The 112,360-nt window shown below is 39.9% G+C and overlaps 6 protein-coding genes across 13 annotated transcripts; 4 read left to right on the top strand and 2 right to left on the bottom strand.

Annotated features, from left to right (window-relative positions):
• Positions 1 to 13,599: 13,599 nt before the first annotated feature.
• Positions 13,600 to 15,571, top strand: LOC124870704 (tripartite motif-containing protein 65-like). The gene has a single exon (XM_047369533.1). The coding sequence runs from the start codon at positions 13,962 to 13,964 to the stop codon at positions 15,504 to 15,506; it is 1,545 nt and encodes a 514-aa protein (XP_047225489.1). The 5' UTR covers positions 13,600 to 13,961; the 3' UTR covers positions 15,507 to 15,571.
• A 4,720-nt stretch (positions 15,572 to 20,291) lies between these two features.
• dusp12 (dual specificity phosphatase 12) lies at positions 20,292 to 28,355 on the bottom strand. Its single transcript, XM_047367284.1, has 8 exons — positions 28,190 to 28,355; positions 27,153 to 27,417; positions 26,863 to 26,976; positions 23,085 to 23,203; positions 22,873 to 22,972; positions 22,293 to 22,384; positions 21,998 to 22,077; positions 20,292 to 20,672 (listed from the first exon to the last, which is right to left on the bottom strand). The coding sequence occupies exons 2-8, from the start codon at positions 27,413 to 27,415 to the stop codon at positions 20,529 to 20,531; spliced, it is 912 nt and encodes a 303-aa protein (XP_047223240.1). The 5' UTR covers positions 27,416 to 27,417; positions 28,190 to 28,355; the 3' UTR covers positions 20,292 to 20,528.
• Positions 28,356 to 34,306: 5,951 nt separating this feature from the next.
• On the top strand, positions 34,307 to 43,893 carry prg4a (proteoglycan 4a). The gene is made up of 14 exons (XM_047368150.1): positions 34,307 to 34,328; positions 34,406 to 34,502; positions 34,761 to 34,877; positions 35,910 to 36,023; positions 36,679 to 36,732; positions 37,468 to 37,530; positions 37,911 to 38,135; positions 38,445 to 38,543; positions 38,619 to 38,705; positions 38,779 to 38,918; positions 40,782 to 40,941; positions 41,140 to 41,238; positions 41,647 to 41,778; positions 43,646 to 43,893. The coding sequence occupies exons 2-14, from the start codon at positions 34,433 to 34,435 to the stop codon at positions 43,834 to 43,836; spliced, it is 1,551 nt and encodes a 516-aa protein (XP_047224106.1). The 5' UTR covers positions 34,307 to 34,328; positions 34,406 to 34,432; the 3' UTR covers positions 43,837 to 43,893.
• A 149-nt stretch (positions 43,894 to 44,042) lies between these two features.
• On the bottom strand, positions 44,043 to 79,849 carry tpra (translocated promoter region a, nuclear basket protein). 3 transcript variants are annotated; one of them, XM_047368148.1, is made up of 55 exons: positions 79,593 to 79,849; positions 78,681 to 78,785; positions 78,365 to 78,429; positions 77,659 to 77,749; positions 77,383 to 77,486; positions 76,897 to 77,061; positions 76,630 to 76,722; positions 76,257 to 76,337; positions 76,025 to 76,112; positions 75,808 to 75,945; positions 75,592 to 75,686; positions 75,069 to 75,266; positions 74,873 to 74,980; positions 74,581 to 74,804; positions 74,307 to 74,470; positions 73,891 to 74,000; positions 73,640 to 73,788; positions 73,375 to 73,537; positions 71,725 to 71,859; positions 71,406 to 71,546; positions 71,076 to 71,280; positions 70,763 to 70,953; positions 70,541 to 70,681; positions 70,198 to 70,314; positions 69,865 to 70,068; positions 69,565 to 69,737; positions 68,660 to 68,807; positions 68,285 to 68,422; positions 64,965 to 65,096; positions 64,030 to 64,160; positions 63,710 to 63,920; positions 61,418 to 61,510; positions 55,480 to 55,593; positions 54,859 to 54,963; positions 54,497 to 54,709; positions 54,342 to 54,380; positions 53,618 to 53,806; positions 53,377 to 53,488; positions 53,064 to 53,257; positions 52,382 to 52,452; positions 51,994 to 52,187; positions 51,708 to 51,914; positions 51,453 to 51,565; positions 50,802 to 50,876; positions 50,195 to 50,446; positions 49,865 to 50,060; positions 49,587 to 49,783; positions 49,040 to 49,111; positions 48,036 to 48,124; positions 47,709 to 47,821; positions 47,405 to 47,503; positions 47,196 to 47,337; positions 46,487 to 46,584; positions 44,561 to 44,659; positions 44,043 to 44,362 (listed from the first exon to the last, which is right to left on the bottom strand). In XM_047368148.1, exons 1-55 carry the CDS (start codon positions 79,741 to 79,743, stop codon positions 44,307 to 44,309), a joined length of 7,491 nt encoding a protein of 2,496 aa, XP_047224104.1. In that variant the 5' UTR covers positions 79,744 to 79,849; the 3' UTR covers positions 44,043 to 44,306. The 3 variants fall into 3 exon arrangements, with proteins under 3 accessions (XP_047224104.1, XP_047224102.1, XP_047224105.1); XM_047368146.1 differs by having other exon boundaries at positions 49,587 to 49,786; positions 79,593 to 79,848; XM_047368149.1 differs by having other exon boundaries at positions 49,587 to 49,786; positions 54,539 to 54,709; positions 79,593 to 79,848.
• A 308-nt stretch (positions 79,850 to 80,157) lies between these two features.
• odr4 (odr-4 GPCR localization factor homolog) lies at positions 80,158 to 91,728 on the top strand. Of its 4 annotated transcripts, none has more exons than XM_047368096.1 (14): positions 80,158 to 80,274; positions 80,675 to 80,774; positions 81,894 to 82,007; positions 82,203 to 82,295; positions 84,225 to 84,331; positions 84,408 to 84,444; positions 85,502 to 85,645; positions 85,725 to 85,820; positions 86,664 to 86,708; positions 87,805 to 87,924; positions 87,996 to 88,098; positions 89,537 to 89,740; positions 90,873 to 90,926; positions 91,269 to 91,728. In XM_047368096.1, exons 2-14 carry the CDS (start codon positions 80,676 to 80,678, stop codon positions 91,337 to 91,339), a joined length of 1,287 nt encoding a protein of 428 aa, XP_047224052.1. In that variant the 5' UTR covers positions 80,158 to 80,274; position 80,675; the 3' UTR covers positions 91,340 to 91,728. The 4 variants fall into 4 exon arrangements, with proteins under 4 accessions (XP_047224052.1, XP_047224049.1, XP_047224050.1 ...); XM_047368093.1 differs by having other exon boundaries at positions 86,661 to 86,708; XM_047368094.1 differs by having other exon boundaries at positions 85,722 to 85,820.
• A 1,757-nt stretch (positions 91,729 to 93,485) lies between these two features.
• Positions 93,486 to 111,860, top strand: dpydb (dihydropyrimidine dehydrogenase b). Of its 3 annotated transcripts, XM_047368090.1 has the most exons (25): positions 93,490 to 93,853; positions 98,236 to 98,346; positions 98,435 to 98,517; positions 99,422 to 99,509; positions 99,630 to 99,791; positions 100,072 to 100,268; positions 101,326 to 101,407; positions 101,487 to 101,574; positions 101,656 to 101,763; positions 104,891 to 105,060; positions 105,133 to 105,343; positions 105,600 to 105,784; positions 106,054 to 106,269; positions 107,562 to 107,726; positions 108,009 to 108,077; positions 108,190 to 108,273; positions 108,413 to 108,533; positions 108,664 to 108,783; positions 109,476 to 109,618; positions 110,228 to 110,282; positions 110,362 to 110,483; positions 110,684 to 110,833; positions 110,913 to 110,975; positions 111,126 to 111,203; positions 111,351 to 111,860. In XM_047368090.1, exons 1-25 carry the CDS (start codon positions 93,809 to 93,811, stop codon positions 111,513 to 111,515), a joined length of 3,081 nt encoding a protein of 1,026 aa, XP_047224046.1. In that variant the 5' UTR covers positions 93,490 to 93,808; the 3' UTR covers positions 111,516 to 111,860. The 3 variants fall into 3 exon arrangements, 2 of the variants coding, with proteins under 2 accessions (XP_047224047.1, XP_047224046.1); XR_007038676.1 differs by lacking the exons at positions 110,228 to 110,282; positions 110,362 to 110,483; positions 110,684 to 110,833; ... (1 more) ...; positions 111,126 to 111,203; positions 111,351 to 111,860 and adding exons at positions 109,905 to 110,020; positions 110,097 to 110,112 and having other exon boundaries at positions 93,486 to 93,853; XM_047368091.1 differs by lacking the exons at positions 110,228 to 110,282; positions 110,362 to 110,483; positions 110,684 to 110,833; ... (1 more) ...; positions 111,126 to 111,203; positions 111,351 to 111,860 and adding an exon at positions 109,905 to 110,216 and having other exon boundaries at positions 93,486 to 93,853.
• Positions 111,861 to 112,360: the final 500 nt, after the last annotated feature.

Genomic DNA, 112,360 nt, shown 5'->3' with positions numbered 1-112,360 from the left:
TCATGAGAAGTCCAGTTAGAAGTTTGCACAAGCCAAGCAGGCCACATGCCAAGCATGTGGAATAAGGTTCTCTGGTCGGGTGAGACTGAAAACGTAATTTTTCAGACAACATAAGGAAATTCTTTGTAACAAAAACCTAACACTGCACGTCACCCTGAACCTACCACCACCACTGTGAAAAATGGTGATGGCAGCATCATGCCATAGACAAGCTTTTTTTCAGCAGGACAGGAAAGCTGATCAGAGTTAAAGGGATCACTGGGACTTGAGACCAGAGAGCAGTTCAACTTCCAGCAACCGTAAACATACAGTCAGGGACACATTGCAATGGTTTAGATCAAAACATATTAATGTGGTAAAATGGCCTTATTAAAGTCTATGCCTAAACCCAACTGAGTATCTGTTCCTTGAAAAGATATGACAGATGCTGTCACTGAAGAGATGTGAGGGATGGGCTCTCTAGATGTGCAAAGCTGAAAGAGAAATATCCCAAAAGACTTTCAGCTGTAATTTTGGTAAAAGGTGCTTCTACCAAGTATGGACTCAGATGAATTCAAATACATTGAAAACCATGTATCATTTTCCTTCTGCTTGACATTTATCCATTACTTTGTGTTGGTGTATGACATAAAATCCCCCCAAAAAGCATTTTGTTGTTGCAAACAAAATGTGAAAAAGGGGTTGCGAATACTTTTGTAAGGCACTGTATACGTCTGTCTGCAGCACTACTTCAGTAAAAAAAAAATGCTCGAAATGGCTGAATAACATTCATCAACATATTAATTACAAACACATGAATTCCTGTAGAAATGTTCCACTGAAGCCCTTTTAATCCTCTGGACTTGACATCAAGAATTACATAACCATCATGTTTAAGTGGTGGTCTCATAGTGTGTGTGTGTGTGTGTGTGTGTGTGTGTGTGTGTGTGTGTGTGTGTGTGTGTGTGTGTGTGGGTGGGTGGGTGAGTGGGTGGGTGAGTGAGTGGGTGGTAAATGACCACCAAGCAGGATGCAGGAGAAAGACACCCATTCAGACTCTCAGCATGCTCTAAAAGTGGAGCTGAGTGAGGGCGTGTGTGTTCTGTTAAACTGTCTGTCCCTAAACTATTAGCAACGAGCCTTCTGTGAGCAGAAGGACCACACATGTACTGACACGCTGGATAAGAAACTTCTGTCCCAAAACAAAACATCTGCATCACAACACACACACACACATGCACACTACAAAGATAGCAGTGGTTTCATGTGACTTTGAGCCACTGAGTTAAATCTGAACAAAGTAAAAAATAGTTGTAGGCAACAAGATCAAGATCTATGGGTCATAAAAACAGTCACTCCGAGGTCATTTATATTTAACTGTGCAAAATGACAAAGAGTGGCTGAGGTGGTTTAGAGTAAGAAATTATGTAGGGAAAGGAAAAGAAGAAAAACATCAAGCCTAAATAGGAGGAGAAAATAAGGCTGAGTGGGAGGTTAGAAGTCAGAGGTCACAGGAAATGTGTGAGAATGAAGAACCAGACCTGAAAAACTCACAACTCAAACTGAAACTAAACTGGATTTAAGAGATCATATAAACATAAAACATATGTTATTATACTGGATGAAGGGCTAGTTTGGGGTTGTTTGGAGAAGGTTTCAGTGTCCCTGACTGAGTCATCTAGTTCAACATCGGTGTGAATGTGTTGCCCTGTGTAAGCTGATGTGATGATGGCGATACTATACTGAGTCAGGCGAGATATTTAAATATTTTGCTGTTTAAAAGAATCTAAAATAAATAAATAAAGTGGCTCACTACTGTGTTTGTAAAGTATTGTGGTTCTTTGATTTAAATTGAGTTATTTGACAGGCAGGAATCACTAAGATACTATTGAGTTCTATTTAGAGTCAAAAAAACATATTTAGAAACAAATAACAACCAAACTCCACAAAAAAGGCGTAAAGCAGATTCTCCAAATTCTGGTACAGATTTGTTCCACAGATGCAGCTAATCATTAGAAACAGGTGTGCCTCAGTGCCAGCGGGCCTCAGCAAGATAAATCAACTTCCTCCACATGTGTGCTCTGAGTCTCTAACAAAACAACTGCACACAACTGGACTGATTTGCATCTTTTATCTGAACAGAATATTCCTACCCAGAACTGGCCAGTTCCCCTGGTATCTTTTAATAGTTGCTCACTTTACCAGTATTGCATTTTATTTAATTTCTGGGTTGGAGTCTCAATGGTTCTGAATACAAGATAAATAGGATTAATGAAACTTTTTCTGCAAGGTAAGGGAAGTGTTTGAGCTTTGCTGCAGAGCTTTGGTGAATTACCCTGATGTCCAGAGCTCTCATGAGTTATATAACCTGACTTGTACTACAGGTCCTTCTCAAAAAATTAGTATATTGTGATAAAGTTCATTATTTTCCATAATGTCATAATGAAAATGTAACATTCATATATTTTAGATTCATTGCACACTAACTGAAATATTTCAGGTCTTTTATTGTCTTAATACGGATGATTTTGGCATACAGCTCATGAAAACCCAAAATTCCTATCTCACAAAATTAGCATATCATTAAAAGGGTCTCTAAACGAGCTATGAACCTAATCATCTGAATCAACGAGTTAACTCTAAACACCTGCAAAAGATTCCTGAGGCCTTTAAAACTCCCAGCCTGGTTCATCACTCAAAACCCCAATCATGGGTAAGACTGCCGACCTGACTGCTGTCCAGAAGGCCACTATTGACACCCTCAAGCAAGAGGGTAAGACACAGAAAGAAATTTCTGAACGAATAGGCTGTTCCCAGAGTGATGTATCAAGGCACCTCAGTGGGAAGTCTGTGGGAAGGAAAAAGTGTGGCAGAAAACGCTGCACAACGAGAAGAGGTGACCAGACCCTGAGGAAGATTGTGGAGAAGGGCTGATTCCAGACCTTGGGGGACCTGCGGAAGCAGTGGACTGAGTCTGGAGTAGAAACATCCAGAGCCACCGTGCACAGGCGTGTGCAGGAAATGGGCTACAGGTGCCGCATTCCCCAGGTCAAGCCACTTTTGAACCAGAAACAGCGGCAGAAGCGCCTGACCTGGGCTACAGAGAAGCAGCACTGGACTGTTGCTCAGTGGTCCAAAGTACTTTTTTCGGATGAAAGCAAATTCTGCATGTCATTCGGAAATCAAGGTGCCAGAGTCTGGAGGAAGACTGGGGAGAAGGAAATGCCAAAATGCCAGAAGTCCAGTGTCAAGTACCCACAGTCAGTGATGGTCTGGGGTGCCGTGTCAGCTGCTGGTGTTGGTCCACTGTGTTTTATCAAGGGCAGGGTCAATGCAGCTAGCTATCAGGAGATTTTGGAGCACTTCATGCTTCCATCTACTGAAAAGCTTTATGGAGATGAAGATTTCATTTTTCAGCACGACCTGGCACCTGCTCACAGTGCCAAAACCACTGGTAAATGGTTTACTGACCATGGTATCACTGTGCTCAATTGGCCTGCCAACTCTCCTGACCTGAACCCCATAGAGAATCTGTGGGATATTGTGAAGAGAACGTTGAGAGACTCAAGACCCAACACTCTGGATGAGCTAAAGGCCGCTATCGAAGCATCCTGGGCCTCCATAAGACCTCAGCAGTGCCACAGGCTGATTGCCTCCATGCCACGCCGCATTGAAGCAGTCATTTCTGCAAAAGGATTCCCGACCAAGTATTGAGTGCATAACTGTTCATGATTATTTGAAGGTTGACGTTTTTTGTATTAAAAACACTTTTCTTTTATTGGTCGGATGAAATATGCTAATTTTGTGAGATAGGAATTTTGGGTTTTCATGAGCTGTATGCCAAAATCATCCGTATTAAGACAATAAAAGACCTGAAATATTTCAGTTAGTGTGCAATGAATCTAAAATGTATGAATGTTAAATTTTCATCATGATATTATGGAAAATAATGAACTTTATCACAATATGCTAATATTTTGAGAAGGACCTGTATATTTGCAGACTCATCCTGCAGTTGCACCAGTCTTTTACTCTTTACTTATTTTCTTTTTTAGGCATGTTTCTGTTTTTCTTTTTGTGTCATTCTACAGTGCCTTGCAACACTAATCATACCTCAGGTTTTCTTTTACATTCTATCACATTACAGCCACCATTTTTAATGTGATAGAGCAGCAAACAGTAGCACATAATTATGAGGTGGATGAAACTTTTTTATATTTCTTCTAAATAAAAATCTGTGTTCACCAAAAGATAGAAGTGTCTGCACAGTTGCACTGACAGTTGGTTGTATACCTCTACTAGCTTTGCATGTTTAGATACTGAACGTTTTGCCCATTCCTCTTTGCAAAATAATTCCAGCTCAGATTGGATGGAGAATATGTTTTCAAGTTTTGACACAGATTCATAGTTGTATTTAGGTCTGTACTTTGAGTGGGCCATTGTAACACATGAATATTATTGTAGCTCTGTATGTTTGAAAATGTGAAAAAGTTCAACGGGTGTGAATACTTTTGCATTACTCTGTGTGTATGGTGGGGATAACTTGGTAGGAGGAATGATAAAGAGTGATGATGATTACAAAGTTCCTTGTTTAGTGGGTTGTTGTTGAGAGCTAAATGCATAAATAAGGTCATTTTGCTTCACATTTCCATCAACTTGTGTGTATTTGTAGAAATTAAGTAAATAAGAAATGTTTGGGTTACGGTGTGTGAAAACTCATCTAACTTAAGTTTTATAATTTTGCTCAGCATTATTGTAAATTTAAGGAAGAATACTTCAACAAAATCCAAAGTTATCTGTTTTAGTTTCCAAGGAGACACTGAAGTTACTTCTTTGAGAGGAAATACTAGAAAGCAGCAAAGACCTGACGGATGACAGCAGAGCAGGCATAGAGTGCAGGTAGGAAAAAAAATAATTGAGGAGAGGGGAAATAGGACATGTGAAATGAATGGGAGGAGGAGTAGAATGAGGCAGGGGACGTAGCTAATGTGTAAAGCAGACATCAGACTTCAACATCTGTTTTTTCACTTCGAGCACCTCAGACAGAGACAAATACGGCCAAAGCGCTGACAGAAATAATGCTGTTGGCTTCTGCTGCGGGGATGGAGGGGAGACAGAAATATCAAGCAGCTATGTATGTGAGGAATAAGATGAAAGTTTGAAATATTTGGGCAGTAAAGTGTATTAATTCACACTAAAGTCACACTGAGGAAAATATATTTATTATAATGTCTGTCTGTTGCCTGGAAAATTAAAATAAAAAAAACTGATAAAACCAAAAATATGAGGTGGAAAGCTGAAAATGTTCTCGCACTAAACTGCATGAATTCCACCTCCCTTTAAAGAGTTTTTTTAAGACAGCCAAAAAATATATTTCAAATAATGCCAGAGACCACAAATTGTGATAATCACTTTTCCCTTTAGTCCAAAAAGAGCAGCAGATTTCTGCTGAGAGTAGAAATCCTGCCCAAAGTTCCCATGAGCCAAGACATAGAGACCACAGAGTACCAAGGTCAGGGGTTTAAACCTGACTCACAGGCTCCATCATGTGACTCCTTCACTTTTGATGCTCTGGCCCTGAAACTTGTTAATGGATCAGGTTTCAGAGAGGGAATCGTTTTAGTGTAAGATGGTTTACTCTGCCAGTTTTGTGTCATTTAATTACCCAAAAATCATCATCAAGTCAATTTAGTTTATAAACATAATGTACAAATCTTTGATGGACAGACATTTATGTATTTGGTCTTCTAGCAGTTTATAATAATAATACATTTTAAGTTACAAGATGCTATAAACATAGAAAAACCTGAATAAAATTCATTTAACAGCACAATTAAATAAACTTTAGCTTAAAATATCTTTCTCTATAATTGACCTTAACTGATGCTGGCTAAATCATGCACACAGCCAAACAAAGACAGATATTTTGTTGAACTTACAGATAAGCTTACTGAGATAACTCATAAAGTGCAAAGCCTTCATTAACAGAGTTGACAGGCAATTTAAAAGGCAATTTCATAGACCAGAAACATAAACTTAGAGGCTTTAAAGCCTTGTCTAAATAGCTCCCCGTTGCCTTTTAAAAGATTAAACCAAATTAAGGACAAGGTAAGAGCATTCCAGACTCTCAGTGCCAGCAGTGAACTTCAAAACAGATGCTAACCAAATGATGGCATTCAAATGATTTTTTTTTTTTAAATCCAGTGATGCCTATCTCTAGTTGTTAATGAGCCAAAGGCAGGGTACATTCTGGACAGGTCACCAGTCCATCACAGAACATACAATTGTGCACACGCACAAAGGATTTAGAGACATACTGCCCTAACATGCATACTTTTGAATGGCGGAGAGCAGGCCAGAGTACACATTTTCCCCAGCTTGGATTCAAACTTGCAGTTTCTTGCTGTAGGGCAAACAGTACTAACAACTGTGTGAACATTCAGGTTTATAAACTAAATTTTGGAGAATTACATTTTTCTTTACCAAAAGGTTTCCAAAATCACAAACTGTTAAAACATCGTCTGGAATATACATTATATTGCCAAGAGTCTTTGCTCACCTGCCTTGACTCACATATGAACTTAAGTCATAACCCTTTTTTAATCCATAGGGTTCAATATGATGTTGGTCTGCCCTTTGCAGCTATAACAGCTTCAACTGTTCTGGGAAGACTGCCCACAAGGTTTAGGAGCTTGTTCATGGGAATTTTTGACCATTCTTCGAGAAGCACATTTGTGAGGTCATAGAGTGATGTTGAGGTCAGGACTCTGTGCATGCCAGTCAAGCTCATCCATAACAAACTCTCTCATTCATGTCTTTATGGACCTTGCTTTGTGCACTGGTAGACAGTCACGTTGGAAAAGGAAGGGATCATCTGCAACAAGCCCAGCTCCTGAACAATAGCCCCACAGCATAATCCTCCCTCCACCAAACTTTTCACAAGGCACAATACAGTCAGACAAGTACCGTTCTCCTGGCAACCACCAAACCTAGACTCGTCTTTTAGATTGCCAGATGGAGAAGCGTGATTCATCACTCCAGAGAATGTTCTTCCACTGCTATAGAGTCAAGTGGCAGCGTGGTTTACACCACTGTATCCAACTCTTTGCATTTCCCTTGGTGATGTATGACTTGAATGCAGCTGCTCGGGTCATGGCAACCATTCCATGAAGCACTCTACTCACTGCTCTTGAGCTAATCTGAAGGCCCCATGAAGTTTGGAGGTCTGTAGTGATTAACTCTGCAGAAAGTATGCAATCTCTGCATGAGGACTTGTTGCACAGGTGGCATCCTATCACAGTACCATGCTGGAATTCACAGCTCCTGACAGCGACCCACTCTTTCTCAAATGTTTGTAGAACCAGTCTGCATGCCCAGGTGCGGGATTTTATATATCTGTGGCAATGGAAGTGATTGGAACACCTGATTTCAATTATTTGGATGAGTGAGCGAATGCGTTTAGCAATATACTGTACATCTTGTGTATTTTTTGCTTTTCATGCTTGTCCCAAACTGAGGTGGTGGTAAGGCCAAAAACATTATTCAATGTTTTTTACTAACAGAATTAAGGTCTCATTAATCGCAAATTGAGTTTGAAGAATCTCAGTTCAGTCAGTTCAGGCTTAAGCAGTCTAAGTATTTAAGATTTTAACCTAAAAACAATCAAACCAGTTTAGGTTCAGGCACCAAAAGTACTTTTACTCATATTAGGAATTGGTCGAGGAGACAAAAGCCCAAAATATCCCTTAAAAATATATTTTTACGATATCTACAACACATTAGAAGTCTATATTTTATGGTTTACTGTATCACAAAGATATAGAAAAGTGGTTTAGATACCAAATAAACCTCAAGTTGAAAATCCCTGAAACTGGTAAGTACATAATTAGTGAACTGCACAATTAATGTCAAATAGATTTAATTGTATTTTTATGTTTTGTGTTTTAGAACAGGGCTTGGCTGAACACAAAACTCCAAAACATTTATGTGGGTACAGTTATGTACCTGCTGTGGTAAATCAAACATGTCGGAGAAGCTTTAACTCCTATTGTTCCCCTGGTTATCGCACGCATTTTACAGTTCTGTTAACTTCATTAATTCTGTCATTTATAAAAGATGTGGGTAATAATTGATCCACAAAAAGACAAGAGATTCAAGCATTTCAACAGCATTTGTGTCGCAAAAAGAAATCGCTCAACATTTTCTTTTTCCAACTGCATCTGGTTTCTGAATCATTCCCGTTTATTACCGCAATAATTCAACGTCAGCTTTATTAGCTGACACTCTGGTGTAGGCATTCAGGAGCATAAAACTGAGAGCACTGGCATGGATCTTCACCAACACTTCTGCACTTTCAGGATCTGTTAGGGTAAACAGATCTATTTCAGCTAATAAAACACAGGTCCTTTTTGAACTTTCCTTAATTAATTTACAGGCACTTATAATTTATTAACCCTGTCCGTTAGGTCTTTCTCTCATAGCCAAGTAAAAATGGGACTGATTAACAACACCAATAACAGAAGATAGAAGAATGATCCTACTTTACTGCTATGATTAAACTTGTTACAACAAACTTGGGGTTTTTCAACCAGCCATAGTGTTTGGTTCAGAGTTCAGTAAGAATGAGTTTTCTCTCTTTCAATTTCATGGACTATTTTTATGGTATCATGGCAATGGTATGCAAGCCCACTGCTCATGGAAGAGAATATAACTGCACCGTTCTCATGCTATCCATCCTTACTTCCTGCAGAATTCAGTCAGTTCTTCATCCCTGTCTATTTTCAAGAAACGTTTGAAGATCCAAACTCCTCAGAGAGCATCTCTTGCCCTGCTCTGTACTTTCTTACTCCTCTACTTCATCTATTTGTCCACTTCTCCTGAGGCCTGGACTCCACTTCTACAGTGTCACCCCGGTCACCTCTGACAGAGCCTAACAACTGGTTGTCCTAAGTAGCTTATTGTTAGTTTTGATATTAACGGCATTGTTATATTATAATTTAAAACCATCTGTCAAAAGCATAAACTTAACATGATTTTTGGGAGAAATGTTTTTTTTTCAGTTTAAATGTCGTACTGTATGAGTCAGTCTGTACCGATTTTTTTACAGCAGGTCTTCAGATCTGCTGTAAGACAGACCGCTACAGGAGATCTTGCCCACAGCCATCAGCATCTACAACGGCTCTTTGAAAAATACTGCATAATATGAGCTACAAAATTTAATTTCCCTTTGGGATGAATAAAGTATGTTTTTATTTAATTGAATTGAATTTAAAACCTACAGTTGAGACTACAGAAGGTATGAATCCAAAGGCTTTTAAACCAGCCACTATCACATAATGCAAACAAAAGGATGGCAACCCACTTCTTTAAAAAGAACAGTAGAAGTGATAGTAAAGCACCAATGATTAAAATATGTAGTGGTGTAACAGTACACCACAAAATGATACGTACACTGGTTTTAAAGTCACGGTTCGGTACGTTTTTGGTTCACTTTAATCAAGAGAAACAAATAAACAGTTGCCACTATAAAACTGTCTGGAGAGTTGGTTTGACTTGTTTTAAATCAAACTGCTTAGTATAAGCGAACATTGCCACTGGAGGGATAGATGGATGGATGGATTATACAATAGTACCTCTTGAAAATGTTCAATGTTGCTGTTTATGTATTTTTTCAAGACTACGCAGACAATTGAAAAAAAGGTTTATATCACTTTCCAGTTGTTTTGATATTTAGAAAATCCAGTGTACAAGATATACTTCAGTGCACCATAAAAGCACAGCTGTCGGGAAATGTCATGACAGTATTTTGTGTCATTCAGTGTTGTCACATCTCATATGCTGTGCAGAGTTTTGGACTAGTTGGATACTGCAGGCAGCTGGATTTGGACTTTAACAGATTTTTCCAGTATCAGTGATGTTTACAATCAGCTTGATGTTGTTTTAGTGAGGAGTTCAGTTAAGGGCAGAGAGGGGAATGTACCTGCTGTTAGAAAATGCTGACATAAAGTTTTTGTTTGGTCCAGCTTTCTTTGTCCACTGTTACTGCATGAAAAACATTAATGTTCCCAAACTGCAGAGTTTAGTGATAGTTGGGAGTGTGAGAGTGTGTATTTGTATTTATAAGAGTAGGTGTAAAACAAGAACAATAGACCATGAAAAGGTCCTCCAGAAGGCTGTTGACACCATGTGGTCAGTTTGGTCTTCTGATAAGATGGCTGCTGTGGCTGCAACAGAGAAAAGTGTCATAAGATGGGAGATCTGGTGAACCACACATTACTTCTAAGTTTACATACTTTGTGCCCACCGGTGCTTCAACACATGTGGTACAGAGGGCAGTGCATCTTAGGAAGAGATGGAGATCTAGTGCTGGTTCAGGAGGAAAGAAAAGGTAAATTCTGTAACTGATATGAATAACCTTGCTTACTATGACTTTTAGGTGAGCTTTCACACACAGACCAGAATGAGAAAGTATATATGCTAATGTTTTCACTTTTCTTAGAATAGGATAATAATCCTCAGTGACCTACAGTTTAACATGAAGTTAGTGCACTGGGTTGATTGTGGTACATACTGTAATAGGAGCGATTAGATTGCAGCAGCCACACTTAGATTCAGGGTTGGACACCTGCTATTACACACTCTATCAGATAGACACCAGAATGTTGACACATATTCTACTGACAAACACTGAGGGAGTGGACATCTATTGCTTTGGAGTGCCAGATATAAAACTACTTGTGACCTTCTTTTGGGGCTCATCCTTCTACAGATGACGACGGTCCGAGACAGGAGCCTCAGCACTGATCTCTGTAATCATTCCTCTGCCTAATTTAGATTAAATGAGCTGAAAGTTAGAAACTGTTTGAGAGTCGTTCCTTTAAGAGTCAGCGTTATATAGAGTGTGATCGCTTCTGGGGATCAAGGACCGGAGAGACTCCGAGGCTTCTGACCACCAGCTGGGTGCGGTAGGTCGGGCATAACTGATGTACCAGGTTAAACAAAAGAGGGTTTGTAATGGCTTTTTGAAAGCCTGGCATTCTACTCACCAATTGAGCAGCTGGAGCAAGTCTCTGTCCCATGCAGAGAGGTGGGGGAAGGTTTTGTCAGGTCTTCTCCTCCACCAAGTAGAGGAGGTGATGTCTAGAAGAGAGGTCCTCTTCCAGTGAAGAGAGATGAGAATAACTTGGGTGTAAACACAATTTCTTCATCTTTTGATACAAGGAATGATTCCATAATAACGGTTCGATGCTAAGAATAAAATTTCTGTAACCTTGAACAAATGTTTATCACGCTATAAACACCCTCCTCCTTAATGCATCCATTCATTCATCTACTGTAGGGGTTCTTCTTGATAAACAAACATTTATATGAGGCTCAAGCAATAACACAGTAAACAATTTGACTGACAGCATCAAAAAACATAAAGGTCAGTAACTTAGGTCAGGGTTTACACCATCCATTAGCGAGACACAGAATCTTAGAGTTATGACCCCATCTGCCAAGTTTCTGACAACATGCATCACCTTTTGACCAGTCAACCATATGGCACCTTCTTCCAAGTCAATCTGAATTCATAAGAGCATCTCCTCTTGGTGGTGATGGTTTCTCCGTTTCATTTGAGGTAGCCCTCAGAGACAAAAGAAGATAACGATTTTAAGAACATTTGCCTCTCATGTATAGCATTACATGTCAGTCTGTAGACACTTTTGTCCTAAGTAAAAAGTCTTTTAAAGCTAATAAAGCTCTTTGCAGTGATTTAAGATCAAACTGTTTACTCTGCAACATTATCAAAATACTTTCCCTACAAAAGCAAAAGTTGTAAAGTTTGCAGAATATACCATTTGTGTGACTGGCATCATGTTTGACACCGCCAAACATCAAAAAATATGGTAAACAATGGCACATTCCTCATGCAAAACATCCACAAGACAGTCCTGTAAATTCAGGGTGGGTAACTTAGGAGTGAGTCCCCATTAGAATACATTTATCTGGAATAAATACATTACATTTTTACGACATAGAAAACAATGAATTTAGATGATAAAAGGAGATATTGGTTAAGAAGAAATGCCACATTGTTCTGCATGAGTCCAGATGTTGTTAGCAGAGCTTAGCTGCCATCAAGTGGCCACAGAGCAGTACTATGGATGGATGGATGGATGGATGGATGGATGGATGGATGGACCGACTTGGACCTGTGCAAATTACTTATTATTAGAGCTTTAAAGGACTATTATCTGCTGTAAATAATATTGTTATTACTCATGCAAAACATTCTATAAGAACAGCTCTGACTGGTCATTTAAAGCTGCGACTGTAGTTGTACCCACTTTTATTAGTTAAAGCTTGAATTTCATAGATTTTCCAACCAGTCTTTAGCAGATAAACTAGCCCTATGCTTATTGAAAAACGTTGGCTTTTAGATTAGCTATTGATATTGTTTGTCTCGTACTTGTACTCGTCGTCTTCCGCTTTATCCGGGACCGGGTCGCGGGGGCAGCAGAGACACCCAGACGTCCCTCTCCCCAGACACCTCCTCCAGCTCCTATGGGGGGAGCCCAAGGCGTTCCCAAGCCAGCCGAGAGACATAGTCCCTCCAGCGTGTCCTGGGACGTCCCCTGGGGCTCCTCCCGGTGGGACGTGCCTGGAACACCTCCCGAGGAAGGCGTCCAGGAGGCATCCGGTATAGATGCCCGAGCCACCTCAACTGGCTCCTCTCGATGTGGAGGAGCAGCAGCTCTACTCCGAGTCCCTCCCGGATGGCCGAGCTCCTCACCCAATCTCTAATCTCTATATTGTTTGTCTTTTACTACCATACATTTATCTGACACTGATGCCTCATCATTGGCTGATGCTTCATTCGGGCTTCAGTTAGATCATCAGTAACATGTATGTAACACATACATTGTACATTTACTTTTACTACCAGAAGTCACATTATGACAACAGCAGGAGGATTTAAAGGTCATCCCAGTTAAATAATCCGCATGTAATAAAGGACAGTAGAGTGGTGAATAAGTAGTCCACTGTCATGTTTCTATGTGAGGTGCTGGGCTAGTTTTTTCTGTTGCTGCATGTAGATTGGTGTCGCCTGACTCAAGCACCTTCTTACATGGTTATGATGCCCCTAAAGTAATCTAACAAGCTTTAAATATGACTTCTATTGACTTTCTTTTTGCAACTCTTCCCTAAGGGCCAGATTTGTGTAGTGTAAAACTGCTAGTTGTCCTCAACAGGTTTTCCCATCTAAGATGTGGATCACTGCAGCTCCTCCAGAGTTGCCATGGACCTCTTCGCTGCTTCGCTGATTAATCCTCTCTTTGCCTGGCTCTTTCATTTTACATGATGGAAGTGCTCTGAGAGATGTTAAAAGCTTGGGGTATTGTTTCATAAACTAATTCTGTGTTCCTTCGTCTTCGTGATGCTGTTTATTCAATCATGTTCTCTAACAAATCTCTGACGTCTTCACAGAACAGCTGGATTTGTACTGAAAATTCACACAGATGGACTATGTTGACTAATCAGTGGGTCTCTGCAGGAAATCAGTCGCACTAGTTTCTATTTAGGGGTCTTAATGTAAAGGGAACTGAATACAAATGGATGCCACAAAGTTTAGATTTTTATTTGTAAACAAAAAAAATGAAAACCATATATTCTATCTCTTCTACTTCAGTGATGAATTACCTTGTGTTGGTTTATCACAAATAAACCTAGTAAAGTACATAGAGGTTTGTGGTTGTAATGTGACAAAATGAGTTTAAGCTTAAGAAGCATAAATACTTTTCCAATTTGCACCTTTGCATGTCTACCACTGTGCCTCACAAGTATAGAGCTCTCGCCACTCCTCGGTCTGGAATGAAGTTTAGCTTGATCCAACCTCATGTCCCTTCCGGCTTCCTGTTTTTAACAACGTTTATTGTTCTGTCAGCTCACAGAGAGCTTTAAACTGTGATGTGAACAGGTCGTATTTTACTCAGGCAAATATGGCTCATGTGCGAACTCCTAGGGATGAAGATAAATTTTTCTGTCCGATCTGTCTGGACCTGTTGAAGGATCCGGTGACGATTCCTTGTGGGCACAACTACTGCATGCGATGTATTCAACGCTGTTGGGATGAAAAGGATCAGAGTAAAAATTACAGCTGTCCTCAGTGCAGAAAGAATTATAAAGCCAGGCCTGATCTGGCAAAAAACATAATTTTAGCAGAAGCAATGGAGCAACTTGTAAGGAGCCGATCCGATCCTGATCTCGGTTCCTCTTCTGAATGTGACGATATGGATTTAGGTGCAAGAACCAAGCGTAAATCCGCTGAAAAGATCCAGAAGAGCATCTGCTCCTATCACAAGGAAGTGATGAAGTTATTCTGCCGCACTCATCAGAGGTGTATCTGTTGTCTCTGCTCAGTAGAGGACCATAAAGGTGATGACATAGTTTCAGCTGAAACAGAGAGGATTGGGAGGCAGAGAGAGCTTCATTTGAACCTCCAGAAGATACAGCAGAAAATCAAAGACAGAGCAGAGGACATTAGGATGCTTCAGCAGGAGATAGGGACTTTTAATGCCTGTGCTGAGGAGGCAATGAGGAGAAGCAGTGAGACTTTTGCTGAGTTGATCAAGCTGTTGGAGAAAAGAAGCTCAGATGTGAAGCAGCAGATCAGGAAGCAGCAGAAAACTGCTGTGAGTCAGATCAAAGAGTACGAAGGAAGGTTAGAGAAGGAGATCTCTGAGCTCAGAAGGAGAGCTGTGGAGCTCCAGCAGCTGTCTTACACAGATGATCACACTCACTTCCTGCACAGTCTCTCCATGCTGGGAAAACCCAATGACTCCATGGATTCACTCAAACTGAAAAAACATCCTCTGTGTTACTTCAGGGATATGACAGCAGCAGTGACTGAGGCTGGAGAAAAGCTGAAACACATTGTTCATGAGGAAACCACAAAGACATCAGTGATACAGACAGAGCTGAATGTGGTGGTGTCACCAGCTGAGCCCAAGACCAGAGCTGAATTCCTACAACATTCACATTCGGTCAGCCTGGACCCAAACACGGCTCACAGAAAACTGCTTTTATCTCTAGGAAACAAGAGAGTCACACGTGCTAAAAAAGACATAAGCTCTCTTCACCCTGACAGATTCACAAAGTGGTTCCAGGCTCTGAGCACAGAGAGCTTTACTGGCTGCAGTTACTGGGAGGTGAAGTGGACTGGAAGAGTTACAGTAGCTGTAGCATACGGATGTATGAGCAGAACAGGAAGGGGGAGTGAATTTGGCAACAACAGGGAGTCCTGGGCCCTGGACTGCTACAGAGACTGTTTTGTATTCAGACACGATGGAACAGAAACATGTTTATCAGGTCCTCAGTCTTCCACAGTGGGGGTGTACCTGGATCACACAGCAGGGAGCCTGTCCTTTTTCAGCATCTCTGACAGCATGGCTCTCCTCCGCAGAGTCCAGACCACATTCACTCAGCCCTTACATGCTGGGCTTTGGGTCGGTGTTTGTGATGAATCTGCTGCTGAGTTCTGCTAATAGCTTTGACTAGAGATCCGGTCCGGTTGTTGTTTTCATCTGTGTTGGTCAGCAAACTCTCCTCCTCTGTATGGGAAGAAACTTGTGCCATCAGAAACTGAATTTGAATTGCTGTGACAGAATTTGTATTTGTGTAATTTGAAATTAAACGCATTGGTTTGAAAAGGAATTTCACTAAACTGAAACTGAATTTTATGGTTTGAAGCTGAATTCATTTGCTTTTAAAATGTATTTTGTTGTATTAAAAATTCAGTTTGATTACTTTCACTTTCAGGTCTGTAATTTAATTTCAGTTCCAAAATTCAGTTTTTTGTGTCATACATCCGGGTCCTTGAGGATAGCCACAGATTAATCAAACACAGATTCATCGATTTACGTTTCACATCAGATTAAACTTCCTTTACGGCATGTTGAGCTGGAGCAGAGCAGCATACATGAGCTTGGCGGTTGTCCATCACCAAGTCAAATGAGCGTCTATAAGAAGCGTCATATAAACAAATGATGGTCAAACTGTAACACTTATGCTACCTGTAGCTATTAGCTAAACATGCCAGATTAGCATAGTGTGCCGCCGGTGTTACGTCGGTCTGCGTTTCTCTTGCTCTTATCTCAGTGTAATTTCTGTTGCCTAGCAACCATGTTAGCGTGAAGCGCAGAGCTGTGAAGCCGAACAAATGGAGCCTGAAGGTTAATAACGCTTTCTCTACTGTAAATCACTACACGGTTTTTATTTACCCTTTTACGTATTGCTGATGGCTTATGTTACAGGCCTCAAAAGAGATCTGTGTTTTTAGCCATGCTAATACCCTGTGTTTTGCAGGAAAAAGCACAGACGTTAGATGCGGTCTGTCAGCAGGCAGGCTCTGCTCTGATTTATTACCAGAAAAATCACAATAATAAACAATACACCTTAATCTTACTTCAGTTTCACAATACTTAATACGTCTGAACATTTTCCAAAATTCCAAGTTACTTCTTGGTTCATTATTGTGTACAGAAATTACTATGGTTACATTTAGTTTACTTTCACTTAAGTTTGGAGCGTTTCTTTCACTCTAATAACGTACAATTTAAGAATACGAAATATAAATGCATCACATTCAGTGCTATGATTTACCTGCTCCTTTAAACCAATTACTGAACAACTCTTAACCATATCTGTCGGCAGGCAGGCTCTGCTCTAAGCTCCCAGCAACTACCACACCTAGCACACACTTCAGGGAGCAACTCCCTCTGCTGGCGAACTATGGTAATTGCAACTACAGTCCAGCTAAAATCAGTGCATCATTTATGGTGATGGGACCTTCTTCATTAATAAAATAAAATATTAAATTATTCCACAATGTTTCTACCTTGGAGGGTATCACACTTATAATGCTGTTTTGTTTTAAAATGTTATTGTTTTATGATCTTGTTCATTATTTATCCATTTAAAATGTTGAAAATATTTACTGTGTTCATAGATATAAATCTAACACTAGATAAAATACATTGTTTAATACCATTTGTTTAATTTATTTGTTAAACTTTCAACAACGTAAACACTAACATATTAACTTTAGGAACAAAGTTTAAATCAGTTTATTTGCAAAGCATAATAATAATATTTATTATTATTATTATAAATAAACCAAACATTAATATTAGATTTCATCTGACTGAATTATATCTGTCTAACTTCCACCCATTGAGGAAACCCAGCGGGAGTTTGAAGACAATGTGCCGGGAGTCAGCTGTTCTCTCGGGGTTTAGCGCACCTCAACCACCCAGTCAGCTGACAGCTGGTGAGGCGAGCAGCTGCTGCTGTTTCACAGAATGCGCAATATAATTTTATTCACAACTTTTCTCTCTCCTCCGGCCTTTGCTACTTCCGTTTGAACAATCTACTTCGACCCGCAATGAATCATGGGATAGGGTGTGCCACGGAGGATACAATTACGGTGGCCGTGGGGTGCAAAACACTTTTACAAGTACCGAAACAAATTTACATTTCAGAAAACAAATTTACATTTCAGAAAACACTTTTAGATTTCAGAAAACACTTTTACATTTCGGAAAACACTTTTAGATTTCAGAAAACACTTTTAGATTTCAGAAAACACTTTTACATTTCGGAAAACAATTTAACAAGATGCGAAACAAATTTACATTTCAGAAAACAAATTTACATTTCAGAAAACACTTTTACATTTCAGAAAACACTTTTACATTTCAGAAAACACTTTTACATTTCAGAAAACAAATTTACATTTCAGAAAACAATTTAACATTTCAGAAAACAAATTTACATGACATGATTGTCTCTGGATTGTACCTGGAATCAGAAATTATAATGCTAACTGAATTATAAATAAACTTTTAAAACATATAGCACATTTCTTCATTAAAAATTCATATTGAAAAGCTTATTTATTCTCAATCACACTCTCCAGCGATACAGTTGGATTACATAAAACTGACCATTTATTCTGGTTAACCTTAATATCATCTGAAATATTAAATCGATTTTCAGTAACAATTAAAATAATAACATAAACTGTTAGAAATCACTTGTGTTAAACGTTCACTGTGATGACTGCCAGCGGGAGCTTAGTGCCGATAGTCCGGTCAGATCTCTACCGGGCTAGCTCACCTCACCGCCTGTAGGGCTGGCGAGGCGAGCCGGTTACTATCGGAGCGGAAAACTCCGAACACGTCAGAGCACATTTGAAATTAAGCGATGTCTAGATAAATCAAGCAGATATTTCACGTCTACATAGTTATATTCCCGCACTAAAAACATTGTAGAAGTTAATTTGTGTCACAGAAAGTGTAATTTTCCACAATTTACTCACAGCTTTTGCTGCTATGGTCCGCCATGGCTTCCCCTGCTTGACCAATCCGCTTCGACCCGCAATGAATGATGGGAAATGATGGGCCGCGAAGGATATTCACAACGCATCCTTCAAATCGGGCAAAATAAGGACACATTTGTCAGCAGCATTTGCTCGGAATTATTCATGAATTGGGACAGCCTTCGTCGCCGCGCTGTAACGTAATCGGCCAACGAATACGGCCTTCGAAGGATGCAGCCCTGAGGTTGACTTCCGGGTCAGCCTCGGCGTTGGTACATTCCCTTTCCGGTTGATTTTCTGAAATGTAAATTTGTTTTCCGAAATGTAAATTTGTTTCGCATCTTGTTAAATTGTTTTCTGAAATGTAAATTTGTTTTCTGAAATGTAAATTTGTTTTCTGAAATGTAAATTTGTTTTCTGAAATGTAAATTTGTTTCGGTACTTGTAAAAGTGTTTTGCACCCCCCGGCCACCGTATACAATGGATCCATCCATCAAATCTGGGGAAAAGAAGGACGCATTTGTTGGAACCTTGGAGATTGGACAGTATTTGTCGCCTCACCCAGGACGTTATCGGCCTACAAATGCATCCTTTAAAAGATTGTAGACCTTAGTTTGGACACAGCAATAGTGAATGACATCCGTGAATCATTAAATCTGTGTTTGATTAATCTCTGGCTTCAAGAACCCGGATGTGTGACACAAAAAACTGAATTTCAGACCTGAAAGTGAAAGTAATCAAACTGAATTTTCAATACAAAGCAAAGCAAGTTTCATAGCAAACATGTTCAGTTTTAAACCATTATATTCAGTTTCAGTTTATTGAAATTCATCTTCAAACCATTGCATTTAATTTCAAATTACACAAAATACAGATTCAGTCAGAGCAATTCAAATTCAGTTTCTGATGGCACGGGTTTCTTCCCATACTTTTCCTCCTTGTTAGCCCCATTTAAATTAAAAAATATAACTTTATATAACAGTTCCATGTTCCATAGTTATCTATAGATGCCTGAAAATTTGTTTTCTCCTACTCTGCAACTCCACAAGATTTCATAGCACTGATTTCAGGAAATTTCCGTTTTTAATGTGATTAGAAATAGAGAAATAAAATTAAATGTTTGAACCTGGATGGATTTGAAATGAATCTGAAATACTCTGCCTTGTCAAAGTATCCCTACTCTCTTCTTTTCAATTTGTCACATTATAACCACAAACTTTGATGTAGTTTATTGGGATTTCATGTACAACATGAAGTACTGCATCAATTCTAAGTAATTTGTTTTTGCAAATACATTTTTTTGAAATTATAGCATGCATATATGCCCATTTTACTGTGTTGCCCCTAAATAAAATCAGTGCAACCAATTACCTCCCTAGGTCACCTAATTACTAGGTCACTAAATGAATCTGAGCATACTTTCATGTGCTCTGTGAAGGCCTCAGAGGTTTGTTAAAGAACATTAGTGAACAAACAGCTTCATGAAGACTAAGGAACACTGCAGACAGGTCAGCAAGTCTAAGATCAGCTTAAAACTGAGTTTGGTTATAAAATATTGCATCCAGACGCAGATCATATGAAATCATGGAAGCAACTAAGAGGCTCATGGTATCTCAAGAGGAGCTCCTGGATCCACTGCTCAAGTGGGAGAAACCGTTTAGAGGAGCAGTATTAGTCACACACTGCATAAATCTCACCTCAGGAAAGTGACATGAAGAAAGCTGGATTGCTGAACTTTTTGGCCTACTTGCTAAATGCTTTGTGTTTTCTGGTTAGGTTCTCAGGTTTTCTCAGCTTTAGAAAGAAGCAGCTAAGCTAGAAAAATTGTACTTTTTGAACCTTCTACATCGCAATGCTGCTGTAATGAGATAAATGTACCATCAGTAAGTCAAAAGTCCCTCCACACAACTGGAGCAGAAAAAGAGTCGTGCTGAAGAATTAACTGCATCGGTTTACAGAGCACCAGTCCAATTGTTTTATTTAAATACAATATATACAGATATATTTCATTTACAGTCACATGTATGCTTAGCAGCACATTCACACATGTTGCTCAATGAAAATGGCTCTTTTAAATTTGATCTACATTATTGAATTCATTCATACCGTTCCAAATATGTGCAGCATATATGTGAACCTTATTAAGATTAGCTCCTGCGTGAGGTGTGTGTGTGTGTGTGTGTGTGTGTTATTTCTGAATGTGAAGCTGCCGAATTTCGTCCACTCTGTTGCGATGCAGCTGGAAGGCGGGCATGACCCAGCGGCCACACGAACACTGATCTCCACACCAACTGAACGAGCCCAGCTTGGAGCGGCACTTTGGACACAGCAGCTGCAGACACACACACACACACACACACACACACACAAATGATGAGTTTTTCTTTAAAGTCCTAATAAAAGGAGTTTTATCCAGACAACTACTGAGTCCCTGTGGTTCAAAACATCTGCAATATCCTTATTCATATCATGCAAAATGTTTTATTACAACAGTGTTGAGCACTTTAGCAAAATAATAATTAGTTGCAGACCCAAAATAAAGGCGAATCGATTAATAAGAGGACAGCAAAAGTTGCTTAATAGATTTTTTTTTACAGAATTTGAACAAGGTGAAGCTAAATCTATGATACTTGAGGAGTTCTGGATAGAGCATATTCACAGAGAAAGAAGACTTTTCATCTTAAATACAAAATGTATATATTTTTTGTACAATTTTGGCCTTATTACAGCTCTGAGTGGGTTGTTCTTTCAGCAAAAGGCATGTTTTAGAGTCTGTATACAGCCTGTAAGGATTATTCGATAACTAAATTACTTGACAATTATTTTAATAATCGATTAGTCACAATTATTCCGATTAATTGTTTCTGCCCTACTTTATTTCTTTACATCTGGATTATGTTATACAAAAGACTTACAACAAATGGTTATTATGAAGACCCTAGAATGCCACCTCCAGCAGCTTTAGGGATGCTTTTACTGTAGGTCCGTTAACATCCACCTCACTCTGTCCAGCCTTGTTGTCGCCGTTACGGTTGTTTTAAACTTTTCCATTATTCGTCTTAGTATAGTATTTTTCATGTTTAGAAACAGGAACAGAAAGTTCCCAGACACCTTTAACTTAAAAAAAGTAACATTTTAATTAAAAGTACTTGAGTTACATTTAATGACCTGATTATTTCATTATGTAATAAAAAAGTTTCACATTTATGCTTAAATTAGTTTTTTCTCTATTTAGATATACATTTTTATCTTGTTTCTGCTGTCTGTGGTCTCTGTTGTATTGTTCTTTGTGAAAGCTATCAATAAAGATAATGTATTTTTGTTTAGTAAAAACAAACAAAAATAAATTGTTTCCAATGAATAAATGTGCTCAAATTAAAGGCTCTGTGTCAGATTATGCTGCTGCAATAAAACATAATAATATATCTTATTTATTACACATATTTTTTGCATTCAACTTGCAATCAAATAAAATTCTATAAATGTTTTAGTAAGAAAAATGTTTCTTGTTTTAGTTAGTATACATTTTGCAAAAAATTCAAAAGCTTCTATATTTTGACCAGTTTTTCCCTAAACTTTCCTACAGGTGAGAAATAATACATATAATACACATAAAACTCCCTTTGTTCAGCATGTATGGTGCTAAGTGCGCATTACCTGTCCGTCCATTACTCCAAGTAATGCTGGCTCCATCCACTGCACCGGCTCAATGAAGTACGAGGTACACTGGACTTCTCCTGGAAAAACACCACGATTCACATTAAAGATTAGGAGAGAAACTCCAAGTTCAAGGTGTCTGCTTAATAATTTCCTGCAATATGAATAAAGGGCATTTCTTAAGTGTCACAGCAAATATATAGCCTTACTTTGGCCAGGAACAAGTACAGATTAGGGGCAAAGATATGTTCTGTGTATTGTAGAGCAAGAACTGACAGCGAGGTTGTGCTCCTACCAGTGAGGTTACTGGGCTTCTTGTGGCTGAAGGCTGAAGCTCCGTCACCTACAGCATGACTGAGAATGCTGGAGCCACGAAACAGAGTCCGTCTGAAGAGGAGAGAGGGGAGATGAAAGCACAGATGGATGCTTTGGATTGATCTGTCTGGTGCACCAGCATCATGAACTTATCGAGGAGTAAATGAATCTCCAAAAACACATGAACATATTTGGGAACAGGACAGCATGCAACTATAATAGTAGTAGTTTTATTAATGTTTAAAAAATGTTCATGTTAATTGGCCTGTACTTATATAGCACTTTATCAAGTCCGAGGACCCCAACGTGCTTTACACCACAATCAGTCATCCACCCATTCATCCACCCATTCACACACTGACAGTAGTGAGGCTGCCATACAATCGGCACCACCGTGCTCTCTGACCACCATCAGCAGTTAAGGCGGGTGAAGTGTCTTATTGAGTGGGGGTTTGAACCGGCAACCCACCTGCTGAGCCACAATCTGCATCAATGTATTGAATCTAACAAAATGTATGAACTATGTGTATGTTTAAGGTAAGAGAGCAAAGTCAACTTACCGGCACTTTCTGCATCTATAAGACATTTCAGAGGAGCTGGAGTGGGCGGGGTCACATGCAAAAATCTCCCTGGGCAACTCTGGCGCCCCCTGCTGTAACTCTGCTCACACAAACACAGGCAACGGGTTACAAGAACAAACAGAAAACAACTTGGAGGCCACACAAATAATAAGCTGTGTCAAATGCAAGGAGAGCTATTCATCTGTGTCTACCTGGGTATTTCTCTGTGATCTTCTGCAGTCTGTATTGTTTGTAGGAAGGACTAGATGTGTCCACTTCCCAGTGCATTGCTTCATACAGATGGAGCTGCTCCTCAAAGCCACTGTTGACCCTGAAACACATCATCCAATCTGCCCAATGTGTCTGATAATCAGTCATCTGTCACAACTGGAAGCAGAAGCTTGACATTACTGGGTAAAAAAATTACTTCATGGTCACCTCTTACTGTAGTAACAACTAAATACAAGTTGCTCCAAACCACCGTCTTCATTGTCTCGATTACATGACATTTACATTCAGTATGTTGTTTAAGTTTTCCTTCCAACTATGCTTACTGTTGCACAATGAGTCTTCATTGTGCAGAAACCGGGCAGGTTTTTCTTTTCTGAATATGATTTTGGAGATTTCAGGCCATATAGCTCAATATAAACATCAAACATTGTTTGGCAGAAATCAGATGTCGAATAAACAATGCCTTGCAAAAGTATTCACAACCCTTTGAACATTTCCATCCTTGTCACATTACAACCACAAACTTCCATGTGCTTTATTGATATTGTGTGTTAAATATTAACACAATATACCAACATTTTCAAATTTTTGCAAATACAATTATGAAAGGTGTGACATGCGTTTGGATTCAGCCCTCTTTTTCTCTGATGGTCCTAAATAAAATCTAGTGCAACCAATTGCCTTTAGAAATTGCCAAATTTGTGAACAGAGTCCCTCTTTCATACACAACATTAATGAGCAAACAGCATTATGAAGACCAAGGGACACATCAGTAACATCAGGGAGAAAGTTTATTATTATAACACAATATCCTAAGCTTTGAACTTCTCCTAGAGCTTCATTTAATCAATTGTCTGAAAACTGAAAGAGTAGGGGACAACTGCAAACATACAAAAACATCGATGTCGCCTAAACAGACAGACAGGCCAAGGATCAGAAAGCGGCCAGGTAGACCATGGTAACTCTGGAGGATCTGCAGAGACTAACTGCACAGGTGGGAGAACTATTAACAAGACAACTACTAGCTGTTCATTCCAAAAATGTGGAGCTAACCTGTGTGACATTGTTGAAAGAAAGTCATAAGGGGTCACATTTAATGTTTGCCAATAGATATGCAGGAGGCACAGTAAACATGTGGAAGTAAGTGCACCGATCAGATAAGACCAAGACTGAATGTTTTGGGCTATATGGAAAATGCTATGCATTATGGAAAACTGACTGTGCAGTTAATCAACCTGAACGTTCTATCCCTACATGAAATATGGTTGTGGCAGCATCATGGCGTGGAGATTCTGTCCTTCACCAGAGACAAGAAATCTGGTCAGAGTTGATGCGAAAATGGATGGAAAACAGGGAAATCCTGAAGGAAAACCTGTTAGAAGCTGCAAAAGACTTAAGACTGCTGCTAATGTTCACCTTACAAAAACACAACAACTTTAAACATACAACAGGAGCTACAGTGGGAAGAACAAGTATTTGATACATTGCTGATTTTGCAGGTTTTCCCACTTGCAAAACATGCGGAAGTCATTAATTTGTATCACAGATACTCTTCAACTTTGAATGACAAAATCTAAAACAAAAATCCAGAAAATCACATTGTGTGATTTTTAAGTAATTAATTTGCATTTTATTGCATGACATAAGTATTTGATCACCTAACAACCAGTAAGAATCCAGGCCTGTTAGTCCTTCTTTAAGAAGCCCTCGTGTTCTCCACTCATTACCTGTATTAACTGTACTTGTTCAAACTCATTATCTGTATAAAAGACACCTGTCCCCACACTGAATCAAACAAATGCTAACATCTCCACAATGGCCAAGACCAGAGAGCTGTGGAAGGACATCAGGGATAAAATAGTAGACCTGCACAAGGCTGGGATGGGCTACAGGAAAGTAGCCAAGCAGCTTGGTGAGAAGGTAACAACTGTTGGAGCAATTATAAGAAAATGGAAGAAGTTCAAGATGATGGTCAATCTCCCTTGGTCTGGGGCTCCATGTAAGATCTCACCTCGTGGGGCATCAATGACATGGCAGGACCTAATCAATGACCAGAAGAGAGCTGGGACCACAATCTCAAAAAAGACCATTAGTAACACACTAAGCCGCCATGGATTAAAATCCTGCAGCAAGGTCCCCCTGCTCAAGCCAGCGCATGTCCAGGTCCATCTGAAGTGTGCCAATGACCATCTGGATGATCCGGAGGAGGAATGGGAGAAGGTCATGTGGTCTCATGAGACAAAAAGAGAGCTCTCTAGTCTAAACTCCACTTGCCATGCTTGGAAGAAGGAGGATGAGTACAACCCCAAGAACACCATCCCTACTGTGAAGCATGGAGGTGGAAACAACATTCTTTGGGGATGCTTTTCTGCAAAGGGGACAGGACGACTGCACCGTATTGAAGGGAGGATGGATGAGGCCATGTATCGGGAGATCTTTGCCAACAACCTGCTTCCCTCAGTAAGGGTACTGAAGATGGGTCGTGGCTGGTTCTCCCAGCATGACAACAACCCAAAGCACAAAGTTAGGGCAACTAAGAAGTGGCTCTGTAAGGAGCATCTCAAGGTCCTGGAGTGGCCTAGCCAGTCTCCAGACCTAAACACAGTCAAAAATCTCTGGAGGGAGCTGAAAATCCATATTGCCCAGCAACAGCCCCGAAACCTGAAGTATCTGGAGAAGATCTGAATGGAGGAGTGGTCCAAAATCCCTGCTGCATTGTGAGCAAACCTCGTCAAGAACTACAGGAAACATCTGACATCTGTAATTGCAAACAACGGTTTCTGTACCAAATATTAAGTTTTGTTGTTTTGGTTTGTTTGGATCAAATAGTGATATCATGCAATAAAATGCAAATTAATTACTTAAAAATCACACAATGTGATTTTCTGGATTTTTGTTTTAGATTCCGTCTCTCACGATTCAACATTCCCTATGATAAAAATTAAAGACTTCTACGTGCTTTGCAAGTGGGAAAACCTGCAAAATCAGCAAATACTTGTTCTCCCCACTGTATGTGGAATGATCAATGCATTTCATGTGTTAGAACGGCCCAGTCAAAGTTCAGACCTAAAGGCAACTGATAATCTGTCATGATTGAAAATTACAATTTATAGATGGTCTCCCTCTGACTTGACTGAGCCTGAGACAAGTTGCATGAAGGAACTGGCAAAAATGTCTGTCTCTAAATGTGCAAAGCTACTAGAGAAGTGACCTAAAAGACTTTCAGCTGTATTTACAGCAAAATGTGGAACTACATAGTGTTGACTTAGGGGGCATTTAAGTTGATTTACGAACGCATGTCACACTTTTTAGGTTTTTACTTGTAAAAAATCTAGAAAACTATGTATCATTTTTCTTCCAATTCTTCCACACACTATTTTGCATTGGCATATCACATACAGTTTGCGGTTGATTTGTAAAAACAAAATTTTGGAAAGATTCAAAGTGTATGAATACTTTTGCAAGACATTGTACATCAATGCTGACAGACTCTGTCAGCTCCTCTGTGGGGTTTTTTTTTGGTTTAATTTTCCAATGATTTATTTCTCAACGATGAATGTGCAAACACCTTCATTTTTGTGTTTTTGTCATTTCCTATTAACTACTAATGCTTTATTTTATAATCCACTCATTGCAGTGGGGCATTCATGTAAAATTAGACAAAACAGGTTTTCAATCATTTTTTAACTTGGTAACCTCACCAAATAAGACTTTATCTCAAAGATAAGGAGAGCAGAGCAGACAGACACACACACTTACTGAACATCCTGTTTGAGACATTTCAGTCTGTTGTAGGCCTCAATGAAGCTCAGCCGGTATCTCTTCATCAGATAGGCCGTCACAATGGTGGCACTGCGACTCCGACCCGCCTGGCTGGTACGTGTGTATAAAGGCAAGAACAATACAGAAACAGCTAGTCTCTGATGCTAGATTACAGCAGGCAGTGTTGGATTACATTTAAAGAAGCGAAGAATCAGATTTCTTACTTTGAAAATTCAAAGTAAGAAAAGAGCTGTTGTTGTTGTTTACCCTTGACCTCTGATCCTCACCAGTGAACGAGTACTGCCCCACCCCCTTTAACCGCCTCCTCAATGAACACAAAGCAGGCATCCATGTGACTGAGGAGGTCAGACGTGGCTTCATCTAAAACATCAATCCACTTCCTGAAGTGCTTCCCATCAGCAGGGAGCAGCAGCCCCGGGTCCACAGAGTCCACAGACAGGACGTGAGTGACAGACGCACCATCCAACGCCTGCCTGTCGTTTAGGTCGGCTGCAGTGCCGATGTACACGCCGGTGTCCACCAGCAGCATGGCTGCAGAGAAAAAGAGAGAGAAAGGGGCAGAAATGCAGCAAAATCTGTTCGAAACAGCTCAAAAAATTTCTTACAAGGGAGTTCAATTCTTCTTTAAAGACTAATTCGTCTTTTGGCCTCATTTAATCTTGGATCAGCTCTGTTGTCTTGTCTGAAAACCTCCGGGGAACTTTAGAATAATGTGCATTAAATAAGAAAAAAAAAAAATCAGCTACTAAACTATTTCAGTATTTGTTTTAAAAACCTTTCAAAACATCTTCAGTGGAGAGAAAATGTATTTGGATATTAAAGAGGAACTCATTTTCACCTTTAAAACATCTTATGTTGCAAACACAACAAAACTATTACAGTAACTTTGAACCTAAGTGGAGAAACTCCCTCCAAGATGTAAAATGTGACCCTAACTTAATCCTTAAATACTGTTCATATTTAAAGCCCTTTGTATAAGCGTTTATACAGAAGCTTGAACTCGAGATCTATGTAAAATGTAGCCTATTTGAAATTAACCACATCAATAATCAGGGTAATCACAGTAATCAGGGGGAACCCTTAGGTTTCACACCACTTGTATTTTGGCGTGTTTTGGTAAAAGGCATCAAATGTAAGGCTGAAAGAATGAGATTTAAGGTATTTTTGTACCGTTAAGTGTCTCAGCTAGTGAAGTTTGTTGATTAATTTCAAACAAGTTGTTACGAACTATTCTGATAAAGATTGTAATCATGAGTTAATCAGAGTTTTAAAAAACACGCTGGGTTTCAGTCTGTCGACTCACCGGTAAAACTAAACGATGTTTCTGTTCTCCCAGAGAAACTCTGCAGCCATTCGCATAAAATGTTTGGATTAAAGTGCAAGTAAATTTGATAAAGAAAAACTGACGCAAATACAGAAGAAAAAACAAACGAACGACAGCGTGATACTGTGGCGTTTTGGTTCGTCGCTTAAAGTGTACGGTCAGAAACATAAGAAAGCACTCTTGTGTTCCGATTTACTTTCTTTTCTTTTGCAGAATAGTGTGTTTAGATAAAAAATTATAATAATAATAACAATAATAATAACATTTTCTTATTTTATTTTTTATTTTCTTATTATTCATATGGTTAAAATCTTCATCTCTCTGTTTCACATTGAGAGCCCTCAAAAGCACACAGAAGGAAGTGTTTTCGCCATTAGATATTAGATCATCCATCCATCCATCCATTGCAGCTTGTCCTTGGGTCCCAGGGGGTGTTGGTGCCTATCGCGAGAGCCAGGGTACACCCTGGACAGGTCACACATTAGACAGAATAAGGAAGAAAGATTCTTGTTAATTTCTTCACAGAGACAGAGGTTATAACATGCCAGGAAAAGAATATCAACTTCTGGAGTCAGTGCTTTGTTTCACGGTCTCACCTTCACTGAGATATTTACGGCAAACGGGGAACAGGGAAACATACTAGTGACTGAATTTTAAACTTTAGTCATTAGTTTAAAGAACATTACTTTTGACAGGTAGTTTTAAGCATTTAAAGTTAACTAAATGCTTAAAACATTTCCTGATATTATTTGGACAATTTCAAGGGCCTAGTTGGTAGAACTGAAAGATTATTTAGATTTAGTTCAATCTAATGCTACCTGAAGAAGTTTTAATAGTCTTGGTCAGGATAGTGAAGTGTTTCAATCTTTGGGTGCACAAGTATGTTTGAAGGGTTTGTTAACGCTTCATATAATATGATATAATAAAGCACTGTTACCTTGCAGCATGAAGGTCCTAGGTTCAAAAACTATAGCCTGGTGTCTTTCTGGATGGAGTGCTGGAAATAGGTACTGTCGAGGTAGGAAAACTTTACTGGCCGTCCTTTAACTCTTACATTACTCCTCACCTCTCATCGACTCTTTTTATTTGGCACCCCAAAGGACAATCCTCAGTCAGAGATCAGTTGTACGTTTCCACAAGTTTATTAAAACCAATCTGAATTCAAAGGGGGAGACATCACACTTACACTGCTACCCGGAAACGTCTGTGTGTTGTCTCACTGGGGGCTGCGTTACATTACATTTTATACCCCACGCTGCCATGCAGTACACACACAATCATTCTGTCTGAGGATGTCTCCCCGGCAACAGTATCAAAGAAACAGAGATACATTTCATCATTTAATTAAAGAATTGTTTCCCTCACATCTTCAGAAACCTTCAGAGAGAGGAGTACCATGCCTCCCCAATACACTGCCGGCTTCTCACGATACAGACAGAAAACACCTGCAAGCTTTAACCTTGAATAATAAACACTCATTGTGTGAAAACTGGACTCTATAATACTAGAGGCTACTGTTGTGTTTTTTCTATCATAACTAAAAACTCCTAATAATAATCAATCTATAAGCAGCAAAGTCCCAAATATATCTTAGTCTTAGCTACTAATAATAATGTATTTATATTTCCACAGTACCTATACCACCACTGACTTGTCTTTAAGTACAGTGTCTTGCGAAAGTACTCGGCCCCCTTGAACTTTTCAACCTCTTGCCACATTTCAGGCTTCAAACATAAAGATATAAAATTAACATTTTTTGTTAAGAATCAACAACAACTGGGACACAATCGTGAAGTGGAATTAAATTTATTGGATGTGTCAAACTTTTTTAACAAATAAAAAACTGAAAAGTGGGGCGTGCAATATTATTGGGCTCCTTTACGTTCAGTGCAGCAAACTCACTCCAGACGTTCAGTGAGGATCTCTGAATGATCCAATGTTGTCCCAAATGACTGATGATGATAAATAGAATCCACCTGTGTGTAATCAAGTCTCCGTATAAATGCACCTGCTCTGTGATGGTCTCAGGGTTCTGTTCAAAGGGCAGAGAGCATCATGAAGACCAAGGAACACACCAGGCAGGTCCGAGATACTGATGTGGAAAAGTTTAAAGCCGGATTTGGATACAAAAAGATTTCCCAAGCTTTAAACATCCCAAGGAGCCCTGTGCAAGCAATCATATTGAAATGGAAGGAGTATCAGACCACTGCAAATCTACTAAGACCTGGCCGTCCCTCTAAACTTTCATCTCGAACAAGGAGAAGACTGATCAGAGATGCAGCCAAGAGGCCCATGATCACTCTGGATGAACTGCAGAGATCTACAGCTCAGGTGGGAGAGTCTGTCCATATGACAACAATCAGTCGTACACTGCATAAATCTGGCCTTTATGGAAGAGTGGCAAGAAGAAAGCCAATTCTCAAAGATATCCATAAAATGTCTCGTTTAAAGTTTGCCACAAGCCACCTGGGAGACACACCAAACATGTGGAAGAAGGTGCTCTGGTCAGATGAAACCAAAATCTAACTGTTTGGCCACAATGCAAAACGATATGTTTGGCGTAAAAACAACACAGCTCATCACCCTGAACACACCATCCCCACTGTCAAATATGGTGGTGGCAGCATCATGGTTTGGGCCTGCTTTTCGTCAGCAGGGACAAGGAAGGTGGTCAAAATTGATGGGAAGATGGATGGGGCCAAATACAGGACCATTCTGGAAGAAAACCTGTTGGAGTCTTCTAGAGACCTGAGACTGAGATTTATCTTCCAACAAGACAATGATCCAAAACATAAAGCCAAATCTACAATGGAATGGTTCACTAATAAACGTATCCAGGTGTTGGAATGGCCAAGTCAAAGTACAGACCTGAATCCAATCGAGAATCTGTGGAAAGAGCTGAAGACTGCTGTTCACGAACGCTCTCCATCCAACCTCACTGAGCTCCAGCTGTTTTGCAAGGAAGAATGGGCAAGAATTTCAGTCTCTCAATGTGCAAAACTGATATAGAGACAAACCCCAAGTGACTTGCAGCTGTAATTGCAGCAAAGGGTGGCGCAACAAAGTATTAACGCAAGGGGGCCGAATAATATTGCACGCCAAACATTTCAGTTTTCTATTTGTTAAAAAAGTTTGACACATCCAATAAATTTAATTCCACTTCACGATTGTGTCCCACTTGTTGTTGATTCTTCACAAAAAAGTTGAATTTTATATCTTTATGTTTGAAGCCTGAAATGTGGCAAGAGGTTGAAAAGTTCAAGGGGGCCGAGTACTTTCGCAAGGCACTGTCATTCATTGTGCTTAGACTCTCTTATCTCTATTTATAATTCCTTCTGTTATTACAATTAACAACTCTTTCATGCACATCTTAACCCCTGGTAAAGATGTCCCTCTTTACTGCAGTTCCCTTTTTCTTGTTGAATTGGGCAAGACAAAAAACCAAGAGAAATATTAGAAATTAAGTAAAATGGGACATTTTAAATGAAAAACTGTCACATTGTATTCATTTTATGAAGCCATTAGTAAACAAAACAGGACAATTCGTTTTGCACTGGAAAAATAAAACTTAACCATGAAAGTGACCTCAGCTATAAAACTGAAGAGAAGGAACAAGTGAGGACAGAGAGGAAGAAACCAAGGACATTAGGTAATGCAAGTGCTCAGTCCATCACAGAATCATTACAACAGACTATTAAGCTGAATAAAGTAAATTAGGGTTTATGGTTATCCTGTTTACTCTCATGGCAGCTACAGAAAGAACGAGGCACACTATTTCTGCAGCAGACCTTTATAGTTCATATTAAAAAGTAACAATTAAAAGTACTTCTTTCTGTCATGTTTTCAGCTGCCAGACTCACTTTAAACACATGATGTCTGTCTGGTGTCCCGTCTCCCGACACTTACATGTGTGGTGCTCTGAACTGCCCGCCAACGTTCGGCCCACAGTCTGTACATGGTCACAGTGTGGGGTGTTAATAAAGTTTTATGAGCTTCTTTAATCCGACCGTCTGACCAATACAATACAACCCTGCTGGGACTACGCCCTTCCCTGAGTGCTCATTAGGGCATAAATAACTGTTAGAAGGGAAGTATATGAAGAAAAACACACTGAAAACACAGTGGAGTTCAGCAGGTGAATGGGAAATAAGTGGGTGTGTTTATGTGTGTTTGTTATGTTGACTCACAGCGATCGTTTTATTGTTCCACCAGATGGACTGTCGCACATTTTTAAGCCGTTAGGTACAAAACCTTCCAAATTTAAACAATTTAAATTTTCAGTGTACAACAGTTACCAGGTAAAGGCCACAGTATTACATAAACTTTTACACTTTATAGTAATTAAAACATTCCAGGATGAGTTAGAAACTACATTTGGTCTTCTGTTGTTTAGGCAAGAAGCATAAAACTGACTGAACAAAATTTCTTTCTATAAAGTGTTGTTTATTCTTAAAAAGAAGTGGTGAAATGATCTGAAACCATGCCTGTAAAATGCAGTAATATTTAATAAAATTGGAATATGTGTTTCAATTAAGTTTGCCAGATTAAAAGTACCTTTTGAAAATCACAACATTTAAGAAGGTATTAAACATGCTAATATTAAAAAAGTTATTTTCTTGCTCTGATTTGTTATTCTAATCTTAAATGTCATGTTTTCTTTAGCTGTAAACGGAATATTATCGTAATTAACAGAAATAAAGGTTTAAAAACATCAGTCTGTGTGAAATCAATCTATATAATGTGTTTAATTTAGTGAACTGAGTTACTGAAATAAATAAATAAACTTTTCAATAATATTCTAATTTTAAGAAAATGACTGTCCAACAGAATAAAACAATACTCTCGAGATCTACTCAATGCACAGCACCTTCCATAAATGTTGGCAAATCTGATACGGATATTTAAAAAACCCTTAAAATAGATTAATCTCTATCGCTGTACCATAATCTCACAATGAAATGTAGGAAAACTACAGCCATTAATGTAATAAACTTAGTTAGTGCCCCACGATGGCTAGCACTGCTGACGTTGAAGGTCCTGGATTGGAATCCCGGCCTCCACTGTTTTTATATGGAGTTTACATGCGTTTGATCTCTCAGGGTACTCCAGCTTCCTCCCACGGTCTGGTTGTGTGACCCTGTGATGGACTGGGGCCTGTCCAGGGCGTATACTGCCTCTCAACCTCTAACCAGTAAAGATTGTGTGAGCTGATTTCCTTAACCTTAACCATTTACTATTACAACATGAACAAAGGCTTCTAGAATAGTACTGCTTCAAATATAATCTGTGTTCGTAATTTAACATGTTTATAGACACAAACTGAAATATATCATGCTATGATCAAGTTTTTTCATAAATACGATAGATAGATAGATAGATAGATAGATAGATAGATAGATAGATAGATAGATAGATAGATAGATAGATAGATAGATAGATAGATAGATAGATAGATAGATAGATAGATAGATAGATCATCCACATCATAAGACAGTTACGTTGCTTTCTTATTTCTAGCTGCGTCTTCCAGTTCATCTCCTCCTTGTGAGAGTCAACCTCTTCGAGACAACGATTATGACCTGAGAACTGAGCTAAACAAACTCCACCACAAAAATGTTCAAACCCAAATGACTTCAGTTTTGACTCCAGTACCTCATTATTTAAACTGGTTGGTCAATGGAAACTTTGACCAAGGGGCATCAGGTAGGAGTGGAAACATGCATAACTACAGAGCTCAAAAGAAAATGGAGTTACTTCTGAATATTGTGGGATCTGTGTTTTTATCTGTAAAGTAAAATTTTTATTACATCATAGCTATTACATGACATTTAAAACATGTCCCTAGGAGAATCGATGTTATATAAATACAATATCAGAGTAATATGTGATAACATACTTTCTGCTTACAGTCTAGAAGCAACTAATTATGTGTGTAGGAAGCATTACTGGCAGGGTAGGACCTTTCTAAACACCTAGTGAGTTTTTATTAGTCTGAGGGTGTAGTGTTAGTGTCCTGTCTCAGATCTGGTGCGAACATACGTCATGCAGTTTTTCTCATATAAAAGACCAACAGTCTGACTCAGTGACAGAAGCAGAGGAGAGGTGATACATAAAGAAGGTAATTGATGGTTACTGCTTTTCTGCTGTCACTTTCTCATATCTTCATATTGTGTGTGTTGCATTATCATCGTTCAGATCCAAGTTCATGATAATAAGACTTAGATGAGGAACATGATGAAGAAACTGGGGCTCATGCTGCTTTGCCTTGCTGCTGCTGCTGCTGCTGCACCAGGTAAGTACTGAAACTTTTACAGGACACCGTTCTGATGCTTTAAAAAAGATCTCACAATGCCAAATAGTGAACCTATCAGGCTTAATCTGGTCTAAAAATACGTAATGAGATCAAGTTCTAATGTTTCATTTATGTATGATGTTCTCTCATGATTTTGCACCTTAGTATGTCCAAAATCAATCTAATTTACAACGGTATAATATTTCAGGAAGTCTCAAATGGTGAATGATACTTGGTTCTAATGTCTACTGTTTTCAGGCAGCTGTGTCGGTCGTTGTGGAGAGGTTTTCACCAGAGGTCAGCAGTGTACCTGTGACTTCAGCTGCCTGCAGCACAACGAGTGTTGCCCTGACTTCCAGGCTTCCTGCACCACCAGTAAGATACTGGCTGCATACAGAACACATTTATTTGATATTTTTACACACATCAAAGTGGAGTTCAGAATCAAACTCAACAGACTGAATTGAACCATATGTTGCATTTAAATCTGATTATATGAGTGGTTAGATTCATTTCCATTTTGTCTTACTGGGTATGAATGTGTTGTAGACTGGTACAACACTGAATGAAATCTAAGACACACAGGTACTGAAACTTAAAGAAAAACGTTTCTAAATTTCTGTTTATTTCTTAAATCTTTTTTGACCCTCTTTTTGGTTTAAAACTTGTCTATTTTCTATTAATATATTATGTGCAAAGGTTTTCTATTTCTTGTTCAATACTAAAGGTGTTCAACTTCTTTTGAACTAATTGCATTTTATTTTGATCTCTGTGGGACATTCTTACCTCTTATTAATTTGATGTTTTAATAGATGTTTCTGTCCTGCATTGTTCCAGTATGTTTATTTTAACTTTGTCAATTTTCTTTGTTTTAAACTTTTTGCTACTTTCTGCTGACTATCTGATAATCTCTCCAATCTTTTTGAGATTTAAGGTTCCTAAATTAATATTTCTACCTTATGTTGTGTTTTTGTAATTCTATGTTGACTCACTATTTTTTCAGCACTATTTTAAACTGGTGATCCTGTTTCCGACTAACTTTGAAACTTGAGCAACTGTGTTGATTTACTTTTCAGATTATTCATGCCTATATTAAGGTTTACATATTTCACAATAATCTTAATTTCTGTCAAAGGATTGGTGCTGTTTTAATTAACTAGTTCAACACTTGTCACCTTCACTTGATAATTTTAGAGACCTTTTACACTTTAAGTTCATAATATTTGTTCCTGAAGATTTTTATTTAGAATAAAAAAAATTTCTACTGCCTTTGCAAATTTTATTTCATAACATGTTAGTTATGACAGGTTTATCAGGTAAATAGCCGTTCAACCTCCTTAACACAACTGACTGGGATAGACGGAAGCCGATGTGTTGAAAGTGGTGTTTGTTTTTGGGTTTTGTCAGCTCCGTCCTGTCAGGGTCGCTGTGGTGAGACGTTCAGGAGAGGTCTGCAATGCAAATGTGATCCTCTGTGTGTCCAGTACAACACCTGCTGCCAGGACTTCCAGCTGCACTGCGGTCAGAACCACCTCAGCCTTTTAAAACTCTTCATACCCTTTGAACATTTCAAAAGTTCTGTAGCAAACTTCATTAATTGGGAAGTAGGAGGAAAATGATACATGTCTGATCTTTTTTTTGCAAATAAAAATCTGAAATACAGTCCACCAGTGTGTAATTTAAACTCGGTATAAATGCAACTATTCTGTGAAGGCCTCGATTATTAGAGAACATTAGGGATCACAAAGACCAAGGAACACAGCAGACATGTATGGGAGAACGATGCATGGCTTAGCTGCAAAATTAGCAAGAAATGGCCATCCACCTCCACTGTCCTGCCAGGCAATAAAAACTATTTTCAGAGAAGCACCCAAGAGTCAAACAATAACCTGGAGGTGGTGCACAGATCCACAGCTCAGGTGGAAGAATATGCTGACAGTACAACTGTTAGTTGTGAACACCACAAATCTGGCCTTTATGGAAAAGTGGCAAGAAGAAAGCTAAATCCCAATGAAAAACACTGAAGTTTGTGGTTGGAATGCCACAAAATGTGGAGGGGTATGAAAACTTTTGCAGGACATTGTAAACTTGTAAGACAAATATTCATGGGGACAGTAATTCATTGATATATCAGCAAAACACACTTTGTGCTAACACACTGCCTTTCTCTCCACAGATGCCACTGTGTCCATCCCACGCCATGGAAGCTCCCAGAGGATCACTGTCCCCAGTTAGCAGAAAGTTTTGTAGTTTAACGCAGAACCCTTAAATTTTAGTCATTGGTTTGCAGTTTTTCTACACAAAACAAAGTTGGGATTCAATTGTTCAATTATTAAGTAATTATCCCCCAATCTTGTGTACAGTCTCAGGTTAAGCATATAAGAAACATTTTGAAGTCAGTCAGTGTTCAGAGAAACAAAAGCAGCCATCCAGAGAACTGAAAATGTTTTACTAAAAAAACATTTTTGTAGAAGGCTGCACGGTGGCGCAGTTGGAAGCACTGTTGCCTTGCAGCAAGAAGGTCCTGGGTTTGATTCCTGGCCTGGGGTCTTTCTGCATGGAGTTTGCATGTTCTCCCCATGCATGCATGGGTTCTCACCAGGTACTCCGGCTTCCTCCCACAGTCCAAAGACATGCCTGTTAGGTTAATTGGTCACTCTAAATTGCCCTTAGGTGTGTGAATGAGTGTGTGTGTGGTTGTTTGTGTGTTGCCCTGCAATGGACTGGTGACCCGTCCAGGGTGTACCCCACCTCTCGCCCATAGACTGCTGGAGATAGGCACCAGCTCCCCCGCGACCCACTATGGAATAAGCGGTAGAAAATGACTGACTGACATTTTTGTAGAAATATAATGAAGAAATGCAATGGCGCTCTTACTGAATATGTTGTATTTATGGCAAAGTGCATAAATACCACGTAACTAACATCTTCACCCTTCTGTGCTTTATTGTCTTGTCCTTGCCAGGAAAAAGGAATCCAGAGAGGAGTCGACAAAGGTCCAACAGTGAGAGCGAGGAATGGTACACAGGTACAGTAGATCCATGCAACAAAGTCAAGATATGGCTTTAAATTTTTTATGAATGTGATTCTAAACCCGTAAATGAGAAAAATAATGCTGCGTTGATCCTTTTAAATTATATTAAACTGTTTTATAATCGGAATAAAGAGTCTAGATGGGAAAAATATTGTGGGTATTTATCGTAGATAGCTGTAAATTTAACTGGAAACAATCTACATCATTCAAAACATATTTTTATCAAACAAGGATCAATGCTGTATTATTCTAATTTTAGTATTATTCTTTAAAAGCAGAGGTCGCTGTCTGCAATTAAAATCCCATCACTGGTTTTAGTTGTTGAATATTAGATCAGGGATGAAAGACATTTTTATTTGTCCTCTGAATTGCAGGTGGAAGTAACATCCCCGTGGGCCTGCTGCCCAGGCAGGTGTCTACCTCTCCGGGTAGTGCTTATCATTTCCCAGCACTTCACCTCTCCCACCCCAGCAACGGTGCTCCAATTTTGGATGGCAGTGTTCCAGTTAGCTCCTCCACGAATGGAGCTAACAATGGCAAACTAAATGTCCACCAGGTCATGAACTCTGGAAGCCTCCGTCCATCTGGGCCCAGTCAAGGTATATTCACAGCACCTCATCCTCTATAATTGATTGATTTTCTCTCACTTGTATTTCTTCATAGTTTTATTGTAAATATATTGATTCATTTCATCTGCCTGTTTACTTAATTTTATCATTTTATTGTGTGTGTCTGTGGTGGTTCAGTCTCTGTAAAGCACTTTGTGATAAGCCTGACTGTATGGAAAGTGCTTTACGAATAAAGTTTCATTAACTGACTGATGTTTGGGATTTTCCCTTTACTCTGTCAAATTAAAGATCTTATCACTGATGTCAATAAAAACGAGCACTGTGCTCTTTTATTCTCAGAAGGAGGTCCGGCTGAATCCAGACCCAGCACCCTGCTGGATGTGGCCCAGGCTTTGGGCCTCTCTGTTGGGCAGAGGGGTCTTGAGGGATCTGGGACAGGTAGGGTTAAGGATTTCATCAATGTTTCTGTCTTTAATATGGGGGTTGCTAATTTAACCAGATATGTTTGTGTAGGACTCACATCTGATGTTGACCTGTGCAGTGAATCCCCCATCAATGGACTGACGGCTCTCAGCAATGGGACTGTACTGATATTTAAAGGTCAGCTGTTTGATTATCAACAGGTGATTTCACTAATTGTGAATAACGTGTATAATGTGTCTGTGTGTTGCAGGTGAGCTATTTTGGGCAGTTGATTCAGTCAGAGGCTCCATTGGTCCCCCACATAACATCACAGAGACTCTGGGGGTCTCATCTCCCATCGATACAGTCTTCACACGAATCAACTGCAATGGAAACACCTACATCGTCAAGGTATAAAACTCAAACAAGGGAATATCTCACATCTTATCAACCCTATATTTTGGATGCCTGAACTGAATTCAACACCTTGAAGGAGAATCCTATTTTAGCTCATACTGGGGTGTCAAACAGGAAGGGTAAAGGTTACTGTTTACTCAGGGGCCAATGCAGAGAGGAGCCCTCAAAAAATCTGGAATGAAAATGGCTTTTTATGCTAGTAAAAATAATGAAAATATCAGTGGCTGAATAAAATGGTTAAAAAAGACTTAATTTTACATTAATAAAAGTGATGGATGTTCTCCGGGGATCCTACCAGTTCTTTAAAAAGGTGCAAAATGATTCGGTCCACACCTGCACCCAGTTGATTCAGCTGAGTTACAACCTAGATTTAGCCAGAGCATTAGGCAGGAAAAAGTCACGTCTTTCTCAAAGAAAGGAAAACCAGTTGACTGAAAAAAAAGAAAAGAAAGATGTGGGAAATAAATTCAAGTCTTAGGAAGCAGCTGCTTACCTCTTTGAGAAAAGAGGTGAGCGACACTTAAAATGCACAGCTTCAGCCAATATCAGCATCAGTTAAACACTGTTTTGAACCATAGATGAATTATTATCAATCTTAATCATGTTTGATTAAGAGTAAAGCTAATCATCCAAGCCTGAGATGTCACAGACCTTACAGTAAAAACATTTCAACCATGTATCAATGTTTTAGCCTTTTGCATTGACCAATTGTGACATATTTTGTACCAAGTGATTCCTTGTACTGTCATCATTGTGAGGATGCCACTGCCATCACACCATCACCTGAAAACTTAGTGCAACAGACCTGAAAACTAAATAATCTACCTTCATTTTACTGAGGGTTAAGAAGGAGGTGATCATTTCAACTTTAAGGCCACAATGAGTGATGAATAAGGTTGAGTTTAATTATAATATGAGCAACTGTTAGTGCATTTAAATCAGGTTTAAAGAATTATCTGATCATGAAAAAGGCTTTCTTATAAATATTGGTTTGTTTGATGCATTAACTTGACTAAGAATCATGCATTAAAAGTTGTCCAGCAAGCATGAGGTTATATAATACAAATAAGTTCACAGTAGGACAGGAGGTTTAATGCAAAACATGACTTGTGTCCCTTGTAAACATAGCTTAGCAAGTGGTTAATCACAAAAAAAACATTGTAAAATATCAGTATTAGCAAAGCTTAACGTCATGAATAGACACAGCAGCCTAGCACTGTTGAAAGTCAATTAGCAAAATTATTTGGACTTCATCAATGAGCGTGCAAAAACGAAGACCGCTCAGTGGACATTAACTGGAGAACATTTTCCAACGTCAACAAATTTGTTCAAACATGTTTCCAACAATTTAACAAATCTTCTGCAGTTAAGACAAATGAGGAGTGAAATCTGGCGTTTTTTATTACACTGGAAATTACAGATTTTATTTCACATCAGGGGTCAAATTAAGATCATGGTCATTATCTGTCTTATGCCATGGAAAAATGTGTGTGAGAGATATTGTTAACCCATTAAAACATTGGTCTCATTAAATTTGGTGTTCCTAACAACTAATAAACTTTCTGTTCCTTTTTGCAAGACAGAAACATGAATTATCTACCCTCTTCATCGGGTCAAAGAATCAAATTAAAAGAACTATCCAATTACTACTGTTTAATAATGCAAAAGACAACTGGCAATGCCTGTTATCTATTGTTTTAAAGCTGTGATGCTGATTGAAGTAAATGTATTATGACCACCACGATGTTGCAGTTTACCTGTCCTACTTACTGTGCCATGTCCACTGTTCAGCTGAATGAAGCATATTCTTTATAGTAGAATATGTATACCCAACTTGACGGCAAACTGTTTACTCAGGGAGACCAATGCTGGCGTCTGGATGAGAAGCTGATGATGGAGCCTGGCTACCCTAAACCTTTAACCTCTGAGTTTCCGGGTCTGACGGGAGGCATCAGTGCTGCTCTGGTGGTGCCGGCCTCCAGGAACCGACCAGAGACCGTGTACTTCTTCAAGACTGGTGAGCAGTAAGGGCAGACACAGTAATATCGACCAGCTGCCCACAAACAGGATCTCATTCATTTTCAAACCAGTCCAAAGCTCGTCGAAGGCTTACTTAAAGGCGTCATCTGACACTAAGCAGCGTAAACGGACATTTAAAGCGACTGTGTGGGTTTGTTACCATAACTGATAACTGCTGCTTCTGTCTGGCCTCCAGGAGACACAATGCAGAGGTTCACCTTTCTGCCAGGCAGCACTGCTTCCTGCAGGGACAAACCAAGAAGCTCCGCGCAGAAAAACATTGCTCAACAGGCTGGTTAGTAAAACATCAGATATTTTCAGTGCATGTCAGTTACCGCTACATGACTAAAGAAATCAAATCAAACAGGGAAGAAACTTTGTAAAAAATTAAAAACCAAAATAAAACACAATCATTCTTCTTTCCTCTATACATGTGTTTCTCCTAACTTACCATGAAAGCCTGCATCATAGAGCCTGAAACCTTTGTTTCTACTTTTGCTAAACAGGACTTTAAAATTATAACAATACGATTAGACAGAGACATCAAGGATCACATTAGCATGTTTTACAACTTTTCTAGTAGTTTAATACTTTTCTACTGTAAGCCTCAAATAGCAACAAATAAGCAAATGAAATTAAACCTACTACATCGGACATTATTTCTGGTTTGTTAAATTAGTTTTTGCCACTTTTGTTTCACCAGCAGATGTTCTTCTGAGTGGGGAGATCAACATCAAAGTTTCTCTGACAGGCTTCCCCACCCCGATCACCTCTGCCCTGTCCATGCCCAATCCTCAGAGCACCAACAGATATCAACACTTTGTCTTCTCTGGACGTAAGTACTGAGCTCATATGGATATAGATTACAACATAATTCAGAGCCTTGAAAAGCGTTCACACTATTTCACGATTTGTCACGCCAGTGCCTAAACTTCAGGAGCGCACCAATTTGTGTTGGTCAGCTACATGAAACCTTTGAAATACATTGAAGTGGAAAGATAATTACACGCTACTCACGAAAAGTTTGGGATATACGGCTTTTGGGGCAAATTTCCAAATGAACCTAAAATGCACTTTACCATTACAGGTTAACTTAATGTGATCTTCTCTGAACTTTTGAATTTTTACATGTCCAACTCTTCAATGTTTTAGTACGTTTTGCCAATAAATCTCATGGTTCAATCAGAGTAGGTGTTTAAACTGTCGTCCTCATCATGCTGTTCACATTTTGACATCATGAGATCCAGACAACACCTCACAATTGATCAACAGTACCTCGCCACAGACAGGCTTCAAACAGGATGTTCTTAGATGGAATTGTCCACTGAGGCTAGAGTATTATCAGCAGGTTGCAACAGAGATACTGGAAGAGTCACAGAAAACCATAGAAGTGGATGTCCTATGGCCACATCCAACAATGACCACTTTATTGTGAATAGTGTCATACGGCACCGGATGATGAATGCCACTTAACTCCATGCAGGTATAGGAGGGTTAGAGGCACCAAGTGTCACGTCAGACCATTTGAAAACATTTACATCAGTGTGGTCTGCATGCTAGACAACCTGCAAGGGTACCCGACCACACCACTAGGTACAGGCATCATCTTCATGGAGTATTTATGGTAGTCGAGGGACCAGTGGGCTTCAGTACTGTTCTGTGATGAACATCGATTCATGCTGAGCAGAAATGATGGCCGCCAATGATGTTGGAGACATCAGTCACTGTCACCAGATGAGCCTTTGGTGGTGGTGGAGTTACACTGTGGGCAGGTAGGTCTAGTCATTACAGAACTGCCCTGCACTTTGTGGATGCTACAGTGATAAGCCCATACTACCTGAATAACCACATTATTCTGGTCATTGTGGCCCTGCATTAACAACACAGACCTGATTTCATCTTCATGGGCAGCATTGTTCCAGCTGATTAAGGTTGCATCATTAGGAAACAGCTGCTGGAGGCTGGGGTATCTCAAATGGAGTGGCCTGCATCTTCTATAGACCTGAATCCCATAGAAAACCTCTGGGATCAGCTATGGATCACTGGATCTCCCTAAGAGTTACCATGGGAGTCTTGGCTGCTTCTCCTATCAAAGTTCACAGCCAGTTTAGGTGGACAGGCAGTTTTGTCTTACCATGTCCAGATGAATAAACATAACTTTGTGAGATATTAGAAGCATGGGATAGATATTGTTCTATCATCTATAAACTGCAGCTAAAGTTGCTTCTACAAAGTATTGATTTACAAAAATAAAAATCCAGATTTTTGTTTTGTCCTTTTAATGTGACAAAATGTGGAAAATTTTATTTTGTAGGAATACATTTCCAAGGGACTGTCTGTCTAAAGCAGTGATATTTACTCGTGTGCTTTACTGTTCATATCGTTTCAATTCACAGCAAATACAGTTAAAAGCTCCTTTGTATGCCAACCATTCAGAGACGTCGCTGCTTAATCAAACAAATAACGGAGCTAAAATAAAGAGAATATCAAAGGGTTATAAATAAAATAATATATTTATATAAATAAAATACTGGACTGTAATTTGCAAAAATAACCTTTATAAAAAGGAAGATTTAATTGTCTTTCCTATTCTGTTAGCTTAACTGCAGTTTGCAGAACCTGCATCTAATAAAGTTTTCATTAGTGCACAGCCTCATATGATCATTGTATCTATAATCCTAAACTGTTTGTTGTCTCCACAGCTCTCTATTTCAGAGTCCAGATTACAGGAGACCTGCCAGCTCTGGCCAAACCCGACCCCCCTGCAACCTTCACACCTCTACCCATCCTGAGTCCTCTGGTCATGGGGACCAACTCTCTCAACGTGGCAGGTCAGAACCAGAGCCCGCCCCACCAGGCCAACTCTATCAGATTCTGGCTCCGCTGTCCATAGACGCCTCCTGCAGGGAACACAGTTCCCCTTCAGATGACAGTGTTTTCTGTATCAATATATACCAACAAGACATGCTTTTTGCTGAGCAGAAAATCAGTAATTCACTGTTTTTCATTAGATGATGTAAAAAAAGACCAAAAAACCAAACCGTCCTTTTAAATCCATAAATGGACCAATGACAGTAAAGCACCACATGACATTGCTGCTACTTATTATTCAACTTTATTCTTAAAAACACTTGTAGAATCAGCTCAAACAGAACAAAACAAAAAGAAAATATAAAAAAGAAGGACTTTTGAAAATCTGAAACAAAACTTACAAATTAAGCTAAGACTAGATTTTACAGACAAACTCTCAAAAAAGGGTTTTATCTCCTATTTGATTTGACCTAAAACGTTGTGAAAGACATTTTGTGATCAAAGTGTTGCTTTTCATGTCCTTAATTGAGAACTTTTCTGGTAACATCAGTGTTAGGCCACACCCCCTTTTCCTGCTGCTCCTCCTCGTCCTCCTCGAGGAATGGTTCCTACAACATTAACAAAAAAGACAGTTTTGTTTAGACTAAATGAAGCTATTCTGTGATCAAACATGTTCATATCACAGGCTGCTTGCTGAACATCAATAAACTGCTTTATTATTATACCCTGAGTCAATAGAATTTGTTCAATGCTGCACGTATGTATCCGGTGTTAAGGTCATTTAGAAGAAGTCTGCTTCTCCTTACCTCTGCGACTGAGGAACCTTCCAGCTCTGCCTCTGCCTAAGAGGATGCTCATCAGAGGCTGGCTTGTTACTGAACGAGGCTGACTAACACTGCTGGTGTCTGTTTAAAGAACCAAAAACCATCACAGAAACGTCAGAAATAATAGAAAAACTTTCAGTGAGGGGACATCTAAACAAAAAAGGTTTAGTAGGTAAGCAAGTTAAACATTTGCTTCCCAAGACCTAAGAACTACAGTGAACGGCTACATTTAAAAACTAAATTACACAGCAAACTAAAAACACTCATATCATCATCAGAGTATGAGAACTGGAAGTAAAATCAAGTTCTAACTAAAAGCCTGCGAAAAAAAAAAAAAGTCTAGGAGCTTTTAAAATTTTTAAAGCAAATAAGGTGAAGCAAAGATGGAGGTAAAGCATTTCACAACTTGGGGGCCATGGCTTTAATAGATACGTCTCATCTGGTCCTAAAATGAGTCCGCGGCACCACTATCTCCAGCTGTATGATAGACTAAGAGCTGAGATATCAAACCCGTTTACATTGCGAGTAGGAGTGTACCGATTGCAGTTGTCTGGCCGAACACCAATCTATAAAAAGCCTCATTTGCCGATTCTTATTTTGGCCAATTCATTTATAACTGACACTATCAGGTGTTCTAAAGGTCACAATAAACCTTCAATGTTCCAATCTTATGTTGGTGACAGTCTGGTGACTATTGTTAAGTGCGCACGTGCAAAAGTGACCTGGTGGGTAGGTCTGTCAGTCAGTCCCCTCTCACAGCAGAGCAAGAGGGGACAGAGGCTGATTTTCAGACCTATGCCGTAAGATTGGTGGATGAGTTTCACATGCAAGTATCGGCCAACAGCCGATCACCCAACATTAAGGATATCGGGGCTGATCGATCAGTGCACCCCTGATGCAAGTGCATCAAAACTGTCAAAGATGTCCTTTTTAAGCTAGAGATATTCCTTGCGATGGTTTACACAAAGAAAACTGCAGCTGTGTCAAACAGCAAGCTAAAGGAGCGCTGTTTATGTAAATAATGCCCATATTACACCATGTTTTGTAACCACACATTGTCAGTTGGTCCCTTCATACATCCATTTCATATCCTTTCGCCACCGCTTATTGATTTGTTCTTCTTTGCAGCATTTTTTAATGTTGGGGATACTTAAATCTCACATTAGTTTCACAACCATTCAATTTGGTTCTGATTCCCATTTAGGTGATAAGGTGATTCTTATGCATACTGATCCCTGATCCGACCGATATAACTAAGAGTGACCTCCTACTGAAATATGCTGTTTATTGGATTCATATAACCACATTGTCTTCCTGCAATTAGCACATTTCTATAAATTGTCAGAGAATGGAGAAAATATTGTTGCTTTCTCTAGTGAATAAAGATAGGTTATTTAAAAAAAAAAAAAAAAAAGATTTCTAATGAAGTATTTTTTTCATAGTGTCATCACTACAATTTACTGTTAAGATCTTGCATACCGTAGCACACTTAGATGTAAAATTCTTATCATGCAAAAGTGTAACTGTAATGAGTTTGACGGACATCAGCATCTTGCACATCTGTAGCAGAGGAGAGCTGAAAGATAGCTCCCATTAGAATTGCAACCTGGGTTTTCTACAGAGAGGACCATTTATCTTTGATTTTCTTTTATAGCAATTGCACTCAAAAGTACAATTAAAGTCCCTCGAAACTCAGAATCAACCTTTAATATTACCAGCGGTTTTATTATATCAAGCTGGACATGTTGCAAAGAGCAGCAGCAGCAGCTGGCTTGAATGCCTGTAAAGGCCTAATGAACTGAATAATGCAGATCACTTAAGTCATCGTTGCACATCTGAGATGATAATCCAGCATTTACATTCTAAACCATTATGTAAGATGAGAAGTTTATTAAAAGTGTAAATTACCTGGGTCTTGGCTTGTAGATGGCAGTGAGGCGTCATCACTTTGCTGGCCTGCTGACTCCAGGTCCGTCTGGCTGTCCAGAGACGTTTCAATACCTGGGCTGAAAACAAATATACAAGAGTTGAAGGCTTCATGTGAAAAGACATGTTCATACTGATCTAATAACATTACATTGAAGCCATCTACACACAGAAGTTATCTGTAGAGCTCAGAATAATTAGATATGAATTACTTGCTCTGAGTTGCTCTTTGTCATGAGCACGGTGGAGTTTAGTGGCGTAGTTGGCTGGTACGTTGTACTTGCTATGTTTTATAAAAATAACAGTATGTAGGTCTGATGAAAACAAATTAATATAGAGTGATTAATTTGTTCAGATTGGATCTGCAAAAAGCTTCAGTGATGCAACTCCAGCCTGAGCAAAGATGGTTGAAGGGGGGTTGGATTAGATTCATGTCATTTGGATTAAAGATCCTTTACAGAGACTCTGTTCATGTATTAAATCATCATCTTCTGCAACAGTAAAATATGCATCCTGTTTTCTAGCGATGGAGTAGATCTGGGTGTAAATGCAAACATTTCTTCATGTTCTGTATTCTAGCATCACTGACTGTTTTTGTATTTGTTAAATTCAATCATTAAGGTCGACATTTAAATTAAAGTTATGACTAAAAATCAACTTTAACAAAAAGTCCCCAAATTGAGATAATAACCCTTCTCCTTCCTGCTCCATGAAAACCTCATCTCCATCATCAGCAGCAGCAGCCATCCCAGTTGAGGCAGTCACCATGGGAACGGACTGAGAAGCCATGTTGTCGCCACTGTCAGAGGGCATGCTCTCTGTAAAGACTGTCACTGGAGGAAACAAGAAAGTTAGCAATCAACCAAAAGTAATCCAAATATACAGCATGTGTTGGCTTACCTGGTGCAGCCACCTGTAAAGGTGTGGTGGGGACACTCCTCCCACCGCCATCTTCATCGTGAGCAGCCAGGAAAAGAGGAGATTCATACATACCCAAACCTACATATACAATATATATATGATATATATATATATATAGAAAACAAGATTTCAGTTGTAGAATCAGAACATATTACCGTTATGAATTGAGCTTTGGTTAGTTTTAGGGTCAGGGTTAGGCTATAGAAATGAAGGGAAGTCAATGGAAGATAAAAATAAGGATATGAAAACACTACGTCTCTGTATGTGTGTGTGTGGTTTGCACCTCCTTGAGAAGCCAGCTGTCCCAGGTCAGAATGTGAAGCTGGTGTCTGCTGCAGCAAATCTTCTGGAGGTCCAAACCTGAATCTTGTGGACAGGCCTGCTACCTGGGGTGAACTGTGGGGTTAAAGGTAGAGAAGTCAGTCACTATTAGTCATTTCCACACTGTTCGCAAGGAAGGAGATAACGAGCTTAGCTGGGAGTCTGTAATTCTTTGAGTCTTTGTCTTTGCAGCAAAGGAAAATCTACATTCACTCATATTTTCAGTATCCAAACTTGTCAGTAATTCAAAGATTCCTTGATGAGAAGTGTGTGTGTGTGTGATTCTTACTGTATAGCCTCAGCAAAACCATCAGTGCGGTGTGGGACTACCAGAGTAGGAGTACTAGGAACCATTCTGTCATCGTCATCAAAGAATGGCTGCAGAAATACATGTGCACAATCTCAGCTGATACTGATCAGCCATAACATGTTGACCTCTGATGGAACATGTGACTATTAAATTATCATGCAGTTACAACACAGTGAGAAGCAATATTATATTCACATAAATGTTATTCTGACACCCCACTGAATTATTCGTCACTTCAACCAAACTAGCTGGCAGAAACTCTCAGCAGAGATGAGCTCAGCAAAATTTGACTGAAGAAGCTATTTAGGTGTTAAAATACAAACTTGATGGAGCCACATGATGTCTTAATCCAGAAAAGTTTTGCATAAGAACCCAAAGGGCTTCGATGATTTGTTACTGATATTCAATGTCTTTAAGCTGCGGTCACACCATTTGCATTCGTAAAATGTGTTTTATGTGATTCTAAGCATTAGGAATTGAAAAGCATTTTAAAGGACAATCAAGTCTGTTTTTGTATGGCACATGTATATTAGGATGAAGGCTGTGATATTCAGTGTACATACAGCTTCCTGAACATCAAGGTCCTATTCACTGTGCATGAGCGCCACCAAGTGGTTGAATAATTATTGCCCAACTATTAAGAAAGTAGGGGGGCCTGCTGTCAGTGTCGCTGCAAGCATTCAGCATGTCAGGTTGAGTGAAACTTCAACAAGGCAGATGGAGTGTCTGCATAGCGCAGTACTGAGAGTTATTAGCTCATTACAACAACATTTGAGAAGTATGTAAATTATATAGTAGTGGTTTAGCCCAAAAAATATGGGACTGAGCCAGCAGATTAGCTTTCAGATAAAATGGCCTATGGATAGAACGGTAACTTCTTTCAATTATTTATGCTTTGTCCTTGTTTAAATCAGTTGAGTGTAAACCCATCAAGGTCCATCAGATGTAACAGTACAATCAAACACACATGTTCCTTTTCTTACCATAGAGGCTAATCCAGGGGTTAGTTGAGGTCCACGTCCTGATGATGGTCTACGCAGCTGAGAAGACTGTCTCTAAAGAAAAGAAAAAGCGAAGATTGTAGATGTACATATTGCATGTATTTGACATGCATTTCTTCACACGTCTGAACTAAATTATACATTTACGGCAGAAAGACAGCCACCAAATTAACAATGTTGTGTATGCAGCAACAACAAATGTAGCACTGATGTTTCCATGGTAGTTTTTATTTATATGCAGTAAAGTCCTTAGAAAATGTTTTTAAACCTATTAATTTTCTGATATAAAAAAGCAGCTGCATGCGGGGTGAAAATTAAACTCTTATAAATGAAAGATACTTTTATTTTGTCATTGGAAATTCTTTAGTAACTGGAAGGTGATTTGAAACATTTGAGAAAGTTTGTTAGTTGCCATTAAATAAGCAAAATAAATATCCTGAAAAATCAGCATGACACCAATTAAAAAGGAAAACCTCTTATGTCCCCCTTGTCACACCACGTTTAGAAAACAATGAGGACTTTGTTTTACCTGTGTGTGTGGGGGTCCCAGTTCAGGAGCCGGAGCCTGAATATAGAGCCGAGGCGGCAGTACGTGTGGAGGCCTGCGTGTCTGGGGCAACCGGGGCGTTAGGGAGGATGAGGAGGGGGAGTGTGTAGTGGAGCAGGTTGGGGGGTGGTGTAGGGAGTCTTTAGAAGCTCCCAGATCTGTCCCTCCACGTGTGCCTTCTCCTAAGGGAAACAGTGATTCAGTTAGCTAATGTCAGAGGGGTGCAGGAAATCTTCCCACGTGCCTGAGTGTGAGCTCACCACTTTGTGAGGGGTCTGAGGGATGCTGGGAGCTTGTGGGGGCTTCACTCACATTCTCCTCAGTGTTGGTACCCTCTGAAGTATTCTCTTCCTCTCTCTCCTCTGAAGCTTCTTGACTTTCCTCGTTATGCTCCTCTCCACCCCTCATCCCGCTGTCAGCAGCATCATCATCGTCATCATCTTCATTTTCTTCTTCCTAAAACAGTTAGAGAAAGCTAGTAAGTTATCATCTAAAATGTGAGCTAAAGATCTATCTATCTATAGTTCTATCTATCTAGATATATGTATCAAAGAAACACTTGTTAACACTTTGTTAGAAATAAGACAAACCTGCTCTCCTGCTGCCTCTTCTTCCTCGTCCTCCTCCTCTTCTTCTTCCTCCTCCTCCTCTTCTTCTTCTTCCTCCACTCTCTGGTCCCAGTCTTTGCTCTCCCGGCTTTCACTGTCTGTATCGATCACAATAACGTCTCGAATGAAAGCCAAGCCCTGGGAGCCCTGGTCAGAAGGGACAGACTGGGAGACACCTTCGTCCTCCTCATCCATGTCTACAGCCAATACCTGGAAACCTTCTTCTGGGAGCTCCTGCAAAACAAACATGGACGTATTTCAAGACGTCAAACAGATAAGTTTATAAGTCTACATTTAAAAATCAAAGGGGAATTTCATATTGCGTGTTTTATAAGTAAAATGTCATTATTGCTTCTGACAACAATTTCATTAAGTGTGTTGTTGCAGTTATTTGAGTGCATTTGTGTCTGGTAATAGCGGTGAGACAGAGGACTGCTCTCTTGAAAAAGAAAGTCATTATTAAACATTTGAAATATTTATTGTTTTTCCCCTTTTTTAATCATCTTGTGGAGATACAGTGATGTTTCAGAAATACCGTGTATATCCCTGCAACTATCTGCAGTTTGTTCAATTCTCTCTAATAACTGACCTGACTGTCATCAGGAGAAACCTGTTGATCTCCCGCGTCCCTGAGCTCTCCGTCCAGCTCTTCATCACCTTCCATCTGCAACACGTTCAATTACACATATGTAATTGTACTATACTATTTAAAGATGCTGTAAACTAGCAGATAACGTTATTTGTTGTCTCTATGGGATCTTTCTGTAATGTAAATACCCTGTTCCAACTACAGCCAACTGCACAAACCATACGGAGCAGTATGCCCCCCTCGCCATCATCTTCATTAATGTTTTGAACTCAGACTATTTGATTTATGTGATTTGTTTTTGTTGTGTGTGAATATGCGTATGAATGTAAATACTCCAGGACGAGCAGCTGCAGCTAATGAGGATCCAGATAAAAAGGAAGGAAAGACTGTATGCACCTGTATCTACACACCAGACAACCAAATTATTTTTTTCAATGATATTTAAATTTGCTATAAAGAATGATTATGAATTATTAGTGAAAACTAGCAGAACAAGTGACAGAAATGTGATATCAGGGGAATTAGAGGTAAAACCTAAACATGAGACCAAACGTAGCTACACAATATTACACACACAGAAATTAAAGGGCGGAACTGGAAATCATGTTAATAGCGTTGTTTTTAGTTATGAATCTGGATGTTTTATTTTACCTGCAGAGCAATTGTTGGTTTCAGCCTCAGTTTTTTTGTGCTTGGAGGAGTTTGGGAACTCTCAGGTCGACTATCCTCTTCCTCCTCTTCGTTTTCTCTGCTTCGCTTCGGACCTGATTTAGCCACAATAAACGAAAACCTGAACATCAGCTTACACACACTGAAATCAAGCACTTTAATGGTGTTCTTGTTTATGTGTTTCGTGGTGTTAAAGTTTCAGGGTCAACTGCAAGTCTCAGGCGATGAGCTCCTCACCTGTTGCAGACATAAAGGGGGAGGAAGAGGAAGATGTTGATGGACGTTCTGCCTCCATGCTGGAACCTGCCTCCTGACTGGCTGCCTGCTGCTGAGTGGGCTGAACGAAGGCGGTGGCCTGAGTGCTAGTTGGCTGAGTTAAGGAGGTGGAAGTGTTCATTAGAGCAGAGCTGTTGGAGTGTACAGAAGCTCCTGTACTGATGAGTGCTGTGGAGACAAACACATTTTACTCTCAGACAATTCATTGTATTTGTAACTTTTATTTTAAATGCCATTCTCTTTTTACCCTCTTGACTTTCTGTCTGTGTAGTGGGCATCACTGTGGCTGTTGCTATGGGGACTGTTGCAGGTGTAACCATGGGCCTGATGCTGGCACGAGGGGTGGCCTTGCTACCGGTGGATGGACTTGGCTTGTTACTGGGTGACGGAGTACTTGGAGTGGGCCGAATGTTGGCAGTGGGAGGCTCAGAAGTGCTGAGGCTGATAGAGTAAATTAGAATATTTATTAAAACAATTGACACGATTTTGAAAGGATTTTGTGTTTTATATTTCTGCAGAGAAATATTTCTAAAGGTTCTGATTCATCCATGAAAAGTAACATGATAATAAATCCAAAGATCAGTTGAATCCTTATTATATAAAAAAAAGAAATATAAAAAAGTCCTTAATCATACCTTCCCCTGTCTTGAGCAGGACACTTCAAAGACATCTGTCTCTGGTCTAAAGATCTGGGCTGATCCTCCAGCTGTTGGAATTAAAATAAATAAATGACATACAGGTAGGGCTGCACGAAATTCAAAAACCTTGGCATGGTCAAAATAATGGTAAATATTGCTCCTTTCTTCTCCTAGTCATCGGAGCTTCCGTCACTCTGTGACCTTTAGCATTTTGTGTCTGATGTGAGTATCTGCTGCTGTGAGACTCAGTCCAGCTGGCTAAACACGACATTAGCATGTAAAATGCAACTTCATTACACTTAGAATATATCCGCCAACAATAACACAATGCAGTAATTGTTGGTCTCCAAATGGTCCTTTGAGATATGAATATTGCACACACTGAAATTGCCAGTGAAATTGGTGAAATATTCGCAATATGATGTGCAGCCCTAACATGAGAAATTAAATCATGAAAACAAGACAGAGAAGGTAAGGAGGAATCAGCTGATTTTAGCAAATAGTAAAACAAGATGTAGGATTTTAAGCTAGACTTAGATCTTTGGAAACCTTGAAAACATGAAAACTATTTTTAAACTATTTTTATGTGCACTACATATATTTCTTTGTATTTGTTTTATATACTGACCACCTTTGGGATGTTTTTATCGATTATCATGTGAGGAAGCCCATAATGTACCTTTGCTCCACTCTGGTCCAGAGCTTCTTCCCTCCCGTCAGAGTGCGCTTGTGTCTCTCTCAGTTCCCTCAGCTCTCGGTCCAGTCGAAGAAGTCTTCCTTCATACTGAGACTTGAGGGCGTTCATTCTGACCTCCAGCTCCTCCTTGCTCTGTTTCAGTTCTTCATTCTCCTGACTGAGCTGCTCCTTCGCACCTACAGACGAAGGTCCGAATAAAAGGTTGAACACAAGAAACTAAACTACTGGTAACTCAGAAATGAAAAAGTAACATGTAGTTAGTTATGCAGTCAAAATATTTTCTGATCCAACTTACTGTTCACTTGGCTGATTTTAAGTTTGGCTCCAAGGATGGCCTTTTTAGTCTTCTCCTCTTTTTCAGCCATCTGCTGTTTGAGCTGCTCTTCTTTGTTCTTACTCTCAGAGAGCTGCAAGGAAACAAATTAAATAGTTCAAAACATTATAAAAACAATTATTACATATAGTTGTAATGCCATATTTATAATGTAGAAGAAACAAATCAATAATAACAATCGCACAATACTTTAAGCAAGCACCTCCTCTCTGAGTTCAGTCAGCTCATCTTGTAGTGCCTGGCTGACATCACCAGCAGCTGTAGAGTCACTGGCCTGGGTAGACTGGGAACTCTGGGTGGCCTGTGCTGCTTGGCTAGCTTCAAACGCTTGCTTAGCTTCAGTTACTTGCTCTTTCAGAAGCTTAACCTCTGCTTCACGTTCAGAAACAGTCTACAAAAAAACATGAAAAAAACAACATTTGCAACAGAATGGAAAGCATGAGATCTACAAATAAAAACAGAGTAGATGAAACTAGCTTTATCTAGTTAATTTTGTGTTAAAAACCGTGTGAAAAATGTGCGTCCACACGATGGTGGTATGTATGCTGGGCCCATTGGGGGCGCTGTGACGCTGAAGCACACCAAAAACAGTGGACAAATACACCGGGCTTGCGCAGACAACTTATGCGAGGTAAACACAGCAACACTGAAATGTTTCCATTCTGGAACCCAGTTTCAAAAATGGTTGTTTCTGGTCTCCCAAAACACAGGATCCTGTGGACGCAACGTCTAAGCCGATGCACATAAGCTCGTCTCTGTGTGAACGGGCCCTGAGTTCATCACTAAAGAAAGATTGTTTGTACACACACTCACTCACACACGTCATTAAATTAACTTTTGGAAAATAAACTGGTTTTCACAAATACACCGTATAAATATTAGAAACAGCAAAATGATGTTTTCTGAACTCAGATCTTTGCCCTAACCTTCCGCAGGCTGTCCAGTTGGCCTTGAAGCTCAGTCGCCTGTAGGAGGACATAAACATTACAAGCTTGTTAAATAAAATTATTTCAAGAACAGGAAATGTGCCATTTTCTTTAAAAGCACAAAATCTAATTTTAAAAAGACACTTCCTCATCACCTTGTTTTCAGTTTGACTCAAAGCAGTCTTTAAGTCATTCACCTCCTGATTGTGGCTCTGCTGAGTTGCCTGGTTGGTCTGCTGAAGCTCCTTCTGTTTAGCAAGGTTCTGCTGGAGGGTCTCTTTAGCCTGCTGAAGCTCCTTCTGCATCTGCTGCATCTGGTTCTGTCGGGCCTGAGCCAGACACTGGACGGATTTTAACTTAGTCTGTAGCTATAAACAGCAGAAAAGGTAATGCTGCTTAACATAATTTGGCTCTCAGGTCAGTAGAACCTATTATAAACATCAATAGAGTAATATAAAGAAAGAAAAAAATTTAATGTTTTGTTTTGTTCATTAAATAGAGCAGTTATAAATCCTACCTGCTGAGTTTGGGTCTGGGCTTGCTCAAGTTCTTTCAGATTTAGAGCCAGCTGGCTCTGATTCTGCTGCAGCTGATTCTGGGTCTGAGAGAGTTGGGACTGGACCTAAAAAAGTAAACAAGAGACACAAATAATTTTATTTTATTTTGAACACCTTATGGTGCTTGCTTTTCCACCAAACGGACCACAGCAGTCATTCCAGAAACACTCTGATGAGTCCCTTTTCTCTAAAGCATGGTGTTGAGCCATGCTGCTCCATTTGTAAAAGGTTTCAAACGGCACATAACATGAATTCCTGTAGGAGGAAGCCGAACGTATGCAGACAGAACCTATGCATGCGGAGAACATGCAAACTCCATGTGGAAAGACCCCAGACCGGGATTCGAATCCGGGACCTTCTTGCTGCAAGGCAACAGTGCTAATCACTGCAGCCCCTCAGTGAAAGACAGTATTATTTAATACATCAGAGTAGTGATGTATTAAATCGTAGTCTGTATGCTTCACTTATGTAATACGTAAAATAAAGCAGAATAATATACATGAACAATAATTACATAAAACATCTTACTCAGAATATGACTTAAAATTCTCCATTAAGTGATTTTATGTCTAAGCCAGCACCTGTGTCAGCTGGTTCTGGTTCTGTGTCAGCTGGGTTTGGAGATCCTGAAGCTTTTCCTTGGTCTGCTGGTTTTCCTTCTGAGCCGCCTCCAACTCCTGCTGGGATTTCTGAGCCTGGTTGAAAAATAAAATAGGTCACTGCATTTTCACAAATGTATTTATTACAAAGCATTAACCAAACGTACTTGGGCTAAACACCATGTGGTGTTAAACTTGTAAATCAATATCTAATTTACACTGAAGTTGCATCTATAAAAAGTCAGTTTTTGTCTGCTACTCATATTTTTTGATACTGATATTAAAATCTGAAAAACATTCATAGCTGTTGCCTTTTTAGGGGATAAATGTACTCAATTCACACATAAACCTTCCTTATGTGATTTAAATTGTTTTTCTAAACAAGTTAAAATAGGATTAACATGTTTTAAATAACTGTGTTTGGTTTGTACTGGATTGATCTGAACTGAATTTGAACCTGTTTAACTGCACCTGTTTGCGTGGTCATGGCATTTGTTGGAAATGTATATAAATAAACTAAAAGAACATTATTTGACTTTATATTTCTGTTTGGCAGTCTGAATCAGCAGAACAGGGACCAGACAATGGTCCACTCTTTAACTTGATCCTGCTTAGTAAAATCCTGAAGAAGAAATGCAGTTAAGCGGCAATGGTTCCCTTTCAGTCGATTCACTCAGTACAACACAGGAGTATGGGATATCACGCCCTGCGTGTCCTGGCTGAAGCCACCTCTAATCACGCCTCCTAGGCAAATGATGTGATGACGACAGGTGACAGGCCCCGCCTGCACTATATACCTGTCCATCCACATCGTCATTACTCAGTTCTTACGCTCTTCACCTCGCTAAGAACACCTCTTTGAGCCAGGCTAGCTAGCTGCTGCTGGTTAGCTCTGTGTCTCTTTTCAAAGGGCTACTTGGAATTAGTTCAACTGCTTTTGTTGGAGTTAGTCACTGCTGCCTGCTGGTCAGCGTGTCTGCCGGCGAAGCGCTGATTTCAAGCAGTTCGGTCTGGCTTTGTGGTTCGGGATGAGCACAAAGCCAACACAAGCGAAACAGAAGTCATCTATTCGTCCCTGTCCTCAGGGGTGCGGCTTCTCGCTTCATGAGAAGGACCAGCACGAGGCTTGTCCCGTCTATCTCGGGATCGTTCACGCTCGCAGAGCTTTGGCGGAGCCAAAAGCATGTGCGTTCTGTCGCCAGCGTCGTTGCTCGACCCTGGAGAGGCGGGTTAAATTCATCGAAAAGGTGCTGGGAGAGGCTGCTGTCTCACGGCAAGACCCACTGCTCTCCGAGGCGGGAAACCCAGTTCCGTCCAATTCTGACGAGGACGGCTTTTCGGTCGAAGTCCCCGCTTCCAGCTGGGCAGACCATATGGAGTACATTGATGGGTTAGCCGATAATGCAGGTGCTCGGTCTCAGCTTCAGCTAGAACCCCTTCAGGGAGAAGAGGACGTACTGGACATTGGTTTGGATGTTCATGGTCTGTCCGATGATGAGGATGAGTCTCTGCCGAGTCAGGCTGCCGCTGCTGCGCCAGCAGACCCGGGCGACACGTCTTTCTTCTCTCTTTGCCGCCGTGCAGCTGACACACTGGACATGGAATGGCCATCCCCACCTCCTGCGGAGAAGCCATCGCGATTCGCGGGGTTTTATCTCCCCTCGGAGCCGGCCGCAGTCAAGCATCATCTACCCATGTTGCCAGACTTTATCTCTGAGTTGACGTCTTCATGGAAGAAATCACTGTCCACCCGCGTCACGGTACCGGGTTATGGACAGTATCTGGACCTGGAAGGCGCCGAAAAAGCCGGACTGGTGAATCTTCCGCCTATGGAACCGTCTTTGGCAGCATATCTGGCCCCATCCCAAAATCACGGTGTGGGTGGTCCAACATCGCTTCCGTCTATGCACTGTAGGTTCTCCGCTGCTCAATTGGAGAAAATCTACAAGGCTCAAGCGACCACCGCTCGTGCCCTGAGCTCCATTACCATGCTGCAAACATGGTAGCTTGGAGCCGCAACACCGCCGGAGAGCCCTGTGATGCCACTCTTGAATGAGGTGAGAATCACCGCTGACTACATCTTCCGTGTATCCCGCTGTGCAGCGCTATCACTGGGCAGAGGGATGGCATTGACGGTGGTTGCCCAAAGGCACCTGTGGCTGACGCTCTCTGACATCCCGGATAGAGATAGAGCCGTCTACCTGGATGAACCGCTGGTAGCCGACGGGCTGTTTGGACAATCTCTCGACGTCATACAGGCGAAATTCGAGCAGAGGAAAAAGCAGACCGAAGCACTGCGCAGTATCATCCCCAGGCTAGATGTGAGACCCAAATCCAGCTCGGGCACTGGCAAACCAGCTGTACCCCCACCCCCAGTGAAGAGGATGACTCGACCCGTGAGCTTGAGCCCTCAGACGGCATGCCAGTTGACGGCGGGTGCCGTCCAAAAGAGGTTTTGCTGGTGTTGTTCGGGATCCCAGTCCCAAGAGGCGCTGCGTTTCCCCCACACAGACTCCCAAGCACAATTTCCCAACAAATGTATGTGCACTAAAAGCCCCCAGTTTGGGTGCGTCGAATGTGTTTCTGAGCACTGCAGTTGTTCCAAATGTTTGTATGGATGCTCCAAATGTTTCAATAAAGACAGTTTTTTCTATGAAAAAAAGTCAAAATCAAAGAGCTGCAGGCAACAGCCAAATGAGGCTGCACCTCTCTCGCACGTCGGGCGAGGGCAGCACCGTTCCACCAACAGTGCCGCAGGCCAGTCGCCTGGCTGCACGTCTCCATATGTGGCGCGCATGCGCACTCCATCCTTGGGTGGAGAGGACCGTTGCTATGGGTTACCGTTTACAGTTTCGCCGGAGACCACCCCACTTTGTTGGTGGGGTAAACATGGCGGTAATGGCCCAAGCAGCAGAGGTTCTGAGAGAGGAGATAAATACACTGTTGGCAAAAGGAGCTATCCGTGCGGTTCCCGAGTCGGACATGAACAGAGGTTGGTACAGCCGTTATTTTGTTGTTCCGAAAAAAGGGGGCGGGCTTCGTCCAATCCTGGACTTGAGAGTTCTGAACAAATACCTCCGAACATACAAGTTCACGATGTTAACACTCAAGCAGCTTCTGAGTGCTATCAGCCCGGGCGATTGGTTCGCCACGATCGACCTGACAGACGCTTACTTTCACGTAGCGATACACCCGGACCACAGACAGTTTCTGAGATTCGCCTTCGAGGGCAAGGCGTACGAGTACCTCGTACTGCCTTTCGGTCTGTCTAGAGCGCTAGCACCTCTCAGAGAGACAGGGGTCCGCATTTTAACTTATCTGGACGACTGGGCTTTAATAGCCAGTTCCAGAGAGCAGTCGACAGTGCAGCTGTCTCGGGTTCTGTCGCACATTCAAGCCCTAGAATTTTTGGTAAACTCTCAGAAAAACTTGCTGATCCCAAGTCAGCAATTTTCAGTTCTCGGTCTGGAAATATGCTCCCTTACAAGCAGGGCATGTCATTCCGACCACAGAGTGGCCGCGTTTCACCGCTGCCTCGCTCAGTTTCAGTTGGGACACAAACTGCGTTTCCAGACCATCTTACAACTGATCGGTATGATGGCATCTATGATTGCAGTAGTACCACTCGGTCTACTGAAGATGCGCCCATTCCAGCGGTGGACCCGCTCTCACCGGTTGTGTGCATGGCGTCACCGCAGCAGAAAGCTAACGATAACCACTGCCTGTATGACGGCTCTCAGCCCTTGGTGGGAACCAGGACTGTTGTGCCGAGGTTCGCCAATAGGGAGAGTAACCTTTCGCAAGGTGGTATCCACGGATGTCTCCCTGAGGGGGTGGGGCGCGTTGTGCGATGGCATGGCCGTGAAGGGGGTTTGGACACTAGTACAATCCAAACTCCACATAAACTACCTGGAGCTCTTAGCGGTTCTGCTGGCTCTGCAACATTTCTGCCAGGTTCTGTTAAACCAACATGTTCTGGTCAGGACAGACAACCCTTCCGTGGTGGCACAAATATGGTGTCTGTTTGGGACAGCAGCAGTAGATCTTTTTGCCACCAGAGCCAACACCCACTGTCCTCTGTTCTTTTCCATAACAGATCAGGATGCTCCGCTGGGAGTGGATGCCCTGGCCCATCCATGCCCCAATGTACTCCTGTATGCATTCCCCCCAGTGGAAATGATACTACCGGTACTAGTGAGGGTGCGCAAACAGGGTCTGTCCCTAATTTTGGTAGCACCCCGTTGGCCTGCAAAGTCATGGTATTCCGAGATAATCAGCCTGCTGGCAGCAGAATCGTGGCAACTCCCCGTTTGCCGGGATCTCCTCACTCAGGCAGGGGGAGAGATATTTCATCCACACCCAGAGCTGTGGAAGCTGCATGCTTACCTGCTGAGAAGTCCAGCTTATTAGCCAAAGGCCTCCCCCCTGATGTGGTGGCAACAATCCAGAATGCAAGAGCATCCTCCACTAGAAGCTTATACGCTTATAAATGGAGAGCTTTTGAGCAGTGGTATGAGGACAAGCGCATTGTTCCATTTCAGTGCTCAATGGTGGAAGTTTTAACGTTTTTACAGGATCTGCTAGATAAAGGTCTTTCCTTTTCCACAATTAAGGTCTACTTGGCTGCCATTTCTGCCTGCCATATTGGTTTTAATGGAGTCACACCAGGTGCTCATCCTCTGGCTGTATGCTTCTTAAAGGGGGTTCGTAGACTCAGACCTGTGATTAAACCCAGTTTTCCTTCCTGGGATCTCAGATTGGTACTAGAAGCTCTTTGTGACCCTCCATTTGAACCTTTGGAGTCAGTAGATGTGAAGTTCCTTTCATATAAGCTTGCTCTGCTTCTTGCTCTGACAACTGCAAAGCGGGTTGGAGACCTCCATGCTTTGTCTGTAAATCCTACCTGCATACACTTTTCACCTGATGGTTCCAAGGTCACCTTGCGACTTAATGCAGCTTATCTTCCTAAGGTTATACCTTCGGACTACAGCTCCATGACTATGGAGCTTTCTAGTTTTTGTCCACCTCCTTTTACATCTGAGGAACAAAGGAGGTTACACTTCCTGTGCCCTTTACGTGCACTGCGTAGTTACATTGACCGTACACAGACTGTGAGGTTGTGTGATCAACTGTTTGTGTGTATTGCTAACCCAGCAAGGGGGAAAGCTCTGTCCAGACAAAGACTCTCCCACTGGATTGTGGAGGTTATTTCTCTAGCTTACAGCAACAGGGGTCTCCCAATGCCATGTGGTGTGAGGGCTCACTCCACCAGGGGCATAGCGACCTCCTGGACCCTATTTAGAGGGGTGCCCATGAGTGACATTTGTGCTGCAGCCAGCTGGTCTTCGCCGCACACATTTGTAAAGTTTTATCGTTTGGATGTGACAACCCCTTCTGTGGCTCACTCTGTTCTTTCTGCTGGGTCTGAAGTGCTGCACTAGTATGCAGTGTATGATCCAGGTTTGATGGCTGCTCTGCGGGGCGTTTATATATGTCCCATACTCATGTGTTGTACTGAGTGAATCGACTGAAAGGGAACGTAAAGTTATGCATATAACTACTGTTCCCTGAAGGAGAGCAACGAAGTACAACACATTGCTGCCCCGCTGCTCAGCTGGGCTCGGTGAATAGCGGCTATCGAACTGAGTAATGACGATGTGGACGGACAGGTATATAGTGCAGGCGGGGCCTGTCACCTGTCGTCATCACATCATTTGCCTAGGAAGCGTGATTAGAGGTGGTTTCAGCCAGGACACGCAGGGCGTGATATCCCATACTCATGTGTTGTACTTCGTTACTCTCCTTCAGGGAACAGTAGTTATATGCATAACTTTACATTTCACTTTTTCAAATGACGTTGCCTTTTCTACAACTCTTAAATTAAATAACTCATAATTCAGTGTCTATATTTTGAGCTCACCTCCTCCAGTTTTTTCTGAATCTCCTGCTTCAAGGTATTTAGTTCCTCTTGGGTCTTCTTCTGCTCCTCATTTCCAGAATTTTCACTGACCAGCTGGAACCCAAACAAATGCTTAGTGCACTTTTTATTCACTCTCTACAAGGCTAAATCTGTCAGGAAGTTCTATTTCATCTCAACTGACCGCCAGAGGGCGGTGCTGAGAGCACCGAATGTTCACTTCACGCATGCGCAGTTCGAGTAATTATACCAACAGAGTCACACCTGTGACACACCGGATGACCACAGAGGCTATATATGCCTACATCATCTGAGGCTCTGTTCCTTATTTCTTCTTGCGTGCTGTTTGCTTTACCATTGCCTGGACGCCCTGCTGGAGTTGAGGTATTTTTGCCCTCCTAAGGCTGCAACGGGTTGATCTTAGTGAAAGACTTCTGCAAGTAAGTTTTCAGTTTGTTGGTGACGGTAGTGTCACCAACAAACGGCGCCCCCTCTCCCGGCTTCTTGTTACTGTGTTTGTGGTATTATTGCAGATTCGCTGCTGTTACTTTGGCTGTAAACCTGGTGATGGCAGTGGTGTTTCCCCCTTTTCCGGTGTAACTGACTGTGCGGTGTCGGCTTTTCTTAGTTGTGCTTGGCCTCTTTTCGTTTGCCTGCTCTGCTATAGTTGCTGACGGCGGCGTTTGGTTTAGAGACACAGCATTGCAGGCCTTTGCGCTGATGACCAGAGAGCTCGGCCGTGTCATGTCTTTTCTCGTCTAAGCTCATCGACAGGTTTGGCTGGCGCCTTCTCCTCTGACCCGTCGGACCCTCAGCGGGCATCCCAGTCATGCCAGGGAAGTTGTTGGGGTCAGCAGCTGTGGAGGCGCTGGAGCGAACGGTTCAGCCGTGCCAGACAAGCCAGCAGCTTTTGAGCAGTCCAGCGAGCCCCAGTGCTTGGCCGCCATCTCGGCATGGTGATAGATCTGGGGATGAGTCAGTCGATTCAGATTCCCTAAATCACCTTCCTGCAGCTGCTAGGCAAAATGACTTCAGTCACTCGTGTCGTGGCCTTGGGTTTGCTCTTTCTGCATCCTTTCCAGAGGTGGCTCAACATCTTTCGTCTGTACGCCATGCTGCACAGGCATATCAGGCTCACAGTGACGTGGAAGTGCCTTTGTGCCCTGGCATCATGGCGAGACATGGACTTATTTGTCCAGGGGCGTCTCTGTTGGGTTAGTGGTGTGTTGCAGTGAGGTGGTCACAACAGATACCAGTCACAACACAGAACAGTTCGGGGTCTCTGGGGCTGATGGGAACGCTCCGACCACATAAACGTGCTGGAGCTGCGTGCTGTACAGATGGCCCTCAGGCGCTTTCTGCCCCACCTAGAGGGAAAGCATGTGCTGGTTCGAACAGACAACACTTCTGTTGTTCACCACATCACCGAGGCACCAGAGTGGCACGCCTTCTAAAGGCGTCCAGGGATCTTCTGAAGAGGGGCTCTACTCATCTGTCCACCCTATGGGCGATGTATTTACCAGGGGAACACAATTAGGTTACGGACTCTCTCTCTCTCGTCAGGCCCTTGCTCCGGCAGAGTGGTGCCTTCACTGTGATGTGGTGGGCATGATCTGGGGTCGCTTTGGTCGGATGTGGATCTGTTCGCCAAATATGGCACTCAGAACTTCAACATCTCCAGCTGTGAGCATGGCTACTGGGAGGCTGACTGGGTGTTCGGACCCTGTCAGGTGCACCATATTGAGTGCTAGGGCACCTTCCACTCGTCAGCAGTATGACAACAGATGCCGTTTTTCTCAGTGGTGTTCTGCCTGCAATGAAAATCGGATTTCTTGTCCGGTGCCCACTATTCTGGAGTTTCTCCAGTCTCTGCTTGATAAGGGCCGGTCTCCTTTGACCCTTAAGGTATATCTCGCAGCAATTTCATGTCATCATGCATCTGTTGATGACTGAACAGTGGCTATGACCGATGTTTAAAAAAGTTAAACAATTTATGAACACTGAGGTTAAGATTAATCCATTTCTAAAATCCATAAAAACAGAAGCTTTTTGTTTCGTCAATGTCCCACCCCACACACACACACACACACACACACACACACACACACACACACAGCTATCTTTATGAGGACTTTGCATTGACTTTCAGTCATGTAAACAACAAGTTGACAAGCATGATTATCGATGACATAAGCATGTAAATAGATACAGTGTAACATTCTTGCATTGATTAATATCAGTCTAATCTAACAACTCTATGCCTAGACCAAACCGTTTCCAGAATCTCAGTCATACCTTGTCATGCTGGGCTTTGAGCTCCTCGTATTGAGTCTTGTATCGGCGTCCAATCTTCTTCACCTGAGTGATGGTCCTGCTCTTCTCCAAAATGTCATTATTTTTGGCTTCCAGCTCTTTCTTAAGATTATCTTTTTCTGATGTCAATCGGACCACAGAGTCTTTGAGACCTTGAAGCTGGGACTGAGCTGAATTACTGCTGGCATTGGATCTAATACACACAACACAATCAGAGAAGCAAATAAAAAATTATTTGTCTCTTTATACTCTTGCTGCAGCTTGAGTAACCCCACAAAGCTCGGTTGTGAAAAGCGTTGTACCTGACCAGCTCCGTCTTCAGCTTAGCTGTCTCTTCAGCTAGCAGTGTTATGCGTTTTTGCTGGGCCTCTTTTTCAACGCTGACTTTCTGTTTTTCCTCAGCGTCCCCCTCTTTCTGTTGGCTAACCAGGTGCTGTGGACACAAAGACTGAAATGTACTCAAACTGAAAACATAAAGAATATGCAACAAGGCTTTATCAATAGTAGAATAAATACCATAACTATATAGGTAAACAAAAACAAAAAATAATTTTTCATTCATATAAATTCTGAAGTTCTGTGAAGCAACGACAAAAGTGACTAAAGGGAAACCTTTTTACCCGACAAGTCTGATTTTATCTTACGGTCCAACACAGTTTTGATTTTCCACTTTCCACACTCAATTTTCCAGAGTTTTCTGTCTTTTTTTTTGTTAGCAAATTTTAAAACATAAATAAATAAGTTCAATATGAATTTACAGCAGCAAGGAGAGATTGATAGATGCTAGGAAAAACACAGGGATAATGTAAACACGTATTTACAGTATATTTGCAGTCTTAATTGCTAAACTATTTGAACTATTTGTGTAAATATCAGGCCTCTGATGCACATTTGAAAATGTAGCCGAATTTGTTAATCATCTGAAGATCAATTCAACCACTGCAGAATATTCCCCATCTAGGTTGTCCATCTGTACAAGGAAGCTCCTCCTAATTAAATTAATCTTTTAAATAAATCTGAGCCAACAATGTCTTGTTTTCCAGTTTCTCTGGTCAAAATTGTGTTTCTGTAGGGTTTGACTCATGAAACGACACTTTCTTCCTTAGGACCCTCTGGTACAGATTAATCCAGTTGTCTAAAACATGGTGTTCCAACATCAACCATACAACTACAAACCAGATCATTTTGGGTAAAATACCCCCCAAAAAACAAAAAAACTTTTATTCCTTCTACTTACTTGAACTTTAGCCTTCCAGCGCTTGAGATCGTCTTCCAGCAGCCTCTTATCGGCCTGCAGGGAGCCATTTTTCTCCGACAGTATAGACAGAGAGTTATGCAGGGGGGCAATGTCTGACTGTAGCTTTGTTACCTTGCAGAAACGGAGAAAGATAGCATTTTGTGATCAATGAGGCATTTCACCCAAGGTTCTTCCAATTATAGTGATATTTGATCTCTAGACTTTGAGGTTTCCCTGCCTATTTAACACAAAACTATTGGTTTATGCCTAAAGTGTGAATCAATAAAGTATAAAAGAGAATTCATCTCAGATATCTGCACTTTTCTTTAAGTGTCAATAAACCGCATTATTGTTCTTCCGACACTTGAAATGTATGGAGGACCGATCTTGCCATAATTAAGAATAAATACATAAATAAATAAATAAATGAATCCATAAAATAATTACTGGGCAAAAAAGTATCTAGAAATATAAATTAGTGCGCCATTACATGCAACAAAATAATAAAAAGAAGAGATTTATTAAATTATTGATTAATTAATCGGATATAAATATGTATATTTAAATTTTAATCTACTATTTTTATTTAAATCACAAATTTTCAAAACATATTTTTTTTCTTGAACTCTATTTTTGCTTTGTTTATTTAATACAAGTGGATTTCTTGGTTATTTATTTCTATAGTTATTCTTAATAATGGCAGGATCGGTCCTCCGCAGATCTGGGCCATAGCCCTCCTTTAACTTTCTTTTATACACAATTTGGAGTTTGGCTTTTAAACCACAAGCACTATGAAACAATCTGAGACCGATGCTGTTTTGGTCTGTCGTCAGTGATTTCGCTGTTGCAGGGTGCAGGTACGACATCCACACACAACCTCCCTCCTAGGAGGATTATGTAGGCATACTGCACAATGATCAGGGATGGGCTAAAATATGTGGAAACTACAGACATGGACAAAATTGTTGGTACCCCTCGGTTAATGAAAGAAAAACCCAGAATGGTCACAGAAATAACTTGAATCTGACAAAGGTAATAATGAATAGAAATTCTATGAAAATGAACAAATGAAAGTCAGACATTGCTTTTCAAACATGCTTCAACATTATTATTTTGAAAAATAAACTCATGGGCTGGACAAAAAAAAAATTAGCATCACAGGTGTCTATATTCTTGTAATCAGTCAGTGGGCCTATATATAGGGCTACAGGTTGTCACTGTGCTGTTTGGTGACATGGTGTGTACCACACTCAACATGGACCAGAGGAAGTGAAGGAAAGAGTTGTGTCAGGGATCAGAAAGAAAATTATAGACAAACATGTTAAAGGTAAAGGTTAGAAGACCATCTCCAAGCCGCTTCATGTTCCTGTGACTACAGTTGCACATATTATTCAGAAATTTAAGATCCATGGGACTGTAGCCAACCTCCCTGGACGTGGCTGCAGGAGGGAAATAGATGAGAAAACAAAAAGACGGATAATATGAACGGTCACAAAAGAGCCCAGAAAAACTTCAAAAGAGACTAAAGGTGAACTTCAAGCTCAAGGAACATCAGTGTCAGATCGTACCATCCCACGTTGTTTGAGGCAAAGTGGACTTAATGGGAGACGACCAAGGAGAACACCATTGTTGAAAACAAATCATAAAAAAGCCAGACTGGAATTTGCCAAACTACATGTTGACAAGCCACAAATATTCTAGGAGAAAGTCCTATGGACAGATGAGAGAAAAATGTAACTTTTTGGCAAGGCACATCAGTTCTATGTTCGCAGATGGAAAAATGAAGCATATAAAGAAAAGAAAACTGTCCCTGCTGTGAAACATGGAGGAGGCTCTGTTATGTTCTGGAGCTGCTTTGCTGCATCTGGCAAAGGGTGTCTTGAATCTGTGCAGGTATAATACAATCTCAAGACTATCAAGGGATTCTAGAGAGAAATGTGCTGCCCAGTGTCAGACAGCTTGGTCTCAGGATAATGACCCAAAACACACAGCTAAAAACACCCAAGAATGGCTAAGGAAAACATTGGACTATTCTGAAGTGGCCGTCTATGAACCCTGACCTAAATCCTATTGAGCATCTTTGGAAGGAGCTGAAACATGTTGTCTGGAAAAGGCACCCTTCAAACCTGAGACAACTGGAGCAGTTTCCTCATGAGGAGTGGGACAAAGTACCTGCTGAGAGGAGCAGAAGTCTCATCGACAGTTATAGGAATCGACACAAAATATTAAGTTAAGGGTACCACCATTTTGTCCAGGCCTGTTTTATGAGTTTATTTTTCAAAATAATTATGTTGAAGCATGTTTGAAAAGCAATGTCTGACTTTCATTTGTTCATTTTCATAGAATTTCTATTCATTATTACCTTTGTTAGATTCAAGTTATTTCTGTGACCATTGTTGGTTTTTCTTTCATTAACCGAGGCGTACCAACAATTTTGTCCACGTGTGTATAAGACACTATTGCAGGATTTGAGAATTACTCATTTTGTTGAATATTTCAAATGGATTTTTTTTAGATTAGGGTTTGAAGAATCAGGATCTTGCTGGAAATGTACAAGAAATGAAGATACGTGTCTGCATTTTTTTTAGCCGTGCCATCAAATTAAACTGGAGGAGAAATCCTGGTTATATTCTTAATGTCAATAAAATTACATTTCAATTGTGTCCTATACTGAATCATCTGTGGGACCACAAAATGCTGTCTGGTTCTCCATAACCATTAAGAAAACAGTTATGATTGGTTGGAAAATCATCCCGAGGAACTGGAAGACACCAGAAGAAGTAAAGTGTCAGCCTATAAAAGGAAGAGACTAATCTCTCTGGAGGATGGGCATTTCTCTGGACTTCATATCCACAAAACGGTACCAACCAAGTGAAGATACCATGTTTTCTTGTATTTATTTGTTTGTGTAAAATGTTCTGGTGTTTGTAGCTTGTACAGCCTCATCTTTAGAGTTGTGTTTATGGGACTGAGAGTAAGACAATATTCTCTTGATTTTATTTTATCGGTTTTCTATTTGTTTGGGTTGAATAGTAAGACAACAGTTAGATGTACACACATATGTTGTATTGATATATGTATGAAAAATAAAATATACAAATCATAAAATGAAGGGATTAGTTGCAGCAGCATATTTCACACTTAGAAAATAAACCAAGTTATCTTTACCCTAAATCTAGTCATGCTCTTCCCGAGTAAAAGATATAACTTTTTGGTAAGGCTGAAATATTATGTAACTCGTATCACTGTAGCAAAAATTAAATAGATAAAAACTGGCAGTAGAAATCAGGACACAATATGAAGGACAACTTAGTTCGTACTTTAGCCTGAGCCTGCTGAAGTTCCTGTTCCAGCTTATCTCTGTCCATTTTCAGCATCCTGATGTTTTCTTGGAGAGCACTGATACTCTCCATCTTCTTCAGCTGTTCCTGCTGCTCACACAGAGTCTTGCTTGTCAACTGAAAAAAGGCCAAAAAGACCAGACATTTACGCCAAATATAATCTACAGGAATCTCATTGTTCATTTTTTTTCCCATTATGCAGTTCAGCAGCTCATTAAAAAGAAATTACAGCATGATATGGGTCAAATCTTCAAGGAATATGCTTTCAGAAGTACTTGAATGATTACAGGACACGTGCTCTACTTTTCATTAAAAGCATTTGTCAAAGGTAAGATGTTATGGTGAGTCTCATACCTGCATCCTCTCCCTCTCAGCATTTAGAGCTTCCTGTAGCTCCTTCAGTTCTCTGTCTTGGTGCTCGACTCGCTGTTTGTAGCGAAGAGCCTCTCCATCAGATGCCTCGCAACGAGCAACAGCAATCTCCTTCTCCTGACGCACAAACCTGAACAACACCCAAACACACTGAACTGAGCAGCCATTTTACACGAGGGCTGAAATAAAACCCTATTTAAAGCACGGCTTTTCCACTTTGTCAACTCAGGACAAACAGAGCTCCTGGCAAAACTGTCTTCTTACAAGCAAATTTAGCTAATTAAACTAAAACAATGTCGTCATTTGTTTTTCTAACCATTATGATTTGAAACACTTTAGTTTTACAACTTCCAAAAATTAGAAATGCCAGTGCTTTATTTGGCATCCAAACTGAACCCAGTTAAAAGAACCTGGGATTTAAAATCAAGACATTAAACGATCTTGAGGCCTAAAACGGCAATGAAATAACCTATTTTTAATAATTGCCAGAAACTCAAAAAACAAAAAGATCAATTTGGTTGGAGAAGAACTCAAGTTTTGACGTAAAAATAAAAAAGGAAGATAAAGAATAACGTAACTATTTTAGGAGCTCTGATTATTATTTTTTTAAATATTGAAACAATAAATAAACTCTGGAAATTCACACCTTTTTTTTCAGACATACTTTTAAAGAATCCTGTAACCTGTTGTGTGACAATGTTACCAAATGTACTGGAAATGTACATTTATTGAACATATATTAGCCATAACCGTGTAAAACATTAAAGAGTTAAAGAATATCTCTAGAACAGTCATTATTGGTTAAAAAAACGACAATTGTGTAATTATTTGCCAGTGGTTGTGTTAAAGCAGACACACGGTAACCCCAGGTGTGGTGGGGGTCTGACCTGAGTATCTCCAGTATCTGTTCAGTGGTCTTCCCCTCCTCACTAAATGACAGGTCCAGCTGCTGCTGCTGCGGCTGGCGACTCCTAGTGGCCATTTCATCCATCTGCTGGTGCAGGAGAGCATTCTGTTTTCCCAGTTCCTCAAAACGGGATTTCAGACTGGACAGTGCTTCCTGCAAAAGAGTTGAAGTAACATCTGTTATGACGAATCAAAGAATAGTTTGATGGCCCATGTAATAAATATAGATTTCAGTGTAATAACAGATCAAGGACCTTTACGATGGCCCATGGTTGTTCTACCTTTAGTCGTTTCTCCGTTGCGCTCCAGGTTGCAGTTTTCTCCAGCAGGAGGGAAGTAGTTTTCTTCAGTTCTTCTTCCAACTCCCTCTTGCGCGCTGCTTCTTGCTGGGATGTTTTCTTCAGCTGTTGCAGAGCCTCCACATCAGCAGCATGAAGCATCAACTCTCGCTCATACTTAGCCTGCGCCTCTCCAGCTAGCTTAGTCTGAGGGAGGAACAGAGTTTTAGTTAACTGTGATGTTAAACCCTGGTTTCTAAATGAACAATAAGAACAAGGATTGTAAAATGCGATGTGTGTGTGTGTGTGTGTGTGGGGGGGGGGGGGTAAAAGGACCTGTAACAGACTGTCCTGTGTGGCTTTCTGTTCCTGTGTAACCGCAGCAGCAGCTCTCTCCAGGGCCTCCTGTTGTTCTGCCTGACTGGCCTTCAGACTGCGCTGCAGCTCGAACACCTCAACAAACAAGTCAGACGTTAGACTCATTCATAATCAGTCATTAAAAACTAGTTATTCAACAACACACACTACATTTTTCACTGTTAACCTTAAAAGCTGTTGGGCACCAAAGACTATAGAATACATGGTTAATGACCAAACATTTACGGTCATCCACTGCCTAAACTAGTCAAGAGAGGAGGTGGCACCTCAAATCATCCTCTAACAAATGTGACCGTCTTACCTGTTTCTCCACAGCATCCACAGCCTTCCTTTTCTCATCCACCTCCTGCTGCTTCAATTTCTCCACCTCTAAAATCTTCTTCTCCAGCTGCTTCTGCACCTCCTCCGACGCCTTCAGTCGGACCACCAGAGGAGAGCGTGACTAAAGCAAGGAGAGAAACATTAAGTATGCCTGGGTTTACTTTACCATGTTCAGCCAACATGGCAGCAGTGTGTCGTTTACCTCCTTTTCTCTCTTTAAACTGTCTTCCAGAGTTAGAACCACAGATCGGTACTGTTCAACTGTGGCATTAGCGTTCTTTAGCTGTTCCGTCAGTTCACTATTTTGTTCCTCAGCACTTCGTAGTTGAGCCTTCAGTTCTGAAAGCTCCTGCTCTGATTGGCTGAGCTGCTGAGATGCTGCTGGGGTGTGTGCTGTGGAAGACGAGCAGACCAGTTAAAAACCACAAAGCCCATATCACTGCAGGACTGTCATCAGAGTCCCTTAAAAAGCGTCGTCTTTAAATGCTGGGTTTATCATCTGCAAACATGCGTACCTCTCAGTGGTACCCGGAGGCCAGCAGCTCTGGTGGCCGGGGTGGTCACGTTGGTGGAGGCAGCAGCAGCTTCAGAGGAAGAAGCAGAAGCCAGCTGAGCTTTCAGTGTCGTCACCTGTTGCTCAGCGCCACTCAGCAGCTCCCTGGTCTTCTGCAGTAAGATGGTTTGTGTCTCCAGCTGCTTCTTTGCTTCCAATAACTGTGCCTAAAATCCAGAAGTAAGGAACAGAGTAAGAACATTAATAGTAAAGAAGTGCTATAAAAATCTTAAAAATCTATGTTGTGCCTAAGAATCCTTAATTATATCAAGGAGAAAAAGATTTTATGTACATCCATAGTGCGTCCGAGGGCATGTCTCTGTGCAACCTCCTCCTCCAGCTTGGTCTTCATTGAGGCCAGTTCAGCCTCCAGTCGCTCTATTTTGTTGTTAAGTCGCTGGCGAGTCTCTGTCTCTGTACGCTCCATACTCAACTTCAGAATAATGACAAAAACAGAATGAAGACAAATTGGAAGATGAAAAAAAAATTTGATTTAGCTAAAATTAACAGTAAGTATTCTTAAACAACCACCAAAAACCCTTTAGTGTCAGTTGCTACTAAACAAGTTGTGGCCATTAGTGAGGAAACAAATAATGTAACTTGCTTGATACCTGTATAGTCTTGAGGTTGGTTAGAAGCAGGTTCTGGTTGCGTTGCTCAGTCAGAACAGCTTCCTTCTCTTTACTGAGGCGACACTCTACCTGTCGTAACATATCTCTCTCTTTACTCAGGTTCTCCACACGCACCTACAGAACAAGGGAAGATGTGAAATGGACATTCAATGACAAGCAGACAAAAGGTTGGATCCCAATTCAATACAGTCCTTATTAGTAGTTCATACACTAAGATATTAAAACAACAATGAATCCAGACTTTGTTATAGACCGTGGAGTTGCCAGGCTCATCGATAACTTTGATATACCCCCAGTCTGGTAATGCCGTATGGTATGACTTGCTGCAAGAATTTAAGACAAAGATCTTAAAGTACACTGGCAAACATGTTTCATTCAACTTGAAAATGACCATCTCTTTTTGTTAAAAGATAAAACAAAACAAAAAACGAACAACAAATTAACGTAAAGCTAGATCAGAGAGAAAGTAAAATACATATAATCATTAAGAATATAAAAGATATTGTGTACATCAGGTAAATGTCATCAAAACTAACTTTTCAAAGCTGCATTTAGCGTTTTTTCTGCTAAAACTTGGATAAGACTTGAGTTCATGTGAACCTTTATTGAAGACAAATGTAGGTTTACATTTTCCTACAAGCGTTTCAATTTAAAGACAACTAATTGCTTTAATTGGAGTATTCAGCTTTAATTTAATTTATTTGCTTTAATTAAATAGAAGGACAAATTTGGAGTCCCACTGAAAATAAAGTCTCCCTATATGCTTGGGACAATATTTTATATATCTTTTCTGTCAATGCTTACCCAATTTGATTATAACCAGTTTTAAGGATATAAATTTACAAATTTGCTCATGAAACAAATATTTCTGGCCCTTCATTTTAAGAGTAAAAATAACAGTTTACATATCTGAGAATTACATGTATTGACCTTTCTAAATGCAAATGAAGAAATGGGTTATATATGTATATGTCTGTAAAGATGTGGTCCATGTACATTTTCTAGCTCCTCTGGGTTTTGTTTCCTTAGGCTCTCTCCTCTGGGGTGTGTTTTTTGGAGTTGTATCCAAAGAGAGACTCTGTAGATATTTTTTGAATAAAATTAAACTGTCAAGATATACATCAGTATGTAATTCTTGCAAAGTTCATAAGCCAGTGGTTCTCAACGTGGGGGGCGTGATGTGAATGAATTCAATAAATGATAAATGAACGACCCATTTTCAACAAAGAGGTATTTTGTGAACACTGTATTAATAGAAATGTTGATTATTGTTACACAGTAAAAAAAAAAAACTGTTACATTTAAAATAACTACACCGTAGAAATTGTTTTGTTTCTTTATTTTGTATGTTATTGCATCTACTTTTATTTGATCAGCTTTTCAAAAAAAGGGTGAGGTGTGAAATAAACTGCCATAAAGTTTGAAACACTAAATATGTGTGTGTCTGGTTGAAGGGTGTGTGTGGGGGTAGGGGCGGTGGGGTCGTCGCACTGTCCAAAGCCATCAAGTTCCACAGGAAGAGTTGACAAAAAGTCGACACAGCAAAATAGTTTTTGTTTCCAGTTGTTAAAGATCCAATACCCACTGCTGTTTAAACTTCAATCTGTCCCTAATATTCTTCTCCCTCACCTGTTCCAGTGCTAATTTTTCATTGGCCTTTCTCAGGTCGTGGATCGTTGTATGGATGATGTGCTCGTGTCGCTGAGCTGTGGCAGCCATGTTTTGGTTCCTCTTCTGTAAAGCAGCGATCTCTCTGCGGTAAGCCGATACAGTTTCCTGAAGAATCTCGTACCTGACAACAAAATCCACGCGTATTTTAGAGCTGAAGACGGAAGCAGAACGACACAATATGGAAAGTAAGAAACACAGATTTGTTTTTTTACTTTAGACACACCTCTTGTTACTGAAGTCCAGCTGAGAGGTGAGTTTGGCATGGCTGGAGCGGAGCTCTGTCAGCTGCCTCTGCAGCCGGTCATTTGTTTCATTCAGCATTCGGTCATTCTCAGCCTTCTCCTTCTTATATAAGGTGAAAGCATCATTGAGCTGGAAATGAGCAGATTTCCATTCAGACCAGCAACTGGAACTAGATTTCCATAATCCATTCACAGTGTTAAATAAAAAAAACAAGCCCTTTGAAAATCGTACCTGTTTCAGAGCAGCTTTTGCATGAGCAGTCTGGGCTGACTCTGCAGCAGCGGCTCTCTGAGGAGTGGAGCGAGTAGCTGGGGCAGAAGGACGGGGAGAAGACTCTTGACCTGCAAACAAACAAAAATTGTGATGTTATTGTTCATTAAAGGCCAAGATATAAACCTTCCATTAAGTAGTTGCACATTTTTTTATGTGAGTGTGCCATTTCCAATAACTGTAGAGTATAATGTTCTTGTGTTGTAAATTTGCCCTTACTGTACAGTCTCCTTTTCTTATGTTTTGTTTTTAGATTTTTACCTTTGTGTGAATTAGCATGCTTACATTTACCTTTCACTTTGCTGCTGCTACATCTGAATTTCCCCACTCAGGGAAAATAAAGGATATTTCTGTTTCTATTTGCACTTTGGTGTCACCTTGAGGAGGCAAGCTGAAGCCCGTGCTCTGAGTCAGCAGAGCCTTGAACATGTCTCTCTGTCTAGCGCTGGAGTCTGCAAGCTGTTTCTGTTGGTTCCTCTGTTCTCTCAGCTGCTCCACCTCCTTCTGGAGTTTATCCACAATAGACTCCAGTTCTGTTATACTAGAAGAAGCGATAAAAAGAGGTAAAAAGAAGAGGAAAAGACTTTGTCTTAGAACTTCCGTGAAACACCAGATTAAACTAAATAAAAACACATTGACAGGATTTCTTACTGTGCTGTTGTTTCCCTGGCTTGCTCTTTGCCCTTCTCTTCCTCTATCTCTCGTAGTCTTCCAAGCAGGCTTTGGTTCTGTCTCTGGAGCTCCATAACGCTGCGAAACGACAGCCGGCTTGAGCCGTTTACCTCAGAGGTGCTGGAAATATCCGAGGAGCTGCCGTCGTCTTTGGACACCCGAGTACCCCGTGCTTCCTCCAACTCAACTAGAAGATTGCAGAGCTGCACCAGGCAGAATAATGCGTTAAACGCTAGATTAATGCCATACATTTCCAAGAAATATGTAATACCTGTGCAGATGTATCCTCTAGTTGTCGCTCGGTCTTTAGTTTGTCTCTCTCCATGGCATCACATCTCTGCTTGGCCTCATCCTTCTCTTTTTGCAGACTGTAGATTTCCTGATGGCATAAAAAGTTATTTCATGTATGAAAGACATTACTCAAAGTCATGAAGTGCATATTGTTTTGCACAAATGGCGTAACGCACAGTTCGAGCTTGTTCCAGTTTGTTGCACAGAGAAGCCATTGACCTCTGCATGCTCTCATACTCCTCTCTTTGTCGCTTGAGCACAGGAGCTTTGGACTCCACCTCCTGGACTATCTCATCCAGGACCTTGCTCACCCTCCTCGTCTCTTGCTTCTCAAGCTGCAGCTGGGTCTGACACTCTGCATAAGCATTATATAGCTGAGAGCAAACACATAGAAGGGGGAAATATTACTCAAAAAACACTGACAAATTATTGATTTAAGATCCTGGCTCCACTGTAGATTTAACATAAAAATTCCATTAATAACTTTTCATAACATACAAAAATGAACAGATCATAGTTTAAGTATTGCAGGTGCTTGGAAATGAAGAAGAAATATATGCTTATTGTTGTTATTGTTTATTACAAACAGCATAAACAAAACAAGAAGAAAGTATTTACACTGCTTAATGTCAGTGTACCCTAATTGGATTTAAGTGATAGACCAACATCTATTGATGTTTAATTAGGTTTATTTCTTACATCGAAAAACTTCATGCCAGGCTTGACAATTGCAGTGATGGCAGCCGCTGACGGACACATGGAGTCCAGCTGTTCTTCTGTCAAAGAAGACCCGCCTGCACGGGAAAACCAAACATAAGCAGCAAGACTAGCATCACTATACGCCCTTTTTAACAGAATAAACAAAGAAATTAATCATAGGACGTCTATAAAGTGTGTGAGTGTGCATGTTCATACAGCACTGTTTGCCTGCAGCCTTCATTGTTGCATTTTCCAGCTCCTTCTCCATTTTCTTTATCTTCTCTTTAAGTTCCGCCTCAAGCCGTACTTTTTGCTGTTCAGCGTCTGAAACTTTCTTCTCCAGCCCCTTATTAGCTGAGAAGTCACAACATCAGTCACTTACAGGGCATCGGTGATGCATGGTTCATGGAAACTATAGCAAAAACACTCCCACCTTCTCCTGTCTCTTTAACCAGCTTGCTGAGCTCTTCCACTGCTCTGCTCAGCTCCTGGTTCTTCTTCTCCATCTCAGTTGCTGCACCCTACAGGAGGGAAAGGGTTTTACATCCCAACTTCAATCGGGGCATAAAAAAGTGAAGATATTGTGTCTTATGAAATAATAAATAACTCTTTGTATTAATTAGCTCAATAACCAAGAGCTTTAAGAACCTGTAAGTGATTCCGACCTTATAGAGTGATGACAGCTTGACATGGGCGTTGAGCTCAATGCGGTATTTCTCCTCCATAGCAAACTGTTCATCCTTTGCCTTGAGGGACAAATAGTAAAAAATAAAAAATAAAAACACCAGAAATTTTTAAGACAAAACAATGTATGAACATTTCTATCAAACAGTTATTTTAATTAATGTAAAGTACATAGAAATACCTTTTCATCTTCAGATTAACTGAGGTAGATGAAAGGTTTTTGTCTATTTAGTCAATGTTGTTGCTTTTGGAATTTTTTTTTTTTTTTGTTACTTTAAAAATAACATTAAGTGTTATCTGTATATCTAGGCATTTTCTAGGAAATTAGTCTAAAACACTAAGTTGTTACATTACCTGCTTCAGTTTGTTATTGAGGTCCTCGGCTCTTTTACTCTGGCTGTCACTGAGTTCCTTCAGAGAGGTGAGCTGACACTCCAGCCTGCTCACCTGTTGAAGAGAGATAATATAAGACATAAACACTGAGGACTGAACAGAATATAACCTCTATATGATGACGTATAAGCCAAAAAAAAACAAACAAAACAAAAAAACAACCCTAACATAGAAGCCAAGTTTATATCTGTATTTTTATCCCAGGGTTTGTGTTTAGTTTTTTGTCACCTGCTCGTTGCTGCTCTCCAGACTGCCCTGCAGCTCCAGGATCTCTTTGCCCTTCTCTCTGTTGGTGCTCAGTAACTCCTCGGTTTTTGTCGACAGCTCTGCCGTTAACCACTCAATTTTCTTCTCCAACAGCTCTTTCTCCTGCTCCATTCGTTTCTCTCGGTACTGCGATTACAGTGATGTATTATTTATTAGAAGAAAAAAACAGCCTCTTTGGCTTTGCACAGTGCCTTGTAAAAACATTCACACCCCTTAAATCTTCTCAAATGTATTTTGTGTGGATTTTGTGTCATAGACCAACACGAAGTAGTGCCTAAAGACAAACGGGAAGAAAAATACTACACAGGTTTCAAATTTGCCTAATTCTTTATGCATGTCATAAAATCCCCATAAAACATATTGAAGTTTGTGGCTGTAACATGACGAAATGTGAGGGAGTCCTTTGGTTAATGAGCCGTTGGGACTCAAACACAATCAGACTTGTACCTGCACTGAGGCTGCAGATGACTGTATCTCATCCAGCTTTAGCTGGAGCTCCACCTTTACTTTGTTGGTGTCCGTCAGCTTCTCATTCAAACGTTTCATGTCCTCTGTAAAAACACAAATGCCACAAATAAGAAAAATAATAAGCCAGCTCTTTTGCAGCTATGAACAAAAAGGTGACATCTCTAAAACATGATGGAAAACAAACAGCATTAGCACATTGTGTATTCAGTTTAGCAGCCCTGTAATATTTCAATGAGAACTTAATGGTAATGTTACCCGTCAGGTTCTCCACCTCCTGCGTTCTCTTCTCCAGCAGTCTCGCCAGCTCTCTCTTCTCCGCCTCAATTTCATACTTTGCCTTGGTTTGCTGCATAGAAAAACACAGATGAAGTAATCTAACAATAATGATACATCTCATTTGTTGTTATATGTCAATGATTAAAGCTAAAATTATGAATGACTTTTATTGACCTAAAAAACTCAAAGAATATGTTTAACACAAGCCTATTTGTTCACACTGAAGTGCGATTAGGAGGTGAAATGAAGTTACAAAAAACTGTTTTCTGACTAAAGTCAAATATCTGAAGTAAGCTCAAGTGTCACCATTAACTGACCAAGAATGACTGTATTTGACTTAAATTGCATAATGAAGCCTAAGAAAATGGACCCACATCATCTATAAACTGAATTTATTTCACTGGACATTTGGCTTTAATTAAACTAGTTTCTTGTTTAAAATAAAATGCATTCTTCTAATAATTCATCTACATTGTCAAAAAGTTCATAAAGGATCATTAAAATAAAGGTTAGAATGTATCCTATAATAATATAATGTGCTCAAGATCAGACAATGTAACGCTAAATCATACGAGTGCAGATCTGTCATATCTAGCAAAAGTAGACAACCAGTAACCAACCAGGGGGATTGGTAACAATATTAGGTAGCAGAACTTTTCATTTATTTTGTTTGTTTTTTCTTTACCTGTTGTGGTTGTTTATCTTCACTGGTCTCACCCTCTATTCCCTTCAGAGTGCTCAGTTCTTCACCTGCACAGAGAGAAACATTCAGATAAACAAGGCTCAGGAAAAAAATGTAAAAAAGGAAAAGAAAGACAAAGCAAAAGTTTGATTTCTAATTAAAATTTGAATACATTTTAATTTAATTATCTTAATAAATTAAGTGGGCAGACTAAAAAGAAAAGTACATGGGCCACATTTTCTTTACTTTTATTTTACAATGCTCATCAAAGTCTAAACTACAGATTTACCGGTTATATAAGAAACACATGTGAACTCACTTAGTTTTTTATTCTCCTCTTTCAGGATCTGCAGGTCTTTTGTGGCAGAAAGGATCTGTTCTTGGCTCTCTGTCAGTCTCTTCTCAACATCAAAATATTGTTGCTCTGTAGAAACAAAACATCCAGCAGGTTTGAGGGATACAAAAAGAAATAATCAAAGTGAATGAGTCTCAGATACAATCATGTTTAAATTACTTAAAATAATAATAACTCTACATTTGAGAGGTTTTGTGAGAAACTTTTACATGGCTGTTTTCGTCACAGTTGATGATGTTGACCGTAATAAACCATCGACATAAAATTTCTTAAACGTTTTAACAAAAACTGACACTTTTTCCCACTTCACTGTGTGTGAAGATAGTGTGCAGGGTGTTGAGTGTGCAGTCCAGCTTCAAGGGAATGAATAACAAATAAAACGTCTACTTTAATGACAAACGAGCTTGGTTATTTACATGTTTAACATTTTTAAAAACCATAGCTGTTAAAAACTGTAGGATAACTAAAGGTTAACTGATGACAAAGAGGGTTTAAACTATGAATGAAGACAAAACCTCACTTTTGAATGATTAGATCTCCTTTTAAAGCAAATATATGAATGTAGTATTAAAGATTAAAATGCGTTTTTTTAAATATTCAGCATTATTTCGGCATTTAAACAGAATGTTACTGAGCATCAGTGTTATTAGAATGTCTTGTTTAAAGTCTGCTGGCATCAGTTTCTTCCGCCGAAGCTAGCTTTAGCATGACACTGTAGCTAACACGGGAGCATAGTTTTAGCTGAAAGAGGACCAAACACGACATTAGTTTGAAATTACATTTTTTTCGGCATTGGGAAGTTTTTCACAGCCTCTCTAGTTTATTTACCACGAACAGCAGTGAAGACAAAATAATGGCTAAGCTGATGTTACCAACCGCTGTCTGCTTTGAACCGCTCATGCTGCGTCTTCAACGCCTCGTTAGCATTCTGCAGGTCCGTTACAAACTTCTCCAACTTGTTCTGAACACCTTTCGGGAGTTTGTTCAACTCCGTCCGCTCGAGGGCCTGCAGCAAGACGACCGCCATCTCCGACAACCCCTCCCCAAAAACCAATAAACGTAAGTGGACGCGAAAGTCCTTAAGTGCAAACCTGAAGCGCACTCTACCACTAAGACCGAAGAGTGCGAACGGGGAAAGCATCAAGCTACGTCCACGGATAATACAGGATATTGAATTTGGTCTTTCAAAATAAAACGTCTCTGTTTGCCATGGATGTTCTTTACTGTCAATAATCAGCATATATAGTGACATCAACATTTATGTATTTTAACGAACTTATTTATGGTTTAAAATATGAATTTTTAGGTACATAACCACATCACTCATGTATGATGAAGCAGAGAGTCTGAGTCTTATTTTGAAAAATACATGGAAGTGCTATTCAAATTTTAGATCTGGCTTGAAAAATTTACCATGAAACATTCATTACGATATAAATGTGCGACGGATATACGTCACTGAACGAAGTGTTGATGTTGTAGTTTTTTTCCCCTTTTTTTGCTTTGCTGACGAACCACAACCTGCTGACAGAGCTGATTATTAGTTTTCAGCTTTCAGGTTTGTAAATATTCCGCGGTTTAACCATATGAGGTATTTTCTGTACTTATGTGAAATTCCTTGAACTTCAACCTGTGGCTTATTTTTAATCTGGCAAAATCATTTTATGCACATTTAGCAAGCCACAACCGGCTAGCTAGTAATATACACAGCCGAGTTTTTAATGAACGATTAGTTTGAGTTTTGTTAGAGTTAATTACTGCTCCGATTACATGAGATTCAGTGACTAGCGGCTGGCTTTTATTTCAAAATTAAACTTTTGTCTTTATTTGCCCGTTCCAGTGGTCTTAAAGTTTTCCACATGTGTCTGTCTTTCCCAGAGCTGTTTCCCACTGCAAACCCACTGACACACATTAAGGTTCATTATTTTATTTAACTCGTACTTTTCTTTGTTTCGCAGTATGGGTCGTAGCTATATTGTTGAAGATGCTGTGGAGGGATATCTGTCCAAAATATGTTCACAGGTAGCAGATCCAGTCACAGGTCTGCTTATTGGACAGGTGGGTCTTTGCATTTGGATATATTGTCCTACAAAAGTATTCATACCCCTTTCATTTTGCTGCGTCACAACCACAAACTGCAATGTATTTTATGGGGTGGATCAACACAATGTTGTGTGCATTTGTAGAATAGGGAAAAATGTTTACATGGTATTTTATATTTGGTGTGCAAGCCCACTGAGTCATTAGTTAGTAGAACAACCTTACTTTTAGCAAGTCTGTTGGGGTATGTCCCAACCCGCTTTACACAATTCAGAAATAAATGTTTAAATGTGAAAAGCTATTTTAAAGTCTCGCCACATAATTGTAATTCTATATTTACTTTGACTGGGCCATTCTAACACATGGCATTTGCTTTGATCTAAACCATTCCTTTGTTGCTCTGGCTTTATGTTTAGAGTTGTTGTCCTGCTGGAAGGTGAACCTCTAACCAAGTAAACTGTAAACCTAACTTAAACCCAGCACTATCTCTGACCTTTTTGGTGTGTTCCTTGATCTTCATGATGCTGTTTGTTCAATTATACTTTCTAAGAAACCACTGAGGCCTTCACAGAAAACTTGTCTTTATAAAGTTTATTACATATAGAGGACTCTATTTACTAATTAGGTGACATGTGAAGGTAATTGGTGGCACTGAATTTTATTTAAGGGTATCTGAGTAAAGACAAAGGGCTGACCATAAATTCAGAATTTGTTTTTGTAAACATTTGCGTTTTTGTGGACATTTGTGTACTTATTTTTGTTAATGTATCACCTAAAATCATATAAAATACATTGAAATTTGTGGTTGTAATGTGAGAAAATATAAATCTTTAAGGGGTATAAATATTTTTGCAAGGCACTGTAAGTGATTGTCAAATCCAGCTTTTGTTCACGATAAAAAAAGAAGGTTCATTATACCGAATACATCATTTGGTACAAAAAAATACAATAAATAATAATTAATAAATACAGGTTTAAAAGTTTCAGTTTCAGAGACCCTGACCTGTATACATTAAAGATTTGTGGTTTAAAATGATTGAAATAATTTTTTGATTATTGACATAGTTCATTGATTTGTGAGCATGTCGTGTGTGTTGAGAAATGATATCAAGGCATATTAAGTACTGAATGTTTCAGAGTTCGGTCCAAAGGGATTTTGTTGTCATGGCAACGAGGACACCCCAAAAGGATGAGTCTGCTGATGCTGAGAAATCAGTGGACAAAGAGTGGGTGTCTGAGCACGCGCGACAGGTAGGTTAAATTGATCTAGACTCAGCCCTTGTACTTGTACATGTTTCAAAAATCTTTTGGATGATGAGGGTTTAATAATTTTATAAAATGTAATTCAGTTTCAGGGGTATTACAATATGCAATCTTAAGAAGTCTGCCTGAATATTTGCCAGTGTTGCAGGTTTTAAACAGCAAACATTTGCTGATGGTTTCCAGGTATCCAGGATGCTGCCTGGAGGCCTGTCTGTGTTGGGAGTTTTTATAATCAGTGAGAGCGATGCCAAGGACACTCTAACCACACTCCGACAGGTAAAGGGACATCGTGCAAACATAAAAAAGAGTGAAAAGAACGTGAAATGGGAAACTTTAGAAACCTGTAATTATCAGCGTCATGCTAATTACCTGAAGTCAAGCTTATTTTACACTTTTCACTGCATCTATTCCCTAACATGGCCAAGGCTTTTACACACTAAAAACTAAAAACTATTTTATTCTTATCTTTATAAAAAGCTGTTTTTTAAAAGTCTTTTCTGAAACCAGTGGACCAGTTGTGGCTGATTAAATTAAATAAAAGAAAAATCATCATAAATTATTTAAGGACCACTCACGTTTGCCTTGTCAGGATGTTTGGATTTAGACAGAATCTGTTTTTTATGTACTGTGTACCTTACTGAATTCAGTCATTACACAGTATTTTGCTATTTGCTCCATATTAATAGGCAGAATCTTATTAGTGCGTATATTCAAAAGCTATGGAAAATAAATTACAATCTAAATACTATCAAAAGCTAAACACTCCCTAGATTAGAGTTGTTGCCTGTTTTTTTTTTTGTTTTTTCAAACAATGTTTGGACATTTTGGGTTAAAGCAATTTTATTGTGTCGGTAGTTGTAGTTCGCACAATTTCTAAAGCAATATGTTATTATTTAGGTTATGTAATGTAATGTTATCTTTGGAGGGGCCTATTCAAAGTCTAGGCTTGAATTCAATTGAGATACTGTTGTATGATCAAAAACAGACTGTTCAACCCCCTAATAACCTGAGTGTTGCTGAATTAAAGCAATTGCTCAAAGAAGAATGGGCTGAGATTTCTTTACGGTGATGTAAAATAGGCTGTTTTCAGGCTTAGGGCCTATTAGTTTTTCCACGCAGGGCCAGGATGGTCTGGATAACTTTTGTCCCTTAGTAAATGAAATCATCAGTTGTAAGCTGCTTTTTGTCAAATAGTAATTTTAGTTTCATGATCTGAATCATTTAATGTTGACAAAAAAAGAAATCTGTAAGGGGCAAACATTTTTCACAGCCCTATGCACCAGCATGTTTAGACAAGAATTTAGAAGCATATTTATTAATTTAGTTTTTGTATGCCTAGGCATAAAATATCTAAACATAAAACTGCCTGAAGAATTTAATATATATTATTAAGGAGTTGTAAACTTTTCCTAACTTTGGTTGTTTTTAGTTTTGTATATTGTAAAATTTCTACAGTCACCATTTTTTTTAGGTAATTGTGAATCATCCTGTTATATGGAGTTATTTTAATTATTAAAAATGTTTATTTGCTGTTTATTTTTCTATGGATCTTATTCAGTGTAAGAATTTTGGAGTTTGAGATGTAGTTGGTCTATTTCACATCACTATAATCCTTAACAAAGGTGTCTTAGTAGTTTTGCTGTGGTGTGTTTTTTTCTTGGTGTTAAAAAAAACCCAGACATCTGACCCAATGAGCCGAATTTTGGGGCTAACAATTAGAGCTGCACCGATCCGACCTTTGTGGGCCAATACAGGTTTTTCTACGTTTTATTAAAATACATCAAAAAAGCTCATGCTGTTGTTTGATGCCTCTATAGACTGAAAATGGCAAATGTTCTTAGTTTTGATTCATTAACGAATGGGGAAAGAAAAATCAGATTTTTCAGTATTGGTCTAGCTCACCATCAGTTAGAGTCAATCTTGGGAAAATTGGCCGATTGATTGTTGGTTGTTTAACAATTCTTACTTGTTAGGTCACCCTGGGCTCGACCTAACAAGAACCTTCTCTAGTCACATCTGGACCTTATTGGGTTCTAATAAATGCAGCAGAGCCTATACAGTAACAACAATAATCAGCCCGGTGCACTCATTGCAAAACTTGGTTCATAGGGTCAGGTAAGGAAGCACTACTTCTGCGAAATACAAGGAACAAGGAAACTGGGACATCAGGGTTTTCTAAGTCTGAGTGTATGTTTGTTGGCATAGTTGGTGTTTTCAGTGGAGGACCTGATCTCCTCGGAGCAGCTCTGGATGCCAGCTGAAGATGATGTAACAGACTGCGTCACGCTGCACGTCAACCCCAAAACCAGAAAGTATCCTTTTTCCCATAGCCGTGATGTTTTCTCCACCTCACACTGTGTGGGAGTTTTCTTTAACCTCTCCCCTCAGAACTGTCTGCAGAACCTTTGACGTTAAAGATCCCAAGGTTTGTTTGTTTTTTGTTTTGAGCTGCAGCAGCTTTCATCTACGGTTGTTAAAATTAATCCAGTGCGTTTAAATGTGTATGTTTCTATAAAGACCTGGCACAATTCTGCCGTGAAATTTGAATTATTATCAGACGTGGTGGAACTCATCCAGATTGGGTGGTTTTGTGGCATGGACCTTTTTCTACAAAGGTCGGGGCAAACCCAAAAGCTAAATGTTAGCTTGGTTTATCCAAATCCAGATCTAGTTGCAATGTGTTTTGGGATCTTTTCCTCTTTGATCACCCAGATTTAAGCATCTAACTGTTGTTTTGTGGTTGGATGTAGTCCTCTTTATTCATTATTCGATCCACTTTGTGCACCACTGACAGTGAAACAGACACTCAGCATGATGGTACCACCACCGTGCTTGACAGTTTGTGCTTGTTCTTGGGTTTCAAAGCCTCAGTTTGGCTCCTCGAAACAAACTTAGTAATTGTGGCCAACTAGCCAGTCACAGCCAATATACACCAAAACAGCTAAAAAATAAATATCGGTTGATGTTTGGACCCCAACCTGAATTAAATGCTGTGTTTTGGACTGTACCAAATACTTGTCATGCAATAAAATGCTAATTAATTACTTAAAAATCCCACAATTTGATTTTCTGGATTTTTGTTTTAGATTCCGTCACTCACAGTTGAAGAGTATCTATGATAAAAATGAAAGACTTCTGCATGCTTTGCAAATGGGAAAACCTGCAAAATCGGCAGTTTATCAAGTATTTGTTCTCCCGACTCTATTCTCTACACTAATCGGGTCATTCACTAAATGATTATTGGTTAAATGGACACTTTCATTTCAGCAACACTAAGGCATGGTGAAAAAGCTTTTCATCCACTACTTTTTATAGTTTTAGTTCAGTTTAAATTCAATGCAGGGTACAGAATTTGTATTATTGCTATATTGCTGTGTTTTATTTCTAGTATCTGAGACGTATGTTGCAGTTGTGTTTGTGGCTGTTCAGAAGCTTAATTTAAATTGTGGTCAGATTTGGGGGGTTTTTTCTGTCCGTTTCAGAGTGTTGCCAAACCCGCAGACTGGAAGTACCAGTCAGGTGTGTGCTCTTCCTGGGCTACGGTGTCCTGTTGGCTGAGTATAGACCTGGTGGTTCCGCTCACAGACAACACAACCTGCACAAGAAACATGGATGATTATCTTAAGGTTAAAAAACACCCACTCTGAACCCTAAAATGTTTTATATAGTGGCTTGAGTGGAACTGTTTTTTGTTTGTTTCAGGAGGAGTTGAAAGTTTGGGCACAGCAGGTCGAGAGAGGAGTTTGCCTCATTGATGGAAAGAAGCTGCCGGAGGAGTCAGAGATCAAAACAGGACAGGCGGTATAAACATGAACACCATCACTAAATAAATCCAGACACACGGGATACTAGGAACAGATTTTATTTATTTATTTATTTGGAGATAGATTTAATGCTGATTCTCTACACTAAAACATTCAAGATGACTTCTGCAATCAGTCTGATTAAACTTTCAGCTCAAATACCTGAAGCGTTCTCCATGGTTTAAACCTTTATGTTTGTTTAAAAAACTCTATTTTAATGCCTGTTTATACCCAGTTTTACAGAAGACAGTGTAAAAAAAACTGACTTATCCACCAAACTAAAATAAGAGGCTGTTAACAATTAAGGTCCACCTGTTTTATGATCTTCTGAGAATTATAAATTAACCCCCACCAAGAAAAATTAACCCACCAAACAAACCTTTTTAGCAACTTTCAGCATTGAGTTAATTGATCTTAATAGAAATGTGAGACACTTTAACTTATTTTGGTGCATGCTGGTTTTTTGTTTCAGTTTTTTCTACCTATGGATTGTGAGGGTTTTTGTCGTACCTTTTTATGATTTAGATGTTGTTATAGTGAAGAAAAACAGTTGTGTAGTATTAAGTGTGTTTATCTGTGCTTCTAAAATGTAAAAATTTGTTGGGGCCATATTCTGCAATAAGAGCTTTAAAATGTGTGGGTTTGTAAGTTGACTCCATTTTTTACTGAGTTTTTTCCCCTCTTTGGTCAAATTAGGTCAGCCTGTGTATTGCAGTTCTTAATGAAGTTTAAAAATTTAACTCTTGTTTTTCTATCTCTAGGTTTATGGAGGATGTATAAAGTCAGATTATGTGTAAAAGTGAGGAGTATGTTTCTTATATGCGTTGTTTCCCTCTAGAAGAAGAATGTGAGACAGACCTACACAGCTCAGCTGCTCATCACACCGGTAAGAGATACACAGTGGTACCAACATTTGGTGGCACCCCTGGTAGAGATGTGTAAAAAGCCTTATTATAATGGTAGCTTTTATTAATGTAGATTAATCTCCCTCTAAAAATTCCACCTTTAAACTGAGTACATTTATTAATTGGTGGAAAAAAATCCCAGATTTAGAAAATTATAGTTTTTAAACTACTATATTTTTAAAATTACTGGTTCAGATAAATATTGGCACCCTAGCTGTCAATAGATTTTACAGCCTTCTTTTGTCTACAAAATAACTCTTAGTCTTCTTCGCATGGTTAGGAGAGATGGATCTTTGACCATTCCTCTTTGCACAACATCTACAAATCATCCAGAGTCCCGGCTCCTCGCGTCTGATCTCCATAGTAACCCTCTGAAAGATTTAATAACAACTCATTCTCAGTTTTTAGTCCGACTCCACCAGATTTTTAGTCCATATCTCCTAGTATTACAAAGAGTTCATGATCTCATGTGCTTTAATGAGATTTGCAGGGTGTTTGAAAGTAAAAACAGGCCCACATCATCACAACTCCTCCACCATACTCAACAGTGGGCATGAGTTGCTTTTCATTAAATTCATCCTTTGTTTCAAACCAAATGTGTGTGGAGTGTTTGTTGCCAAATAGCTCAATCTTAGTCACATTCGACCAAAGCCCAGGTTTGCCAAACTAATAAACCTTAAGATTTGTGATGGTATTACAGAACAGGCTTTATTTTCTGGCATGTCTCCCAAAAAAAGCAGCATTTACATTTATTTTATAGGGATTTTTTAGGGGTAAAAGTAACTGTTGCACCAATGATTTTTCAAAGAAGCACTTATTTATTAATTTAATCTTTGGACTCAATTTAGAGGTTGTATTTTCCTAAATTATTATTGTGAAAATTATGCCGCTGCAATTAAAAAATTACACATTTGTTACAGTTTTACATATTTACCAGGGATGGTAGCAAATGCGGCTAACATTCAGAAGTCTACACTGCTGTACTTTGCAAAACTCTTGTGTTTAGAGTAAACTGAAGTATCCATGTAAAATATTATGTGATCATTTAGGAATACCTGAACGTCCTCTGTGTTGTAGAATAAGCTGATGGTACCAGATGTGGTCCAGGGATGCGGAGGCTGTGTGTCGATCAGAGGAGCGATCCACAGCAGAGCTTTCTTACATAGCAACAAACCGAAAGCTAAACTGGCTGAGAAGGTGACGCTTTTCACAAACGCATCACTTTAAAGAATTTGTCAAGTTATCAACAAAGATTTTGTTGTAACCAGCTGCTGAAAAGAGATATCGTTTCTACGGTGGCCACCAGAGTCCAGATGCTGCTGGAGGACCTGCAGACACACAATGAAGAGAACAAGGGCGGAAGACAGACGGGTACGGACGCAAGCTGTGCTTGGCTGTTTCAGTTAGTTTGGCTTGTCAGTTATATTCTTCTTGATTTGGGGTCAGGGTTGTGACAGGGTTCAGGATTACCTGATTTCAGCAAATCCAGTAGAATTTATGGTTCTAACAAATAGGCTTCCCCCTCAGCTTGAAAAAGACCAACTACCTTTTTTTTTAAAAGAAATTGCCATTGAACACCCCAGGAAATTACCCTGAGTTTTCCCAGCCTGTCTTGTTGGATTTTAAAGGACTGATGTGGGGTAATTCTTCGCAAATCTTAGCTAAATATTTCTGTGTAATCATCATTACAAACACATTTTACTGACATTTTTATAGTCCCTCTTTAAATTTCAAAGATTTTATATCAGCAATAAAATAACACTTGGTGTACAGCAGGTTTATAAACCAGGGATTAAACATGAATAAAGTTATCTGGAGATATTGAAACATCAACATTAAGGAAATGTGTTTTCTTGGCGCCAGAGAAGGCGCTGTAGAGTTGCAGCCAGAAACTGCTAACCTGAGCCAAAAGCTTTCATCATTGTGGCTTTCTTTGCTTAGCAAAACCTAAAGCCCCGAGCTAGACTTTTCTGTAAAATCAACCAAACTCCCTTAGATATAGTTGCTCACCTATAGAACACCATGTCATTTGCAGTTTTTCTGTTTTACATCATTGTCACACTTGGTGATAATAAATATGCATATGCATGAAAACCAGTTGGACCTAAATCAAATCCAAACAGAAATATAAGCAAATTTGTACAAGTTAAAGTTCTGAAGATGATCATTTTTATCTTTGTCGTCATCGTTTGCTGCAGCTCCACCAGCCACAGCAGCGTTCTTCGTGGCTCACAGAGGTTGGTGGAAACATTGTGCGATGATAAAGATAGAAAAGGATCAAGAAAATATGAGATAATTGTAACTGATATTGTTATTAAAATTTATAGCAAAGTTATTTAAATAATTATTTTGCAGGTCTAGAATCTGTGTGGTCACTAGTCTGTTGTTATGTTTACTACAAATGTCAGCTGTCAGCTCGATTTTTGTGCCTCCTGTGATCTCAACCACCCAAATACACATAAAGAATACACACTGTCTTTACTCTGACTTTAACCCAGCTGTTATCTGCTGCTTATATTACCTAACCTGCACATTTATATGACCAACCACAAGCACCTACAGATGCATCAGAACTTAATACTTTTATGTTGTGGCATAACTGCTAACTTGCAGGACGTTTGCTACTCTCCCTTCCAATATTTCCTGCCTGTTGACGGGAAGATTTCCTGTGCAACAGGGTCAAAAACCCATAATAATTACCTTAAAAAAAAATTAAATCACAAAAGCATGAAAATAAAAGTGAGGTATATAAAAGAGCTTCACATGGTTTAGCTTAATTAAATATCCTGCTCTTCTCTGTGTGTTTCAGAACAGTTCTTCCCCCCTCATCGTGTCTTCTGCCCAGTGAAACCAACTAGCCCACTGAGTGTGTGTGACTACCAGTTTAGAGACGAGGGGTTGTCAGAAATGACAGACAGGTTTAAGGAGATGTTGGACATTGACGCAGCTGAAGAAGACTTGGACGCCACACAGGAAATGATTGCTGAAGTCATAGAGAGCGAGGCTTCAGCAGGTACTAAACAATACAGTGATGTGATCTTGTCAAGAGGGCCTTTCTTTTTTATCTCTTTGGCATATATTCATGTCAGGAAGCTCAAAGACAATCACCATGCTGCCTTTTAGTTATACTTACTGTGTAATGACTACAGATGGTTAAAAAAAGCACCTAGCCTAGAAAATTGCAAACACAGTGACTTTGTTGCGTAAGTTAACTTACGCAGTTACAACTGCGGTCAAGTGAGCCGACAGTCAGAAATATGCTATTTTTGCTCTTAATTGTGGTTATAGTATAGATGACCCTTTACTATAATCTGAAGAGACTGTGTTGTCATCTCTCGTGGTTTTGAAGAAATAAAATTCTGAAATTGGGACAAAAGCATATACTGGTTGAGCATTAGTAAATACTTTGACCCGTTATTTCTCCAAAGATGTACAGTAAAATTATTAAATATAATTTTTTTTACATAAAACATTTATGTGATGTTGTAAAAATGTAATTAATATAAATGTTCTGAAGGTTACTTTTCTGTTTTCCTCTTATATTCTCAACCGTTGCCAGGATCTGGTCCTTTCTGCTCCACTACCGTAATGCACCTTGTATGCGCGACGTTAATCTTTAAGAGAGAGCTAGCGTCGGCTGGCGTGACCGCGTATTTCTAACTGTCGGCTCACTTGACTGCAGTGCAGTAACATATCTATAGATTAACGCCATCTGTTCTCGGTTTTTGAAACAGAAAATCCAGTTTCCCTAATCTTATGCTTAAGATTTACAAAATTTCATATGAATACACAGTGTATAACAAGAAAATAAGGACACTAAATAATACTGCTGTTGAATGACTTCTGTTGTGGTTTTATATTTCCGTTGTGGCTCTTGTATTTGTGTTGCGGCTTTTGTATTTGACCTGACACCTCTGGGCCACCGTAAATCCCTCAAACTGAGCATTCATTACTGTTTTGCTGTTCAGTATTACTCTCTGATAAAGTTTGCTCAAATTGTTTGTTTCAACATGAGTTTGATCCAAAATTGTTGCAGTGGATGTAATAAATTTCTCTCATTGCACGCTTTGAACAACCTTGCTACAAAAGCAGGTGTGACATGCGATGTGTGGTTGATTCATTAGATTTTATTTGTGTGTTTCAAGAAGCATCGACGGAAACGGCTGAGCCGCTGGATCCCGAGAGGAACAACTACATTGGTGAGACACTTCTGCCTGCGGTAGACATGCAGCAGCTTAATCAGGTTATATATATGCAGTGCTATGAGAACATATTTGTCCCCCCTGCAGATTTCTTCAGTTTTTACTTTTTTGTCACACTTAAATGTTTTACATCATCTTTATTTTTAAATGAGACAAAGGTAACAAGTGTGGTTTTATTTATTTTTATTTTAGTCAAATGCACCCAATATCAGATTTAACCTGTTTACTATAACTCTATGCAACAATAAAAATTGAAAATCCAACTAATCTAACCGTTTAATTTGTTTTAGAAATTAACTGCTGAATTAAGATTTCAAAATACCTTTTCTCCTTGCTTAGGTGTTGCCATGGCTACTGTTGTCGTTCTGCTGGCCTCAGCTGCATCGATGCTGTATCTCAGTGACGTTTGAGGCATAAAATGAACTACTAATTAAGTGTTAAACACTTCTGCAAAATGTCTGACTAAATCAGTAAAAGAGTTTCAAATAAGGGGTTTCCTAAAGGACTTAGTGACTCTACCCAGCAGTAACCAGGCAGTCAGACCTTAATTAATGTGTTTAACAGTTTTTGTCAAATGTTTTTTGGCAATACATGACACGTTGAATAATGTTGACAAGCTATCAAAGAAACATGCCTTAAGAATCACCTAAACAGAAAATCTACCATTAGGATCATATTTGGGAACAAATGTGTTGTTTGGTATAAAATATTTCAAAACAAGCCACATTTTGAGTTGTATGGTATGGTATAATGAGTGTTTTTGTCTTCTCAAAGGGTATTAAATAAGACTAAATATTAACAGAGATTCTTGTATTTGTATCCTGTAACTTTTCACTTTGCTGCATAAAATGCGTTTTTCAGAACCTCAAGAAGTGTCACTTACCATCTATCACTGTTATTATGCTTTGGTGGGAAACTAAAAATGCTAAAAAATAATATCTGATTATTTAAAATACTATTGTCTGTAGGGCCAAATACCGTACTGAAGGCAGGTATTTCTTTGATAACATCCTTTCTAATTAAAGACACAAGTAATTCACACGTTTACTGGAAATGGAAAGGATTCTTTTAAATAAAAATCAGCTAAAAAGAAGGAAACAGGATTAAGTGCGTGTCCACACAAATGGAAATATTTGACTTTACATCCAAAGATGTCATTGTGTAAGTTACATTTATATTGGATTGTTACTCCCACAGCTTAAGTCCTCCTTTCACATCATTATTACTGTAGGTGTATGAAGGAGCATGGTACTGGGAAAATATCATCAGCTCCAACAACACCTTCCAGTGCAGCTTGAACCCATAGCATGAAGACACATAGTCAGATACTGGCTAAAGGGTAGATGGGAAGATAAACACCCAATATTCAAGCCAGGTTAACACAATGATAAAGGGGTATCTTTCTTTCTTTCTTTTACTAGTACAGATCTACAGCATGCAATTATATTCATCCCCTTCTCAATACCTCTAAATGAAATCCAAAGCATCCACTTGTCTTCAGAAGTCACCTTAAGTAAATAGAGTCCACTTGTGTGTGATTTAACCTCAAATTAAATCCAGCTCTTCTGTAAAGGCCTCAGAGGTTTGTTAGAGAACATTGTTAAAGCATCAAGGACCACAGCAGACAAGTCAGAGATAAAACTGTGGAGATGTTTCAAGCACAAGTAGGTTATAAAAGATACCCTAAGCTTTAGACATCTCTCTGAGCACCCATCATTTACATCAATAAGGGACACACCAATCATATAGAAAAAGTTGCTCTGTGACCAAACATGAACCTTTTGGGCACCGTACATCACCCTAAACACACCAATATCAGGGTGAAACATGGCGGTGGCAGCATCATTCTGTGGGGATGCTTTTCTTCAGCAGGGACCAAAAATCCGAAATTATCGGAAGATACATGGAACAAAGACCTTGAGACTGAGGGGGACATCCACTTTCCTGCAGGACAACGACCCTAAACTACAATAAACTGGTTTAGATCAAAGGATGTTCTTGTGTTAAGAGTGGCCCAGTCAAAGTCCACACCTGCTAGAGACATGTCCAAAAGACTTGCATCCATAAATGTGTTGAAAGAGTTCTAAATACTAAATACAATTACACACCACACTTTTACAGAATTATATTTGTAAAATGTTTTAAAGACTGTATTATTTTTCTTTTCTTTCTCAATTATGCAGTACCATATTTTGGTCTTTCACATAATCTGTCATATTGCAATCACATCTAATTAAAATACACTAAAGTCTGTGGTTGTAACGTGAAAAAGCTTAGGGGTGTGAATACTTTTGCAAGGCATTGTAAGTGCAGGAAGTGCTGCATGGTGGGACAATGGTTAGCACTGTTGCTTTGCATCAAGAAGGTCCTGGATCCTGACCTGGGGTCTCTGCATGGGTTTTGCATGTTTTCCCCATTCATGTTTGGGATGAGTCAGGAATGGGTTAAATCCAGATTTCCGTACAGCATGTGAAAGCAGAAAAAGTACATGCAGATCTCCACTTCCCCTTCAGGGGAGGAGCCTGAACTTGACTCGACATTTTAGCCTAATTATTGTTTGTCCAGTGCCCAAGTGCATTGCACCCGGAAATGTGCTTTCTGTTCGACTCTGCTGAACTTTGACCCTTAGACGGCGATAACATCCAGATTTCCCCGTTTTGCCTTATCAAATATGCAACCTTGGCATTTCTGAGACGTCAGACTGTTGTCTAACCTCTGCTGGGAAGGGAGTGGGTTATTGAAATCTACGATCTCCTGTTAGAGAGTATCACTTGTGAGCTTGGTGGTTCCTGACAGTGCTTCGGACATCTAATCCACAACTAAAAACCCAGGATCTTCTGAAGACCTGCATCAAGCAAATAAAGCTTTTAATTCTGAAGATGAACAGAAACATCAAGTTAAGCAAAGATCTTCCAGACATCGAGGTAACGTGTTGCATGCACTCTTTGTCTGGATTGTTATCAAAATCTGTACAATGTTTTTACTAACAGTCCATATGATCACATATTTCTTGCATAAGGTGTGAATTATGTATTTAGTGGAATAGAGGGTTTTCTCTGAGTGTATACTTATTGATGGTGTTCGTTAGCAAGTCCAGTGGCTCTCGAAGGTGTTTGCACCCCTGCTGTAATTCCAGCTTTTTAGGATGTAAAAATATTTAGGCTATAATAAATATTGTTTTAACCTTTCCCACATATAATGTGGTATGTCCACACAATTTAAATGAAAAAACATATTGGAAAAAAGCTGCAATATTCTGGCTGCATAAATGTGCACACTCTTGAACTTAATCTTTGTTGAGGCCCCTTTTGGTTCAGTTTCAGGATTCAGTCTTGTCTCTTGAGTTTACACCTGTTCTCAGTTATTGTTAATCTTTCCTATTTCAATTGTCCTGCTCATTTGCATCATTTAGCCAAAGCCACAGTTTGTACACATTGTACAAAGGTATGAGCCGGGAGAGGAGTACATAAAATCCACAGCATTTTGTAAGACTAACAATGTTTGGAAAAAATGTGGGCCCACAGATACATTACAGAAACTAGAAAATTCTCCAAAACCGATGAAAAGACGACTGAAACCGGTCAGGGATGCTGCCAAGAGGCTGAAAGCACCACTGAAGAAGCTTCAGGGCTTTGCACCTTTCACAGACAAAAATCACTAAGAGCTTAACAAAGAGAGCATACAGATTAAAACTTGATAAAAAAAAAATGTTAAGAAAAAAAGACAACAAAATCTCAAAAATTAAAAGCAAATCCAATATTTTAAAATATCTTAAGGAAAAGCATGTTCAAATAAGAATGTCTTCAGCTCCTTTTTAAATGGTAAATGGTTCCCAAGACAATGAAAAAACAGAGGTGGTTGAGACACAACAGCCTGGAAAGACTAAGCCCCTCAGTCTTTAGGTCTGGCCCTGAAGACTTCTGGCAGATTTTGGTTTGAGGACCTGAGGGCTGGAGTTGGAGGAAGGGGCTTTAACAATTCAGTAACTAAAACTAAAGACAATCTGTTTTTTTTTGTTGATACATGTGAAAAGTGAGTTACAAGAGACAAGGAAAGAAAAACATGACTCACCACCTCCAGTTCAACCTCCTTAGTTTAGAAACATTTCTCAAATGATTTCAGACAAGATGTTTAATCTGATTGGTCCAACAAGTTCTGGTTCTTTTCAACATGTGACGATTTCCTGTATTCTCCATATCTCCAGACTTAGGAGTGGATGAAGGTTGCAGGACTTATCTTCTTCCAAAGAAGAAGAAAATCTCACATCTAATGTGTTTTGTATAAAAACAATACTGAACACAGCCAGAAGAACATCATGCCTACACTGAAACACGGTGGTGGCAACATCATTCTCTGGGGTTCCTTTCTTCAGGTGAAACTGAGGTTTTTGCAAAGGTGGATGAAGTTATGAATAGTTCCAAATACCAGCCAGTTTGGGTATAAAACCTTGAAGCTGAAGATAGAAAGGGGAATCATTTTTCTGCATCATCATGACTTCAAGCACACATTCAGATCAACAAAATGACTTCAGATCAACAAAAGGACTTCATGAGAGAAAAGTTAAAGTTTTTGAATGACAAAGCCAGATTTCACAACTAAGTCAAGAGAAAATCTACTGGGTCACCTGAAGAGGGCTGTGGACAAGAGATGTTCTAACAATGTGGTAGATTTGGAACGTTATGGTAAGGCAGTGTAGATGCTGATAGACACCTACCAAAGAAGACAGAAGACTTACACCGATTTAAAAAGCCCTTTAACCAGTGAAAAGACAAAATCCTTTCTGGGTTTGTACTTTTGAAATAATGCCACATTTGTTGTTAATTTACTATAGACTTCCAATCCTTTAAATCCATTGATTTAAGGGATTACCTTGTAAAATTAGAACGACAATACTTTAACTCATTAATGGCTCTTCAGAAAGCCTTGAAACCAAGAAATTAAGCAAATTAAACAACCATAATGATGCTATCACATGAAAATAAAATATCCAAAAAGTTGAGTGTAAAGGTTGGAGGTACTCCAGATTTTTCCCGGCTCTGTTTTATCCATCTCCTTTATGAAAGTGTAGTTATCCAAAACATAAAACTTAATTTGAAACCAAAAACTTCTGTCATCTTTAGTTTTTAGGCCGTACTTAGAAGAGTTTTGCAGCTGCTAATCTTGAAACCTGGGATTCCCTCTGAGTGCTCACATATTAAGAGCGAGTGCGTAAGAAGACTGAAACTGGATTAATGACACCAGTGACTATGTGGAGACCGTAATGATCACACAAACACTGAACCATTAACTATGCATTTGAAGAAACTTGAGGCGTGTTGGGTTTATTTCACTTCTTCCGTAGCAACTAACACATTTTTAACATAACCTTACTAATATAAATAAACAGAAGTGTTTGGCTCATGTTGTTTTTGATTCATATAATTTTGGCCAGTTGTTAAAAACCGTTTTCTACTGTCTCAAGCCGTTTTGAGTTCTGGCACTGCTGTGTTTAGCAGCAGGATGAATTAACAGCTCCAAACCATACAGTGTTGTTCTAACACGAGTGTTGAACTTATGTAACCAGCCATGTGATTTATATATTAACTGTAGACGAGAAGCACGTGGTGGGGGAGCGGAGAGCTGAGTAAGCATGTGAGCTGGTAGAAGAACAGTTAACGGTTAACCATAGAAATCTGCATTTGCACAGACTCAGAGTGTAAAGGAAATACTGAAACACTTCTTGGTAATGTTTTGATAATAGTGACTGATTTCAGGCCTCAGCTTTGGCAACTGAGTGGAGCATGCATTAAGTTTTAATTTAAATGATAAATGTAAATGAAAACAAATGCACAAGCAGTCTTCATGTGCGGGGCGGGGATTATTTTACGGGGGTGAAAACATTTCAAATGTTCATTTCTGTTGATATGATTTATGGAACAACAGGTTGCTTCCCTTTGGCACAGTGACCTTGCAGCTCATCATTATCTTATCACATTGAACCCATCCAGTCAATGAGCATCCCTTCCAAGAATGTCCCCTGTTATAACCAGCAGATCTTTATGTACTTTACAGACAGATTACACCAGTGTGTTTTTTACAGTTAACCCAATAAATCTGAATCTTTTGTTTGCCAAATAAGCGAACAATTAAGTAATTACATAATGTAATTTTTTCAGTAATGCTAGTATGATTGCATTTAAAATGAGATTTTGTACAAATAAAATCAAACATCATGACTTAAATTCCATGTGTCTGGAAGGCACTGAAATCTTTACTGTGATAAATAGCTTACAATACTAATGGCATGTAAAATGTCTTCCCTGTTTCTCTGGAAAATAATACAGAGCCTCCTAGGATTTGTGATAGATTTAAAAACTAGACTATGTTTGGGGCAAGTGCAGAAAAGCATCTTCCGACAGAAGAGCAGTAAAAGCCTGTAACTGAAGCTATCTTTACTGGGCTTTTTACAATTTTTATTCTGTTTCTATTTATATGGATGCTTTTTATTTTAAATTTGTTTTTGAAACTGTGAATTTCACCCCTGGTATAAAAAAGTCTATATTTATCCATCTATTAACCATGGCTATTTTATTCTCAGAAGAAAAACTATTTTAGGTAAAAAGCTGTTTCCTTTATATCAATAAAGTCTGTAACAGAATCACTGAAGGATGATATAAAAGTGGCAAGAAATGATTATAATATCCCCCATTTCTCTTTAAAGACAATAACTAACCGGATATGTCATTGTGTTCTTTTTACATGATGATTCTGCTCAAATTGTGGGCAAATTAATACAGTTGTCCTGTTTTACAACGTGGCTATCATTTAGCTTACTGGAGTAAAACTACAGTCATATTCAATAGGTTAGAATATGCGCTCTGATGAAGCTCATTTATTAGATTTGAAGTATCATTTTAAAGTAGCAACCTTTAAGCAAGTATTTGATATACTTCTTATTAAGCTCACATTTCTGTATTAAAATGTTTTATATTGTCTAAAGTAATATTCTAATCTTAAATCTCCTGTTTTCATTAGCTGTAAGCAGAAAATCATTGTAATTGGCAAATGTGGCTTGAAAGAGGTTTGAAAACATCAGTATTTGTGTAATTAATCTATATTATGTGTTTCACTTAATGAATTCACCTCCGGAAACTATTATAATTTATTGAATATGATATTTCTGATTGAAACCTTTATTTTGCCACTATATTAAAAAGGAAATGCAATAGACCTTAACTAATACACATATAGGTACAGACGAAAAAGAAATAATCTATAATAATTCTCATTTTCCTGTAACATGTTACCCAATTTTCTTTCTTTTCAGAGCATCCTTGCTCTGAATCCCAGGGTGAAGAGCCATGCTCAGATCATTTCCACTGCAAGCAAGAAGAAAGAGAAGAAACACTGGAAGAGAAACCCTGAAAGGAACTGTGATGTAAAAACACTCACATGAATAAGTGTTTCAGCGATGCTGGTGTCATTAAATAGTGAGCGTATTACTCAACTTCTCTGCTTGTTTTCAGTCTTGTGTGACGTTAGAGAACAACTTTGATGACATCAAGCACACAACGCTGAGCGAGAGAGGAGCTCTCCGGGAAGCACTGCGGTAACAAGAAACAACCACATTATACAGTTTGATACTATACTACATAAAATAAATGTTCCAAGATTGAATCGGTCAATCTGGCTTCTTATGTCACAGCTATTCATACTAACATAAAAAAAACTTTTTTTTTGTTTGATGCACGCAGAGACTGAAGATACTGCAAGGCACAGTCCTTTCAAATCAAAACTCTATAAGGATAGATTTTAACAATAATAATTACCATGAAACATGAAAATCTTTATGCTAAAAACTATAAATTTCTATTTTTTCCAGTAAGAATTCAGCCACTTCAAACTGATTAATAACACAGATGCCTAAAAGTTGCATTATGACAGGCTGGACAAAGACAGCAAACAAAGTTAAATGTTCTACATGCTAGATATGAGCTTGTCAGCTTTGTCATTGTGAGCACTTTCCACTGAAATTACTGCTTGCAGATACATTTACATTCTGTTTAATAGCTTTAGAGAATGTCCTTATTTTTAAAGATTGTTTTGTTTGTATTGTTTTATTTTTGATTTTCTTGATACTGTTTTCTTATTTGTAGAGTTCTTTGTATTTTAAAATACTTTAAAATGTAGTTGACAAGAACTTTAGAAAGTACTAAAATCTCTTGTTTTCCTCCCAGTCTTTAGTATCCTTAATTTCTAGACAATTTGTTGAAATATGTCATTTGTTTTCCATTTTACAAGTACAAATTAAATATAATGATGATGCCGTGGAATGTAGTAAATCTCTTGTTCAGACTCTTATTTAATAAATATTTTGGATTTGTATTATACCATTAAAAACAATGCATGCAAATACAGTTTTTTAAATATTTTTTGGGCTCTCTATATGTTGTCACACATGTAGTTCATCTAACTTGATGAATGTAAAAACATGAACGGAAATCTGTTTTTAGGTGCCTAAAATGTGCCGATGCTCCCTGTCAGAAGAGTTGCCCGACAAACCTGGACATCAAGTCCTTTATTACAAGTATTTCAAACAAGGTATTGTCACAAAACAATCAATGCTTCACTCAAAAACATTAATAGATTCTTCTCTCTTCATATGTGGACAAGAAAAGAAGTAAAAACAGTGATAAAATAGGTAATATGTCTGTGTTACAGAACTACTATGGGGCAGCGCGGGCCATCCTCTCTGACAACCCTCTGGGGCTGACATGTGGGATGGTTTGTCCCACATCAGAGCTGTGTGTTGGGGGCTGCAACTTGTACGCCTCTGAAGAAGGACCCATTAACATCGGAGGACTGCAGCAGTTTGCTACCGAGGTACAAATGTCCACTGCTCCAGAAACATGCTAACAATCAGCAGCTGTGATGATCAGCTGCTTTCAGGTCACCACCGTTTCATTTATAAGACAGGACATGGGAGTTTATTCTGGTTCCCTTACTGATGTGTTCCTTTTTATTCTACATTACCAGAGCTCAAAGTCCTACTTGCATTTTGTTGCACAATAGTCTTCAGTTATATTAGTAAGAAATAATGATGCAAATGCAGGCTTTTAGATGTTTGAGCAGTAATGTGGACTGTCTTTGTATCTCTTTACAGGTGTTCAGTAAAATGGGCATCCCTCAGATCAGGAACCCTGAACTTCCACCAGCCAATGACATGCCAGAGTCCTACCGCGCCCCTATTGCTCTGATTGGCTGTGGCCCAGCATCCATAAGTTGTGCTTCTTTCCTGGCCCGTCTGGGATATGATGATATCACTATATTTGAAAAGCAGAAGTACATCGGAGGACTGAGGTATTACAACATTATACCAGTTCACTAGGTGTTAGAAGAAACCTACTTGTAAAAAGTATTCATTGTTCAATTCAATTCAATTCAGTTTTATTTATATAGCACCATTTCACAACACATGTGGTCTCAAGGCACTTTACAAAGTCAATTCAATGGAATCATACAGATTTCAAGTCAGGTACATACATTCCAGTTAATCCTAACTATCAAACAGTGCAGTTGGATTCAGTTTATTATTCAAATTGGTTGAAAGTTTTTCTATCTAAGGAAACCCAGCAGATTGCATCGAGTCAGAAACTTGTAGCATTCACTCCCCCTGGTGAACATTTAGCAACAGTGGACAGTCGCTTACATTGACTTTGCAGCAATCCCTCATACTGAGCATGCATGTAGCAACAGTGGAGAGGAAAACTCCCTTTTAACAGGAAGAAACCTCCAGCAGAACCAGGCTCAGTGTGAGCGGCCATCTGCCACGACCGACTGGAGGTTTGAGAGAACAGAGCAGAGACACAAAGAGAACAAAGCAGCACTGATCCAGGAGTACTTTCTATGGGGAAGAGAAGTGAAACATTAATGAGAACATAAAGTTAAAAGCTGAAATAACAGCAAATAATGCAAAATTGGAGAGTAGTACAAGAATGTATCAGAGAGAGTGAAAGTAGTCATTCTGTTCTCCAGCAGCCTAAGCCTATAGCAGCCTATAGCATAACTACAGAGATAGCTCAGGATAACCTAAGCCACTCTAACTATAAGCTTGATCAAAAAGGACTAAAACTGCATGGAGCTAAAAACAGGGCAATCCCAAGAGAAAACATGTAAAAGGTTGCAAAACAAATTAAGCCTGGGGTGGAAGTTCACCTTTCAGCAGGAAAATTACCTTAGACATACCGGTAGAGATAAAAGATAATGGTTTCGATCCAAGCATATTAAAGCAATGATTAAAGTAGGAAAGCTGAATACATATCCATGGCACGATTTTCAGGTTTTTATTTGTAAAATGTTGTACCTATACAAAAAAGGAAATCCTTACAGTTAAATGTATCTGTTTTTGTCCGTGCAGCACATCAGAAATCCCTCAGTTCAGGCTTCCGTATGAGGTCGTCCAGTTTGAAATCAATTTGATGAAGGACTTGGGAGTGAAGGTATTACATTTGGCATCTCATTATATATTTTGAGCATAATGTTACAGGATTTCATAGTTCTGTCAAAATGTGTGTGCAGGTGATTTGTGAGAAAGGTTTTGGTGTTAATGGAATGACTCTTTCATCCCTGAATGAGGAGGGATTTAAGGCTGTCTTCATTGGGATTGGTGAGTTTAATCCCCACATCATTATCAGTTAAAATCCACATTATGACCGTGAGGTTTGTGAATGTCTGTGTATGTGTGCAGGTCTCCCTCAGGCTAACAGGGCTGAGATCTTCCAGGGTTTAACTGTTGACCAAGGCTTTTTCACTTCTAAAGACTTTCTGCCTATGGTGGCTTCTGCCAGTAAGAAAGGTACAGTGATGTCAAGCTGTATGGTCCGGTCAAATCGTGCTTACTTTAGAGGAATATTTGCAAATACACAACCAACCAACTGACTTCTGAAACCAATTAGTTGCATACAATTTTATTTGGGGGTATCAGAATAAAGAGGGCTTTCTGATTTTTCTTTTGGAGAAAGTCAAAACCGTGCACAAGTTTCCTTCCAATTCACAATAATGCAGTACTTTGTATTTCACACCATGTGTTTCACTCGTACTTGTACTCGTACTCATACTCATACTCGTGCTCGTACTCGTACTCGTGCTCGTACTCGTCGTCCTCCACTTTAGGGACCAGGTCGCGGGAGCAGCGGACACCCAGACTTCTCTCTCCCTAGACACCTCCTCCAGCTCCTCCGGGGGGACCTAAAGGCGTTCCCAGGCCAGCCGAGAGGTGTAGTCCCTCCAGCGTGTCCTGGGCCGTTCCCTGGTCCTCCTCCCGGTGGGACGTGCCTGGAACACCTCCCGAGGAAGGCGTCCAGGAGTCATCCGGTATAGATGCCCGAGCCACCTCAACTGGTTCTTCTCGATGTGGAGGAGCAGCGGCTCTACTCCGAGCTCCTCCCGGATGGCCGAGCTCCTCACCCTATCTCTAAGGGAGTGCCCGACCACCCTACGGAGGAAGCTCATTTCAGCCGCTTGTATCCGGGATCTCGTTCTTACGGTCATGACCCAAAGTTCATTTCCATAGGAGAGGGTAAGAACGTAGACCGACCGGTAAATTGAAAGCTTTGCTTTTTGACTCTGCTCTCTCTTCACCACAATGGACCGGCACAGCACCCCCATTACTGCGGCAGCCGCACCGATCCGTCTGTCGATCTCCCGCTCCATTCTCCCCTCACTCGTGAACAAGACCCCAAGATACTCCAAGGAACTCCCCTGCAACCTGAAGAGGACAAACCACCGTTTTCCGGTGAAGAACCATGGCCTCGGACTTGGAGGAGCTGATATTCATCCCAGCCGCTTCACACTCGGCTGCGAACCGCCCCAGTGCATGCTGTAGGTCTTGGCTAGAGGGGGCCCGCAGGACCACGTCATCTGCAAAAAGAAGACACGAAATCTACTGGTTCCCAAACCAGGCCCCTCCGGCCCTTGGCTGCGCCTAGAAATTCTGTCCTTAAAAGTTATAAACAGGACCGTTGACAAAGGGGAGCCCTGCCGAAGTCCAACATGCACCGGGAACAGGTTTGACTTAGTGCCGGCAATGCAGACCAAACTCCTGCTCTGCTTGTACAGAGAGCGGATGGCCCCTAATAAAAGGCCCCCCGACTCCATACTCCTGGAGCACCCCCCACAGGGCACCACGAGGGACACAGTCAAATGCCTTCTCCAAGTCCTCAAAACACATTTGCCACACAATGTTGAAAAGGCGTGTCATCCATGAGAACCCCAGAACATCCAGAGACTTTAGGTACTCAGGGTGGATCTCATCCATCCCCGAAGGCCTGCCACCATGGAGCTTTTTAACCACCTCAGTGACTTCAGTCTGGGTGATGAAAGAGTCCAACCGTGAGTCCCCAGCCTCTGCTTCCACCAGGCAATGGATGATGGCAGGATTGAGGAGATCCTCAAAGTACTCCTTCCACCTCCTGATAATGTCCCCAGTCGATATCAGCAGCTCCTCAACCCCACTGTAAACAGTGTTGGTGAAGCACTGCTTCCCCTTCCTGAGGCGCCGGGCGGTTTGCCAGAATTGCTTCGAGGCCAACCAGTAGTCCTTCTCCATGGCCACACCGAAATTCTTCCAGGCCCGAGTTTTTGCCTCTGCCACCGCTCGGGCCGCGGCACGCTTGCCCTCACGGTACCCATCAGCCGCCTCAGGAGTCCCACAAGCCAACCACAGCCGATAGGACTCCTTCTTCAGTTTGACAGCATCCCTTAGTGCCGGTGTCCACCACCGGGTTTGGGGATTGCCGCCGCGACAGGCACAGCAAACCTTACAGCTACAGCTACGGGCAGCAGCATCGACAATAGATGCGGAGAACGTGGTCCACTCAGACTAGGTCTCCAACCTCCCCCGGAATCTGGTCAAAGCTCTCCTGGAGGTGGTAGTTGAATACATCCCTGGCCGAGGGCCCCGCCAGACGTTCCCAGCAGACCCTTAATATATGCTTGGGCCTGCCAAGTCTGTCCGGCTTTCTCCTCTTCCAGCGGATCCAACTCACCACCAGGTGGTAATCAGTGGTCAACTCAGCCCCTCTCTTCACCCGAGTGTCCAAAACATGCGGCCGAAGGTATGATGACACGACAACAAAGTCGATCATCGACCTCTTACCTAGGGTGTCCTGGTGCCAAGTGCACTGATGAACACCCTTATGCTTGAACATGGTGTTTGTTATGGACAATCCATGACTAGCACAGAAGTCCGATAACAAAACACCACTTGGATTCAGATCGGGGAGGCCATTCCTCCCAATCACGCTTCTCCAGGTGTCACTGTCCTTTCCCACGTGGGCGTTGAAGACCCCCAGCAGAATAATGGAGCCCCCTGGGACTGGCGTTATGCAGCACCCCCGACAGGGACGCCAAGAAGGCCGGGTACTCCGCACTACCACTCGGCCCAAAGGCCGAAACGACATTCACAGGCCTGTCCTCGACCTGAAGGCGAAGGGATGCGATCCTCTCCTCCACAGGATAAATCCCAACACGAAACGGCTGAGCTGGGGGGCAACAAGCAAAGCCACCCCAGCTCGCCGCCTCTCCCTGCTGGCCACTCCAGAATAGAAGAGAGTCCAGCCTCTCTCGAGGGTTCCAGAGACCACACTGTGCGTGGAGGTGAGCCCAACTATTTCGGGTCAATATCTCTCAATCTCCCGCACAAGCTCAGGCTCCTTCTCCCCCAGCGAAGTGACATTCCACATCCCTAGAGTCAGCCTAAGCATCTGGAGCTCAGGTCGTCAATCTTAATGTCTTTTACATAAAATCCTATTAACACACATAGACATTGGTGCTTATAACATGAGAATGTTGGAAAAAGTTCAAGGAGAATAAATACTTTTGCATAGCATGGTAAGAACAAAACAAAGTTTAGTTTGGTGGGGTAAGTTTTTAAATGACAATAATTAGGAGGCATAATCCTGTGTCTATGGCATGCTGTGTAGGCATGTGTCAGTGTCGTTCTGCCCTCCCGGAGTTAAAGGGGCTGGTGATTGTTTTGGGGGCCGGTGACACCGCCTTCGACTGCGCCACCTCGGCTCTCCGCTGTGGGGCGAGGAGAGTCTATGTCTGCTTCAGGAAAGGATTCACCAACATCAGAGCTGTTCCTGAGGAGGTATGATGTTGGCTCATACAGATGTTTATAAAGGCTAATTTATGATTACATGTGTTATTTTTGCTCTGTCAGATGGAGCTGGCTAAAGAGGAGAAGTGTGAGTTCCTGCCCTTCCTGTCTCCTCGTGAGGTCATCATGAAGAACGGGAGGATCACTGGACTGCAGTTCTGTCGCACCGAGCAAACCGAGGATGGTGATTGGCTGGAAGATGAGGATCAGATTATCAGACTGAAGGCTGATTACATTATCAGTGCATTTGGGTCTATGCTGACCGATGTACAAGGTAAGCTACCTGCAAATATCATGCAATTTTTATATTATTGGAATTACAGATAAAATATAAACTTTAAAAGTATTTTTTAACTTTATTTTTAAAATGTATAATAATCAATCAATGTAACTATGTAACTATTTGCAACAAAAATATCCTTGGTAGGGTACTTTCCTAGTGCAATATTACCATACAAAATTTAAATCTCTGACTTTTCTAATTTCACCAATATTTCAGTTCACTCTTAATTTTTTGTATGTTTTTGTAGTGACTGAAGCCATGGCTCCTGTGAAGCTGACCCGGTGGGGCACCCCGGAGGTGAACACAGAAACCATGCAGACCAGCGAGCCCTGGGTGTTTGCAGGAGGAGACTTTGTTGGTTTGGCAAACACCACCGTGGAATCAGTGAATGATGGCAAACAGGCTTCATGGCACATTCACAGATACATGCAGGTAAATCTGTCCTAAATCTCTCGCTGGTTCTTAGAATCAAAGTCCTCAACCAATTTGGATCAACTATGTTCACATGTTTCTTGACTGTATAAACAAGCTTAACATTGGGCCATACCTTTGGTTTCTTTGATTTGAAAGATTTACCAAAGGAAGCTGTTTTCTCTTTGCACTTGAGAATTGTTTGACTTTATTTTTGACCATCAGACAGGTCATAACAGAAACGATACGTTAATAATGGCTGTTCTTACAAGTCTCGTATATGTTTCTAGTCACTGCATGGACGTACAGTGGATGCCGTCCCAAAGCTACCTTTGTTCTACAGTGCGATAGATCAGGTGGACATCAGTGTGGAGGTTTGTGGTCTTAAGTTTCCCAATCCGTTCGGCCTGGCCTCTGCACCTCCCACCACCAGCACAGCCATGATCAGAAGAGCCTTTGAGCAAGGATGGGGCTTTGCTCTGACTAAAACCTTTGGGCTGGATAAGGTATAACACAGAGAAACAAAGTGAGGTTTAATGCAATCAAATTTAGAGAAATATTCCACAGAAGCCAATTTGATAAAACCATTAAACTTTAGTTTAGGTCAAAAGTTTATTTATTTTCATTATAGACATGAATGCCATATAGGTTTTGGCTTTTTCATGACACATTCTACTGTTCTTTTTTTAGGGTTGAAGGGTAACACAAGAAAAAAAAAAACATCAATAATTTTCAAAAACAAGAAGTGGGAGCACAAGTTTAAATTTACTGTAAATATCCTATAATTCACACTGGGTCAAAGTTATAGATAGTGGCTTGAATATATATACATGGATCAGACCACCTGTAGAGAAACAAGCTGCTGTTTGTAGGTAATAGCAAACTTTTGGTGTAATTCTGAAAAGATATTTGATTGATTGGAAGGTTTAAAGTTAAATTATGGCCAATTTTCTGGCATGAACATAGCCTTTTAAACATAGCCTATACATTTTCAAATAGTTTGAGGCCAATGCCTTTGCATAGACTTTATGTGAGCACGATAAGGCTCAATTGAAGCTCATGTGAGCCTGGTTCTAAAACCAGTTCTGATGTGTGTTTGGGGTCAGTGTGTTGCTGGAGCACCCAACTGTGTCTGTGTTTTACAGACTAGCTGTTGATTAAGAATTTAGAAATAATTCTCATGCAGACACTAAGCATGATTCTGCCACCCCATGTTTGACAGTATGCCCTGTGTTCTTAGGTTTGAAAGCTTCACCTTGAGTCTTCCAAATATACTTTTTTTTCTTGTGGCCAAATAGCTCAATTTTGTTTTGTCTGATGGTAAGACCCTTCTCCAGAAGCCCTTGCTTGCTACACATTTCAGCTTTACTTGAAAGTTCCGATTTTGGACCAGGGGCTTCTTTATTTGTAAAGTTTTCTTCATTGTGTACACTGCCACCATTGTTCCTCCATTTTCCACTTGATCAACTTGACATAAACCCATCTTAAAATTTGTTTCCCAGGAAACCAACCCAATTAAATGAACATTACCATTTTTATTGTGGTCTCCACAATAAATTCAAATTTGTTCAACCAGCTGTTGTTTTTTAAATTTTTTCAGAATGTTTTTCAATGTTCCACCCTGAAAAAAGAATGGTGTAAATCCATCATTCAAGGCCCGACATTAATATGACATGTATGTTAAGTGTGTGAAAACTTTTCACTGGCACTTTGGTTGTAAGGGGTAACAGGAACTTTACTAGAATTAAATCAAATCTAGGCAACCACCTGAATGTGCTGTGAAAATGTGTTACTGTAGGACCTGGTGACCAACGTGTCCCCTCGTATTGTGCGAGGTACCACCTCAGGTCATGTGTATGGACCTGGTCTGGGCTCCTTCCTCAACATTGAACTCATCAGTGAGAAAACTGCAGCATACTGGTGTCAGTCCGTCACTGAGCTGAAGAAGGACTTCCCTAACAATGTAAAGGATGAGTCCTGTTTATTCTTTGATGCATTTTCTGTACTAACAATAGCTAATTAAGCCAGTTTGGACAGTTATTAAATAGCTTTGTAATCATTTTCAACAACAACTTACTTTATGCTCTATATCAGAAAGAGGATTAAGTGTGCATTGTGTTTGCAAAATCATGTGCAGTGAACAGAGGAAATCATCAATAAATAATTCAAAACCCTTAAAAACATTCTATATTATGTTCAGTGTTTAAAATGTTTTAAATACAACTTTTGGGTGTCTTTATGTCAGATTGTGATCTCTAGCATAATGTGCAGCTACAACAAGGAAGACTGGACAGAGCTTGCAAAGATGGCTGAGGTGAGACAATCCACATTTATTGGTTTTATCCTACACATTCATAGAGCATGATCGGTATTGTGATGGTGGCATCGCTAATAGAAGGAAATTATGGAAATGTATGTGTGTTCAGAAATCAGGAGCAGATGCATTAGAGCTCAACCTGTCGTGCCCTCATGGGATGGGAGAAAGGGGCATGGGACTAGCCTGTGGACAGGTATACACATTGCAAAAACTATTTCCATCAGACTTTATTTATATCATTATTATTTAGATCTTCAGCACACAAGCTTTGCACTAATGATTAATAATCACTTTGATATTTATAAGTTTTTGAGTTTTTGTTGTGTTGTCAGGATCCAGTGTTAGTGCGAAATATATGTCGGTGGGTGCGTGCTGCAGTTTCCATTCCTTTCTTTGCCAAACTTACACCAAATGTCACCAATGTTGTTGACATCGCCAAAGCTGCACATGAAGGTAAAGACCCCTCACGCACTCCTCTTATTTAATTTATCCTCTTTAACAGTTCAACTTTAAGAATGCCAATGTGAAAATGGACAACAACCAGAAATGGGTTTATTCTTATATATGTTGTGTTGTGTTGTAGGTGGAGCAGACGGTGTGACGGCCACCAACACTGTCTCAGGTTTAATGAGTCTAAAGGCTGACGGCTCTCCCTGGCCAAGTGTCGGTGTGAGCAAACGTACCACATACGGAGGAGTGTCTGGTAAATATCCAGTCCACCTTCTGCAAAACAATGCACAACAATGTCAGACAATTTATTTTGATAATATAAAGCTATACAACAAATAGGCCTGTTATCAAACTTGATGCACAGTTTTGCATCATGAAATATTTGCTTGCGTTGAAAATAAATTTTATGAACCCATGTTTTTTGAATGTGATGGGCTAAAAGTTGAAGTGAAAGAGATGATGGGTGTAAGGATATTTAAGGGTGTATTTGAAAGTCAATTACATATTTTAATTAGTAAATAGTGTAACACGGTATTAAAAGGATCAATGCAATGTTTATTCAGTGTAAAATTTAAAATTACGAGGAATGATTAGTTAAGCAATATTTTAAGGTCTTTTGACCACCATGCTGATGGTGGTCAGAGGACCCGGTGGTGCCGTTTGGATTGCAGCCCCACTTCTGTCAGTCTGCCCCAGTGCAGCTTTGGTTTACCACTGTCATTGTGTAAATCTGTATATGAATGGGTGGATGACTGATTGTAGTGTAAAGCACTTTGGAGTCCTTGGACTTGATGATGCGCTGTACAAGTGCAGGCCATTTACCATTTACCATATGCATGAAGTGACATCTTTTTTGGTTGTCTTTATTTTGTTATAATAAAGTAGACCACTCCAAAAGTATAACGTAACTGTCTCTAAATGGAGTATTTGCTTTTCTTAACATAGGAAACGCCATCAGACCCATCGCTTTGAAAGCTGTGTCAGCCATCGCTAAGGCAATCCCTGGTTTTCCTATTCTGGCCACTGGGGGTATCGACTCAGCAGAGAGCGGACTCCAGTTTCTCCATGCTGGAGCATCAGTGTTACAGGTAATAAAAAAATGATTCATAGTAGTTTTTCTTCTAATCTGATATCTAGACAATTATTGTTTACAGTGTAATTTCTTACAAAATACAAAATAGCATGGTTGACCAGCATTGTTACTTTAATGCCCACAGATGTGCACTAGAGTTCCTATTTCTCTCAACAACGGTTCCAGCAAGTCATTTATATTAACCTGACATACAGTAGTTGTGTGAAATATAGTCACTGTGAAGGGAAGAAACTGGAGGTGTCAGCTTTCTTCATATAATCAGTTTGTGTTTTACTCATCAGGGTAAGGTACAATAAGGGAGCTGTCACAACTGTCTGTCATGCCCGTAAAAGCTCTTCTTCCTTCTGTGTTGGCAATTAATGACAACAGATCCGTTCAACATATTCCCATTAGAAAGGTATTTTATGTAGATAAAATAATCTGTTTTTAATATGCCAACGTCAGTCAGTCATTTTCTACCGCTTATTCCATAGTGGGTCGCGGGGAAGCTGGTGCCTATCTCCAGCAATCTACGGGCGAAAGGCGGGGTACACCCTGGACAGGTCGCCAGTCCATCGCAGGGCAATATGCCAACGTCTGTCTGCTTATTCTGTCTGCTTAACAGGTGTGTAGTGCAATTCAGAACCAGGATTTCACACTGATAGAGGATTACTGTGTTGGTATGTAATCCCATTTATTTTGAACCAATCTTTAGATTGTGTCATCCCAGCAACATGTTTAGTATAAGTATGTGTTTAGGTCTGAAAACCTTGTTGTACCTGAAGAGCCTGGAGCTAAAGGACTGGGATGGTCAGTCTCCTCCAACTGAAAAACATCAGAAAGGAAAACCAGTTGTCAAACTGGTAGACCTGGTTGGGAAGGTAAAGCAACATAATCTTACTATATTTGCATTAATATTAATTGTGATATCTAATTATTTTTACTGGATTGGCTGTTGTGTTTGTAGATGGAAATCACTGATCTTTTGCTGTTTGATTCAAGTGGTGTATCAATAACATCGAAAATAACCAAAGTTATTTGAATCCATTTTTCATATATCCTGTTTATTTTTTATTTGTAGAGCCTGCCTAGCTTTGGTCCATACTTGCAACAGAAGACTGAAGCTATAGCAAAGTACAAAAGGCAACTCAGAGAAGCTGGTAAAACAGATGTGCCAGAAACAAACGTCAACCGTGTCAACCAACCCAAAAAGCCAGTTCCTGCCGTCAAGGTAGGGGACATTCTCACATCTATGACTCAGAATGATCGATAAGCTTTGTTTTGTTATAAAGAGTTTGCTCTTTCTGTAGGATGTGATAGCCAGAGCGCTGCAGTACATCGGAGCTTACGGGGAACTCAGCAACATGGAGCAGGTACACATGTATTCACATACTGGAACCAGTGTTTTTTTTTTTGTTTGCAGATTAAACACAACTTAAGTGAGGCAAAAAATAAGACACAAACTATCAAGTCATATACCATACAGAACCAATATTTGAGGCAATCCTTATTTGTCATTTTAGGTCCAAGCTCTGATAGATGAAGATATGTGCATCAACTGTGGTAAATGTTACATGACTTGCAATGACTCAGGATACCAGGTGCGTCTGCCAGTTAAATTAAAACAGGCAACAGTCTTTTCTCTATTATCAAAAAATCGATCTGTTATTAGGATTTTGTCATTTTGTCAATTTTTATTTATTGGAAAGACTCTTATTGGAAAGACATGATTTCCTTTGTCCACCCAGGCTATACAGTTTGACCCAGAGACCCACCTTCCTGTTGTGACGGACAGCTGCACAGGCTGCACTCTCTGCCTCAGTGTCTGTCCCATTATAGACTGCATCAAGATGGTTACCAGGACAACAACCCATGTACCTCAGAGGGGCATACCCATTAGTCCTGTCTGCTAGAGGGATTCCTAACCTGAACAAAAAAATTTTATGTTGGTATCAGACATTTTAAAGTTTAGTTTGAGAGAATTGCTCTACAAAACTGTCACATTATTAGATTAGTTCCAAAGTGGTTTTAATTGAAATGATAGGTGCTAATTTGTGCGTGAAATGTAGTAATACTTTGTATTAATTGCATTCGTCAATAACTTCACTAATTTGATTTGTGTTTAATAAACTAAATTTGCAGTTATCACCTCATCAGAGTGTTCACTGAAAAGGCTCAACTGTATAACATATACTATATATTCATGTAGAATACTGTCATTATGGACTTGAATAAAGCTTTGTTGTTGCAGCAAAATATCTGTAGTGTCTGGTAGAGGACACCTTGACTGGATTCTTGTTGAAATTAACAGAAGGTGTGCGGATGCATGTTTGTGATAAAAAACTAACTAAGGTTATATTCTGCTTAGGTTTTCACAGACTAGGCAGAGCTTCCTGAGTAGGAGTAGGGAGAGTTCAGATAAAAAATTATTAAAAAATGAAACATTGTGATTTCTGGATTTTTTTTTAGATTATGTCTCTCACAGTGGACATGCAGCTGAGATGAAAATGTCAGACCCCTCCATGATATCTAAGTGGGATAACTTGCAAAGTTGCAGGGTGTTCAAATACTTGTTTTCCTCACTGTGTGTGTGTATATATACACTGCTCAAAAAAATAAAGGGAACACTTAAACAACACAATATAACTCCAAGTAAATCAAACTTCTGTGAAATCAAACTGTCCACTTAGGAAGCAACACTGATTGACAATCAGTTTTACAGGTGTTGTACAAATGAAATAGACAACAGGGGGAAATC

The sequence above is a fragment of the Girardinichthys multiradiatus genome, chromosome 6 (genome assembly GCF_021462225.1).
Source record: "Girardinichthys multiradiatus isolate DD_20200921_A chromosome 6, DD_fGirMul_XY1, whole genome shotgun sequence".
NCBI classification, from domain to species: domain Eukaryota; kingdom Metazoa; phylum Chordata; class Actinopteri; order Cyprinodontiformes; family Goodeidae; genus Girardinichthys; species Girardinichthys multiradiatus.
This window is presented reverse-complemented; position numbering and strand designations above follow the sequence as displayed.

Excerpts from the sequence above, each read along its gene's own strand:
- odr4 (XM_047368092.1), top strand. The coding sequence starts at position 80,676 with ATGGGTCGTAGCTATATTGTTGAAGATGCTGTGGAGGGATATCTGTCC. Across the intron at positions 82,008-82,202 it reads TGTCTGAGCACGCGCGACAG|GTATCCAGGATGCTGCCTGG; the intron begins GTAGGTTAAATT and ends GATGGTTTCCAG. Across the intron at positions 88,099-89,536 it reads CAAGGGCGGAAGACAGACGG|AACAGTTCTTCCCCCCTCAT; the intron begins GTACGGACGCAA and ends TGTGTGTTTCAG.
- tpra (XM_047368146.1), bottom strand. The coding sequence starts at position 79,743 with ATGGCGGTCGTCTTGCTGCAGGCCCTCGAGCGGACGGAGTTGAACAAA. Across the intron at positions 76,723-76,896 it reads TGGAGAGCAGCAACGAGCAG|GTGAGCAGGCTGGAGTGTCA; the intron begins GTGACAAAAAAC and ends TCTCTTCAACAG. Across the intron at positions 50,061-50,194 it reads AAGAGGCAGCAGGAGAGCAG|GAAGAAGAAAATGAAGATGA; the intron begins GTTTGTCTTATT and ends TAACTGTTTTAG.
- dpydb (XM_047368090.1), top strand. The coding sequence starts at position 93,809 with ATGAACAGAAACATCAAGTTAAGCAAAGATCTTCCAGACATCGAG. Across the intron at positions 100,269-101,325 it reads AAGTACATCGGAGGACTGAG|CACATCAGAAATCCCTCAGT; the intron begins GTATTACAACAT and ends TTGTCCGTGCAG. Across the intron at positions 105,344-105,599 it reads TATGCTGACCGATGTACAAG|TGACTGAAGCCATGGCTCCT; the intron begins GTAAGCTACCTG and ends ATGTTTTTGTAG.
- LOC124870704 (XM_047369533.1), top strand. The coding sequence starts at position 13,962 with ATGGCTCATGTGCGAACTCCTAGGGATGAAGATAAATTTTTCTGTCCG.
- prg4a (XM_047368150.1), top strand. The coding sequence starts at position 34,433 with ATGAGGAACATGATGAAGAAACTGGGGCTCATGCTGCTTTGCCTTGCT. Across the intron at positions 38,544-38,618 it reads TCTTGAGGGATCTGGGACAG|GACTCACATCTGATGTTGAC; the intron begins GTAGGGTTAAGG and ends ATGTTTGTGTAG. Across the intron at positions 41,779-43,645 it reads ACACTTTGTCTTCTCTGGAC|CTCTCTATTTCAGAGTCCAG; the intron begins GTAAGTACTGAG and ends TTGTCTCCACAG.
- dusp12 (XM_047367284.1), bottom strand. The coding sequence starts at position 27,415 with ATGCTGCTGGTGGACACCGGCGTGTACATCGGCACTGCAGCCGACCTA. Across the intron at positions 23,204-26,862 it reads TGTCTCAAACAGGATGTTCA|GGTCAACAGTGGCTTTGAGG; the intron begins GTAAGTGTGTGT and ends GATGTGTTTCAG. Across the intron at positions 22,973-23,084 it reads GATCACAGAGAAATACCCAG|AGTTACAGCAGGGGGCGCCA; the intron begins GTAGACACAGAT and ends TTGTGTGAGCAG.